The 108,712-nt window shown below is 42.7% G+C and overlaps 3 protein-coding genes across 3 annotated transcripts; 2 read left to right on the forward strand and 1 right to left on the reverse strand.

The window, feature by feature from the left end:
• Positions 1–39,745: 39,745 nt before the first annotated feature.
• On the reverse strand, positions 39,746–56,568 carry URB2 (URB2 ribosome biogenesis homolog). Its single transcript, XM_014875205.2, has 9 exons — positions 56,407–56,568; positions 55,025–55,201; positions 50,420–53,786; positions 48,877–49,037; positions 47,557–47,667; positions 46,425–46,667; positions 45,957–46,047; positions 44,202–44,341; positions 39,746–40,499 (listed from the first exon to the last, which is right to left on the reverse strand). Exons 1-9 carry the CDS (start codon positions 56,530–56,532, stop codon positions 40,302–40,304), a joined length of 4,614 nt encoding a protein of 1,537 aa, XP_014730691.1. The 5' UTR covers positions 56,533–56,568; the 3' UTR covers positions 39,746–40,301.
• A 1,294-nt stretch (positions 56,569–57,862) lies between these two features.
• On the forward strand, positions 57,863–76,608 carry TAF5L (TATA-box binding protein associated factor 5 like). The gene is made up of 5 exons (XM_014875243.2): positions 57,863–57,880; positions 61,220–61,364; positions 65,951–66,055; positions 68,806–69,530; positions 74,597–76,608. Exons 1-5 carry the CDS (start codon positions 57,878–57,880, stop codon positions 75,392–75,394), a joined length of 1,776 nt encoding a protein of 591 aa, XP_014730729.1. The 5' UTR covers positions 57,863–57,877; the 3' UTR covers positions 75,395–76,608.
• An 8,784-nt stretch (positions 76,609–85,392) lies between these two features.
• ABCB10 (ATP binding cassette subfamily B member 10) lies at positions 85,393–108,437 on the forward strand. The gene is made up of 13 exons (XM_014875191.2): positions 85,393–85,849; positions 93,046–93,246; positions 93,589–93,791; positions 95,424–95,558; positions 96,928–97,074; positions 97,844–97,979; positions 100,391–100,486; positions 102,911–103,120; positions 103,379–103,458; positions 105,204–105,384; positions 105,626–105,669; positions 107,149–107,183; positions 107,815–108,437. The coding sequence occupies exons 1-13, from the start codon at positions 85,393–85,395 to the stop codon at positions 108,104–108,106; spliced, it is 2,217 nt and encodes a 738-aa protein (XP_014730677.2). The 3' UTR covers positions 108,107–108,437.
• Positions 108,438–108,712: the final 275 nt, after the last annotated feature.

Genomic DNA, 108,712 nt, shown 5'->3' on the forward strand with positions numbered 1-108,712 from the left:
TTTCTCATCCTGCCTGCAGGAGACAAGCAGGAAAGTAAAAAACAGCTCTCTGTGTATTGAAAGCTTTGTTATTCCCCTCAGTTATCTACTTTCTAGACAAAACCAAACCCACTTCTCTTGTGCCTTCTGAAACTTTTCCTTTTTTTGCTGCTTTGCCCAGATTGTCTCTGACATGAATATCCAAATCTGGCCACATTGCACCAGGTGGGATCTCAGCAGCACTGGGTGAAGTGGCATAAGTAGCTCTCACACTCTCTGCCTGCTAACACCTCCTACCCAAAGATTCACCTTTCTCAAAACATCAACATATTATTGGCTTGCTCAGTTTGCAGTAAGCGAAAACCCCAGCTCTGGTTCTTCTGTACTGCTTTCTCAGCATTTATTGTGCAATCTGCTTTTATGCATTTGATTTCAATGTGCAATACTTCCAACTTTTCTCAAAAAAATTCCATCTCATTGGGTCCAGATCACTCCTCCAGCTCGTTGAGATCAGTCTTTTTCTTATCATGCCCTCCAATCTCATTATAGCTCCTTCCCAGCTGGGTCTGCTGCACATGAAGTCTCTTCCATCATCCACCATGATAATGAAGACGGTGAACAGAAATAGTCCCAAGGAAAAAATTCCCCTGCAGAATCCAACTTGAAATGCCTTCTCATTTTGACAAGAGATGATTGCAAACCAGTCAGTACATTTTCTCAACCACTTCAATGAGACTTCATGGCAATTTCCTTTCTAATGAAGATTCACCCAAAAAAAGCATCGAATACTTCAAACACCTCTTCATCATGCTTTATTTGTTGTCTTGGTCCATTAAGTAATGGAGCTACAACTCCCTTTGCCTCACTCCTTCTCCTCACTCATTTAGGAGAATTGTTTTTGTTGTTTACTTGCCTTGTTTTCACTATTTGCGAGACTCCTTTTTTTTTTATTTCAAGTAATGACACACTCCTGATGCAGCTGTATAGGGTTTTACTGTAGATTCTATTGCTTGTCTGCACTGCTTTGTCTGTAATATAGCCATCAGCTTTCTGTACTTCTTCACTTAGAATTTCTTCTTGAGATTCTGCCTAACTGCTCTCTGAATTTGCTGAAATCTCCTTTTTTTATTTTTAGACCTGATTTTCATTCTGTCACACTTAGACCCTGAAACAGCCAGTGATTTGTTCTTTGTCCTCAGTTTTAGTGGAAAATGAAACAAGACACAGAGAATGTCCAATTCTAATTTCATATATTGCCCCTCTCCAGGGAAGAGATGGATGGGCAGGATAATCTGCTCTCTTTCATGTCCTTGATCTGTAGGTAAAGGACTTTGACTTACTGATTTATAAACCTAGTAGGCTTTGTGAGCACACCAAAGAAAGAGGGGAGAGGAAATCCTGTTAATCAAGGCAGGGGTGTCTTAATTGACATATGAGAGAGTTATGTTTTCATTTGTTCTTTGAGAGACGTACATGACTAGCAGCAATCTAGGATTACTGGATAACTTGAGCAGCTGTCAGAACGGACAAAACATAATTTACTATATCCAAATAACTATGAAGGGAAGGAAAGTTGGAACTAATCTACTAGGATCAGAAATCATCCAGAGACTCCAACAATATATGTGAAACATTTATTCTAACATAGCATTAAAATTAGAAATCAAAACCATGAAGGAAGTTAGGAAATTCACTGGCCATGTATCCTTGGCTCACATTGCATAGGAGTGCCCTTAGAGGAGGAGGCACAGAGTTTTTGGTGCCTGTTAACATACCACTGTCACTGTGAGGGATGAGAGAAGCTCTTGGTTTGGGAATTCAGGGGAATAAGGGAAGCGTTGACTTTTTCATTTTCTTAATAAATAAGGGTTAAATACTGCAAAAAGAGGTTTAGAAATATTTCAAAATCTAATTTTACTATTTTATCAGTTTATAGAGGAAGAATCACATATGTGACTTTCTCAGGAACACTGGCAATGAGCCACATCACAAAAATACTTCTTTGCACATACATCAAGAAGAGGCCAAGTGCATTTATGATACATATATTAATTCCTCCTAGACACTACAGGCACTGCCTGAGTGAGGATCGCGAGCCTTACCCTGAAAGCTGTTGAGTAACATCAATGAAATTCAGAAAGAAATGTAGATGGTCAGTGACTTAACTGTGTTACCTGGGAATTTTGACAACCACTTATGGGTCTGGATACTTTTATAAACCTAAACCTCTTTCTCCCCTATCTCTAGCACCAAGCTTTTTTCAGATGAGGGTCTCAAATATCTGAGCAGAGAAGGGTTGTTTCACTTCGGAGTGAAAATAAGTGGAAATGTGATCTCCTTCCAGATTTGGAAATGCTGATTCAGTGGTGACAGAGCACCTTTAGCAAACCTCTCAGCTGAGCTACAAAAAGGTTGGTCGGGGTTTTTCCAACCAGATGTACTAATGTGGAGTAAGGAGTAACCTAGCTTTCTGAAGTAATTTCTTTTCTGTTCTCTTTCCCTATCTCTTTTTCAGAGGCCAGGTTTGCAAGCAGCTTGACCTGTTTCTCATTTTCATGCCAAATTGCTCCTTCACTTCATCCTGTCCTCCAGGCAGAAAGAGGAGTATGTGGAGGAGACTGTCAGGCTGATGTTTCCTGACAGCCCTACAAAGCATTACTGCTTTCTAAGGAAAATAAAGGCCAGCCAGAGTGCCTTGCAACCAAAAGCCCTGCCTCAGGAGGCTGCCTGCCCAAAGGATGGGGCAGAGCAGAACTAGATCCAGCAGCCACTTCCCTGGAATGCACAGACTTAACCAGAGCAGCACCGAAGGGAGGGAGCTGCAGAAGCTTTGGGATGCCCCAAACCATCGGTCTGGCTGTGGTACAGAGGCACCAAATCATTCCTTCAGCCCAGCCCTTCAGGCCTGCCTGCACACAGACAGCAAGTGGATGGAAGGATGTGCTGCTCGGGGCTGGCCTGAGCCTGTCCTTGGTTCTGCTTTAGCAAGTTCACTCACCAAGTCCTGCTAAATCGACTGCCAGCCATGCTCAGCCACCATTAATTTATAGGAGAGACAAGGCCACCTACACCCTGAGCTGCAGCTCTGTATTTACATGACATTCACAGCAGGTCATTCTGAGGGCATGGACCCCTAGAGAAGTTGTCAGCCCATAAGATCAGAAGTGAAGTTGCAGACACGTGTGTGCTTTCAGGCTGTGGTGAGCCTGAGGAACTAATCTCGCCTTCCTTTTGCCACAGAGTAAAGGAATGAATGTGAATTATCACTCTGAAGTAGCTGACAGGCTTCAGGTTGACTCTTCAGCTTGTTCCTGCAAGGATGCTGATTTGCCCTAATCCTCTGGGTCCTTGGGTTTGATGCTTGCTCCTCTTGTAGAGTAATTTGCATTTTGGTATATGGTTCCAAGAAAGAATAATAGCATTTTACATGTGTAAATGAGTATAAAGTGCACTAGGGAAGGGAGAATTAGACCCTTATCTTTTGAAAGAATATCAAAAAAACAGGGGAAAATTTGGACTTGAGCCAAAGACTATTTCTTCATTTTGAATATAAAATGCTAAGAGAATTGTATTAAAAAGCATAATTATGGAAGAAAAAAGCTTTAGCTAAGGTTGTGTTGCTAAATATTCAAAATCACCTTCTGCACAAAATCTTACCCCTTCAAAATTCCTCTGAAATTAAGATAATGTATTCATTACAGTACTCATAAGATTTCCATTTCAATTTATTGTCAAGGCTGAGAGGTTCTGAATAGGACTCCTGGGGAAAAGGGCAAGTTCTCTATTAAAAAGATAGGACTTAACTGCCTGTAAGTCATTTTCAAACACTGACTAATTCAGCCACAGAGTAACATGGTGGCATTGTGTTATTTAGGATAGCTGTGATTCCCTTTGCAATTCCCATTTTGTAGTGGAAAGCTGAGGAACAGCTGTTGAGCACTTTCTTCAAAGCAACAATCAATGCCAAAGCAAGTCTTGGAGAGGATTCCTACACTCCAACTATGAGCATGATAGGAATACTTCACACAGGTTATCAAGAGCTTTCCTAAATGCCTTCCATGCATTCCAGAATAATCCTAATTCTGCCTTCTGGCAGTGAAAGGGTGAGTAACTCTCACAGGAGGAGGAAGAACAGTTTCTTCATGTGTGACTCATGGACCATTTGGATCCAAGTGGGGTTTTTGGGGGGGAAAGGGATGTTGGCTGGCTTGGGGTTTTTTGGGGGGGCAGGGGGGGTGGAGAGCAGGTTTGGGTTGGGAGTTGTTTTGCATTAAGGAAAAGAAATAACCACCCACAGAAAACATGTAGATTCCCATAGAATCCATTTGGCTGGCTGCAGTATCCATTGTTCCACTTCCACTCATGGAGAAGACTCATCCTAGCTCCTGAGCAGAGGCTTCTGTGCAATAAGCTGACTCTTCATGGGTCTATGAGCCTAGAAGTGCAAACTGGAGGGAGACTCTGGCACCAAATTCAGTTCTGTGATGAGAAAATTTTATGAACTGCAGCTCTGGAAGCTGCTGGCTCAGTATCCTATGCATTGGACAATGTGGAGGACGCAATCAAAGTTGGAGTTTGTCCAACAATTATGCAATAGCTGAGTTCTGAGAACAAAATCAACCTACAGACAAAATATTTGATTTCCTTCAAAAAAAGCCATTTTAGGTCAAGAAAAAGCCGTGGGACATGCATGAGTGTGGCTTCACCACATAACCTTCTAGTTGAGGTGAGGAATCTGTCTCTGTTCAAATATTGTTACATCAAGCTGAGGAGGAAAAATCTCCAAGAGGCCCTGAATCAGTCTTTAAGAATAAAAGACACCTGTGCAAGTGACTGACTCTGTAGTAATGATCTCTCTCCAGGAATAGGGAGGAGTTTTGAACAGAAAGGCCCAGAGAAAATCTTGTTGATGGATCTGAACCCCAAACAGTGAAGGATCTTGATTTGATCTGGGAGATGTCTTATATAGTCTTAATGATGGAAAGAGAGAAAGGGACTTTCTGTCAACTCCTACAGTTTAAGGCTGGATTTAACTCTAGCAGCTTAACCTCCTGCACATCTAGGTCTATGGATTGTGCCCAGTTCCCCCTTAATGATCCTGACCATGTATATCTGACAGTGTAGATTGTGTCCAGGTAAGGCTTCAGCTGACTTTTGACATGAAGGAAATATCTGGACCAGTCAGATGAAATGTTTATTTGTTTGTTTGTCTATTTATTTATTTCCAATTTGCTAGGGGTAAAAGGTTAGGAGAAATACTCATGGCCTAAATCAGCAGAGACTCCCTAGCCTCTGAGACTAGTCTACTAAGAAAGCATCTAAACATACAGGACTGGAACACACTGAACTGTGTTTCCACAGACATTATTGTTTAGTCAGATCCAATCTGACTTTATGAGTCACTGCCACTTCCATGGTGCAAACAAATGGCCAAGTAGACTCTTGTAGAAGTGGATGCAATTCCAGTGGCTTTGCAAAGGTGAAACCTACATTCCCCAGACTTGGATTTGACTAAGTGCACATGAGATTGATGAGTATCCTGCAAAGAAAACACTCAGTAGCATTAAATTTGAGGATGGCCCATCCCTGAAGTTGTTCAAGGCCAGGTTGGATCGGACTTTGAGCAACGTGGTCTAGTGGAAGATTCTCTGCTTATGGCAGGGAGGTTGGAACTACATTATCCTTAAGATCCCTTCCAGTCTACATCTTTTTATGATTCTATGAAATTGTTCTGCCAGATCTGTGATGAGTACTCAATCAAAGTTGTACATGCTAAAAAAATCCAATGAAAGAATGTTCCCTACAGGTAGACAGTGCATTAATGAAATAAAGTATTTCCCTCAAATTATGCCCAAGGAGAAATTAATTACTGGGGGAATGAGGGAAGAAAAGGATCTCTACCTTCTGCAGTCTCAGAATACTGTGCTATTTTTGCCTCTTGAAATCTAATTTCCATGAAACATTTCTGCAGAGTGCATATTTTCTAAACACGAGTTCCTTAGCAGCCTTGCTAATATAAATGCTGTAATTCCAGAATAAAGAGACAGTGCCCTGCTCCAAAGGCCTCTGACTGGGAAAGGCTGTATTTCAAGGGGATCCTACCACTCATGCCATGGCATTGTAAGTAACTGCTGCCCAAGTGGGAGTCAGACTCACGGAGGGAGGCTTAAGCTCCCCAAAGGTAGGTGGTGAGGACGGTGTATATTAACTCCAGTAATATAGGCTTAGCTCATGCCCAGAATACAAATACAATTCCTCTGCTTTTTCTGTCCCCTTCTGGCTCATGCTGATGCCAAATTCTGGCATAACACTGTGAACAGCTTTTGCTTGCAGTTGGTTTCAGCCAGGGGAGTTTGATAATGAGAGCACAATAATGATGATGTAGCTTGCAAGGCATTCCTAGAATTATGTATATGCTTCGAGCAGTGCTGCTTCAATGCTCCCTGCTTCTCCAGCTTGTCTTCCATATCCTTTTTTTATCCCATCTGCACCACTTTCCCATCCCTCCTGCCACCCAGCAGATATCAGAAAAACACTTGGGCTTTTCCCAATCAGCCTTGTGTTCAGAACAGAAGAACAAGTGCCTCAGATTGGCACACTGAGACAGGGCCAGCCACAGTGAAACATCTGCCTGAATGCACTGAGAGCACTACCCCTGCCAAAGGGCTGCAGGTGAAATTCTGCCCCTGAGAAGTGGGACCTAGGCTCAGGTCCTGCTCCTGAGACCACCACAACAGTGTCACCCCTCAGCAGGAGCTTCCTGGCTGCTGCTGTGGGAGATGCTGCCTCACACCCCAGCATATCTGTGTAGTGGGTTGGACCACAGACACACTGGCTTGGTCCCAGGAGGATTGCTGCTAGTTATCCACAGTGAAGAACAAAACCCTTGGTGGATTCATCTTTGAAGATGGAGAATGCATGACAGAACCCTGTTTCTATCACTTCTTTTTGAGCTACTTGATCTCCTGTCCCACACCACCAGCCCATGGTGCCATCCCACGCCTTCTGTCTGTGCAATGGAGGGGAAGCCAGCACAAGGGGAATGGTATGGGCTTGAGAAATCATCTGCTCTTCATCCCATCATCTGTCATTCTTTTAATGCAGCACTTCTGTGCCTACTTCAGGTTTAGGCTTGTCAGCATCAGCCAGTCTCATCCCCACAGGTGGAAGCCTTTCTGCAGGCATGCACAATATGGCAAGAGGTATAGCAGGGGTGCCAATTTCCACAGCAGGCAGGTGAGGTGGGCCTCACTCATGCCTCAGTCTCTGAAGAGCCACTGGCCAAAGGAGAGTGAAAGGAAAGCCTTCTTCATTGCTACTGTCAGAGTGAGAAAAAACAGAGTTTGGTGGTGCATGTTCTATGAAGCTGGTATTAACCCTGACATGAGCAACCAGACAACGCTCAGGGCCCTGCAGGTTGTTCCATTCTTAGGGGAAGTGGAATCGGTTTGGTTTTCATGGATGCAGTAAGCCTCAAAAAACAGGAAATTGTTCTCTGCCCACAGCCTTGACTTGATTTGACTCAAGAATTCCCTAATCTCTGGAATTTCTTTCACCGCCTTACTCCCAACAACTTTTCAAGTGATGCTGAAGACTTCCTCTGCTGCATCCATTCCCAATTTCTTGGGCCTTCTTGTTCTCCTCTCCCAAGTGTGCAAACTCGCCTTGCTCACACAATGCCCTTAGCATGCCCCCAGTTTTAGTCACTGAATGACCACTGTTATTCCTGCTTTTTGCCTGTGAAGAGGTCTTACTCTCTCCCTTAAAAGTTCTCAGAAGAAACATCTTATGCTCCTTAATGCCAGAAGAAAGTGTGAAATATTACCTATGTTGTCATAATGCCTCAGAGGCTCATTTACAGACCTGCTACAACAGCACAGTGTTAATCTAGACACACACAGCATCACGACTTGTCATCATGGGCCATAATGTGCTGAACTTTGAGAACACAGCAGTTCTTGTGTTCCCCCTGGTGTATAACCAATAGCCTCTGTGCAGAGCAAACTCAGAGGTGTGGCTGTACCTGAGAGCAGTGCCTCCTTTCTCCTTCAGGTCAGGGGAGAGAGGACATGCAATAAAAGGATTTTCCCATTCAGATTCACCTGGCCAGTGTGTCATGTCCTCAGAAACATCCTCCCTCCAGGCTGTGCCAGCCCTGTCCTACCTGGTTCCACATCACTGGTGTCCAGGATGAGTCACCAGGCCCTTTGCGGACAGGTTTCCACCCTGCCAGCCAGCCAGGGCACACGCTCTCCTCAGCACAGAACATTCCCAGATTCACAAACAACTCTCAGCATGTGAAACCACTTCCTCTCTTTGGGAACAAATAACTCAATGTGTGTGTTAAAAGTGTGACTCTTGCAGTCTCTTCAGTGTCTCCACACATGGCAGGCTGAGCCCAGCACCTCTGACACACAACTGGGATGGTGCAGTGGGATCTGGGCTCAGACAGTTGCCTTGCTCCTCTCTGGAATGCCCCTCTTCCCACTGCAGATATCTCAAGAGGTGGGTCCTAGACCACCATAAACAGCACACCAAAAAGGGTCTCAGAGTCATGAATTGAATAGGAGCCTCCTTGGAAGGGACCACGGAGGAAGCTGAAAGAGGAAACCACATGTCTGGAGGACGCTATCCTCACTCACAGATTAGAGACCGCCTTGGGAGCAGAACCAAAGTAATAGCAAAGTTCCTGTGAAACACTCGTGACAACATTTCTAAAATCTGTGCTATGCTCTGCAGTTCAGTTTCTTACAAACAATCCCATTTAGAGGCATGAAGAATTGTAAAGTGCCAGGGGATGGCTGTTGGAAAATTGGATTTTTGAATTTCAATGAACTTTCAAAGCAGACTTGCTGCTCAAGACAAATGCACACCTTTCCTCCTCTTAAAGTTGTAAGAGAATGAAATCCAGGTGTCAGACAGGCAAGTTGATCTGAAAATGCCTTAAAACCCAGAAACCCAGTCCTCAGCTTCAGAACTACCCACAAAACTAGTTTTATTTTTCCTTTCATTATTGTTTATCTGGCCTATTAAAATTCTGCTGATATCTTCAGTAGCATATGAACTGGCCAAGTCTCTTCTTTTAAATTTCTCTGCAGAAACAGAAGAAATACTCTTGCTCTTGTTAAATGCAGCAGTGCAGGTGCTTCGTGCAGATAAGGTAAAAAAGCAACTTCAAATATTAGTAACAATTTCTAAGAGTCATGGCTGAATTTTTAGTAGCTGAGTACCAGAAACAAGTTCTGGTATATGAGTACATATTTAATATTTGTCTTTATTTGAGCACAAAAATATGGGTTCAGAGACAGGTTAAATGAGGGGATTTCTCTATTGTAAGAAAAAAAAGGCACCAAGGTTATGTTCAGGCCTGTCCAACGTGAGCATCTGTTTTGTTTTGTGTTAGGAGATCAAATAGTATTAAAGGAGATGTCCATTTTGGAGCTAGCAGCTGAATTCCAGCAATGACAAGAGGCCACTAGGGAAACAGACTCATTTCTTAAAAGATATAAAAATGTTTGCTCTGAATCACTCAGCACCTCGCCCAAGGCAATGAGCCACAGGCAGGGTACAGCACGCCACAGCCACAGTCAAATCAGGCTCACCCAGCGTGGAGGAGCAGCACCAAACCCACCCTGCTTCTCCACCCCACCTCCTCTCCACCAGATAAGACAAACCACAGTATCCTCAGCCTCACCATCAGCACTTCATCCTGTGCTGACAAGGTTTATTCCCACTCTGCTGGTGGGTACTGCAAGGGGGCAAGCCAGACCCCAGCCCCTCTTGCCGGAGCTCTTCCCACAGTACAACTGTGGGTCTCTACATACAAACTGTGCCGTGTCCAGGCACAGAAGAGCACACACTGGTGGGTCTTATTCCCCCAGTTTGGGACCCAGAGAGAGGCCAGGTTGGCAGAAACGATGCTGCTGTGGAAACCTGGCTTTCAAAACCCAGGACTCAGTTTCCCAGGTCTGGCAGAGGATAAAGAAGATCACTGAGTGATTTGGGGAATATGAAAATTTTGTGCAAAGGTGCATGCTTCAAAATGCATACCCCAGGGCAACCAGGAAAATTGTCTTTGACATACATTTGACTAGATGAATGACTACAACACTGATTCCTGATCTGGTCTCTAAAGGCATGTGACATGGAATTTTTAAAACTAATTAGCTACAACCAAGCGTTTTACATTTTTGTCAACCCCACACATTGAATTATAGTTTCTCAGATCTTTTATGGGTTTCAGTTGAATTTCTTTTTCAGTATCAAAGACTGCATTCTTCTCCTCTGTAATATATTTTTAAGAGTGACAAGAGATCGATAAAAACATGTAATTTAAGGATCCATAAGCCCCACATAATTTGGCTTCATATACCATGCTCTAATAAAACAAGACATACCAGTCAGGTGGTTTGCACACAGGTATATACATCTATGTCTCTGGTTTGGTTTATGTTAGGCTTTATGTTTATGAGCTCTGACAGGTATTTAACACTTGATTAGGAAAGCAAAAATGCAATTAAATATTGTAATGTGAGTCTCCTTTCTTTGGGTTCAATTAAAAACAATGCCTTACCCCCACGTTTTTCATGAGAAAAAAAGAAAAGACAGTGTTAATCACTCCCTATCCTTTGCAATTTTTATGGGTGTTTGTTGCAGTTAAACAAACAAGCAGCATTTTCCTGTAGAATTTCCTCTCTAGACCCTGGATGACTGTGACAGATAGTCAGCAGCCAGCCTCAATTATAAATAACTTTTGGATATTTAACATGATCCTGCCTAGAAAAGGCAAAACTGTGAGGCAGAGAGCCCTGATGCTCTCCATGGGGATCTTCTTGCCTGTATAAGGGACAGAGCTAAGAGAGCTCAGAGCTGCCCAGCTGCTCAGCAGCAAGTCGGTGTGAAGAGTCAACCAGCCACACTAATATGTCCCTCGATTGCAGCCAATGTCACACCAGGCCAGTGGAAGGAGCCAGGAGAAAACTTTCCTTCTGTAAAAGTGAGTGGCAAGCTGCTGAATCACTCTGGCAGGCAGGAGTCAGCATGTCTAGGGGAAGTGAAAGTCAATGTCTCCTGGAGGGAATATTAATAATAAAAACCAAAGCAAGGACATTCAGAACTCGAAAAGATCTTTACATTTAGGGAAAAAAAAAATTCCAAGAGTGACTCCATGCACAAATTAATATTTCAGGAACCGTAAACCAATATTCATTTTATATTTATGATACAACATTATTCATCTACTAGAGTTTCAAAGTATTTTACAGCCACGCTCTAATAAAGCATCTCGGTTGCTGTGAAATGCAGCCATCTTGTCACTGGAGCACAGCAGCTGACAGGACTGTCTAGGGCACAGGGGAGAAAAAGCTGCCCTCGAGGGAATTTGAGAGAGCTCAGCACTGCTGATCTTCCTTTTACAGTCCAGGATGGGCCAAAGTATTTACAGGAGCTGGGCTTAGGGAGACAAGAGAAGTGGAAAAAATAACACCGTTGAATAGAGAAGTTTTAGGCAAGTCCTTGTTGAAACCAGACTGGTCCAATGCAGATATATAAATACATAATAAATCATGCAAAGTAGATTTTGTTGTCCTTCCTCTCATTCGTCATAGCAGAAACTAGCAACTGTCAGGAGCAACCTACCTGGGATCCCGTCCTTGCTGGGTCTCATCCCTTCCTCAAAAGTGGAGAGGGAGGCTCCATTTCTCCTTCTTTCCATCCCTGGCAGCCTTTCCCTACAGGAAAAGACATGCAAAGTTAACCCTTACTCACCAGTCCATACGTACATCCACCCATTCCATAGAACGGAACTGATGTGAACAGTCAATTCAAACAGCAAACACCAGTAATATTCTTCAGAAAAAAAGTGCAGAATGCAACACCTCTGCCACCAAACTAAATAATCCTGTATGCATAAATATTCTTGAAATACAGAACTTGTATCAGAGGCAGCAGAAGCTGTGATATGCGATGTGCTTAGTTACAATCTGATGTAGATTAAAAGTCGAATAATGCACCCTCAGAGATATACGGGCCCAAATCCAATTTTCCTCTCAAATAGAAACACAATAAATAAAATAGGCATCCAAAACCGTCCACATAACTCCAAGCAATGCCATGCACTTGGTTTTTTATGTGTTTAGGAATATATATGTACATAGGGACGTACATACACATGAATATGAATTTGTTTATTCAGGGATGGAGTTTGCTCTTGGTCTCTCCACGAAGACTGAGTATTTCTAAAGTAACCATTAGAAATCAAGTGAGAAGGAAAAGGGAAAAAAAACCCTTTAATTTTCATTTGGAAAAAGTTCTTCCTTATTCATAGGGCTTCTATTTGCTAGAAAACTTCCTAGGAAAAAAATTGGAAGAAAACATTAGCTGCAGCTTACTAATGCAATTACAAGCACAATTTGGTGGAAACATTTAAGTTAACAGGTGTCAAGGACTGTTGATTCAGAGCATGACAACAGCCAGCATGGGCCACTTGAGGGTTTTCAGCTGAGATATTTTACACAAGCCTTTCCAGCTGTGTATGGTATCTCAGCATTTCTATCTTCTTGAGAAAGTCCTCAGAGGTCCCTAGGACAGCAGCTCGGGTGCCAGGTGTTAGCACTGTTTCACAAGATGGGGAAAGCAGACACTTCTTTGGCCACTGCAATATAAGAAAGATTCTAAACCATTAGAGAGTGCCCAAAGAAGGGCAGCAAAGATGATCAAGGGCCTTGAGGAGCAGCTGAGGTCTCTTGGTGTGTTCAGGCCAGAGAAGGCTGAGGACAGACCTCACTGCAGTTACAGCTGCCTTGTGAGGGGAAGAGGAGGGGCAGGCACTGATCTCTGCTCTGTGCTGACCAGTGACAGGACCCAAGGGAATGGCCTGAAGCTGTGTCAGGGAGGGCTTAAGTTGGATATTAGGAATAGGTTCCTAAAGCTTCTATCCCAAAGGGTGGTTGGGCACTGGAACAAGCTCCCCAGGGAAGTGGTCACAGCACCAGCCTGACAGAGTTCCAGAGGTATTTGAACAACAGTCTCAGGCACACAGTGTGATTCTTGGAGTGTCCTGTGCTGGGCTAGGAGTTAAACTTGATTATCCTTCAGGGTCCCTTCCAACAGGATATTTTGTGATTCTGCCTTGCCCTGAGAAAACCTCTCAGCTGGTTCCTGTAAGTGCTGGAGTCAGCAGCCTGCTCTTCCAAAACCCTCCTCCTGCAGTCTAAGCATTGCCATGGGCTTGCTGCCCCTCTCAAACCTGAAACTGCTCCCAGTTTTATGGTATTTCTTCTATCTCTAAACATATACTCAACACACACTTTCGAAAACCTGTCCCCCTATGGCTCTGTGTACACTGGAGTATCAACCATGCAAGTGCTGTGTAAATGCTTGCTGAGTACATTTGATGTAAAAATGTTTGAGTCCAAAGGTGAGTTAGAAATATAGCAGATGAGCAGGGGAAGAGGCTAATTCAACAGAGCTAATCTGGGACTGTGCAAGCAGCAGAGGGGGATACTGACTGTTTCTGAGCTTCCAGCAAGGGTATCTTTTTAGTGGTGCCATATTGCCTTAGCAAATTTCCATTGGCTACTCGGGCCTCAAAACTTCACATAGCTTCCAATACATTCAGGAAAAATAGTAACTTTGGTCACAATTAACATGTACAGTAAAACTGGTATGGATGAGAAAAAATCATTGATTATCCCATATTTTAGTCCCAGTTCCAAAACCTCTGGCAAATAACAGGTTATTTATTCACTGAGCACCCAGCTCAGTGTTCAGAACCTTGTAACCTCTGTGCTTGTATTTGTCATGACACGCACATAGTCAGGTTTTTAAGGTGAGTCTTTCAATTCAAACGTGAAAGTATTTTAAAAACAACTTTATTATAAAAATGGTCTCTGCTGGTGAATCTAAGCCAAGGACTCTGGGGACAGTGAGCACCTTAATGCTCTAGGAAAGTCATTTAGCATCTGTCTCTTTCTATTTAAACCATGTTGATCACCCCATGGACCTAATTTTCCCAGACATAAAATAATGTCTACATAAAACAATATCTACTTACCTGGTTTGTGCATAGACGTGTCTGCAGTAAAGGGCTTGAAGAGTGAAGTAATTAATGAGGAAGACCTTTTTGCCTGCCACAGACTTTGCCATCTGTGTGAGGACCTAATGTGATGATCAAGTTGAGCAGCTGAGATAGCTGATAGAGTGATTTATACAGAAAATGGAGTCAGCTGCAGACAGAAGGCTGCTGTTGGAAGGCACAGCAGGTCAGTGGGACATCTGTACTGTGTGGGACAAAAAGGTGAGGTAGGTGAGATGTGGTGGTGGTGGAAACAGACCCTCTCTCTGCAGCACCAGCACTGGGGTTTGGGAGAAGACCTGGTGCAGGGTAGGGCATGTAATGGGAAGACAGAAGTTTGTGTTGAAGGATGTCACTCTCCTATTTCAATACCATTAAAGCATAGATCAACATTAAAATATCTCCATGACAGACTCCCTGGTAAAGCTGCAATGCAAGTACCATAATCCAGCCCCTAAAGGTCTCTCCTACCCATGGCTGCTCTCAGCTGATCCTCTTGCCGCAGGACAGGACAGGGGAGGCTCTCTCCTGTGTGGTGAGGGTGAGGAGCAGATTAATGCTGTTCCCCTGACAATCATAGACAATTAAGGACTGTCTTTCAGTGTCACAACTCAGACAAAATCAAGAGGCCACACTTCACTGTCTAATTGCTTTTTTCATCCACAGTGCTTTACCATCAAGAAATACAGGAATAAAGCACTGGAAAGGGCAGCTCTAACGCATCTGAATAATATACCAAGCTCTATGTTTTACCCTCCCCTTGTTCAAGGTGTCACCATCTCTTTTAGAGCACAGAACCTTACTCACCCTCATCCTCGACTGGCTACAGCTGCTCCTGAGCCTGCTCTGCATAGCCACCAGCACAGGTGACAGCCCACTGAAATCTGCCCCTCAAGTGCCCAGTGAGGAAGGTCAGCCAGCCCATGCCCCTCCAGAGCACCTGGTGCCATCCATGGAGATTTTATAGACCCTTTGGTGGAGGAAGGAGGCTCTGTAGGGTGGGCTGGGATCACCAGTGGATTTGCATGGGACTGGTCACAGGTAAGGCCAGATGGCACTGCAGGGCTCATTGCAAACACATCCCTGCACCTTCTGGTTATCCAACAAATAATTGCCATGTCCCTGTAGGATGTGCAAAGCATGTGCCAGCCCAATTAAAACACATGGAGTAGGAGGGGATGGTGCCATAACACAGCAGCTAATAATGAAAATTAGCCCTGAGGGAGGCAGGGAGGGAGAGACAACTTCCTTTTCTTTCTTTTCCTTTCCCTATATTTATCTTCTTTCACTTTTTCTCCCTCAGCTTCTTTTCTTGTTTTTGCAATTGCTGCACAATTTTTTCAGTGGATTTTGTTCTTGATGAAAGCAGTCTTCTCTTCTGTCAGGCAGGGGCAGAAAAGCTCGAGGGCAGAAGCACTGCCCCTTTCAAGCTGGTCACCCATGAAGGCAGCTCCAGATGACCCACAAGCAGTGACACAGCCACATCTTGGAGTGTAATGCTCTTATAAGGCTGCTTATGGTAATAGAAACTTAGCATTCGCTATGAATAATCACAGATTTTATTTATAGTGACAAAATGAGAGGGCCTTTTATGCAATATTGACTCAGGTTACCCAGGTCAATAGCAGCCAAGTCATAGTGACTCATACTGTGGAATTAAATATTTTAAACATAGCACAGTTATAGTCTGAGCCTGACTTGCTTTCAGTAACTGCCTTGATCTCATTTTCCTCCTTCCTCCCCCAAAATAGACTAGAGAATTCAAAGTATCCCATGCAATACAGCACCTGATGATCAAAGACAGGAAAAGGAGTGCTCACGCTGTCTTTTGGAAGTTTAGCCTAGTGATCTATAGCAAACAGGGGACACATGTAGGATGCAGCTGTAATGCCAAGACCCAGTTTTTGCCGGGTCATGTTGTTGCCGCTTTTACAGTAAGGTTACTTGAGGACCCAGGTAGCTGAATGATTCATGCAAGGTCGTTGAGAAAAACAAACAGAAGAGTGGGGGATGGAGTTTTAAAGCTCTGAGTGCAAGGCCCCATCAGGGACTTGCCTGCAAGTTTTACAGTACAGATGACTGAAGGCAAAGTAATGCTTGCTGAAGCCTTCCGACCTCTCCTTACAAGGTAGTAAAAGGACTCGTGCACTTGGTCCAGGCACAGGTCCTGCTCTCCCAGTGCAGCTTTAACAATCATGTGATACAGAATCTCCCACTGGAGGTGCAAGTTACTACCAGGGCTACCCTAAAGCAAAGGCTGAAATGAAAGCATCAGAGAAACATCACCACTTGGGCTGGAGGACTTTCCTCACCTGAGACCTGAGAGTTATGCTGTAAAAAGTTCAGACCAGTCATCAGAAAGGATTTGAGTTCTGTATGGTTAAAACCTGTGCACCAGTGTGTCCCCAGTCCCAGGAGGATCCACCTGGCCTTGCCCATTGCTAGGAACAGAGGAGAACCACTGTGTGAATCTATCAGAAATTACAGGAAATAAGTTATTTAATGAGGACACATTTTTTTGTGTGATTATAAATTACCTTCTCCACAAGCTTTCATGCAATGACAACCTCCCACATTTTTACTTTATGGGGTTAACTTTGGCTGTCCCTGAATACATGGACCCAAACTACAGGCCTGAAACAACTTACAAGTCAGGGCAAATTAAAAATGACCCTGCTGGATGCCACAGTGCCTCGACTGCTGGGAGGCAACTCAGACTCTGTTTGCCTCCCATGGCTTTGGGGTATTGATCGACCCCCACACTGCCAGTGTGCCAACGGTGCTCTGGCACTGAAGGCACTGGGGCAGAAAGTTCAGTGGCTGTGTCAGCCCTGGGAGGCAATGTGTGCTCTGCAAATGGTTTTTAAATATGCCATTCAACATGGCTTCCCAAGACCATGGAGCATGCATGCTGCAGCCATTCTTCACACTAACGTGCTTTCACTGTGCCTTTTATTTTTCCTCCCAGTAAAACTGACCAGAAGAGAAACTACACTGAGACAGGGACTAAATTGCTCTGATTCAAGTCTTTCCCATTTGGAAGGGGCATTATTGGAACAATGGGTGTAATAAAGTGATTCTTGTTTACATGACTTTTCCATTAGCAGAGGAGGATTTGTGGGAGATGTAAGCTTCTCCAGACATTCAATTAGAGCTGTTTAATGAAACATTATAACCAAAGCATCAGGGTATAAGAGGGTGATTTACCACAGCTTATTGCTTAGTTAGAGGAGAACACTTTAAGTAAGTGCGAGTAAGAGATCAAGCCTACAGTCTCTCTCTACACATCACAGTACTTAACAGCACACACAATCTTCTCTGAGCAGAGAAGACCAGAGTCATTATTTCCCAGACCACAGTCATCATTTCCATAAGGTCCATGGCAGCCCCGCTAAGTCAGCTCGGAGAAGGAAAGGCGTCACTCAAGTCTCTGGTTACATGGCTAGGTCCTTCAAGGGCAGCAGTGTCTGTGTTGGTGAAGGCATCATTGCTATGTGTCACGTAGCACCTCTGGCCTGAGCAGTGGAACCTCTCTTACTAAAAAAAAATAACAAATGTTCAGCTAAAAACTGAAGTAATTTCTTCCCTCTCCAGCAGAGCCACCTCTGCAGCAGGGAGGTGCAAAAGGACGATCCATTTACTCTGCTACGAAAACAATTCTTACCTCTGAAGGAGAAATAACTCCCTACAGCTGCCCTAACACGGTCAAAGTGGTGTGAAAACAAAACTTTGTGCTAAGACTTGAACAGCAACATGACACCCACCACTTGGGATCTTATTGAAAGGATTTATTGTGCTCTGTTCTGTGCAGGCAAGCCTGTTTGGGTGCTGAGTAAGACAGCCCTCAGCATTCTTTGGGCCAGTATGATACCAGGAGAATGCTCTCTCCTACAGCAACAGCAGTCATCTTGCGGGGTGTGTCTGTGCTCATTGTAGGGAAGGATGCCTAAAGTAGGAGGAATTTGTAGTTCACCATATTGATGAATCTATTGACAAGACAGCATGCTGTGGAAGAGCTCAGTGCACGTGGAAATGGAGTCAGAGTGGAGTCAGGATGCTTCCCTAATGGTCTGAGTATCAGAAAGCACAGACAGCCACTGTGCTACCAGGTGGAAGCATCGCTTAGTGCAAGTCAGTTATGGATCCTTCATATAGCTTCTCCTTGTTTAATTAAGTCTCTGGAGTGGATAAGGAAGAAAAATAACTTTGGAAATGAAAAGTATCAATAGCTGCAGCTGAGGTTCTGAAGAGTCTTATGAATTCAGGGTGATGGAATAAACACTGTGAGCTCCCCTTGCAGAAAAATTATGTTCATACATAAAAAGTCACCTGGAAGTCAAATTAGGGCAGCTGCTACTTCAAATGCAGTTATAAAAGGGAGAATTTTTTACCTTTGGGAGAAATTTAGTTTTGCCTCATATCTTTATACATTGCAAGTTCTGCTGGGAATACACTGGATACAGCAGCCCATAGTTGGTCCTCTTCTCCCTGGAAGGGCAAAGGTGTTCTGCCCTAGCATTACTACATATTTCAGACCCTCCAAGCAAAACTTCTGGAGCCCCTCTTTTAAGTAGTTTCCCACTACAGTAACTCAAATCAAATAATGAACTTGCACTGCAACATCACCAGACTGAAAAACTGTACATTCTAAAAGCCCTGGCTTTTCCACACCACTAAGCCAGCAGCACTAATAGCTGCCATTAGCTAATAGCACTTGGAGCATCTTTATGGGTCAGCTATGAGTTTGTGCATGACATCTATACGTGACATGAGGAAAGAAGTTCCCTGTATAAGAAATTAAGAGGAAAAAAAAAAAGTGAAGAAGAAAACAATATTGGAGGGAGAACACATACAGGAAATACAAATGATTAGGTGATATCAACATGGCCAATGTAGTTTTCACAAATTTTGAAGGACTTGGTGACCCCATAGTTCTTACATTTGGCATTACAAAACTGGGAAATGCTGCCACAGAAAAAAATGTTAAAGGCACTAAGATGCTCTCAGAGTAAATGTATGAATAGCTTGATTTGTCCTGATGGATGGATAGACATTGTCACAGTTCACTTCATCTGACAGAACTAAAACTCATATATGGTACAAATTGATTCAGAAAAGAGAAGACTGTCACATGCTATTACTGCCACATTTGATCTTAATAACTATGTACTATAAACAGATTTCGGTGCAAGGCTGCTTCCAAGGGAAAAAATGAGGAGCAGCCCAGCAAGAATCAAAAGCTCTCCTGAGCACGTTCCCCTTTGTACACCCTGAGCACTTTGAAGGGTGGGAAGAATCCAGTTAAATCTTGTTCTGCTTTCCCCCTTTTGTCCACCTCATCTTCACTGCATTTGGTACTCCTAAAGGATTTGATAAGGCCAGTGAAAAGAAGGAACTCAATCTGTGCTGCATGTGTCTTCCTGATGTTAAAACCAAACACTCTTACAGCTGTTAGTTCTTCTTAATCCCTGTTTAGAGAAGAAATTCTGGGTTTTGTTTATCTTCTCATGCAAGACAAGTAGGATTTAGGGCTTTTCCTATATACTCCAGCCACTTGTCACAGTTTGATTGCCTGGACATACAGAACAGCTGCATCTCTGAGGAAGAGGAATTTAAATAAGGAGTATCATTGGAGAGTAAATTTAAAGCTGTCAAACACAAAATCTAACAAAAAAAGAAAGGAAAATAAGTAGTGGTGACTCAGAAGCCCAGGTAACAACCTCCATCCCCTCACCCACTGCATGTCTCAGCAAAGGCTGGACAAAGTAGCAAGTTCTGCAGCTGGTGACATGGCTCACTGCTGGGATATTTTCCAGCAGCTTGGGAGAAGCATTCAGCCTGGCACAGAAAGCCCTCCCCTGTGTTCAAAGAGATGACACCGTCCTTGGCCCTGCCCAGCACTTGCAAGGTGATTCTGGATGCATCATTGCCTGTCTCTTTGCCAGCAATAGAGCAGCCTCCCATGAGGAATGGGGGGAAAAAAGACGTATTTGTTTTTATGTGACAAGTCACTGAATATATTTGCTTTTTTTTTTCCTTTTTTTCCTCATAAATAGCTCTTATTTCTTCTTGGGTACTTCCTGCCTACAAGAGCAGAGGAGAAGAGAAACAAGGTATAATCTGGGTGTTAGCAAAAGTCACCCTTTGTAATCAGAAAAGCCCTAAACATCTTCCTTTTCCTTTTTTCTTCCTTTTATCTTCTGAAGCAAACAATCAAATGCTATCCACCGGGGAGTGTGATTCATAATAAAATCTCTCTGTCTAATCAGCATGCCCAAAAAGATTTTTGTCTTCTTATAATTACATGGAGCACAGAAGTTTTAGCAGTGCTCCTTCCCAATGTACATGAACCCAGTGAGATAACCCTTGTTGTCCCACAGCCCCTTATCTGATGGGCAGCCTCATTCCCTGGAAGCAAAAGTAGAAATTGGTTTCATTACTGTCAAGGGCAACTGGTCTGACACCAGAATATCACACTTCTTCCCACTTCCTACTCCTCTCCTCATCCCAACATTGTGGGCATAGGCACAGGTCCACTTGGACACACTTAGTTCGCTTTCCTTATCTGTGTGGAGTATCACTGGTGGATTTTGACACCTGCAGAGGCAGTGAGCTGGGTATCTTTACCAAGCAAAACACAGAGCTGCAGCATGGCAAGCTAGAAGGTGAGGGAATTGGAAGGACATAATGGAGAAGGCATTGGCAAATGAAAAGATTAAGTGGATAAGTAAAGAAGAAAGAGCCTTTAACTAAAATGCACAACAAATAGAGGAATGTGAAAGATTGTTTCTATGGCAATGTAAGTAAGACTGCGAAACTGCCGCCTGCAAGCAAATGTATTTAAAATGAAACATGAGGTAACTGAGGTAACAGAGTCTGTGTCATTAATGGCAAAGCAATTTAGCATCACAAGTCTTCAGCATCCCACACAGTGCAATGTGACCACCCAGATTTTAGTACTGGGGACATTGTCCAGGCAGCTGTGGCTGGGGAGCACCACTCAGGTCAAAGATCTGCAAGGGCAGGCAAGAGAAATGAGTCTCCTCCTACATGGATCAGGCTCATGTCTTGATCCAGCCATGCAAACTTGAATAATCCCTTCCTGCACAGTTTCTGGCAAACTTAAAAATTGAGCATTTTAGACTCCTGTTGAATTCCTGGTTGAATGAACTTTGTAATGGGATTTACACTTCTCTCTCTCTCTGGCTGCTGCTTTCTCAGCCAAACCACTGCCTGTACCTGGCCTCTGGGACCAGGGAGACTTTCTGGAAATTGGTGGGAGGATAGGGCAGATAGGGGCAGGTCGCCCCATAAAAACAGGACCTGCCTCCCCTCTTGTGACCCCAGTGTCATCAGCTCACCAGCACCCTGTTGAGCCCTCCCTTTAGCTTGCCTTAGACAGGTGACAAGAGATTGTTAAGATCTTGAAGCTGTGTGCACATGATATACTCTAAAATAAAACATGTTACTCTGCATGTGGTAGATTAAGACAATTTTTAGGTCAAATAGACTGAAGTAAAAGCTTAAAATAGAGGGAAAATAAACTCCACTACAACTACCTGGCTGTATGAGCCTGTTCCTAACCTGCTGCAAGGAAGGCAAAATTATTAAAAAAATTAATCAGCGTTTCTTCCACATGACCTTTCTTTGAGACCCTTCCTGTTCCTTCCTGGAGACATACAAGACCTTCCTCTCCAAACCAGGGCTGAAATGAGAAGCCATGCATGGCGTGGGAGGCAGGTAGCCAGCTGCCAGCATCCCCAGCTCTCCCAGGCTGGGAGACCAGCCCCTCTCACTACCCCCCAGCAAGCTGTGCTATACCAGCATCAAAAGCAACGGGCCAAAGATGACAGGTACACTTGTCTAAATTTAATGTTGCCAAGTGGTTCTCAAGGAAAGGGCTCACAGCAAAGTGTAAGATGTAAATTGAAGTGCAGAGAGAGTGCTTCAACAGACATTCTTATCAGTTGTGCTGCTAGACGCCCTTTTTCAGCTACGTGACATTTTGGTTCCCTGAACTATATTATGTCCTATTTATTTCCATTTTCTGAATAGTAAAAGCTGTAACCTAGCACCTCAGGCACTGGTCTGAGGCTTTGGAGAGTTGGGTCTGGCTTGTTGCTGTGCACACAGCATAGCAATGCCTTTATTGAAAGAACAGGAATAATGCGTCCATGCTGCAACTAAATCCAGGTTATAAGAGCCTCATGTGAGGGCCAGTTGAGTGCTGAGGGCTTATGCTGTTACACGTATTGTTTTTGAATTAAACTCAACTTTTTTTTCTTTTTTTTTTTTTTAGAGTAAGACAGCTTATTTACTCTTAGTGCTCTTATTTGTGCTATGCCAATGCCATTTATCTAAATGCAGTTCGTGTCAGCTATATTTCTCTGCTGTCAACCCGAGCAAAACAGCAGTGAATGAGGCACTTTCCTTCTAATTATCTGCTTTTTTTCCAAAAAAAATCTGTATCTGGATATAGTTTCCACTGTATTAATCAAGGGGTACAGAGCCCTCCCACTCTCTCCAAGATGTTGCACAGACAGCACTTTAGTTCCTCTGTCCGTTTTCTGTTCTTTATGGGAGAGTGCCCATGACTATAAATCAATTATGTATGCAAGGAAGGAAGCGACGCTGGTGCCTGGAACATTCTCAGGTGGGGTGATGCCTGCTTTTGTTTCTCAGTGGTCTGGACTTCACCCGTACTCTTCCCTCCCACCTTGAAAACGCAAAGCTGCCCTCAGCCTGCTGGTAGGATGGGCTGAAAGGCACCTTTCCTGTTCACATCAGACACCCCCAGCTCTCTCTTTTCTTCTCCCCTGCAAGTTCAGGGCTTGTTTTGGTAGCTGGAGTTTTCTGTTTAAAAACAGTCCTCGTGGAAGCAGCCCGCTTGACAGCCCTGCTGGCTAAAATCTGCCGTTTATCCACAGAATGGAATGTTGTGTGCCACAGAAGCTTTCTTATTCTCATCACCTACATGCCGCAGGTCTGCTCTGCCGAAGCACCTCTAGGGGTGAACGCACGCTTCTGTCTCTAAGCTAAATTCAATCCCTGATCTCTTTGCAGAAACAAACAAGGGAGAGATTTGGCATGACTGATGGGAACCAAATGAATAATTCATGGCAGATCATTTATTTTGATGAATTTTATCCTCTTTTTCTGTTTGCAAATTGTCTGCAACTAGCTTATGAACATCTCAAATGTATATGGGATTTGAAATTAACTGCTGGATACTTTCCGCAAATAACTCCTAGCCTGTAGACTGCTCATGAACCATTCAACAGAAGCATTTGAAATTTCAAATTCTAGCCACATCGATTAGCTTTGATTGCTTTTGTGAGCCAGAAGCTCATCTACAGTGCTGGTGTAAATGCAAAGGAACTCCATGGACTGCACTGAGACATGACTCCAGGTTGACACTGGTGGTACCAGCCTCAGTGTCTGTCCAGAAAACATTTCTGTTCTCTGAGCAGGAAGGGAGCATTTGAAATCAAGTATCTTTCAGGAGAAAGTAAAACAAAATAATTTTATGTTTGCATTTATTTTCAATGAAACATAAAACGTTTTGTTCTAGTAACAATACCTGCCAAGTAAATATCCACATCTTTAACATGCCTGGCTATCAGTCATGAAACCTGTCATTTCTTACCTGTTTACTTGATGCATTTCCCATCAGTTGCTATGACATTTCCACTTCTAGAAATCCATTCAATTAGTTTGCTAAAGCAAATGCAGGACTAGATTCACCATCAAAATGTCACAGCTTCATGCCAGTGGTGCTGCACTGGAGTCAGGGGTGTAAAACTGGCAGGTTACAATATAAGATTTCACTGGGGGAAATAACTTCTATTTTAATATTTATCAATAGTCTTGTAGCAAAGCAGACCGAGGGAGCTTCAGTTGATGGGATGCTATTTTGGGAATCTTCAAGCCTCTCATTCAACTGGATAAATCTTGATATATGCCCATTTAGTGAATGCTTATGTGATATTCATCTGAGCCTGGTGGTACTTGTGCCAAATTCCTGCCAGCTTTCTAAGGAGCACCATGTCTATTTTACACAATGTCATAAATGCCCAAGCAGCTGGTAGAGCCTGTCAGCCCCTGTCATGCTATTTGTGTGGAGTACATCTGAACAAACACCCCATCAGTGAAAGGCCAAGTCACCAGCTCCCAGACTCACGGTTGTCAGCCAAGCGAACAGATATGAGTTTGTCTTAACTTACAGCTGAAAATCTGACTGCAAATCCTCTCCCATCAGCTTCTCTCGCTTCAGCAAGACCCCAGCTACTCGAAAGTCAAGGCACGCTATCACACACATCAAGACACAACCCACCCGACCTCTGAGCGACAGCTGGATATTGGTTTTCTCCAAATTACTCCAGCTGCAAGAAACATGCAGCACAGTGAGAGGAACAGGGAGCTCTTTATCAATGGGTATTAGCAGCTGATGCTGCTCTCTCTTTACCTTTCTACATCTCTGTGCCCCTGAAATCCCTGATATCAGACCTGCTGCCAGCCCCCGAGTACTTTTTCCTTTTGCCACAGCTGTGCTTTGCCAGACCTGCTGCATCATACTTGTTTTCTCTCTCTGGTCTTATTGCATCAGAAACCCTGGGATAGAGGAGGAGGCAGGATGACAAACACAAGTACCCTTTGCTGCAACACCAACAGAGGCGGAGGAAGGTGCCGTGCCAGGGTGGAGGGTGGCATTTCCTCAGGGCAGAGTATAAATTGTGTGGCACTCCCAGCCCACCCCACATTTGTGTCAGCCTTTTGCTGAAATACTTGTAATCTTGTCATTGCAGAAGTCTTTTTGGCAGCCAAGTCTTAAATATAGTCTCTAATCACAACTGCACATGTTGTACAATCAGCCTAAAAACTGATTAACTTTTGTATAAACTTATGTTCAAGGGGCAATTCAAGATGTGGAAGCTGGCACCAGCTCAGGGTCTGAGACTGTGTTTCCTTGTCATGCATACCAAAAAAGCAGTGTATGGCAGACTTAAAAGAGAACCAAATAATATATAATGGGAAATTACGGGGGAGAACCATGGAACAGCCTTCATAAATTAGGTGGACCTTTGGGCTGTATTACATATTTGTAATATATAATCTGATGGAACAAACTGCTGTGAAAAAGCTTATTTCACCTAGGAGTCTTCACGTGTTTTATTATTCAGTAGGTTTTTTTTCATGAACAGGAAGGTTTTTATTTAATTTTGAGAAAAAGGCAGAAGGGAAAAATAAAGCACTCTGGCTCATATCGTTTCTGTAGAAGGAAAAGGATGGTGTGGGAGAAGGAGGCATTTGTACCTATCCAAGCCCATCACCAAGGCACCCTGCGAGTGTAATTCCGACACATCAGGGGAGATGTCGGTAACACAGCTAGTTAGGGCAGCAGTCACACCTCATGACACAAGCTGATCTACAGCAAGGCCTACAGCTGAGGCCCAGCAAAATAATTCCCCTCAGGAATTGAACTCCAGAGAAGTCTTCACCTTCGCTTGAAATATTTAGCACTTGCCATGCTGGGAGGCACAGAGTTTGACTTGATGGCCCTTTGATCTCTCCTGGTTCTTTAATTGCACACTATGCATTTCTGAGCAACTGGACATTATTTTCCATGCAATCCTCCTTACAAAAATAACCCCTTTATTGGTCCATAGTTCCCACTGGTCGTATTTCATATCCCAAGTCCCCAGTGCGTCTCACTGCCTCTTGGTGCACCGAAAGTGAACTGTAAAGCAGCTAGTGTTTGAACAGCTGCCAGGAAGAGCTCCTACTCGAAGGGCTTGCTTTCCCAGGCAGTGGGTGCTTCATCTTTAAAATCAATCTGATGCATTGGCACAAGCCCAGAGAGTGTTAGTCCATCTGCTGCCTAACTCTCCCAGTTTGTTTGCAGAGGCTTGCTGTCAGCTGTTCAAATCCCTCTTTTTCCCCTCCAAGGAATTTCCTTTTTTTCCCCCAGGCCTCCACCAGGATCCCATTAATCCCCACTTTACTTTCACTCTTTTAATCAGCTTCCTGAAAGCCATGGAAAGAAGCTTAGGAGCACACAGAGCAATTAACACTATCTCTTATTCAGCTGGCACGGTGAGTGCTGTACAATGGGGTAGGTGAGGCAGGAGAAGCTCAGGCTTCTAAGTCAAGAGTTTTGCATGGTCAATCCCCAAGCCAAACAGCATTTCCCTGTGGAGCTAGAGAACAGGATCCTACATCCCACGCTTCCCTCCCACCTACTGCAGAAAACAGCAGACTTCAAATCACTCCTGGTAAGAAACCAGAAACCTCTCACCTGCTGCCTGGTGGTGGTCTCAGACAAACTCCCACCACTTGGGAACTTGTATCAGACAGTCAGCAACTGCAATGAATAAGGACCTCTGGGGTAGTGAGGAAGAGAACACTGCTGATGGATACAGCAACATGTTCTGTGGCTGCTAGCCCCCAGTCTGAGGGGATATGCTTTTCACAGTCCAGGGGTGCCTGGAGTCCCTGGAAAAGGGCTTTCCAAGCTGCATGACAGGTTAACTAAACCTGCTAAAGCAGAGCTAAGCCTACCCCAACAAAGTTTGGGGCGGCATCCACCACTTAACAGCTGGCTGAACTCAGGTGTCTAGAGGAACAAGGCTCTGCACCACACTTGACATTCTGTCTCCACCCATACCGTCCTTTGCCACCTTCTGAAGGTTTCATCTAGGGAGGAAACCATCTCCCAGGCAGGTTAGATTTAGGACTCTTCAATCTCTTGAGCAGAGCCCAATAGCTGCAGGAGCAGGATGTACCTTGTGCAAGCCCTGGCTTACTCCTGAATGACCCCTGGCCATAGTTCTTTGGGAAGAGCTGATGCCAACCCCTTCTCCCTTTCTCAGTGCAGAGCAGAAATGAACACCAGCATGGACAGGCACTGACCTGAACCCCACAGGGCAGGCACTGGAGGATGACATTGTTTTCCCTTTAGGGCATCCCAAAGCTGCTGAACACCTTCCCTAGACAGGAAGAGAGATGGGTTTGACTTTACCAGCACCCACTTTTTCTCTCTCTCCCTGCCTCCTGCCTGTGGCCATGCTCTGTGACACAGAGCTCCAGTCCAGACTGCAGCGCTGCTGCTGCCCCAGCCCCGAACAAAGGCAGCCATTCAGCCCCGGCCGTGCAGGGGTTTAATGCTACACATGAACATCTACCATTGTCGCCAGCACTGCAGCCCAGAGAAGTTACATGCAAATTGTCTTTGTTCCTGAGCACAGATCACCACTTCTTCAGTCCTAGGAGCCAAACAAACACCCTCTGTACTCCCCATTTTTTCCCTGCACATCACCTACTTGTCAGCTAATAAGGAATTTAGCCTTGGGCACAGCCTGCTCACACGCAACAGCATACAGATAATCTTCTAGGGCTGTAGCTGTGCATGTATCTGATACACTGGGATGTGCCTCAAAATAAAAACATCAAAGATCAGTCAGGAGGCCAACAAACGACACATCTAAAAGGCAGCAGATTTCCTGCTTGTATGGGAAAGGCATCGCTGCTTCAAAGACTGTCCATCCACAGCTCCTCCACAGTGGGGGCAACCGTGACACCATGCCTCCAAACCTTGATTCAAGAAATACTACTACTCCTGCTATGGTTCCTTTTATCTAGAAATAAGAGGATAAAACTGAACCAATGAACTCAGGCTTGAGATCAAACAAAATTTCCCATGATAATAATCCTTAAAGGTAGGAAATAACTTCCTGAGGATACTGAGAAAGCCCTGGTTTCGGAGTGGTTAATCCTGTGACAGAAAACAAATAGCATGCAAAAACTCAACTTTTGACAGAACAGGTGACAGGCCACGTAATTTAAAGAGCTTGGTCTGCCAAGACACTTCTCAGGTAACAGAGACATCCCCCTGTGAGACCCCTTGATACACAAATGCCTGGATTCCCATTGTAAACTACTGGACTTCTGGCAAACATTCTGAACCTCTGCCTATTGCAGCTCTGTTTCCTTGTGACTGGATGTCAATTACCACTGAGACAGCTCAGTCTCACGGTAACAACCATGTGCCCTCCACTCACAGTTCAGACACTTGATTAGTTGCTGCAGCTCAGGAAGACGCTGCTTATATCAGCCAAGCCGCAGCGACAGACTGCATGCACACTTAGCCTATCACAAAAGTGAGATAAAAATGCATTTGCTTAAATCTTTTTCATTATGGGTTATGCAAACATGTTTTACCTCAGGTTTGGTTACAGTGCACTCACCTGCCTGAGCCTCCAGCTCATAGCAGGTGATGCTTTTAGATCCACAAATCCCAGATTCAAGACTAGATGATGATGCCTAAGGCCATGATGTTCTAACAGAGGGCACAAGATCTGCACAGAGCTGACAGCAAGACCAAGGTTTGGATTTTATATCAGCCTTATCTCCATGGCATCTGATCAACTCTATTCACTCCCTGCTATCACTTACCTCTGTAAAGCAACAACGTTCAGGTCACCAGCTTTACAGTTTGTGAGCAATGAGGGAGACAAATCTCTGGTTTAGAATAGATGAATCTCCAAACGGCTGATGCATAAAATGAGAAGCTTAATTTAAAATAGCCAAGTATGGGGTTTTCCCCCACATTTAGAAATTTTCATCACCTGCACATTAGGTCAGTAGCTTCTTCAAATACAATAGATACTCGCTCTCACACCGCATTGAGGGAAAACTCCATTTCCATGAGTCAGTTCCTGGTAGAGAGCACAGAGAGCTGGATAGTCCTCTGCCAAGAGGAAATGATTGAAGCCAGAAATCAGCCAAAACCATATGGTTACAAAATGTTGGGGTTCCCCACCCACTCTGTAAGGGCAGGGCAGCCTTCTTGCAGATGCTGAGAATCTTTCCTTGGCTCACAAAATGCAGATGAGCACATCTGATCAACTCTTAGCTGTGGAAATACCCAACCCAAGACAGGAGGAACTAAAGGATGAACAGAATAGCATGGCTTAGTGCAGATGGCCCATCATCAGACTGGCAGATGGCAGGACTTATAATTTTCATACTGTTGCAGAGGACCCCCAGAAGTTGTTGTCAGCAGAATCAGGGAAAGAGATGGCATCTTGGAAGGTGCACATTGAAAACAAGAGTTAAAAAATCTTGAAATATTTAGAGCAGGTGGAGCTGCTTAGAAGTTTGCTAGAGAGGATGGCTTCACCTCAAGTTGTCTTACACACCACATCTATTCCTCAGATTAATTTAAGCTCTCAAAGCCTGAGAGTTATGGACATAGTTACCACATCTGGCTGGGGCAATATTTCACCCTCAGTACTGAGCTGCAGCTTCGCTTTTATTTAACAATCACAATAACAGCCCACATTTCTGGAACCTAAGGAATGCTGTAGCGCAGGCAAAAATTATTTCTGTAATCACTGTGCAAACAGAGGAAGTCCACGAAGGGGTGAAATGCTGCAGAAGCTGGGACGTGGCACTTAGGAAGGAGGACACACTGCCTGACAGGGATGACTCTGCCCAGGACTGAAGATTAGCACCTGGGCAAGATAAAGGCTCGTGAGCGTAGCTATCCACAAGAGCTGAGCACAGAGCCACCTCAGCCTTTGCTCAGTCAGAGAGCAGTGGAAGACATTACCTTTAATAAAGGCTACAGCACAAGGAGCACACACCAAGTCCCAGCTTATGCAGGGTAGGGCTCCCCTTGAGTACTAAACACCTTGAGGGGGAAAAATGCCACATCCCATGGGAATCCAAGGCAAGGAGAATGCAACCAGCCATACTGTAACGCATGCCACACAGTCTTCAAGAGCTGCTTTTCAAAGCTCTGGAAGTCTGCCACTCCAGCTATCATCTGTCAGCTGCAAGAAATTAGACTCACTGTGGCCTTGCTCACCTGCAGCCTACACTGGCTCCAAAAGAAAGGGAAGGCAGAACTACCTACCGTGGCAGGGCTTTTTTGTTTTAGCTTTTTAGCCTTAACCTTCCCCATTCCATACTGAAATTCCCATCCCAGAGGTCTTTGAAAAAACAAAATAAACACATTCTTGAAGTACTATGAATAGAAACAGCAGGGCAGACCTTGCTTTGAACTGAGATGCACTGGTGATTTCTTCCAGGGAGTTTTTGACTTTAATACTTCCTACTAGCTTTGAAACAAAATCCTGAAGCAGACCTGCATCTGAACATGTGAATATTTTCTTTTTAAATTGTCCCAAAAGGATGGACTCCCAAGCTGTCTGGTTCCTAAACAATGGGGGTGTTATCAGTGAACCTTGCAGTAATGAAGCCTTAGTGGCTTATCTCATTCAATGAACAATGCTTAAAGCTCAGTTCTAGCTACAGAAGAGAAACTGCATTACAAGACCTGCAACCATAAACTTTGCTCTGGTCCAGTTTCACTCCCTGATTTCTGTTTTGCTGCAGAGCTCCCATGTTGCTCAAAGAAAGAGAATCCATTCTTGTGTGAAGTCCAAGGCAAGGCTTTAAAGCCAGGGCATGTCTGTTTTGCCATCAAAGGTGTAAATAACTGCAGTACATCTGGCTGTCCTTTGGCCAACTTTAAATAAAGTGTTTGTGATGGCAGCCCCTGAGGTGCCAGGGTAATGAGAGCTAAAGGGAAGACAGCAGCCCCATAACCTCCAAGGCAATTAGTGGCCAAGATTGAAGCTTCACTTTTGGGCTTTGGCATCTGTGAGAAAACAGCCAAGAGCTAGTTTGCCTGCTGGTGCTGTGAGTGCCTCCATCTGCAGCACACACATACTGCTGGGCAGAGTGGGAGGTGTGAGAGGGCTGAGCTCCACCTGGAGTATGCAGGACCAGCAGTGCCCTGGGATTTCAGAGGCAGCTCCTGCTGGTTGCATTGACCTAGCTGCATCTCCTTAAGGTGCCACCTTGAGTTTTACCAGCCATGCTTATCCTGCCTGTGTGCCAAAGACTACTGTCCCACAGAAGGCACAGAGAGAGTAGAAGTGTGTTAGTTTCTCTGCAACTCAGCATTTGATTTTTAACCATCCTCTCCAGGGGCTTGGGGTAATGGATCAGGCTTGGAGCTGCAGGGTCTGAGGCAAGACCACAGCTTTGCTCCACTGATGCTGCCATGGGGAAAGTAACCTCCAGTAGGGTGCAGAGAGATTGATACAGCCCTGCACTGCTTTGCTTAAACCAGCTGAAGCTTCTCCATCCCAGGGCTGTAGGAAGCGATTGCCGGTGGTGGAGGGGGGCACCATTCCTGTCACAACAAATAAACTCCGGTCACTTCTCAGTGCACATGTTCATCTCACCCGGCCCCTTTGCAGCCTGCCTGCAGTCCATGGCAAATTCTAGACAGCCAAAGGCAGCAAGGGGAAGAGATGAGCTCCTCTGACAGCCAGGCAGGTGGTTAGGAAGGATCCTTCCATTCCCATCACCCCGTCCTGTCACAAACACTTCTATTTTAAGTCAAGGTTTTATTCCTTCAAGATTTCAGACTAGGTTAGCTCTTCCAGTAAAAGAGGATGCTGACAAATATTTCCCTGGTCTGACAGAGTTTGAGCAAAGCTGTAGGAGTGTCAAATCCACATTGGCTGAAAGAATTCTTACAAAAAACCCCAACTTGCTCCACTTGGCCAGCCACTTTCTAAAATGGCACATGCAGACTACTTTATCCTTAAATAGGGACTTAAGAAATAGAAGAATGGAGCTGATTCTCCATGTTTATTAAAATCTACATTTCAGACTCAGAGAATTTATCCTGCCTGCCACCAGCAGTAACATTTTACTCCCTTACTGCTGTATGGAGATCTGCATTTCTGGAGAGCAGCTCCTGGCTATGCTGCTTTTGGGGTTTTTTTTTACCACCTCCTCCACGGCATGAAAGAGCCATTCCAATACGTGGTCTGCTGCTCTGCAGAAGTATTTGCACACCAGAATTGAAAAGCCACCTCTTAGTCTCCTTTCTGAAAGCTACGGTTCATATACAGTGGCTGGATTCACAGTTAAAAAGAAAATTCAAAACAAAACAATCAACCTAACAAGCTTAACCAATAAAAAATTAATAGATTTTATTGTAATTAGCATTATTGGTATTTCCCTTGGTGTTATTTTTCTTGGTGTTGATACTGGTTTAATAGCACTGCTGAGAATATCTAATTAAAGCATGGGTAGAACACAACTCCTGCCCTGAAGAGCTTAATGTCAAAATTTTGGCTTCATGGAAGATATGTTGCAACCACCCACCGGTTATTGGGTTCACTACAGCAGTAACTATTTCAAGCTCAATCGACTGTGATGTGATACACAAGAGGTCTGGCAAGATGATCTAGTAGTCCCTCCTGGTCTTCAGCTTGTGAATCTAAATAAACAAGACAGGAAGAAGACAGAGGTGAAATCACTTGGCAAATGGCAGAGTGCTGCAAAAAAATCACTAAATTCACAGTGCAGCATCCCAACCACTAAGTCACCGAGTCTCTGAAATTTTCAGGAGCATGTACTTTTTCAGAGAAAATCTTTTATGTCCTTCCAGCCACATTTACTGTGAGAGTATGAGCAAAACTGCATGTGTATGATAGCAACCACACATTGTGTATTTGTTTGTGCTGCAAGGGCATGAGCAACAATGCTTGAAGGATAAAGATGGAGAAGGAACACAGGATTTCATTTGCTTTAGATGACAGTATTCAACACCTCAAACTCCCTGACAGTCTTTCATGACCTTCCTCCACCCCTGCAGCTCACCTGTTGTGAAGCACTGATAGATTATACCAGTCTCATAAAAACACCTAAGATACAAGCATATGTAAAAGTCAAACATTCACATAGGCTTTCTTCACCTTGCAATTACAAGCTATTTTCATGTTCTCCTTTTCTGCAGTCCACTCATCCATGACCTCCTTTTTTCTGCATTTGTGTGTGCTAGCATAAATGTTACATAGATGTGCAATTCCACGTAGGTTAGGGAAGACAGAAGCGAGAAAACCTGCACAGTTGTCAGCTGGGAGTTACAGGGGTAGGTGGAGTTACACCTAGAATCAAATTGTTTCTCTCCCTTCACACCACAGCTTAATTTGCCTTGGTCTCTATTCTCATCATCCCTGTTCCTTTTCATGTCTTTGCTCTTAAAGTTATTAGGAAAATTATCCATTCAATTGCTTGTAGAAGCTGCCCAAAGATAAATACATTCAGCTAATAAACCTAGTTTGCAGGATGGAAGGGGAGAATGCCTAATTAATGCATTAATGATTATAATACCCTTTGAAGATGAAAAGTGCTGGGAGCTCTAAGGGCAAGTTTCTGCCCTCTGAAGTCCCTAGGAATCATGTGCAGAAGCTAATTCTAAACATTACCACTGCTACAGGGTGGCAGCAAAAAAGATGCAGGAACCACAGCTCCTCCTGAACACCCCAGACCTGGATGCAGAGGTGAGCCCATCTTCCAGGTACTGCCTGCATTAGGACAACACAGCTACACAATCTCCTCCAAACACAGGATCAGAGGAGTGGTGCTACTGCAGGGAAAGGGCATGTGGGTCAAAGGAGGTTTCCAGCTGGTGAAGTTTCCATGGCTCAGAAACAAAACTATTTCTACTCCACAGGTTTCTCCTCATCCAGACAATATTGCACAGGCTGAGATCTGAAGAACAGACTTGCCTCTCGCTGCAGTAAGAAATATTCCTTTACAGCAAGGGAAAATAAGTTGCTTAGAATGTCCCTTAGATGTCACTGCACAAACAAAATACAACTTGCTAATAACAGGTTTCTTAGTCACACTTCCTTTGCATGTGGCACCAGGAGGCACATAGGTTATGAAAATTTTCATGAGCATATTTTAAATTTCAGTCTGAAGGAATCAGGTACCAGCAGCTGACATTTGCATAGTTGTCTCATGAAGACACTGAACACTGACATTGAATACTGAACAAAGCCTAGAAAAGAAAGTAAAATGCACACTAAAACAACAGTAAGATTCACTTACATCTTGTGGGAAGACAAGAGGGGAAGAAATTATGCAGCCAGTCAGCGTATTTTCTGAGGATATCACTGGGGATACTGTGGACCAGCTAAATAATGCTGTATCACTCATCTTTGTAGCAGTCTAAAAAAAAAATCTCAGTTCCCTTAGATGCCCATAGAGCATTAAAAATTCTGCAGACTTCACAAATCTCTTATGGGGAAGACTCTTGTCTGTGTCAAAGGCCAAAGAAGGCAAGGCCTCAGCAAGCAAAGCACACAGGTGACCTGCAGCAGGTACAAGACCAAAGCCACCACAAAGCCCCGAGCTTTACTCCCAGCCATGGGTGCTCAAAATCAGGTGCCCTCCTGAGCCTCGGGAGCAGGAACAAGCAGCAGCCACTGGCATTTGGGCAGACCAGCTGGGCTCAAGTAGCAGTGGCTTTCTCCAGGCTAAAATCAGCATCTATTTGTTCTAGTGTCTCTCCTCAAGTGATAAGCACCGATGGCCACTTTCCCTTCAGAGGATTATGGGCTGACAATTACTGGATGAAGAGTGATAAATCAGCCTTCTCTCCGTGAGTTAATACACTCTCTGATAAAGCTGAGGCTTTGTTTGCGCAGACCACATAATTTACCGATGGCAGTATTGATCAAATTGTCTTTTATGGATTTGTCTGCTTGTTCTCCAACATGAAATTTTGATTTTTTTTTTTCCTTTGGTACACGGTCCTTTACTCTTCCTTTCTTTTCCTGGGATATTAACAAACCCCAAATACAAGAATACTCTTCCCTGGGGTTACTAGAGGGAACTCCCACACGCTGCTCTAAAACTGGCTTTAAAATCTAAACACAAATCAATCACTTCTTCCTACAATGTTGTTTCTTCTCCCACCCACCGTCTCTCACACCTGGCAGCGTGTTGGGACAGCGAATGCCTGCTCACAGTTCACACTACTGCACACGTGGTGGCCCTAAAGGTTTCTAGGTGCTTGGAGCAGACAAATAAAGCAATGGATGTTTCAGATGTATTGAAAATCAGGAACAGCCTGGTTTTAAAAGCTGCTCTTCTTTCAGCTACCAGAAACTTCTTTCTGTCTTGTAAGTTGCTGATTCCTATCCAAAATTAAATCATTAATAAAGTCATCTCAGTAGAGTCTTGACAATACACTGGATTCATCCTAGACCTCCATTCCTGCTCTTTTTCTTCTCTCCCTTCCTACAGCAGAAGCAGCCCATGGTTGTCAATCTTAAGACAGCAATGCACCAGCTTTGTGCACATTCCTGAGCAGCCTCAGCACAGCTCTCTGAAAGCCTGGAGAACCTATCCCTCAAGCAGAGGCTGTAAAAATAAAAGCAGGGACACCTGAACCGAACAGAAAACTTGAACAGATGAACTAACAGGGAACCTGTCCCCAGTTTTCCTCTCCTTTTATTCTTTGTTTGCTTTCCAAATCCTCTCTGCCAGCTATCAGCAAAAACAACCTGTCCTCTGGTTGTGGGGAAGAACTGAAAAGGCATTACAGTGACTTCCCAGCTGGAAAGAGGACCCAGACCCTCCAGCAATCTCCACAAGATGTCTAATTCAGAGCAGATCATGTATGGAACTTCTTTCAAGAAGCAATTCTGAATCCAACTTCTACAAATTGTAATTAAAATAATGACAACTGCTTTGGGGCAGAAATTGGTCTCCACCAATTTTAGAAGAGAGAAGCCTCAGGAGCACATGTCAGAATGAAGCTCTCCTGAAATAAACAAGTCTACACCTAGAAATGACCAAGCAGTCACCACTTGAAAACCATGCCAGGCCTGTACCTCTAGCCATCCTATGCTTGCATTAGAAGATTCCTACATAAGATAAAATTGATTTGGTCATTTTTGTTTGCTACCATCTTCAGTAATAGGTACAAAAATGTCAGCATCCTTCTTTGGAAGTAAAGGGATGGCAATACAGCTTAGTCACTTGGAGGGCATTGATTTATTCTTCCCAGATTCTCTTAAAGAACTGCCAAAGGGTTTGCTAGAGGGCTCTCCTAGACTAAAACTTCTGAGAAGGTCACAGGGACACACTTCCACAGATTTTCCAGACTTTAAAGTCAAACAAAAAAACAAAAAAAAAAACTTTCATATTTTTTTTAAAAGGTATGTGAATACAAATCAGTACCACTCCAGAGCAAGTCAGGTTTCACTTCTGCTTGTCTGTGACATAAATATTACTGGGTAGGTACAATAACAGAAGCCTCTTCCTTTTTGGAAATTTTGACTGCTTGCAGAATACATCACTGATCATTCAGCAGCAAATGTCAGTACTGCCTACAATGGCACTTCTGCATGTTTCTCATTGAAAAAAAATCAAGCAGTCATTTAACTGGAAGAAAAAAAATTGTTCTGTGTTGAGGAATCCACTACTTCCCTGGGGAGATTACTCCAATGGCCAATTGTTCTCTCTGTGAAAAATGTTCCTCTTGTGTCCGATTGGAATTTCCCCAGTTTTACCATTAACCTTTGTGTTTTCCATGTGATTCCTTGTCAAAAGGGAGTCTTCATCTTCTTGGTAGCCACCCTTTAAATACAGGAACACAGTGATAAGTCTCCCTCTAAACCTTATTTTCTCAAGGCGAAACAAACCCAGTTGTCTCAGCCTTTCTTCCCATGGAAAGCTTCCCAGTCCTTTGATTATCACTGCGACCTTTCCCTGGACCTTCTCCAGCCTGTCCACATCTCTTTTGCATAGGGGGGAATAAAATTGATGACATTATTCCTGGTGTGGCCTGACAAGCACTGAATAGAGTGGGATAATGACTTCTTTCTCTCTGGTGGTGATGCCCTTGTTGATGGGATTGACTATCTCATTGGATTTCTTTGCTGCAGAAGCCCACGTTCACTCATACTGAGCTTTTTATTCATTGGGACCCACAGTTTCCTTACCACAGAGCTGCACCCCTCATGGGCAAATCCCAGCTTGTACTGGACTCTTGAATTATGTTTTCCCAGGTGCAAGACCCTATGTTTGTCTTTGTTGAACTTCACAAGATTCTGTCAGCCCAGCCTTCCAGCCTATCCAGGTCTTCTTGCAGCTTGGCTCTCCTGTCCCAGGTGTTCACTTCCCCACTCAGTTCAGCAAACTGTGTCACTGGAGACATTTAACGCTTCAGTAATAATGCTATAGAAATCTGTCAAAGTACTCCTTTATTCAAATTATTATGTTTTAACCCATAAAGGTAGCTTTGGAAGGAGCTTTCTGTTATCCAGCTCTGAACTGCATCAAGTAAACAAATAGGAAGCTACTGATTCATTTCAAGCTTGAAGGAAAGTACACAGTACAGTCTCTTCCCAAAAGGTATGAGCAAGAAAATAATTTTTTAATAAGTAACACAATTTCTAACATCTTAAATTTTTGACATTTCTATCCACAATTGCAAAGTAAATCAAGTATTAAACCCCACCACCAGGTAAGTAGAAAAATCAGCTGATTTTCACAGCAGCTACACAAAAATGAAGGGTAAATAAACGCAGCGTGATTTTTGTTGGTCTTGACTGTTCTTCTTGCCTTTCCTGTCTCTTGCTATTCGAGCCAGTTTTTGGCACAGCAGACTCGGGCACTGCCCATGCACCAGTAAAAAACATCACACACAGAGTCGCAGGCTGAGCCAGTGGCACAGCCAGCAGGAACCTGAGATGCCAGCCTCCAAGTTCTGCCTACAGGAGGAATTTCTGTCCATGCTGCAGCAAGGAAAGCCCTCGGAAGAGATGTGCTGCATCAACAATTGGAAATTTGGCCAAGAATATCTGTGGCAGACGCCTCTAAGGCCCGGAGATTCACTCGCACAAAGCGACACCCCATTGAAACAAAGGTCGTGATCCCTGGCATTGAGCCCTGAGATGGTGTTTCTTCCAAACCCTTCACCTTCCTGATGTTCAGAGCTCGTAGACTAACCCAGCCTAGGAGGAAGGGCTCCAAAACGGATGTCAGACGGCACAAGGGTGCTTTGTACCTTTGCAGGATGGCCCCATCGTGTGACAACAGAGGAAAACTGCACCCACGTGGGAATGCACTCCAGTACAAAGCCTGCTTTCTCAGCAGGTGGTCCGCTGCCAGTGATTTAATTTATTCTAGCTAAAAAAAAAAAAAAAAAATCCGGAGCAGTTTTTGGACAAAGACCTGGGATTAGCAAGTGAAAGACAGCCTTCCTTTTAACCCCTTTGTCACTTCTACAGAAACGTGTTACTTCTACAGAAACGCTGCTTTGTGCTTCAGAACTCCACTGCTTTGCATGGAGGAGGGGGGTTGTGGGATAAGTGGCAGTTGCACGGGGTGTTTGAAATAAAGGTTTAATTGTGGCAGGATTTCAGATTTTCATTCATTCAAGCACTGTGCCCTTTTGACAGTGGGGGTTTGTTATTTCATCACCCCTGTACATCTTAGTCAGTTACACATTTTCATTTCCAAGCCAAGAAGTTAAAATTGGTAACATTTTAGAAGTCAGTATTAATGAAATAAAACTGATCTCAGCTCAGCTAGTTTACCTCCTTTGGCTAATGTTATTTACTGTGGTCTGCTCAGAAGCTTTTGAGCTCTGTGTGTGGCTTGCACCATATGGCTGCATCAGGGGAGCCTTGACACTTATACGCCAGAGATGCTACCTCACTTCCTTCCTCCCTCACTTCCTTCCTCCCCCGCTCCAAACCCAGCTCTTTTTTTCTGCTGTTCTTTCCACATCCTCTCCCACTGCTCAAAACCTTCCTTCGTTCTCCAGTGTATTAACTGTCTCCACCCTGGAGACCTGCCCTCTTTGGTGCCCCTTTGGATGTCTCCAGCTCCCACGTTTCCCTTCTGCGACTTATGTCACTGTCCCACTTCCTGGTGGGGCAGAAGTAATTCCCCTTCCCATTGCTGGCCCACACGAAATAAAGTACAGAAGTGGCCAGTGGCGCACAGGATCTAGCTTGGATAGAGTTAACTTGCTTCATGGCAGCCTATATGCCACTGTGGTTTGCATTTACAACTAGAACAGTATAAAAAACATAGCACTACTACTTCTGAACAGTGCTTGCACAGTTTCAAAGCCCTCCAAAATGCTTTTTCAGGATGAGAGGAGGGTCATCTCCAGTCCAAAGGATGACGTTTAGCAAGTCCCGATGACCTCCCTCATCTGAGCCACATGGAGTATTTTGCCCCAGACAAACTTCATCCTTTGGACCTTGCCATGAGGCAGATGGACCCAGAAAAGTGGTAAGCCACATTCCAGTCTCCCTCTGCCCACTCCCTATCTATAGATTAAAGCAGATAAACACATGAGAGTATTGAGTTCTTTCTACTACCTACATGTACGTGTGAAAACTGTTTTATCACTTACATAAAAATTTAGATCTTTAGTATGCATCATTTAAAAAAAAATAAACTTGTCATTTAGCTAATGAAAGGGAGCTATTTGATAAAACTTGATAAAGCTCCCTGTCAGAAGCTAAGCTGAGCTGAAAGAAGTCAAGGGCATTCTCTTAACCTAGAGTGAATGCAAAGCCACAAGGCTCAGCTTTGACCAAGAAGGGTCTCAAACAGTAACAGTGGTAATTAACATTTGTCACTAGCTAAAACTGTACACTGAGAGTGACGACAGCTCAGATGACTAAGTGTAATTGCTTAATGACAGTAAATCGACCAGAGCTCCAGGTAGTCAGTCTTTTTGATTATCATGAGATCAGAGGATAATACAATTGGGAAGGAAATTCAATAGGTCAGACCAATAGGTTGCCCAGGGCTGGACTGGACAGCAGAACCAATCAAGCAAAGAGATACAATCTTTCAAATTTTTTACTGTTACTTCTGCAGGTTTGCACTACTGTACGGCTGTGTAACATTGACAAATTTCTTCAGTTATAAAATGTAAAATAACAGGGTACAAAAATAAGCACTTCAACTGCTTTAATTCTGCTTACCATGTAAGCAAAAGCAAAAGCATGTAAAAAAAGCAGTCTGGCTTTTAGACCAGACTATTGCTTCCACAGGAAAGCACCATGATGTGCCAAAGCCTGAAGCCTGACATCTGCTGCCAAATTGCAGTGAGTGACCCAAGGCTCCCAGAGAGTTCACCAGGGGCCAGCAGAGGCCCAGCAATTCTGCCATTTGTGGCACAACACAGGACCAGAACCACCAGCACAGCACATCCTCCCTTCCCAGTTCCCCCTTTCCCCATTATGAAGGCTGGCTGTACAGGGAAAAATGCAATCCATGTTTAGGATCTTCCTCAGGTTCAATCTTACTCGTCATCCCAAACTAAAGAGCAAGTGAGCATCTTCTGAGCACTGCAAGATCAATTCACAGCTGATCACGCAGCACCAGGCAAGATTCATCATGCAGTGTATTTTTTCTCCCCGTGCTTTTTTGCTTTGTGGTAGTGGTTGTAATCATTATACAGATCCTTAAAGACCTCCCTCACGCCTGCTGGGAGCGATGCATTTAAGAACTTGATGTCCCGTTCAATGCAAAGGTCAAAGATGTGATATATTCCTTCTGTGAGATGTGCCTTCACAGCTGGGTGCAGAGTCACCTACAAAAAGAACAAAATTGCCTTAAACTTGAAGACAGAAAGGCAAGAAAACACCGTTTCCACAGTCAGTGTACATTAAATACTGACAACTATATCCTTTACATCAGACCATCTGTAACAGCCCATTAGATAAAATCCAAGATTTTGACTTGTGCAGTATTTTCCTGAATTCTGCAAACATGCTTTGCAGAACAAGCAAAGCCCTTGCAGTAAAATCCACAGGAGTACTATACACATTGGTGCGGTGGCAAAGACACTAATCATCCTGGAATCACATGGACACTCCTCAGCACAACAACTCTAATTTAAAAAACCATAAAATACTTGCCTTGGATTACACATTTCAGTAGATTCTGTATGTCTCCTATAGGCTGTGTGCTATTAAGTCAGTTTCAGATGAGCACCTCCTTTAGGCTGTTCTCTCATTTACATTGGGTAGTCAAACAATTTTAATTTATCACTTAACAATTTCATATTTATCTAACTTTTTTTTTCTGAGTGCTTCAATGTGCAAGCCTTAATAAAAGAAGCTTTCAAAACTCTCAGGAGATGTGTATTTCCTCAATCTGTTTTAACACCAGGAATCAGGTACCTTGCCAGAAGTCATGCAGAAAGTTGGAGGAATACAAGAAATGACTCAGGACTCGGCACCCTGCTCCCAACATTACCTCTGCTCAACCCCACAATCAGCAGGACTGCCACTAACAACAAGGAACATCAGTGCTGACTCTGGAGTCCTCTGCTGCTCTAGGCTAATTGAAATTTGTCCTGCGCTCACAAATCACTTGCTAAATACTTCACTGCCCAAGACAGTGCTGGCCTCTGGCATCATCATATTATTTTTGCTGCAGAACCATGTCTTATCTTTGCTGAATCCCAAAATTAGCTTTATGCCTCCAGATGTGAGCCTCTGCACTCCAGGCCTAATGAAAATTATATAAAAAGCTGTCATTAAAATTCAGGCTTCTTTCTTCCTTAGGCAACTAATAAACTTTCTACTAATGAAGTGCACTCCTCATCAGTGTGACAGGCTCCTGCTCTCTTTCTGCCCTAAATGTGGAACAGCTAAAATGTTTTGTTAGATCCACTAACATAGCAGGGAAAAACATATAGAGAACATTAAGGTACATAAGACTTCCTTCAGATCTGTGACCCTGAAGAGTTTGCTTGTCCAAGAGGTTGTAATTTTTCCCTTCTCTGCTAGTTGACCAATTGGTTTCTTTACAATAGATGTTATTTCTCCCTACACTGTGCAATAGTTGGAGAACAGCTGAGCATCACAGCTCCCAGTGAATGCACTGGGCTGGATTCTCAGAGAAATGACTGCAGAGAACAAGGACAGGAAAACCCGCAGCTATTGACAATATGGACCAGATGGCCCACTTGGGACAAGCAGCTATCTCAGAGCTGCAGTTAATGGAACTGCATCCCTCACATCACAAATTCATTTGGACCCATGCCTTATTTGGGCCATTCTTGCTTTGCAGTTTCCTATAAACACCAATAACACCATGGGAAGCAGAACCAAAGATTTAAACAGCTGCCACTACTGGCTGGCAGTTAATTATACTTGTAAGTGGTTTATGGTCTATACAGTTAGCACAACCAATTTGTCAAGCATTATAGAGCTCTTGATGTGAGACATTAAATGTGTGAAGAGGTATTTCACTATTGCTGAATTAAGCAACAGCTCACAGGCAACAAGCAGAAAGCACTGTCAACAGTAAGAAAGAGATGCCACCCACTCCACTAAGGAATCTTTCTAGATTAATACAAAATAATTCGTGGTATAAAGAGGAAGCACTGAGGGAGCTGTTACACAACCACTTTAGGGTAAGTGACTGCTTAGGCCAGTAGTTTTCATCAGTTCTAGTTCACCAACCCTTAAAAGGGTTCCAGTAAAATGTGCAGATGCCTATATAAAGACTTATATCTACCAACAAGTTTTTCTCCGTTATCTTTGATGGACCCTCAGGGTCTTCATATCACAGGAAGAAAGCCACTGATCCTGACTTGGAAGAGATGAATGATTAAAAGAGTTTTTCTCTCCCTCTGCAGAGCAACAAGAAAGATGTGTACATGCCCCATTTAAGACAGGCATCTGAGGCCCCCCTTTCCCCTGATATCCATCAATTCCCAGCAGTCTAATGAGCAAATAAATCATCGCCTACTTGTGATCTATCTATTCTGTCAGACAGAAAACACTCCTTCACCACAGTGTCTGGTGGCTCACTACACCAATTCCCCCTTCCACACTCAAAGGTTCCATGCATACATTACTGATCTGTGGTTTCAGCTATCATCCATCACTTTCCATTTCCCAGTGAACATCTTGCACAAAACTTTCCTAGAAGTCTCATGAGACTGTGTACTCCTGCTAACACTGAGACAAGTGTCCTTTAAATTAAAAAAGGTCGTTTGACAATTCAAGTCAGGCTTTCAGACTTGCATTCAGTGATGACCAAATTACGGAATTTACAGATGATTAAAGGGAATAGAAGTCATCTTAACAGCAATTTTCCCTTTGATGAACTGCTACGTTCCCTATGTAAACAACAACCAACTAACACTAAATAATATGGCTAAAATCTGACATCTCCCATTGTTTTGGTCCCCACCCCTCCTTCCCCCAAAAAAAGAAAAAATAAAAAAGACAGGCAACAGAGAAGGCAGAAAAGTTTAACCTCTGTAATAACCTTCATGTTTAGTTACACTGGTTACACCTCAATCCTTCAGAAACATAGCACCATTAGGTTTGGGTTTTTTTTAAGAGGGCCGAAAAACAAAGACTAAATTTCAGCCCATGCCCAGGCCAGAATCACAAATAATCAGTTTGCAGGTACTTTCACCACAAGCAGCATTCAAACCCTGGTGAAATCTAAATCTATTGGGCTGAAGAAAATGACAAGCTGAAGTTACTTTTGGATGAGAGAAAACACCAATCTGGCTCTGGCATCCATAAGAGCAGAAGCAGTTGCTTTCAGTAAGAATCAGAATGGTATCTTTGGTACAGAAGGAGAATTACTGAAAAACTAACAATTCTTGCCTTGGTAACATTTTTTCCGTTCACTTAATCATTTAGACCATATTAAAAGATACTTTCCAGGAGAATCATCCACCATTACTTTGCCAGATGGGGCCTTAACTGCTATCAGTCCTGGACAACTGAGAGTATTTGGGATGTATAAGGAAGATATTTTTAACAATGGTGGAACCTGGAACAGGTTGCCCAGAGAAGTGGTGGATATCTCATCCCTGGAAATATCCAAGGCCAGGTTGGATGTGGCTGTGAGTAGGCTGATCTATTTCAAGATGTCCCTGGTCATTGTAGAGGACTTGGACTAGATGACCTTTAAAGGTTATCTTTCAACCTTTTAATCCAAACCATCCTACGATTCTATGAAGAAAAGCAACACCCAACACGGCACTAAAGAAAAGAAGCTTTGTACCTGGGCGCTGCATTATTTTACTTTAAAAGAAAAAAACCACAGCCCACACCTTTAGAAAAATTTCCAGGAGTTGGTAAGAATGATTCTCAGGAACTCTTGCATAATATAACAACCTGGACCAAACCTGCACCTCCATGACCATAACAACTTCTGTAACTTCGCAAATTTTCAAAATTTAACAGAGTTGCCTTTGGAACAGAAACTCCAAATCTAGCACAATACTAAGGCATTTTCAAGATGAATGAGAACATACCTTCTGCAATTCAGTCACATACTGAGCCACCATGAAAGCAGAAAACACAGTGAAGTTCTCCATTTCTGCAGCAATATGAGTATACATCCGTTCCACCAAGTGTGCACATTTCAGTATCATTTCAAACTCTTCCATGTTGCCTAAAACACAAAGTGAGATGCACCCTGGCATTTGAGGCTTAAAAGCATTAGGGAAAAAAGCCCAAGGAATCAGCCTTCCATGATCCCTGAACTACATGAGGCCAAGAACAGCTTGCCTATTTTGTCATCTTTTCCTATCAAGCCACAGCTAGAGGCCCCCCACAATACAGAATACATCTCTTAGAATGGCCATTTTGCAAGAGCACACTTATGCCAATTTCATGTGCACTGCAAGACAAAAATTACTTGTTATAGATGTCGAAGTGCTCAAAACAGCAGTGAAGGTCCCTTCCACAATTCAGTCTCAACTAGCACTGTGGAGGAGAGAACAAGGAGACAAGAAAATTGTATTCCCTACCTAGAGAAAATGAGAAGACATTTCTTAGAAACAGTATAGTAAGAAAGCTTTCTGATGAGATCTATTATGTGGAAAATAGCAGCAAAAGCTACATCACTGGAGATATTTAAATTGAGACTAGTGAGATCAGCTGAGAATTAACTCACTAGGAAGAGAATGAAGAGAGCTAGTATAAACAAGGGAGAAGGGAAATCCAGAAATTACTTTCATGTTATCTGTTACAAAAACAGACAATCTTGCCAAAATAAACAGCATCATTTTTCAGCTTGAGGATGCCATGTACCTGTAAGCTTCCTGTGATGATTTCCTTATGTAAACATATTGCAGAAGCAAGAATATTCTCCAAATCTGGCACCAGTTTAACATACCATTTCCTCTATCGCTGAGCCTCAGCTAATATACTACTCTACAATATATTCCTCTACAATACATACACATATTTGCCCATAGCTGTGGGCAACATATCAGCTGAGATAAATCTGAACATGGCACAGGCTGTAGGACATCAGCAGAAAGCTGAGATACAATCAGTTTCAGACCATGAAGTCAACTTGTCTCAAAACTCTCAGCTATTAGTGACAGGGTATTTGTGTACTGACCACCTTAATCATTGTGGACATCTCTGACTTGTCTACTTCGACTATGTAAATTCTTTAATAACTTACAGTAAGAAGTCTTCTTTTCCCCCTTCCTCTTAGGATTTTTAATTACATTTATTCCAATTCCTTGACCATACAGATTTATCATCTAATCCTAACTGATGCTTCAGATACACATAGAGTTCTTATACTTAGCATAGAATGGTGACAACAACTCAGCTCTGTAGTAAACATAGTCCAATCTCAAGAAATTCCATTTAGCAGCATCCATTTGGGATTACAACTCACACATATTAGCATGAATCATGTGGAGCTCACAGCCACCATGCTTGCAGACACAGAGGTTGATAGGTAGAGCAGAAATTGGGCACAGCAAGCCTTACTGCTTCCTGCCTACTTGCCAGCCAGTCAGTGAAGAATAACTTATTCACCAGAAGCAATGCTGTCTGCATGCAGCTCCCCGGCAGCCCCAGTTATCTTCCTAAGCCCACAACACTACAAAGCTCATCCCCAGCTTTTTATAAAGGACAGATAGGGCTGACAGTTTCAATGCCACAGCTAGGTTTTGAGAACTTTGCCCTGTTCAGTATCTCCTCTTCTAGAGTATATATATATATATATATATATGTATAATGCAAAGGTGGAAAAGATATGGTACCTCTGTCTCCTTTCTGACGGCCTTCATGCATGACAGAAACAACCAGACGATGGAAACTGCACAGAAAAGATGGTGCTGCTTTCAACAGCACCTGAAAAAGACATGAAATAAAAACATCTGAGATTACATAGCAGAGGGGGTGGAGAGTAGAGACTATATTTTCATTCTGCATCCTGAGCCATTTGTGCTTCTAGAATCAATCACAGAAAAGGGCAACATTTTTTCCTAACCTAGCACCAGGTGTTCATAAGCAATCCCCTGCCAAAGAACAACAATGAAAAAACAAGCAAAGCAGAACATCTGAAATTATGTGCTTTTGAGATTCACAGCCTTTCAAATGACAAACAGTACAATGCACTTTCATACTATCAAGACAAAATATTTCAAACCATATTTTAAAAATTTCTATCACTAATATATTTGCTCTTCCAAACTTTTCCCCCTTCTCCCAGTCCCTCACAGATATACCTTTGGATGACACTGCACAATAGAGAAGAGCACTTCATGGATCCCCAGGAAGACACCATGATAGTCTTCTGTCTTCAGATGATCCAGAGGGACTGTTAGAAGAATGCTGAATGCCAATGAAACATGATGTGGATTCACAAGAACTCCTTCTCCCTGCCTTAGAAGAGCTGCTACAGTCTCTAGAATAGGTATAACTATGATGGAAATCAGTGACTGGTCCTGACAGGCTTCTTTGGTTTGCAGCTACAAGACAGGAAACAGACAATAAGAAATGCATTAGCCACTTATCATTAGTGGTGGAACACCAGAGAACCCTAAGGCTCTGACTGGAGTCAATAGAACTAGACCTGGACTGGCAGACAGACTCCTGCACCTGAGTCACTTTCAAGCAATTGTGCCCTGTGTCAGGATGCATATGATGCATTTCAAACAAACACTGCTCTGAGCATTAACTGGAATAGCAACTATTCCCCAGCCCCCCGGAAACCAGCACCTCTTTGCACCTCTTCACACGAATCCAATGATGCAGTTCATTCTTTTCCATGCATGCAGACAAACCAAAAAGGGCAGAAACTGAAAGCTTATGATTCCCAGGCACTGCAGAACCAACCTCTGATAAATTCTCGCCTAGAGATATCATCCCAAGAGAAGAAAAACCTACATCACTAGGTTTATATGCTGTACAAATGAAGGGCTGGAAACTTGGGTTTGATTAGTTTCTCTTTCATAATTCAGTGAATTTATATAATTACTTTTTTCTGTAAGCACTTTTTAAATTTTGTTTTACTGCTGTTGGCTTCTGCTGCAAGATAACATGGTTATCTTCTCCTTTGGGCAGAAGGAAGGAAAGGAGACAGACTCTACCCTGCAGTCTAAGAAGTTTCTCCCAAGCTCCATATTACATTGTGTAGTTCCATAAAATTACTGTGTATAAGAAATGGATGACATGCACACTGCACTCATAGGAGGAGATTTACTTGAGGAAGGAGGAGAAAAAGGGTCTAGACAAAAATGTTCAGATGAATCTGGCATGGATTTGTTTAGGTTTTGTTCCTATGTGCTTCTGTGCATCGCTAGAGACTCTACCAGATAGGAAGGGTAGGTAATGAAGTTACAGTAAAGAGATACTTACAGCTAAAGCTGTGATTATCTGTGGGCTGGCAAACCAGAAAGCTTTCTCTTTGTCTCCACTTAATGGACAGCTGAGCAACAATTTGGTTAGCATAACAGCTGACAATACTTCCTGCAGAAAGCAGACAGATCATCAGTCAGGGGTACAAGGCACACTGGCTCCTTTCAAGTACAGAAGAGCCCTTTCAAGACCAGTGACACTTTTGAGCGTTACCAGAGCCTTGACACATGAAAGGCCTCCCACCAATACTGCTCTTTGGAAATCGTGAAGTAAGCAGCAGCTCAACAGAATTCAATGCACTGAGCAGCACTAACCCAAATGTACTTTATGCCACATTTGCTCCACAATCAACTTACTGCACAAAAAGGCTTACGTGAATTTCAAGAAAGGAAAGCCTTCTCATACAACTGCCACTAGATGACAGAGGGAAGCAGAGGCAATACAAGGATACCAGAAAACTATAAATTAAGAATACTGCTTTTGGCAGCAGGGTTTTTTTTACTTGCTAGTTGTTTATACAGACTGATAAAAGAAGCATATTGCAAGCTACATTCAGGTGGCAGGAATTATCTATGCAGTTCAGGAATTTCAGATACACTTTCAAAAAGATGCATCAAGAATTGATACAGCACATCCACGTCTCTTTCTGATAAATAAGATAGGGCTGGACAACCCTGCAAGTTTAATCCAAGTGTTATTCTCAAGTCATTGGGCTTTCTATGGAGCATACAGTTGATTTTGTTGCCAAAAGTGTTCCATACATCACCACTGGTGCTTAAGCTGCTCTGAAGAAGGAAACAGAATTTTAAAAGATACTGAGTGCTATTTGGTTATTGCTGAATAGTCTTCAGAGCAACAAGTACCAAAAGCGTAAGTGCAGTTTTGGTTTTACTTAAAAATGCCAGCACTTCTAAAAGTGCCTTTAACCTTATAAAGAAGAGTCACAGACAAACACTGACTGCTGGTATCTGTTGTGCAGAGGTCTGAGCAGCAAGTAGGAAAGAGCTTTCAGCATGGCCTGTAACACCACAGCTGTGTGATTTCTGTTGTCAATACATGGAATCGAGACTGCTGAGCCCTTAAGCTGGACAGAAAGTTTTTTGAGTAGGTTTGCATGATCTTTTCACCTCTCAATTTATATACAAAACATATACAGCAGTCACCAAGCCCTTATCCATGTAAATTAATTTGACCTGACCAATGAACATAGAGCAGGAAGAAGAAAAAAATATTTAACAAATGTCATTCAGCCAACAACCTTTTTTCAAGATACAGCAGATGGCAGAAGGAAGTTGACAATACACTAAGCTCACGCCTTACTTTAGCCTTCTGCTGCCAAACATTCTTCACTTCCAGTCCTTGCAGCACCAGCCTCATTATGGCATAAAACTCCTCGGCAGAGCAGTTTCCCAGCACCTTGACAAGCACCTCTGTCAGCTCCATCTCCATACTTCGGATCACCTGGGTTGTAATTGCAGGACCTGCATATTCAAGAGACAAAAGCAATCAATTCCCAAGACAAGGATTTCTGCAGAATAGGACAAACTGAAAATAAAAGAGCTCTGGGGATACTTTTTTAACTCAAATACATAGAGGGCTTGATACTTTCTCCTTACCTTTCCCCATTAATGCAATGACTTGATAATCTCAAGTATATCCTACCCTCAGGTTCACAGAACAGTCATCATAGCAGTAAAAAATCTACAATAATACAAAAAGACTACACCAAAGCAGCTGCACAAGCCAAGGGAGCAGGCTAAACAAGCCACAGGTCTTTTCTACAAATGGTGGCCAGAGATCCATCACAAAGCACAGAGCTTTTTTTATGACTACTTAATGGCAATACAAATACTGAGATCACAACTGTAGTTCACTTGAACAGTAGTCTCCAAAGCAGGGTATGTGCAAGACAAATCACTGGGGTGCGGGAAATATTAAAAAAATATCTTTAGCAAATATAAAAAGATATTTAAAATAGTGCTTATTTCATCTTTATTGCATTCTTTTAAAAGATTTTCTCTATGTGTGCTTTGTGATGTACATAATGGAGTAGCACGTGTATAATTTATAAGTAAATTATATTCGGGCTGTGTGTTCAATTTCTTAAGTTTTTTTAATGATAGGTGTGTGCAATCAAAAATGTTTGGAGACCACTGTACCAGACCATGCCAGTAATAAGTTTGACAAATTCCAGCAGTTTGAAGAAGTCAAAGAGAACACTTATGCCTGCTCTGTGTTCATCTCTCTTTCTGAATGAGACAATATAAAAGAGCTATTAGGTCCCACACCTGGCAACAGAGGTTTTTCACGTAATCTCCAGCCCTGGCTCTTTATTTGATGAGGATAAAGGAACCAACCTGCCAATATTCCACAGAATTTATCAGAATTACCACACAGTGTTCAGCATCCTTAACAGACAGGTAATTTCCACTGCTCTGTAAACTCACCTACCAGATACAAAAGTAGATGAGTATTTTGCTCTTAAGAGCTGACCTGGTGCAAATCAGCTGCTTCAATGGTGCCTATATATGAATTACACAAGCAGGACACTGCACTTCAGCCCTATCTCCAGAAGTATTATCATGTTCCAGTTACTTTCAAAATGTTCTACCAGGGATGAGTAACTCAGAACCTCAACTTACATTAAGATGTTAACATCCATTAGAAGATCATTACCAAACTAGACGGTGGCTGTGGTCCACGTACCACAATATTGCCTCCTTGAAATTTTCCCTGTTATGCATTTAAAAAAGTATAGCCTGCTGTATTAACACAAGCCAATAAATACAGACTTATAAAAAAGCTTTGCTAAATGGCTTTTAACTCGCAAAATGAGCAAAGGAGGTGGAGAAAGTTTCCATACCAGAGAGAAGCTTTTTTATAGCAAAAACAACCATGACTGCAGTTTCTTTTCCAGGATACAGCTCTGGCACGGAGCAGAAGATGGTCAGGAACTGCAAAGCAAGCTGAAGGAACTGCAGATTACTCCCTGCACAGGGCAGCTCTTTCAGTATCTGAGAGTAAAACTCTTGGTACAGTTTAATACGGGGCTGCTCCAAAAACCCACTGGGCTCTTTCTGCCAGTCCCTGACAGGACGGCTCAGATCTGCTTTGAGGAGAGTAGTGACAGATGGTATGAATGCTAAAGGCAAAAGCTGGTTTGGGGTGTTAGTCTGAAGACCATGTTCAACAGTTCTGACCATCTGCAAAACTAGTGGTTCCAACACAGCAGAGAACACATCTGCAGTATGCAGCTTATTTTCTGGCAGCTGCTGGAGGTGCAGTGTGACAACGCGACAGAGTGTGGTGAATGTTGTAAGCAGTAACTGCTCAGCTGCGGGATTCCAGTTTTTCCAGTCTTTGCTTTTGGCTGCACCTGTGTCTGGCCTGCAGCTCACCAGGAAAGACATGAACTTTTCCAAGTTGCGCTTCACACTTTGTCTTTTTTCAATAATCATCTGAAGAAAGTTTTCCAAAACCTCTTGGACTTCCTTGACGTATTGTGTCCAAACAGGAACAGTCAAGACATCAGTGAAGAATTTGCTAGCTGTAAGCTGGGAGGTCATGACAGCCTCAAGAACATCGCTGGCATGTAACACCTTGAAAACAGAGTTGGCATTCCTGCCAGCTTGCAGGCATCTCAGGAGGTGGAAGCAAGTCCTTAAAACCTCCAGCAGTAACAACTTGCTGCAAGAGACACTAGCCTTGGTATTAACTAGCAGGGACAGCAGCACCAGAAAACATCGAGTACAGTCAGAGGGAAGAAAACTGTCTAATTTCAGGAGAGAAACAATTTTTAGCAAACCCAGGCATCTTTGTAGCTGACGTTCTTTCAGTGTGACAGGGCAGCCATTTTTTGCTAACAATACTACACATTGGGCAACCTTCTCCAGTGTTCTCCAAGACAAGCTCAGCTCATCCTTCAGCAGTTTTTCTGATGGTACTTCCAACGGGTCAATGATTTTGCAAGGAGACAGAATTTCTTCATGCCAAGGAACATTAGTCACAGACAGCTGCTGAAGTGGCAGATCTACTGAATCCCTGGTAGCAGTGGGCAGCACCATAGCAAATTGATGAATAAGATGGGTCAGAAAAGCACAGTGCAGGATCTTCATTTCTGGTAGAAGAGAGCTGTGGATAAAACCAAGGGATATCTTTCCAATGCTGATGGAAGGCTCCTGGTCCGTGGCAGCCTCCTGAGCTTCAGCCAACATCAACGTCTCTAGAAGCACTTTTGCAATGTACTCTACATCTTTTAAGGAAATATAGGGCAACAGGATGGTCAGGTTGGACATGACAAGGTGCCAGTGTGCTGTGGGGTAGCTAAGTTCAGTTATCGCGCTGATATCTCCATCCCACGGCTCAGATTCTCTTCTGCTCGTGGCAGATCTTCCAGACTCCAAGATGAAAGCTGCAGCACGCTGCAAGGCCTGTAGGTCAGCTTCGGTCTGCATTAACATCATCTTCATTTTCTGAAGAGTGAGCAGTTCTAAGCAGTATTTACTAGTGGAGGCAAAACCACTTGCAAGTTCTGTAACTCTCCTCCAACACTGCTCCTTCATACCAGGCATAATAGCTGAAATGGCCCAGTGCCTTGCAGCAGGTTCAGTAACAGCAATTTCAGCTGTTGGAGACACGTATTTACTGCAGCTAACACCAAACAGTGTGTCTACCTCAACCCAAGTGTAAACAAGGAGGAGAGTAGCATCACTGGCCTTTCTTAGCCAAAGCTCTGACTTTTCTTCCTCTCTCCTAGGAGCCTGCAGCAGCTCCATCAGTGGCAGAGTTATTCCCTTCTGTATGTTTGCCATCAAACGCTGAGTGCGAAGTACCACAGGGGCAGGAGTGACATCATCTAGGCTCCTCATGTTGAACAGAAAAGCATGCAGCACTGAGCATACTGACATCAGCTTCAAGGCCATGTCAATTGACCCTTCAACAGCTGGAATGATAAGGGTCTGGCATTTCTCCACAAAGAGACACAGAATGTCCAGAATCTGGTTGGGTGGCAGTTCAAGAAGGCACTCACGAAGCTTTACTGTCAGGCCAGCAGAGAAGACAGATGGCCTCAGTTCATCAACAGCTGGTCGGCAAATGACTGTCAGCACTTCTTCAAAGAGCCGTGGGAACTGCCTCAGCTTGGAGTAGGTCTGGAATATGGTGCTGATGAGAGTCTCCTGCGGTTTCTTTGTACGTGGCTCCAAGGCCTCGGCATCAATCCAAGCTGACGACACCAAATCATCCAGGTCTGGCTCTACTATAAGGTGATTTAATGCCATCAAGAGTTTGAGACACCTGAACCAAGCAGGGATGGAAGCTTGGGAGTGTGTCAGCAGCATCTGTGCTAGCTTCCGGTAAAACTGAAACTGCACCTCCTTGTGCCGGATACGGTCACTGGCGACATTATAGATGTCATTGCTAAGCACCAAGTTCAGAAGCTGTTCCAGAGCAAGCAGCTCCGTGCTCCAATCCACAGGGGAGAGCACATCGCTCCTCCCTGCCTCTTGCAGGTCAGAGAGCCTGAGACAGCCAAAAAGCCTGCTGAGCATGTGGAAACACACAAGGTGGTTTTCTGCCTTACAGTATGAGTCCAGAAAGAGCTTATATAGCAGGGACACCGAACTGGCCACAACCACTCCACAGAGGGCAGGTTCACACAAGTCACTGCCCAGCTTGGTCTGCACTGTGTTGGCTGGCAGTAAAGGAGTTTTCCAACCTCCTTTCTTCTTCTCCTGGGGTTCCTGTTCTGGCAGCAGCTCTTCTTTATAGGATGAGAAAAGCTCAGGCTGAAATAACCCAACCTGTAGCAAAGTTTCTATTTGGCTTTGTATTTCTCTGCTCAGGTGCTGACGCACGTGGTTATCATCCGCTTGCGTCCAGCTCCTCACAGTCAGCAAGTGCCTCAGGAGCAAACATGGCTGAAGCAACTGACTTGTCACTTGCTCAAGTACAAGTTTTGGGTTGGTTTGCTGCCTCTGGATCAGTAAGTACTGAGCAAAGGCAAGCTGGAGGACACTGAACAACTGGGAGCCCACAGCATCATCAGAAGCCAGCTGCCGGCATGCCAGCTTGGACAGCTTGCTGAGGAGATCAACCAAAAGCTCACACTTTGCTGTGTAAAGGATGGACAGTGAAGGAGTAGAAAGGATGCCACTGGAGCAGCTCAGCAAGGTGCTAATGTTCTGCTGTGTTTTTTCAGAGTAGGCCTCTGATAATCTTTTGTTTATGACCTGAAAAAAGAAACAAAAACAAAAGCCCAAAAACCAGTCAATTTAGCATAGAAAAATAAAGCCCATCATAATGAACCAACAACACCTTCTGGGAGCTATGGCTGCAAGCAAGGGGGACATGCCAGCAGCTGCTGCTGGACCTCTCACATCATAGGTTTCAAACTAGAAGCTCCACTGTCCTTGCATTTGTTTGCACCACCAGATGAGTAAGGAAGCCCTCATGCATGCTACTGGGAACAGCATAAGGCTATCCCTACTTCATACTAATAGTTCATCCTGCAGAAATGGAGTAGGAGTAAATTTCTTCCCTTCTTGAATGGTCTCAACAACAAAAACCCCACACACAATACACATCCCTGCTCTGATACAGGGAGCTTATTTAGTAAGAATGTCCATGGCTGAATATCATCTTTATATTTGAAAATGAGACCGTTTCTGGTCCTTATATCTAGAATGTGAAGGACTATTCTCTTTTCTCTTTGAGGGATACACATTTCTAGAGAAATAATGTTGCATTTCTCTTCCTTTTCTCAAACTTTATGTGTATTTCCCTGTTATTTTCCCCTTCAACCCACTTTTCACTCATTCCCTTTTCTCACCTTCAGATAATATCTGCAAACAAATTCAGTAACAATTTACAAATCTGCCTCTATTTTCTTAAAAACCTCACCTGTCTCCTTACACGTTGTTGTGGATAGTTCATGTCCTCACCCGGGACACTGTTGGACTAAACCAGACCCTGAAGTTCTTCCCACTGGACCCTCTACCACCTCTGTCCTTGGTGTTTGGGGTACTCTGTCCTGTACCTCTGACCTAATCTTCATCCAGACAGGTTTCCATATCCACACCACATTTAAATTTGGCACGCTTTCTACGTAACATCTCTGAAGTACAGATTTCATTCAAGTAATTCTCTATACTTCACAGTTCAATTTCTACAGGTAAAGACAACCTTTTCTTGCTTCCCTTCAATCTGAGCAAAACTAAATGGGTGATTTTCCCAGTCATTTTCACTGCCTTTGCAGCCAGTCACTAATTCTGCCATTTTTAACCTCAGTGTTGCACAAATACAAACTATATTGCAGGACAAAAATAGCAAAACTTTCAGTATAGGTTCTGAAAACTATCAGACTAATACATATTTCATGCAACATCTGACACTATGAGGAAGAGTCAAGTACTGCAAGAGATACATATTGCTATCCAGAATTTCACCAGATATCCACAGTTATAGTTACCTGTGCAATTGCAAAACTGAGACCAACTGTCCTCCCAGTCTTTAAGAGATCCTGTAGTTTTTTGCTATGAATAACATTGTCAAGATATGCCCAGAGTTTTTCAACAACTTCATCCTCCAGTTCATATTTCTTGTTGTAGTTGGAAACCAATGTACGGCTTACCCAATCAAGTAAAACCTGTTAACAGAAGGAAAAACAAGAAATCTTTAACAACCCAAAACAGGAAAAAGCAAAAACGGGACAAAAGCAGTACCTCTCCACAGTTACAGCATTTGTGCCTTGAGAACTGTGCTACATCCAAGCAGAATAGCCTTTGAGTGAGCAGAGAAGCCTGCTCCCGAAGGCTTCAATTCCTAAGAGCTTACACTCATTACCTAATGTTGGACCTGTGCTTGCATGTACCATCCCAAAACAGCTCTCAGGAGTGAACATCTTTAATCTGACAACATTCTGATTCTAACAGTTGATACTGGTTAGCAAATGCAGTCTTTTAAAGCAGTGCTCAGAGAATCAGCTGGTTTTCGCTTTCTGACAGTTGCTATTCCACTCACATCCTCCTTTTCGTATGTTTAAATTCACTGCCTAGAAATTCAGGCCTATGAATTTAGATGGGTGCAAACTGGAAAAGGTTCAAATCTACTAATTACTGTTTTACAACTGAAGTTGTGGTGTATGGCTAAGTTTAATATTCTAAGTAACTGAAATAACAAGAACCTGAAACATGAGATCTCAGATGTGCAAACCCTAGACCCCGAAGGACTACCACGGTTGGAGGAATAGAACAAGAAACCCCTAACCCAGGGAAACACTGCATAGACCTTCAGGAAACAGGGTCAAAACAAAAGACTTAGGAGACAGGTTGGGTTCCAATAAGAGAAAACCAAATCACCTTCCAAGCAGCGGTCCATGAATCCACTGTGTGCTCTTTGCTCAGGCACAACAAGTTCTGAGCACCATAGAACACACAGAGTCCACAGTTAGTCCTCCCATCCTGACGTTCTTAACTATGACCAAAAGCATCTGACTTCGGAGCATCCTGTACTGGACATTAATACCAATGGCAATGACAGCTCTGAAGACAATGATTTCTTGTGTCTCTGCGAGACAGAACACAGGCACCACCCTCTCTACATGAAAGTTTCTTCCACCCTGCACGGATGCAGGTCTTTGCGCCGAAGCTACCTGCAATATTGTTGTTATAAAACCATTTCATGTGACGACAAAAATCAAGAACTAATCACAATCCTAAATCAGCGCTATATTTACAGTGCTATCAGTTAGCCAGAAGCTAGATCTGGATTTTAATAACTGATTCATCCACAGCAGCAATCCCCATCGGTGTTTTCTTCTTTCATCCCTGTTCACTACTAAAATGTACTCACTTGCTCCTTATTAGGCAGGACGCACTGGTGAGAAACCCACGCGAACCGGGCTAGTTTGAGTTTGTCCTCCCAAGAAGTCTTGGAGCTTTTCAGCTTCAGGTAAATCCCGGAGTAGATCGCTGCCATGGGGGCGGTACGTGGGCACAGCGAAGAGGCAGACACGCGTCTGGAAGACACGCCAAGCAAGGAGAAGGCGGTCGGACGGGCAGCGGCCCCGCACGCGGCACTCCCCACGTGGCGCCGCTCGGGGCCCAAGCGCCCCTCCGCCCGCCAGCCGCCCGCCCACGGCCCCGCTGCCCAGCGCCCACCTCTCCCCCGCCAGCCCCCGCTGCCACTCGCCTTCCCCTCCGCTCGCAGGGCCGTCGCTGTCCGCTTTCCGCACCCGGTACTGCCGGGCCCGCCCCGGCGGCCCCGGTCCCTGCCAAGCAGCGCCAGCCGAGCACCGAGCGCGGGAGGCGGTGCGCTGGGGGGAGCCCGCGCCCATTGGCGGCCAGAGGGCGCTTGCGCGGCCCCGGCCCCGCTCCCGCCCGCCCCGGCGTGTGTCAGCCGGGCCATGGAGCGGCCGCCGCCGCCCGCCGGGCCCCGGGCAGCACCGGCCGCGCCACCGGCACGGGCCTGCAGGGGAGGCGGCAGAGGCGGCGCGCTCGCTGGCAGCGCCCGGAGCCGCTGGGCGCAGTGACAGCGCCCCCCGGCCGCGCCGGCCCCCGCCCGCCTGCCTCCCGCCTCCCGCCGCCTGCGATGCTCAGTGAGTGAGGACCGGCCCGGGGCCGCGGCCCGGGGCCCGCACGGGGGGCTCGGGGGGAGGGGTCGGCGGCGGGAGCGGGGCCCGGGCGTCCCGGGGGCCGCCTCGTGGCGGAGGCCCGTAGGCCCGGCCTGGCCGGCGGCTCCCGGGAGGCCGGCGCGGGCACCTCGGGCACGGGCGCGGCCCTGGGGCAGCCCCGGCTGCGGACGGGGCCGGGCGCGTGCCCTGCGCCCGGAGGTCGCGGGGGGGCCTCTGCTCTGCTCGTGATATTCTTCTTTCCCTTGGAAAGTGCGTGGGTTTAATGAGCGTCTTCTTATCGCGCCATCTCTCTTCCCTTTTCTTTTTTTTTCCTCTCCTTTTTCTTTTTTTCTTCCCCCCCTTTTTTTTTTTTTTTCCTAATATTGACAGGAGAAGGCTTTAACTTTGGCGTCCCTTCAGCGAGCGCTCTTCGGCCCGCGGAGCAGCCCCAGGACGGGCGTGGGGCCCCGCAGGGCTCCCGGCCCTGGTGTCCCCCGGCAGGGCCCAAAAGCGAGCGGTGCCTGGTCCCGCGGCTCCGCTCGGCCCAGGAAGGGCCCAAGGGTGGCGGAGCTGCAGCCGAGGTGGTGTGAAGTGGGCTGGAGGAAAGCGGGTCCCGCAGAGGACATCGGTGAAACACTGCTTGGCATCGCCTTGGGGCCGCGGGGGGGGTCGGGGGGAAACAATGTGGAATTGGCAAAGCGTCATTCGTGGATGGTGAGCCAGATCTCGGTCCATATGCAAATGGATTCATGCTCTTTTAAAATCACAGCTGTTCCTTCTCTGCCTCTTCACGTGAATGCCACTGCTCGGGCAAAAACGTTCTCCGTAGTTCCTGCTATCCTGTTTTCCTATTTTGCACCACCACCATGCTCTCCAAGTCAACTTGTCATGTTTACTTGCCTGTTCTTGTGAATTGCAGCTGCTGCATGTGCAACATCCCTTGGCTCTAAGTTCATGGTTATCTTCATATCAGTTTATCCTTATCTCATTTATTCTGAAATTTTGCAAATTTCAGATTATCCTAATGTCACAAAATTAAGAATTGAGGCCTATTATTGTTGGTAGGCCCCAGATTTGATAAAAGATTATTTTTTGCTGTTCACAACTGAGGCCTGAGACAGAGTTCTTATTGGAGAATATTCAAAAGATGCTTTTGTTGTATGCTTTTATTGGTTTGGAAGTTGAGTGTTTTTTAACTTAGCTCTCTGATGCTCACAGGTCTTAGTCTTTTGGAGGAAAGAGACTTGTTCCAGTGTCAGGACAGGAATATGAGTCTTAAAAAGCAGTGTTTCCAGTGCTAGTTTTTGAGCTCATTTTAGTGTGTCTGTACTGGGATTATTTCAAGGCCGTGGAATCTGCCTAAACCTGTACCCGAAATGTAGCATAGGCGGGAAAATAATTTCCTTGGCCCAATACTTAGTTCACAACTAATTTCCAGCTTTTCCAGGAAGGAGGAATTTGCGATGTGTTTTGTGTTATTAGCCTCCGCTCTGTTTTGGGGGTTTTTTTCAGTGGTTTTGGTTCCTCAGAAAAAATTATCTTAACTTTTTTTCAGTGCTCCAGTTTGGAACACTGCAGAAGATCCTGCATTGTAGCTCTGCATTCTCACAATGTGATCTTTCCTCTCTCTTTCCTTATGTATTTTGCTTATCAGTAGAATTAGTTAACAGCATTAGTATTTATTATTCTCTTTGGCTGCTCGAGGAGAATGAGACAGTTGGGACTTCTGAAAACTTGTTTCAAGCTTTATGCATTTTGTGGACAGGGAACTCTATATGCTTTCAGTTTGTTATATATTTTGGAGATTATCTTCAGTTATGAGAGCTAGAGTCTTAATATTGATTGAAGGTTAAAAACGGCAGGCTTGTCGTTTTATGCCTTTAAATTCTGCATCATTGACTTGTTGTGAATTGGCGTAGCTTGAACCAGGCTGAAGGCATTTTGGTAGGCCATCTTTATGTTTGTATCTCTAATTTTGATAAAGGGTTCAATAAGGAATATTTGTAAGAGTGTTGGTTTTGCTCTTGCACTTTTCATGAATGCTTTTCCTGCCTCGGTGGCGTTGTTCTTTTTAATGCTGAGTGTGAAGTATATAGGCAAAGTGAAGGAAGAAGCAAAGAGCTGAAATTAGAGTATGAGTGACAGTGGGTCTGATGCCAATGGATGTTTCTTGGTGAAGACGCATTTCCTTAAAGTAGTTCCTGTTGTGTCACCTGGCAGTAACGAAAAAAATCTCCTTGAGATACTGCTGGTACCATCTCCTACTGTGACTGCAGGGGGGAGTGCATAGGGGAGCAAGGAACTGTACAGATCGCATAAATGCCTGAGTGTGGACCTGGGCAAATCACGTGCACATGAGTCCATGCTGCTGGCTGAAATGCAGAATGGTAACAGTATACTGTGGAGCTTCGTAAAAGGTGTTTCTTAGGAGGGTGCTAGGTTGCTGGTCCATCCGTGTTTCCACTCTTGTTCATGGTATTGATAAGAGTTCTGTCTTTCCTACAGTTTTGTGCAGCTGAAGTGTTACACTTGAGACTGTGTCTCAGATATAGCTTCTTTAACTGCAGGGAAGATGAAAAGGAAGTTTGCTTTCGGAGTGAAAAAAGGCGTTGAAAACGTTTTGTTTTAATGGGTCTATCTGGAAATGCTTTGTAAACTCCCACCTGTTGATGCCTCTTCCCCACCCTCAACAGTTAGTTAACCTGTGGGAACAAGTGGGAATCTTTTTAAGGTTTTCACCCAAGCACCTGGGTTTGCAATTCCGCATATCTTTTGAAAGTGAGCTATTGCTAAAACCTTGCATCCTCATCCACTTGGACCTAACTTCACAGAAGGGCTATTGTTCTCACAAGTGGAATAAACACTAAAGTGCGCATGGGTATTAGAAATAATTCACTTTTTAAAGCTGTCCACCATGTAGAAATGATGGTTCTTACAAAGGGAGGAAGGGCATCCTTGTCTCTCTGAGAAGTTGTGTTTCATCAGATTTAGCTGCTCAAACCAGGAAGCACTAGCGCTCAGGAAACATTCATGTCATTAGTAGTAGGGCTGTAAGGTGTTGAACTATCTCCAGGCAGGCTTTACCTGCTGCTGTGATAGGAAAAAAAAAAAAACCCTGTGGCATAGTTCTCCTTTGTTTAAAGCCTTTTAGGTTATCTAAACTTTTGTGTAAAGTTGATGGCTGTTGTGAAGGATTGGTGCAGTCAGTAACAACCCAAATAGCAAGGGAGCTATTGCATTCATCTTACTGGGAGTCTTTTATTACAAGACGGGCTAAAAGATAGCATTGGGCTTATTTTGATTTTGAGGTACTTCCAAGTGGTGTTTATGAGGATGTCTTCCTAAATATATATTAAAAAAAAGCCTTCAAAGGATTCTTTTTGTTTCTGACTTTTGTAGGAGGGAAGCCTGGATAGGTCGAGGCAGGTGACAAAGATAGAAGGCTCTGCTTTTAATTTCTCTCTTTTTTTCCTGGGGACCTATCTCAGTGAAGTGCCAGAAGTCTGGCTCTAACCTTTAAGTTCAGCCAATAAGCTATTGCTTCTTGGACTCCCCAGATAGATTTGCTGTATAAAGCGTTATCTTTCCAAAATTTCCGTCTTTGTGTGTTAATTTCTCATTCCACTGAGTCTTCTGGAGTTTGTTGGTTTTGGGGTTTTTCTGTTGGTTGGCCAAGCAGAGGAACCAGAAAATGACTGAAGATTATTCAAACTGCTGCTGTCAAAACTCAGGGAGGAGTGACCTTCTCTTTTTATGAGTTGTTTTTAACAAAAATGCTTCAGTTCACCACTGCAGTTTTAGTCAAGAATCCCCAAAACTATTTTTGATTCCTCTGTAAAATTAGTATAATTAGGGAGCAAAATATCTTCAGGAGTTTACAAAATGTCTAGTTAGGCCATAGTACTGAGAGGCAAATCCCTGAAGGTTCTGTTTCACACTTCAGCAATGAAAACACGGAGATGTTTGCTTTCTATCAGTATTAATGCAGCTACAGTCCAAGTTGATCTAAGGTTACTCTGTAAGAGTCTCATCACCTCTTTCTTTTCTTTTGAGGTCATGAAACGCGTACGCACAGAACAGATTCAGATGGCAGTGTCCTGCTACCTCAAACGCCGTCAGTATGTGGACTCAGAAGGTCCCCTGAAACAAGGGCTGAGGCTGTGTCAGACTGCTGAAGAGATGGCAGCTAATCTCACAGGTAATCCTGTCGTATTTTCCATGACTACTTGGCAGAGTTGTGAGCATGTGTGCTGGCAGCTATATGAATTTGGCTGCACATATGGACATTTCTCCTTTTGAAATTAAGAAATTTCTCGCTGTTAAGTTCACGTGAATAATGAACTTTTGAAGAATGAAAATATGGGTGGAAGTATAACAAGATGACATTCATAGTCAGTGAAACATCAGGCTGAAATACTGTGTGAGGGTAGTGGAAAATACATACGTTTTATCCCAAATAATGTCAAGTCTGGTGAGTAGCAATGCTTTGGAATGGAGGGGAGAAGAACCTAGATGGGAAAGGAAGTAGAAGCAGGAAATTCTGTTGTACCTTTGTACTCCAGCAGAGCTACATCACGTGAAATTAAAATGATAAGGCTGTGTCTTTTTCTGGCATAGTCAGCTTTGTAGTTATGAGGAGTCTGTTCTGTCATTTGGGGAAAAAGCCCAAAACTTTCAGTGGATGAGACAAGGCACGCAGGGAGATAAACTTTCTTCTCTTTCTTAAGGGCTTTTGAATCCTGCCACACTCTTTGCTTTCCAAATTGTGTCTGTGACAGTTTTCATTGTAATTATTGTTCTAACAAACTCTGCTGCTGCTTGAGCACATACAGGTATTGGAAAGATAAAAGCTATGTGGACATTATAGAGATTAAATTTACTTATAAAAGTAGTAGAAACTACTGGGCTGACATGTTGGGTAAAAAAGCAAGGAGAAACTTTTTTCTGTCAATGAAACTGCTTAGATTATGACAGTATCTCAGACAAGGAGGAGCAATGGAGTTACTTGTAATACGACTTGATTTGACATTAGTAGCTATATAACTGTGTTTGTGGCTAGATAAGACTGCGAGCAGGAAGAGATTTTCCACCTTTAGAGTATTTTACCATAGTTAGCCATGCAAAGATGAGTGGCCTGTAGGTGAATGTCCAGGAGGACTCTCTCAGTGACCTGGAGGAAATTGAACAATATTTCATTATTTAGAAGCAACATAACGTCTTAGTACTTTTCCTTTCCTTGCTTTATTCGGCCTAACTATCAGAAGTTTATTGCAATCCCTGAAAAAGTACTGGGGAAGGTGGGGAAAGAATGAAACCAAAGTTAATGGCTGAATTGTTTTTCAAAGAGAGATTTTATGTGAGAAGTGGGTAGAAAGGTCAGTGTCAAAACATGCTCAGAATGTGATACCAGCCATATGAGGAGGACACAGAAGTGTCTGAAGTAGTGGAGATGAACTGGATTAAAAGCCCTTGCATGAGCATGTGGCCTCATGCAAAAAAAAAAAATCAATGAAGAGTGTGAATGAGTGTGTGTTTGGGTTTTGTCTCTTTTACTGATCTTCCACCAAATGTTATTGCTACATTTCATATTAGTCTGTGTCCTCTTGCCAGTGCATGGGTTTTGTGGATGGTGATTGAGAATTTAGTCATCAGTTTTCATTAGAACTGAAAATGGGCTGCTCGCATGTGTTCAGCTGCTTACTACTTCTTGTCAAATGTGCTTGCAGTGAGCTGTGAGTGAGCATGCTGCAGTTCCGTCAATGACTGTTAGAAAAGCAAACCCAAGCTTGTTACTTAATCTGACAACAGATGCTGAAAATACTGCTGCAGTCAGTTTTGCAAACTGAGTAAAAACTGAGCAGATTGTAAAGCCTGCAGTGCTTTATTTTGGGGAAAGTCATCAAATGTGTTTTTCTGAAGATGTTTTTGCTTTTTCCTTAGTAAAGCTCACCTTGTTTTTTATGTTCAGGTCTTGTGTTTGACTTTTAAATTAACTAGCCTCTTTGAATGGCAGACTTGGAGGGGACCTCGGAAAATGATCTGGTCCGATCTTTTCTGTAGGAGAGGGAGCCCAGATGAGATTATCTAGGATTCTATCTGATTATATCTGCAGTAAAATACAGCAGAGAGCTTCCTTGCGATTCTCCCATGTTTCTCTAGAAAAGAACAATATCTGAGGACAGAGTGAGTGACCAAGGAACAGGTTCCTCTAATACTGCTCATAGCACTGTTAGCACGTACGACTAGCTGAAATAATGTACAATTATGCATCATCACACTCACCTAAAATAGGAATCAATTGCTGTTACACAGCATTTACAGTAGCCTCATGTTTGTTAGCTGGAAGCAATTCTGCTCGTAGCCAACACGTGAGACCAGGAGGGTACTGTCCATATTCCTGAGTTAGGAGTGATTTCCTTTGAATTTCCTATCAGGTTGCATAGCTGGTTGCACTTACTGGATATGAAGGAGCAGATATTTCTAATAAATGTTCTTATGACCACTGGTGAAGGTGGAGAAGAAACTCTGGTTGGTTTATTAATGTATGAGAAAGATATAGCCAGTGTTTTATTTCTACCAGGTGGAAAACGTGCATGAAATTTTGCTCTTGTTTTAGAATCAGTTGACTTCTTGATCCTTTTTGCAGTTCTCATTGGTTTAAAGTTTTGGGAAGGCAAAGAATTAGAATTTGTTAGAACTGTCTGGTGTGTAGGATTCATTTACCATTTGCTGGGTGGGAATGAACTCTAGCATCATTACTGAAAGAATAGGCCATAATGGTTGCCCAGTCAGGCTGTTTCAGGACAGGTAGACGAAGACGATACTCCACTTTCTGAAGCATGAAGCTTAATTTTGGAATTAAGTTGTTTATGCAGAGAAAGTTGTGGCATGGAGAAAATATCCCATAAAGTCTAGGCCAATGAGTTGTGTTTGCATAGCATGAGCAGGGTGGCAGGCCATTCCCATTCCTAAAGAAATGAGGCCACCAGATCTCTGTGAAAAGTTGCCTGTTACATGTAATCCTGTAATAGCATAAGAGACAGGCCCTCATGTTTCTGTATTTGCTTTTACAAAGAATTTTATGGGTGACATTGGAAACTGTCCCTAAGTATTCTTCATTTACTAGGTGTGCATACATGCAGTTTACTTTCTCATGCTGAATATTGATTATATTCAATTTTACATCCATATAGCAGAGCTTTTTACTTTAGCTGTTGAGTAGTTCTAGTATGTGAGCCTGGAGTCCTTACCATCTTTGAGTTTCTGAAGCAGCTAGACTGTAGAAAGCTCAGTGTAACCGTGCCTTTCAGCAAGTTTTATTTCTTTATATCTAAACTGATTTAAGAGATTATATCATATTGGTGATGGAATCTGGTTTTGGTTGTTTTTTTGTTGGTTTTTTTTTTCCCCAAGAGAGGATGATGAGCTCAACCCATCTCTCTGTTTCAAAAGCTGAATTCAGCTTGCCAAACATACCTTCTGTATTTACATACGCTGAAGGAAGGTAAACCTGTGTCTTACCAGAGAGAGAGGAATGGGGGAAGAATAGTGACAGGCTGCCTGGGTACCTACCATGTGCTGATCTCTTTCTAATTAGAGGCATTGAGATGAGCTGGAGGCTGGCCTATCTCTCTAGTTTGTGAACATTTGATAATGTTGTTTATAGACTTCCAGGGCTGTCAGACTTGTGCCTCTGTGCATGAGCCAAATGCTGGAACAAAAAGCCCCCCAATCAAGTAGAAAGGCCAAGGATGGAAAGTGCTGCCGAGCAAGGGAGACCGAAATAAATTGAAGTGACATTAATAAAAATAGGGGGTTTAGAGGGGCCTAGAGTTATGATTTGGAAAAAAAAAAAAAAGGGAAAGAAAATAGTAAAATTCCTTGCCCTCTTGTGCTCTATTTAGATCAGCAGAACTTGAGTTTCTAAACACTGGTATTTGCATGTGCTTGGGGTTTCTTGATGCATGTCTGTAAACTTGGACAAACTGGAATCCCTGCGGATTCCAGGCCTTTAGCAGAACAGCAAAGGTTTAGTGCCAGAGAAGGAAAAGCCAATGCCCTTTCAAAACAGTCCAGAACCACTTTTTCCAGAGTCTGGTTCTGAAAAACAGTTTAACACAGTCTGAGGAGGCTTGTAACAGCTGGGTTTGTGGTCAGTTGCCAGCTACCCCTTAACCTAAAATCCTCAGGGAGGAGGGCACATTTTGGTTAAAAAATTACTAAGTGTTTGCTTAGAGATTCAGTGTTTTCTCCACCACCTCTGTGAGACTTAATAAATGATAATGATTATAATTTGTTGTACATTATAATGACTGGGACAAGAAATTTGAGAATCTGAAGTAGTGTTTCTGTAGGCCTGTTCATGATGGCTGGGGGGACTCACTTAAAAAGAAACTATATTTTGGAGAAAGTTGTACGTTGCTTTATCTTTTCTGAATTGTAAAACTTCTGAGGGATCAAGGGATTTGTGATGGGTATTACTCTGAATTTCTTGGGAATTTAAGGTTGTATTTGAAAACTTGAAAATGTGTTCTGGATGGAGCAGGTAAGTTGCTGATATTTTTAGGGTGGGTTTTGGATTTCAGTGTATTTTCTCATTCATGATCTGTCTAAGTGGCTAGTGCCATGTTTAGATGCTTTGGAATATGTCATACCTAGATGATTTGAAGATGAAATGTCATCTGATTGGGTGCATACCTTGGATTTTATGAGAAGGTTTGTTTTCAGACACACATGTAAAAATCCTTAAATCCTCGTGTAAATTTTGCTTTTTTTATTTCACAGTCCAATCTGAGTCTGGTTGTGCCAACGTCGTGTCTGCAGCTCCCTGCCTGGCGGAGCCACAGCAATATGAAGTACAGTTTGGACGATTACGCAATTTTCTGACAGGTAAATCAGGAAGCAAGGAAGAACAAAGTAGCTGATGTTTTTTTGTCATTTCAGTGAGTGAAGGGCAATATAATAAAATTCAAAATCATGTCTCTAACAATTTTTGAGATTTTTTTTTCAGTAAAAATATAAGTATTTAATTTTTCTTTTTTTAATTTTTTTCTGTGTGCTGAATAGTTTTGAATTTTGTAGATAGCTGGCTCTGCCCTTTCTTGTTCAAGCGTTTGCCCTTTGTAGGTCTTCTAGATAACACCATATTTACACAGGACAGGAAGGAGAATTAGGGTTTTATGTGAAAGGCAGGTAACTGAGAAATGACTGTACTTCTCTGCCTCCTAAGGTTTTTAATTTTATCCATAATTGGCTTGTTTTTGTGATGGCCTGGATTTTTAAGGAAGAATCTGTTCCTGTAAATTTAGCTCTACTGACTTCAAGACTGAAGCAATACAGTGAAGTAAAAAAATTCTTACTTTGTAATGATGCAGAAGAGAAATCAAGTATTTTTTTATATATAATTATTGGATAATTTTTTTTAAAGGTACAACTGGGAATGTCCTTATTTCTTCTATAAGTCCCCAACATGGGAAGAAGCAAGCAGATAGAATTTTAAAAGGACAGTACCAAGGAAAATGAAGTGGTCACACACAACATTTGTCCAGTGTAGGGATTTGATCCCAGTGTGCATAATATCGGGATTATTATTATTTCTGATAGTTTTAGAAGGGAAAGGAGCAGGAAGGCAAAGACAGAAAATTGTGAATTCTTGGGTCCTTGCCACCTAGAGTAGTTCAATACCTTTGCACTTTAGTATTTGAAGTAAATCCTCATGGTTTAATAGATTTTTAGAAGCATGATAAGTGTTCAGTGCTTGGTGAAGTGCTTGCTTAATGCTTGATGAAGTGCTAGGTTTTAGTGTTCAGGTTGACTGTTTTAGTCTTTTTGGTCCCTCTTGTTCTAATTTGGTATCTTACACATATGAACTACCTCTGTTTGTTCAAGGGAGTAGCTTGCCAACCAGCCACAAGGCACAGCACGACACTTCCCATTTCTATCCCACCTGCCCCACTGAAGAGTAGGCAGGGGATTAGTGACATGGATTAACTTAACTAACTAGTCTCTGTTTCAACCACCTGCTCAAAATGGGGCAAGATGGGTGTTTGATCAGATTGCTCAGAGCCTTTTCCAGTCAGGTTTAGAAAATGAAACACTCTGGAGATTACTGTGCATATGTGGAGCCCTGCTGCAATTCAGTGAGAATTTCCCTTGCAGCAGCTTGCCTGTTGTCCTTCCACTGAGCACCTCTGAGAAGAGGCTGGCTCCTTTTCCTGTACAATGTCCTACTGGGTACTGAAAGCAAGCAGTTGAATACCCCATTAGTCTTCAGGCTAGACAGACCCAGCTCCTGTAATTTCTTCTTATGTTCCTAGGGAACATTTTCTTTGATCCTCTTTCTGCCGACTTCCCATCTCTTCCCTTTTTCCCCTACTGCAAAGTGAGGTGCTTCATCTTGTTTCATATTTGGACTAGTGCACCTGGAAAAAAACCTGCTGACTGCTTAGAGCTTTTATTACATGCAGACCACTGTTTTCACTGGCTTTGGCCCAGTTTCAGTGGTTCAGGAAGTAGAGTGATGGTCAGGTATGCAAATACATATGTATACCTTGCACATCACACATACTCTGTAGCTACTCCTGTAGAAATGAGAGAGAGGCACAGTATGAGAAGAAGGGAGAGAAAGTCTGGAAGAGTGCTCAACACAAAGGAAAAATAACCTAATGGAAAGGCAGAAAGAGAACATGCATTGGTGAGTGGCAGGAGGGAAGAGCATGTTGAAAATTAGCAATGCCTTTTGCATTTTGAGGATCAGCAAATGTTTAAGGATCAGCAGTGCCTATTTGTTTTCCAGTAATTTGGACTATTTGGGCCTGTGGTAGTAACTCATTGTGGCCCTGTTTGTTGCTATGGTGTTCGGCAGGGCTCCACTCCTCACAGCTCCCTGCAGCTGGCAAAGAGCCCTAGAGAAGCTGGGGAAGGAGGGGTGGAGCTGTTGCACAGATCAGCCTCTGCAAGGTACAGCACAGCCTAATCGGAGTTTGTTACACTGTGTACTAGGAATTACTGCTGGGATTTGCCTTGGCAGAGAGAGAAAAGCATGTACATGAGCAGGCACAGAAATAAAACAAGAGCACAGCATATTGCACTGCATTTTGGAAACTGTAGCTTCCTTTCCCCCGAAGACAAATTAGTTCCATCCAAAGCACCACACTCACGTTTTACTGAAGCTGAGAGGAAAAAAGCCACCAAAGCTTAGGCCAGACAAACTAGGTAAATAGTTTTGGCTTAAACACTTAGAATATTCTTTTAAAAATAGTTAATACATTTTAAAGTTCATTTATCAAAGTAAAGGGTACAAAGAGCATACTTTTTCTTTTGAAATAAGTGGGGAAAATTCAACTAAAATAATGGGGAAAATTCATGTATTTTATGAGGTGATGTATTATTAGCTGGTCCACACCTGAAAAGGGTTTTGAAATCTCTGCATTTTGTTCTGACACTAATGTGGCAATCTCCATTGTACCTCCTTTAGGTGACAGAAGAGGTTTGCTTAGATGTGCCAACAAATGTCTCTTTTTGCTTGCTCTCCGATGTCACTGCCAAGGCTTTTTCAGTAGTCATTCTTGCTCTGTTTTATTCCCAGTAGGAAGTGGTTTGAGAAGTCATTCAAAGTTTGTTGTTGTTTTTTTATATAGATTCAGATTCTCAGCACAGCCATGAAGTGATGCCTCTTCTATATCCCCTCTTCGTCTACCTCCATCTGAACATGGTCCAGAATGGCCTAAAAAGCACAGTGGACAGTTTTTACAGCCGCTTCCATGGCATGTTCTTGCAGAATGCCAGCCAGAAGGATATCATTGAACAGTTGCAGACTACCATGACTATTCAAGATATCCTGTCCAACTTGAAGCTTCGGGCTTTTCTGGACAACAAATACGTCATCCGCCTTCAAGAGGACAGCTACAACTACCTTCTTCGCTACCTCCAAAGTGACAACAACAACGCCCTGTGCAAAGTCCTGACCTTGCACATTCACCTGGATGTGCAGCCTGCCAAGAGGACTGACTACCAGCTCTATGCTGGTGGGAGCTCCTCACGCAACGAGAGCAACGGCCTGGAACCCAGCGACGTGCCAGCTTCCATTCTGCAGAATGAGGCAGCGCTGGATTTACTGCAGGACAGCATTAAACGTGTCAAGGACGGGCCCCCTTCCTTAACCACCATCTGTTTCTATGCCTTCTATAACACGGAGCAGTTGCTGAACACTGCAGAGATTTCACCAAATAGCAAGCTGCTTGCTGCTGGATTCGATAATTCCTGTGTGAAGCTGTGGAGCCTGCGCTCCAGGAAGTTGAAATCTGAGCCCCACCTTGTTGATGTGTCCCGCATCCGTTTGGCTTGTGATATCCTGGATGAGGAGGTCTGGATACCCTTTTTTCCCCCCTTCTTCCTCTTCTGCTGACCTGTTTTGAACATGATTGTTGAGTATCTAGTAATGGCTTAGGGAACTCTGAGGTTGTTGCACAACCTGTCTGCCTTGATGCACACATTTTATAATCTGCTCTCATTCTTGTTCTTTCCTGCAGTGTTTGTAAATGCTAAACTGAGGCGCAATCAGTCTGTGCTTAGGTCAGAGTTTGTTAGACCTAGGTGTTGGTCTCCCTCCTCCAGCTGTCCTTGAACAGATGACAGTAGACAGGCAACCCAGAAAGGACAGGTGACTAGAGTAGGCTCCCTTCCCTGAGGAGCATGCATCCTTCTTTGGGATGGGAAGATGAAACAAGATGATACAGGCAATGAAAACACAGTACCAAATGAAAACTGGAAGGAAAGTAGCTCAGAACAACAAGGCAGAAGGGTACAGAAAAGGGCAGAGACTCAGGAAAAGGAAAATATACACAAAGTAAGGAAAGAGCTAAAGAAGTCTGATCTGGTGTGTATGTGCAAAATTGTGTTTCAGGTATCATCTTCATTTACCAGAAGTCAGGAGTTACAGAAAAATTATGCAAAATGTCTCTGTTAAGGAATCTGAAGTGTAGAAACTTCAGAGGCTTCCTACTCGAGAGTGCTGGAGACAAGGACAGGGATGTGTGTGCATTCACTTCACATGCCATGCTAGATGGCATCTTCTCCTTGACCTTTATTTTTCCTTTCCTCCCCTCTCAACACAACTGCCCAAGTAGCAACTTATATCCGGTTAGAGATCAAAATTTTGACTCTTCTGTTGTTTATTCACTCTTCTTTTAAAAAAAGCCTTATTTGTTCTTGTGTGAGTGTATCAGGAGAGACACCCTGTTTTCCAGTGTTTTTTCTTTTAAAAAATACTTATTAACAAGGTTCTATTTATTTTGGAAGAGTGCCGAGAGCTTGGTGAATTCAAGGATCTGTGATTAGGGATTGCTTTGTTAAACAGCTTGAGAAAACAGGCAGGTATCAAGGTGAGGCAGCACAGCAGCATGTTCACTGCTTCCCAGGTTAACCCTTTTTGCAGTGTGAGCTGGTAAGTGAGTCAGACTAGCCCAAAATGGAGCTGTAGACTTGTTTTCCTTATAAACTGCAAGAGCTTATAGGACATGTGACTGTGTATTGCCCATCATGGACACCAAATGTCATCAACCTGCAAGAGAGGAGAATTCATCTGGTAAATCAGCAGGTCGCTTTCTTTGGCTCTGGACTGTGGAAAAGTGAGCTATTGCTAGGTTATCAGGAGTGTGTGTATTAGCTTTCTTTGGCATGTAGTCATAGACTTGTGTATTGTACATGTATTAGGAGACGGCAGTAGAATCCTGAGTGGAAATGGCTTTTGGTGGCTCTTTAATGTTTTGTATACCCTGCAGTTTTTGTGCACAGGTCTAAAGCAAAAAACTGGCCAAAAACCAGCACAGATCAAGGTCATCATTGCCCTGAATGATTTCCACCACTGACAAAACAAATAGTGACCTGAGCAGAAGTTCAGAGTTGAGGGAGGATATCAATACCAGCCTGAACACAAACTTGCTTACCAATGCAAGTGGAAGTCCCTTGACTACAAGGAAATAAATTCAGTTATCTGGGAGCTCTAAGTGAAAATACACAGGCACCCACAGCGTTGCAGGTGGGAACATGCCAGCACTTGCCTTGATGCCATGGGACAGGAAGCCAAAGATACCAAGACCAAACCGGACTACCTTGACTGGGCTGCAGATCAGTGTAAGCAGGGGCTGTATTTCAGATTGTCACTGCAGTCTGATCAGTAGCAATTCACAGAGATAAAGCTGATACAAACATTGACAAAAACAAAAATTCTGAATGTGTTTTACATTGTTTCTGTGAGTTCAGTAAAATAACGTGTGAGGATGTTAAAATTTGGTTTGGTTGATTTCTGTATTGTATAATTAGCTTTGGATAATGCATTTAAATAGTAACGCATTAAATAAGTAGTTTTCAGCCTGGGTTTTTGTTTTCTGCAAAGGAAAGAGATCCTTTTATGAAGTCATAAAGGCCTAAAGTCGTGCTAGTTTCAGTGGATGTTCAGGGTGGCACTAAAACTACTCTGTTGGGTTTATTCTTCTTGTTAAGGGGTGTGTATATTTATATAAACGTAGTTGAGACTTAGAAAATGTGTTAGAATAAGAATTTTTTTCCTAGTACATGTGAAGCCTTTGTGTCACTAAGGTCAAAATCATCTTCTAAGTGCAGTTTTACTAAATTTTGCTCAGTGTGGTGCTTCAGTCTACTTCACTAGTGTAGTCTTGTTTCTTACAAATAAGAGAGGCTTATTATTTTGGGATACAGTAATTCTGTTTTCTTTATAGTAGCATCTCACAAATGCCCCTTTGTAGTCTCTCTTACGTTGGGGCCAGTATAAAAATGGAGTTTTGTAGCTGTACAAATGGTTGCATTGTCTGTCTCTTTGCAGTTTTACCATGCTCATTGCTGGTACTCCATAAATCAACATCGGAAAATAATGCTTTGTTCCAAGCCACAATAGTGTCAGCTTTTAAATCCTGTGAAGACTCGACCCCATTTAGCTCTGCTTCTAAGGTACTGCTTTTAAGTGGCAGTGGTCCTTCAAGTGCTAATGAGTGACAATGATGCTGACACCTTGTTTGATGGCAGATGGGAGGGAATTCTGGTAGGAGCAGTAAAAAATGTCCTGCAAAGAGAGCCATCCTTCCTCATCGTTCCCTGCTAGGGCATCTGTGCTATAGGCAGATAAGAGATCTTCCCTTTTGATATCTTAAGAGCACTGCAGGATGAGAGAGACGATGACATCCAGGAAAACCTGTTACTGGTTAGACAAAAAAGGGAGGAATGTGAGATTATGGTTTGTTTTTCTTTGAGGCTATCATTGTTGTTTTTTGAGGCTTGGTGGCTGCACTTGCAGCTGCCTTGCTAATCTGGTCAGCAGACAACTTGGATGGGGAGGAAACTGAAAAATGTGGTGACTCAGAAGCGTTATAGATGTACTGTTTTCAGTGAGCTATGACAGGAGTGTGCAGTTGTGCTAAGTGAGTGTCAAACAGAAAGATAAGATTTGCTACATATGACCACATAGGAGTGTGGCTTTCAACGCTGCAGGAGGTGGTGTCAAATCTCCTGGTACTGTAATACAAGGAGGGAAAAGGAGGTGCTTGCAGACAACCCATGTAGCCTTGTATTTGAATGCACAAAATTAAGTACTTGGACTTGTAAAATTTGCAGAAACTTTAGTACAATACAGGCAGCTTGAATGGGCTTCCACTGGTAACTTGTCAGGAATCTTATGGTCATAATTAAATAGTATAAAATGCTGCAGGTATCTGCCATTCTCCTTTAATGTGGTAACACAGCCTAGAGATGCTGTGGATTCTAGTAAGCCATGCTCTATCTGAGGTAGAAAAGCAATTTGAATAAGAATGGGGCTTTGCATGCCAGAGCCTGCAGTCTCTCCCTGCCTTACCTCCATAGCAGAGATGAAGTTGGCTTCCAGCCACATCCTAAAGCTCCCATGGGCACTGACATGAAGAGAAGCAGCATTGCTAAATATGGGTTGCTGCCTACTACGTAACATGCTGTTGAGATGGAGAAAGACAAGGAGATAGCCAAGTCAGAGTTTGCTCACCTCCAGCGTGAAATTTGAAACCACTGGAGGAGAAGCACTTTCCAGGCTATCACTAAATCTGAAGCCAAACTGTCTGTGGAACCTGAGGTCAGAGGGGTGGGAGACAGAGGGCTGCTTACGACACACCAACTTCTGCTGCTTTGACTTCTGCTGGTTGTCAACAGTCCAGCAGCTCTAAGGAATTGGGTTTCCTCTCGGGGCAGGAAGTGCTCCTTCTGCAGGAAATGGGCCAGTTCAAGATGATAAATATTAAAGGGGCCGCTCACAAACAAAAGGATGTTGTGTTGAATTTGATGTGCAGAGATTCTGTGAATGAGTGTTACTGATTCAGTACTGAGGAAAAGTGTCTGTCTGACAGCCCTGAGGAAGGGTGGTCCCAAACTACTATGCAGGTGCACCCTAAACAGGAGTTATATTGCACTATCAGTGGGACCCAAGCTTGTCAGGCAAGGGCGTTCCTGAGATGTGTTGAAAACTGTGTAGTCTGTAGCCTTAGAGTGTCAAGGGGTGCTACCTGAGCAGGCTTTTAGAGACTCTTGCCTTCCATGGGAGATGCCTTTAGCTCAGCTCACTGAATTGTCTTTAAACACAAGAGCCTTTACTTGTTAACTATCTGCCCTGGTACTTGAATTGGAGAGCAAGATAGAAAGGTTTCCAGTGCCAGCATTTTTGTGATTGTTCATCTTCTCCTACACCAAAATAGATACATTGACCTAAATAACCTAATAATATATGCATTGACCTGCATATATTTGCTATTTTTGAAGGCTGTTCTTGGAGGGGAGGATGTGAAAGCATCCTGATGGAGCTTGCAGGGAGAAATAGATGTTAGAGCCTTGCTGGTTTCTGTTCACATGCAGGGTTGAGAAAGAATGTTAAGAAGACAGCTTGTCAAGTATGCTTTGTCTTTCCATCTCCTGCCTTTTGTTTAAGACATCTGTGATTGTTTCCCTCTACTGTGAGATCCACTTCCAACAATGACAACACAAAAAGAATAGATGCCAAGATCTGTTTTCAACATCTTAGCCACATGTTTTTAGTAGAGCAGATAGAGACTATGCATATGTTTTTAGCAAAAGAAAAAATGTCATTAAATATTTTTTCCCCTCTGTGCCTGCAGTCTCAGGTTAAGATGCTATCTGGACTGAGCATAAGGCTACCAAAATTAAAGATAATGCCTTTATAGAAAGTCTTATCTCACCATCTCTTTCAGTATTCACTTAGAGCAAATGCACCAACAATGTTTGTGTCTCAGAGTTGCAATTTAGATGTGCCACATCTAAAGTAAATAATCTAGCTCCTTCTGTATTAACAGCCTCCTGGTTTCCTCATGGAGGTTTTTATATTTATTGAATGGATAAACATGCTTTCCTTCCTTGTTTCTTTTTCTTCTTCGTGACCAGGAGGAAGAGGATGACAATGCAGGCACAGAAATGAAGATCCTGAGAGGACACTGTGGACCTGTGTATAGCACGAGGTTCCTTTCAGACAGTTCAGGACTCTTGTCTTGTTCTGAGGACATGTCCATCAGATACTGGGACCTCGGAAGTTTTACAAACACTGTGTTGTACCAAGGACATGCCTATCCTGTCTGGGATTTGGATATTAGCCCCTGCAGCCTGTACTTTGCCAGCGGCTCCCACGATCGCACTGCAAGGCTCTGGTCGTTTGATCGGACGTATCCGCTGCGAATATACGCGGGCCACTTGGCGGACGTGGACTGCATCAAGTTCCACCCCAATTCCAACTACTTAGCGACGGGCTCCACGGACAAAACCGTGCGCCTGTGGAGCACTCAGCAGGGCAACTCGGTGCGGCTTTTCACCGGGCACCGGGGCCCTGTGCTGGCGCTGGCATTTTCCCCCAATGGTAAGTACCTGGCATCGGCAGGTGAAGACCAGCGGCTGAAGCTGTGGGACTTGGCATCAGGAACTCTTTACAAAGAACTGAGAGGGCACACAGACAACATAACCAGCCTTACTTTTAGCCCTGACAGTAGTTTGATTGCTTCAGCGTCGATGGACAATTCGGTTCGGGTCTGGGACATTCGGAACACTTACTGCAACGCCCCTGCTGATGGGTCTTCCAGTGAACTGGTTGGTGTATATACCGGACAGATGAATAATGTACTGAGCGTACAGTTTATGGCCTGTAATCTTCTTCTAGTGACTGGAATTGCACAAGAAAATCAGGAACATTAATTTTGCTTTTTGTCTTGGGGAAGTGGGTGGGTGTCTTGAATGCCAGAGTCCATTGCAAGCTGAGATTACTGACTGTGAAACACTTCTCTTCCTCTGCCCCCTTGAAAGGCATGTTCAGAGTGATGCAAATGCTTTAAGGTGTCACAAAAATGCCGGTGCTGTTGAACAGAATAAGGAAAAAAAGGACGATTGATGAAAATACATATGCATTCTAATTTTGTACTTGTAGGAATGGGAAAAAGGGGAGTAAATCCAGTAGCTTGGGGAAACTGAAAGCCTGGCCCAGACAAGTGAAACTGCCAACCAGATAAGCTGGTGACCTGCACTTAAATATCCTTCATTGATTGATGGGCACATCTTACCTACTGTTAATTCGGCTTGAGTATGTGGAGAACTACTGGCCCAGTGGTTTTTGTTTTGTTTTGCTTTTGCTTTCCTGGTATTGCAGAGGACCAGCATTTTTAAGGCTCTTGTATTAAAAGAACATTATGTATTTTCTACAGTGATAGTGATCCTAAATATTTCAGCTCCCTATAGAACTTCTGGAATATTTTGGACTAAATAAGTAGAAAATACCCTTGTTCTTTTTTTAAGGGCAATGAAATCTGACCTCAGTTGAGGCCCAACTCTGCATTGTTGTTTGGGTTTGGTTCCTGGTACTAGCTGTGATTGTGTATTTATGTTCCATTAATTAGGAAATTTTCTGACTCTGGTTGCACTGTGTTTTGAGGACGGGAGGACAGTGGGGACAGAGTGGTGGCTTTAAGGATAATGAACAACTTGCCTTGTCTGGAGAGAGGGCACCATAGAATGGAAACGGCCAAGTCTGGACTCCTAATGCAAACAGGGCATGGCAACCCACCACTGCACCTCACAGAAAGATTTCCATAAATGGAATTTGGCAGTCTAGGGAGGAGGGGGATGAGGAGGAACACACAAAGTGACATGGGAAAAAATAGTATTACTAAATTATTGTGTGTACACAGAGGCAGCTCTGCCAGTGTTGGATTTTTCTGAAATGTTGCAATACCAGTTTCATGAACACTTTGTGAGATAAATCATCAGCATTTACAAGGATCTGCAGAAAAAGCACGTTCTAGTTTGTCATTCTGAGAGATTAAATATTTCTGCTTTCTGGAAAGAGTTATTTTGTATTTTGTTTTCTATTAAAAGCATTTAGTTTAAAAAGAAAAATAAAACTTGTTTGGTCCCTTTCTGGGAAGTTCGCTCTGACTTGTATGAGAAGAAGAGGGCAGCAGCTTCCCCTACACTGCTTGAGCCAGATCCAGACTTGGGGGCTGAATCTGATGGTCTCGCTCACTTGGTGCTGTTTTTATGTCACCCTGCTTGCTTTTCACAGAGCTGATGGGACATGTTGTGGATTGGGATATTAATACAGCTTTGTAGGTCAGCTGATATGTTTCTGGAGGATCTAGGTACCCCCTGAGGTTAACACCATGCACCAGAAAGCCTCATTCTGTAGCACTGCATGACCTTTACTTCGTGGTTTGATCTTTCAAAATGCCTCTTTCTAGTAGATGTCTTCTAACCAGGCTGTGGGTATTAAATGATAATTCCCGTCAGCTTCCCTCAGCCCTTCTGGATTTTCATGAAAAAATTCCGTTGAACATCTAAACAATCAGACAACAACTCAGAGTAGCCATTTTACTTTATTGTACTTGTATTTAAAAAACAGTAAACTACAAAAACCTTTTACCAGAAAATTCTTTGACCTTTCTGACATTTAACACCAGCATGTGCGGTGGCTCAGTGCTGGGAGTACCAGGAACCCCTCTGTACACCTGGAGTTGAATGGCACTGCTGATCTTCTGACAGCTGCTTCTCAGAAGTCTGAAGCAGTTTAACAATCCCAGACCAGGATTGGGCATGTTGAAGAAAAATGTATGGAAGATGGTTATGTTGCTGATGCTTTGTGCTATGCAGTTCTCTGAGAAACCTCCTTCAGCTCAGTTGAGCCAATACCGCTCACCAGACCAAACATGGAATTCTTCAACCTGCAGTAATCCCTCTAGTTGTTTTGAGTGGTTTTGCTCGATTCTGTAGATTGTAGCCCAAAGATTTTATTGTGAAATGACTGTTTTGGCAGAATGCCTGTGTGAATACCCAGGAAGGATATGGCCCACCAGTGCTCACTGGAACTCATTTTGCTGTTTGTTGCCATATGTTCTGAGCAGTGTTTAGATTTGGAGCAGCTGGAGTTTTGGTCCTGAAGTAGAGCAAACAGCAACCAAAAGGGGAGGGGAGAGAGGGAAGGGGAAAGAATGGAGGTGGAAATCAGAACAAGATGAGCAGAGAACAAAGTTTCCCATTAACTTCTTAACATCTACAGCAGAATTGGGCTTTTTTTAAAATTACTTTATTATTATTATTACTTGGGTTGCTCTGAAGTATTCCATGTAGAAGTGACAAGAGTAAAGAGACTTCAGAAGCAAATTCTGTTATATGCACATTGGCTAAAAGATGCGCATATAAAAAGTGATTCCTAAATCATTGAAAAAACAATTGCAAATAACGTGCTTCAAACCTATAAACAATAGTGTACTGTGTGGAGAATTTTTAGTGTTCTTTGAAAGAAGCTAGGAAATAATCTAGACTATAAAAAATATCTGCAGTTGATTGACAGGCTTAATTTTAAGGCAGAATTGGGAGGAAAGTATGAGTAGAAGGAAGGAATCCCATAAAGTCTAGCAAAATTTGGACTGTAGCTTCTGTTAGCTATCCAGTTCAGAAATAAGTATATTTGCACAGACCACTTTCTATTTTAAATATATACCAAAAACCACAAAAGCACTTAAGTTGACATAATTAAGCATTCAAATGTTAAGAAACATCGTAGCAGGATCTTGCAGTTCTTGTGTCCATGTGTAACACAGTTCTCAGTCAGGTAACTGGGTCCTCCTTCCCTTGCAAAACTTTTTACTTCATGTGCCTCCTGGATGATGCACAGGGCACCAGGCACTGCATGGTACCAGCCAGTGGCTGTCAGGAGATACTCAGAAAAAGAGGACAAATGGACAGCAGTCCTTTCACGGTTTACACAATCCTGTCTTCTCATCGTTAGGTGTGCTAGGATCTGGAGTTTGTTTTAATAGACCCCTGGCACTGCAGGCTATGTAGCTGCTGATGCATTTAGTTTCATATAAAATAGATTAATCTCTTTTATTAATCAGCTATATACTTGTAACTTCCACAGTTTGCTACAGCAAGAAATTCTACACCTTGATTTTATGAGGGGAAAAATATTTTCTTGGTTTTGACGCTTGTTATCATTTTGTTCTGTTCCCTAACCTCTTGAAATGATCAAGACGATGAAGAGCAAAACCCCTTTCCAGGGTGTGAGGTAATCGAGAACACAGCAGGTATACACAAAGCTGAGGTAAAAGTCCATGCTTAGTCACTGAATATTGAGGAAAGGAAAGGGTATGTGCTCTAATAAATTGCTACACCCATTCATAGGTCTAAACTAAAGTTGCCCTTCTCACTTCCAACAAAGGCATCTCCCAAGGAGTGTGCTGCCGTACTGTTCAGTCTAAATGTCTTAGTTCCTGAAATGGTAAAGTTCATCCTATTCCTCCTCATTCTTGTCACTGTGTAAAAAGACTGTTTCTTAAAAGTGTGTTTAGGTCTAAAAACATTTTACAGAAATGGTATTTCCATTAACAGGTCCTTCGGGTTCACCAAGAAAAATAAGAAGTACTTCAGGCCATGTTGCTAACCTTGTTTCAACACTTGCTGCCTTTTGTTAGACCTCTGGGCTCTGTGGGTTCTTCAACAAAGTCCTGAAATGGCCTTTCTTCTGAGTGGTGTCTAATTGCTTATGGTGAGCCAGGTCTAAAACTGTACCACTACAAGACACCGATGTGACAGTAAAATTAAGTGCCTGGATATCCCTTGCCAAAGACTATCCTAGCATGCTGCGTATCAGCTGTGTTTTTTGGGGCTCTTTTAAGTACTGGATAGGAGCCCAAACTGACTGAAATAACAATGTTCACCTTGTTCAGTGTATTTCAAGTACTAAATACTAATAAAAATTTTCCTCTGAACTGGTAATTTTTTTTAAAGTTTTAAACCTCTCTCTGGCTTTCTGTTTCATGGACACTGCTGTACAACAGCACTGAGCAGAAGGTGAACAGACAAGGTGATACATTCTAAGTGCACACTTTAGGGCAAGGTGTTATGTACTGTGTGTTATCCTGAAGAAACAGTTTCTTGGGACAAGGAAGTTGTTGAACAAGGAAGCTGTAGAAGTTATTTCTATAACTTGATATTACAAGCATTACTCTTGCATTAATATGAGGGTTAGGTGAGGAAGGAGGCCATTTCAGAAGCCTGCTTTATCAGTAGTCCTGATTTCCTACCTAGTCCAGGTCTTTGCAGTTTCTTTTAGGGTAAAATTGTCTTCTCTTTGCACAGGTTTGTGATCTTCATTGAAGTTGTGGTCTTCTGTTTATGAGAAGCCTGAAAACAACATTATTTTAGCATATACAGATGGGGGATCAGCGAACAACCGGGCTTTATAGTGTTTGCTGCTGTGCAAGCATATCAGCACATGGGTAGTGGTCCTGTGACATTTTGCCTGAGACCAGGAGGAAGTAACTCCATCCTAAAATCTCTACCGGGGTGCCACAGGGAGGAGGTATGCTGGGATTGCTATCCCAGCTCTGGAGAATGGGATGGGAGTCAGCTCAGGAGCTATAGGTGTCAGGGCATAGACCAGGATCATGATGGTATCCAGTTCTATTTCTCTGCTCTCACTACTTTCCCTCACTGAGTAGTGATGCTTCTGTTCACTTTGCTGCAAATCATGCATCAACACTTACTCTGGCAGTCGTGGTAGGGCAGCAGTGGGGCTGGTCAGGCAGCATTCACCCTGCATTCCTTGTAAATGGCCTGTAAACATCAAGCCTGGAGTTTGGGCTGGGGTGTTTCTTCTTTGTGGGTTTTTTGTTTGTTCGATTTTTATTTGCCTTTTTTGTTGTTTTGTTTGTTTCTTTTTCCTGTGGCTTAAAATTAGTTAACAGAGTTAGGCTGTAGCAGACTGTATTGCCTGTTTCCATCTGAAAGAAACCTTTGATCTTGGGATATTCCTTGGGATATTCAGGGATATCTTGAACCCCCTGATCCTAATTTGGAAGACACCAGATCATACTCCATTTTTACATTTAGAAAAGCAGGCTACCTAGACAGCAGTGAGTGCCGTAGTTCTATTCGAAGATACAGCAAATACGCCACTGAAATATCCAAAGGCTGGATTGCACATGAATCTTGGGAAGTTCCTGGAAGTGACGAGGTAGGTGGACACGAAGGGGAGAATGGCTACTAGACAGCAAACCACTCGTGCCAGAAGGTGTTTCTTGTTCCCTGGACATCAGTGAAACTACCTGTGCCCTCCGATGTCTTGCCTTAGGCAAGCCCTGCGCTTTGTAGTTGGTGGAGAGGGACAGAGCAAATAAGGGCAGAAACTGCTGTGTGCTGCTGCAATGATAAACTGGGGTCATGCTGTAACACAACTCCAGACAAACTAGCGCCAACTGCATGTGGAGAATAGCCATTTGTCTGGCATCCAGAAAAACACAACAAAGCTCATGTACTGACAAGTTGCCCTTTAGAACTAGCACAGATCCTTCCGGAGCTGCATGTCCTTCAACACCAGGAATCCGCCAAGCCCTAAACATTCGCTCCCAGGGACTGGAGTTGTGAGTGCACATGTGACTTGGTAGTATTTTAGGTTAACACATCACAACTTCAGCCCACTGCTGCAGTTGAAACAAGGCATGTTTGCACAACGGTTTTTTGTTTTTTTCCATTGGTGACTAGCTTAGCTAGAGACATGTGCAGGACTGCTGCTGCTTTTTGCCATTTCTGCTTAAGGCAATAGCAGAGCAATCTGCATGTGGTTAACATACTGGAAAAGAATAGCCAGAATTTTAGGCACTGTCTTTTCCCCTGGCAACTCCACTCCAGTATTGCAAATATTTCATGACCATTTAGGATGATTATATAACCATCTGTGAATTTGGAGGTGGTTCTGTTCATATATATTATTTTTAACTCAGAAACAAAGCCTAAACCGAACTGGAGTGTAAAGCTGTGCTACACCTAAACTTTCTGGTGCCTTTGCTAGGCATATCTCCTTGTCCTGGAGGAGGTGGGGAGTGCTTGACTTTCTCTTTTCTTTTCAAAATTATTTATCCGTAAGTCTCACTTCTCTAAAGTCTCTCAAGAGAAAACATCCTGTGTTCTCCAACAGCTCACATCCTGCAACCGGCATAGTATAGACACAAGTCTATCTGAAGCACTGTTTGTGTCTCCATGGATTGTTTTATTGAACAGAGAGATCACACACCTCAGTGGCATCTACATGCAGAGATGCTGGAGCCCCACCCTGCACACCTCACTGCTCGGGTGCACCAGGCACTGGGAACAGTATGCTTCATTCAGGCTTAATTTCACAACGGAAATGTTTCATTTTCCTTTAAAGGGCACTTTGAAAGAACACGTATTATGGGATTTCAATGCTCTGTTGCTTTTGTACTGCTTGCTTCACTCAATGCAAAGACTTTTGTCCTGAAGAGCCTGTTTTTTTCTCTCTGAAGATGCAGAGAGGCTACAAAACTATTTCAGTATCATGCAATAACGAAACAGAAATTTAATGTTTGCAGTTTGATCTACAACATCTAACCCCATCAGCTTTCATACACCCAGTCAGATAACCTGGGGAAAGTACAAGTTTGACGGCACCTGAAGCTTCACTGCAAGACTTAAATTCTCATCTCTGCAAACTTTCCTGGGTGTCCCCTTTACGGCTTTCACCCGTATCCTCCCCTGCATCACTGGGTTTCCCCTCTGCACCTTCCAGCACCCCGCAGGGGAAGGGGGCCAGCACTGCGGCAGGTCTGGCAAGAACCTGGCTCTTGGCATCACACCCAGGTTTGAAGTTTGCTCTGTCCTGTGTCCCACACCCCATTTAACCCCCAGCCCTCAGAGATGGGGGGCAGCCAGCCTGGGACTGGTGTGGGGGACGCAGTGTTGGCCCTTGGGGTGCACCACTCACCAACCCTCTCACTAAAATATACTATTTGAGTGCTTCCCCCTTTAAAGCCTTGTGTAGCGTTGCCTCAAAACTACACCAGTAGCTTTCCAAAACTGGGTCGTTTAGCCTACGGGAGGCTCAGGTGTGTCTTCATCGCTCTCTACAACCACCTGCAAGGAGGATGTAGCCAGGTGGGAGCTGGCCTCTTCTCCCGGGAGGGCAGCGACAGGACAAGAGGACACAGTCTTAAGCTGTGCCACGGGAGGTTTAAAGTTGGATATGAGGAGGATTTTCTTCACAGAATGGGTGATTAGACATCGGAATGAGCTGCCCAGGGAGGTAGTGGAGTCACTGTCCCTGGAGGTGTTTAAGGAACGACTGGAAGCGGCACGGGGTGCCATGGTCTATTTGACAGGGAGGTGTTTGGTCATAGGTTGGATCTGATAATCGCAGAAGTCTTTCCCAAACCAACTGATTCCGCCCCTCTGTTTGGGAAACGCGGGTTCGGACAGGACGATCCCGCCGAACGGCGCCGCCCGGGCTCCCTCCTGGCCCGCGGGAAGCGGCCACGCGCGGCACCGCCTTTTCCAACGGGAGACAACTACTCTAAAAAAATCGCCCTAAACCTGGGCATGGGGCGAGCGCAGCCCAGGCTCCGCACACGCCCCACTGCCCCTCCTAGGGAGAGCGGCCCGCCCGGCTGGGCCCGTCCCGCTGCTCCCGGAGGGATCGATGGGCCGCGCCGAGCGCCGAGCGCCGAGGCAGGCCGGTCCCGGGCCAAGAGCCGCCCCGCGCAGGCCCGACCCTGCCCCCTGGCGGCCCCGAGCGCCGGGAAATGGTCGCGGGGTTTCGGCTCAAGGCGCCGCGGAGAGGCCCCATCAGTGCGTACGGGTATCTAAAGGGTGGGTGGGAAGAGCATTCCGCCGGGCTCTTCTCGGCGGTGCCAAGCAATAGGACAAGAGGCAACGGGCAGAAACTGATGCATAGGAAATTCCACCTGAAGAACTTCTTCGCCGTGCAGGTGACCGAGCACTGGAGCAGATGGTTCTGAGAGATTGTAGAATCTCCCTCATTGGAGATGTTCAAGAACCATCTGGATGTACCAGGTGCTCTAGGATGACCCTGCTTGAGCAGGGAAGTTGGAACAGAGCCCCTGTGGTCCCTTTCAGCCTAACCCATTCTGTGATTTAATATACAGTATATAGAGCATACCCTCCTAGCAGTGCCTAAGAGCAGCATTACAGAGGGCAGGAAGTGTGGGAAAAGAGGAAACCCGGGTGCTGGGGTGAGGCTGTGGAGCTACTGCCCTTGCACCGCAGGCCTCCTGCAAGGAAGGTTTATGCAAATTCACTCAAGTATCAAGGGAGGTTTAAGCTAATTCACTCAAATATCAAGGGAAACTGCTTCAGTGGTATTCCCAGGATGAGGCTCCATTCTTCAGCACTGTCGCTGAGTGTTCTAACCCCTTGATTTCCCTAAATACTGGGAATTTGGCTATATCATTTGCGGTAGCAAAAGACTCTTTATGTTTTCTCATGATCTTTTAACACAATTTTACTCCTTTGTAGACTTTAAAGTGTGATTGTTCAAACCACTATGGCAAACCTAGTCTCACAAACCAACGTTAACTTTTATACAGAAGTTTGACCCAAAAATTTAAAATTGAAGTATAGGTATCCCTATACTGGGGACTCTGGTAGGGAAAACAGGACAGCCGGTTCCCTGCTCTGGCTGCTGGTACTGTGTGGCCTCAGGAAAGATGTGACTCGGTTTCTTAAATCAGGTTTGGGGCAGGAGATTGTTTGGTAAATGGTTCACACCTTGAGCAGTGATGTGTGAAGAAAATAGTAATGTTAAGGAGTAGGAAGGGACCTTAAAGACCCAACCTCCCTGCTTTGGGCAGAGACACCTACGACTGGACCAGATCTCCATTGCAGCTGCTCTTAAACACTTCCAGGGATGGGGCATCCAGAACTTCTCTGGGTAATCTGTTGCAGTATCTCACCACCCTCACAGTAAAGAATTTCTTCCTAATATCTATCATAAATTTCCCCTCTTGCCGTTTGAACCCGTTAGTCCTTCTAATCCTGTGGGCTTTAGCCCAAGCATGGGCACATAAGGCCAGTTTATATCGATCTTGCAGACACCAGCTTCAGCATGGGATCAGGCACATGGTGTCCCTGAAAGGCAATTCTCCTCTCGATTTTTTCCCTTGTTTGGATCAAGACCAAACCCATGGACACGGGCTGGCAAGGTACGGTGGCCAGCCTGAGATGGGTGGAGATACTGTAACCCATGCGGGCCTGGACGGGAGGAGACCAAGTCCCTGCTTTCTTTTCCCGGGATCTGCTGCCTCAGCTCCCGTCCCCTCCCAGGTGGGTCTCTGCCATCACTGGGTAGGGCAGGGCAGGCTCAAACAATCAGAGACTTGTTAGGGTTGGAAGGGATCGCTGGAGATATTCCAAACCAACCCCACGGCAAGCCAGGGTCGCCTCGAGCAGGTGACACAAGAACAAGTCCAGGTGTGGGTTTCTAGTGTCTCCAGACAGCGAAAATCCACAAGCTCCCTGGGCAGCCTATTCCAGTGCTCTGCTACTCTCAACGTAAATTTCTTCCTCCCATTGAGATAGAACTTCTTATGCTTTCAGATATGGCCGCTGCTCCTCGCTGTCTCACAGGGCACCACTGAAAAGAGCCTGGCAACATCCTTTTGGCACCTGCCTTTGAGATATTTATACGCGTTAGCGAGGTCCCCTCTGTCTTCTCGAGCGCCATTTCGGCAGTCCCGGGCCCCCTCCCGTGCCTTCCCCGGGCCGGGCGGCGGCAGAGGGCGCTGGCCGTGGCGGCCGGGAGGAGGCCGGCAGGAGGCCGGCAGCCGCAGCCTTATCAGCGCGCCGCAGGCCGGGCCGGGCCCGAGCGGCCGCGGGTTCCCGGCCGCCGGCCCATGGGCGGCGGCGGCGGCTCGGAGGCGCCTCCTCCTCCTCCTCCTCCTCCTCCCGCCGCAGACCCGCGCGGCGGGGACCTGCGACCGCAGCAGCAGCTCGGGTGCCGCGCCGGCCGCATGGCGGGCTACGCGCCGCGCCTGCCCTGGCTGCTGCCGCTGCTGCGCCGGGCGGCGCCGCCCCCCTGGGCTCGGGCGGCCGCCGGGCTCCGCGCCCCGCCGCTCCCGCCCGGCAGGTGCGGGGCGCACCTCCCGCCGCTGCCGCCGCCGCTGCCGCCGGGCTCCCCGTCCTCCCGCCGTCGCCTCCTCCTCCCGGCCGCGGCGGCGGCGGGCGGCGCCCCGCGCTCCCTGAGCGCTGCGGCGGGCTCGGAGCCGCCCCGCGGGGCTGCGGGCGCTCCGCCGCGCTTGGAGGCTCGGAAGCTGCTGGCCCTGGCGCACCCCGAGCGCCGGAGACTGACAGGTACCGGGGCCGCCCCGGGGCTCTGCCCGAGCGGGAGGGGGCGGCGGGCGCCCCGCCCGGAGGGGCTGCCGGGGTCGGGGTGCGCGACCGGAGCGGCCGCCGCCGGGGCGAAGGAGAAGGTCGTGTTTCCCTGGAGAACCGGCCCTGCTGGCAGCGTCCCAGCACAGCGCGGAATCTTGGAGCGAGCCTTCCATACGTGTGAAAAGCGAAAAAACCATATATTCTCCCCCCTCTTCTCACTTTGCCATCTCTTAATCTCTTGGTTTTTGAAAGGAAGGCAAAAGTTTTGAAAGTTAACAGAAGTAGGTTCCGATTTTTTAGTGCCTCTGTGCGTGTTCATCGCTGGCTTCACAATCTGCCTGCAATAAATTTGGGCCCAAGACTACATGAAATTAAGTAAAAAAGGGAACCTGATGCGTTTAGTTTTTCAATAAGTTGAAATTCTCTCCCACAGATTAAAAGTATTTAATTTTTTTTTTTTTGCTTAAAACATTAGTAAGATGTTTTGATAATTGTTTATTTTCTAGTGTCTATGCGATGAAACCAAAACACCATGGTTGTGTAAATTACACCCTTAACACTGATACTTTCAATAGTGTATAAACGACCTTTTCTTGACATTGCTTCTAATGGGTTAATATGATAATAGCTGGTAAGAAAACCATGTCAAATTATTATGTGCTTTGGGTTTTTTAAGGCATCTTTTTTGGCAGATGGCATAAGCACCCTTTCATGGGTGAGAGGCCTGTAGTCCTCTGTAAAAATTTAGGTAGTTCCCATGGAATGGGTAAATGATATTTGAGAGAAGTGAGGTGGGTAGACACATAAAGAGGTGGTTTGTGGAATACAAAGCACTTTGCACAAGATTTTATTCACAGTGGATATTTACAGGGTTTCATTACATGTTGGTATTATATAGCCAACATAATTTGGATCCAAATGAATGTTTATAGATTTTAGACTACCTGCTGGTTTTACAATGAAGTTTTTAAAGTCTGTGGTTTTCCCATTTAAATGTAATCAAGTATATAAATCAGTTATTTCAAGGCTGACTTTTAGGACCCAAGGCTTCTAAATAAATGAAAATTTAATTTAGTTCACTTTACTGGGGCACTCACTGCCAGCTTGTTTATCACAGGGTATGCTTGTTTGTAATTGTGTTTTAAAATAGAGCAAAGTATCCTTAGTCTGTGCAATCTGCTGATGGTTTTATCTAAGTAATCAGCTATCACAGTTACTAAAAACCACCTACATGCAGTTTTGTCTTTTGAGATAAGAAAATGGTCTGAATTAAAGTTTAAAATAACCCTAACACGACAACTTGATGATATTAAGTAATGAGGATGGAAAAAATATGGAAATGTAATAACTGCCTTTCAGTTCAGTAGGTCCTCATTATGGGAGAGGAGTGAATTTATGTGACATTCTTCTTTATTGACACCCTGCTTAAGTTAAGTTGTAATTAGGTGGGTGATGGAAAAGCTAACAGGGAAAATGCTTTTGGTCATTATAGAGTGCAGTGATAACAAATGTGGGTAAAATGCGTTGTAGGTGGTTGTAGGGAAATTGCATCTACCCATTGTATCTAAAATACATTAAAATATATTGTATTTTGTTCCTGTTGCAGCTCTGTACCAAGAAACTAGTCCTTAAAGACCTAGTATGTCTGGGTTTTCTCCATTAAAAAAAAGAGGAAGGTTAATGGTTTCACTATATGAAACAATGAAGCAAGGGTAAAACATTTAATTTCCTCTTCAAGTCCGTGTAACCGTTAAGCAAATGCTGTGAGATCTCTTCAGAGGTCTATCGGTGCTGTTTAGTTCTGCAGGAAGGTTGAGTTCTTCCAGATTTTTTGCATTTTATAGAACTGATGGCTGGTAACAGGGGAGTAGCAGTACCAGTGTGGGGTGCTGTGCACCTTTTCTGGCATTCCACATGGCACGAGCCGTGATGATCTGTCTGCTCCTTGCAGTCGTGACCTGAAATTCACAGTCACAGAAGGTGAAATGGTTGCCATGAGGACAGTGGAAGACAGTGGGAGCGGAGGATGGAGGATGACTTATGAGGAAGCTGAGCAAGACTAGTTTCACCCATCTTGGTGCTGGGGAAGTGGTGTCAGCTGATGAGGTGCCGGTACAGAGGTGAAGGTGACCTGCTCCCCTTGTGATTAGCACCAGAGAAGGTCCCGTATTGCTCTGTGCAGGACCTCTTCACCATCCAGTGGCTCAGGAATAAGCCATGTGCTCTGCACACAGCACCTCTTGCAGAAGGAGCTTCTGACCCTCTGGAGGCTCCTAGGAATGAAAAGAAATGTATCAAATGTCATACTGTCAAAACAAAAAAAGTATCAGTGTAATATGCTCCATGTCCGGTTACTTCTACAGCGGGGTGAAGCTATGAATATATTTTAAAGGGGACATGTGCGTTAAATTTTGTGGTTTGCAATTAAAAAGAATATTATACTATGGTACTAAATATTATGGTGGGAATTCACTCTTTTAGTGACCATAGTTTTGTGTAGTGATTAGGAGTTTGTAAATCCCATAATACCTCCGAGGTTTAACAAAGGAGAGAAGTAGTTGTAGGAATTCTTTGGCGGATCTGGTGTCGTCAGGTAAGGTAAATCTGCATCTTCAGTTAAATTCAGTTCCTGGGGAAGAGGACAGGGACGTTGCTGGAATTATTAAATCCTGCTCTGTGTGTGTGAGACCACAAAAATGCCTTTTCAAAACGATCCCTTTTATCCTCCTGCCTCCTTGTTTTCTCCCCGTGAGAATCTGTCTGTTGCACTTTATCCAAACCACACTCGAAGAAAACAATAGTTGTATTGAATTGTAAAGTAAGCACAAGGAACTCTGAAATTTTTAATCCCATAGCAAAGTTTGCCCTTTCCCTCTATAAAACTTTCTGTGCACCAAGTAAGAAGGTTTGTTTTGTACACAAGTCTTCTTCAGAGACATTCAAGAAATATTATTTCATAAGTTTCGTTTGGTAATTTTTGGCAAGTTTGTAATAGCTGCTTTCCTACGGAATAAAATTTCAATTAAGTCAGAAGAGCATTGCCTTATTCATAATGGGATTTTATTTTACTTTAAAACTACACCAGGTGATGCACTTGGATTTTTTTGGAAGGCAATTCTTGTGGTTTTTAAATTGTGATTCCTATATGTGTGTATATGTAGAGGTAACTTACTGAGTGTTTTCTCGTGTGGTGCTCCATTAAAATAAAGGCTAGGCGCTTTTTGTTGTTTCTCCCCCTAGTTTTTCTTCTGATTTTGTCAATATTTGGTATGAAACTCACAAAAGGCCCCAGCAGCCTTGTAACTTTATCACAGAAAGTTTGTTTTTATGTGCCTTATTGGTGACAGTTTTGTATTTTAAACTGGTGGTGAACTGTTAACGAAGCTACTTAAGTAAGACATCGCAGAAACGGTAGCTGCTTATCACTGTGATCAGTTCGGTGCTTAGACCTTAATTTACTTGGGGAGTGTTGTTGCTGCATTATTTGTGTGAACTGTGGAGACAGACGGAGTAATAGCTAGGTTGGTCTGACATAAACACTGTCTTCTATACAAGGTAAAAATGAACAAGTTAAATGCTTGACTGTTAAAAGCACGATTAAAAAAAGAAGCTGTACTCTCTCCTCTAAACCTAGAGTTATTCTGTTACTTTCTAGCCTTTCGTGAACTGTATTTTTTTGTTCTGAGCACAGTAACACACTTGTCCTTAACGATGTAAGGAGGGTGGTCCTAAAAGGTTCTTGCATAATAATAGATGCAGTGCAGATGTCATGTATGAATTTAACACAGAAAGAAAATCACACCACTCATACCTAACCTACAACTGTAGAGAACATCATTAAGTGCTCATAGTGTACTCTGGAAAAATATTTTTATCATGTAGTAAGTATTTGCAGAGCTGAGTCTTTGCAGGGTTGATACCCAAGAATATTGTGGTCCAGGGTCCACCAAAAGGAAATGAACTTTATTTGACCAACAAATACAAAATTTACCAGTGCATCTTTCTCCCATAAAAGAACAACTGAAGAGCGCAATCTTCCTGAATGTGCGTGATAATGTAGTAGGTTTTATTCATCACTCCAAATGCCCTGGAGGAAAGCCAGTCAATATTAAGCTTTAAAACTTCACAGATAACTGGTAAACGACAGGCATTCATTGTTATTGGTAGAAGGATATTTCTCACAACCCAAAGCTTGCTTCTGACCCACCAGTCCCCCATGTTTAAAGGAAACGAGTGCAATAGCTAAAAGATTTCAGGAGGTAACACTCGCACCTTATGGAGCAGTAAAAACCAGCTACTGTGACCTGTTGCTGGGTTACTGTGCACTGCCAGATCTCATCAATGCCTCATTTTTCTGTCTTTTATCCCTGATTGAGTTGAAAGATCTTAATTCATCTAAGGTAAAATTCATCTAAATTCATCTAAGGTAAAATCCTTATGTATTTGTCTTCAGAACAGCCCCTCACCAAACAGACTTGCAAATATTTTGTCTTCATATACTTCCACGTGCTATCCTGGGTGAGAAGGGTACTCTGGTAAGAACCAGCAAAATTAGAAACATTTGCTGTCTTGGTATTGTTTTTTGTGTGTAGGAAATTAATTTATGACTCTTTGGAGTCACTTAGTCTACATTCTGAAGAGAGGTTTCTGATAGCTCTGCCTAATTATTGCTTGTAAACATCGTGGTTTATCAGTTGGCAACCTTGTCCTCGAAGGAACCTGCAGGTTTGCTGTCAAGAAGGAAGCCCATGTCAGCCTTTAAAGAGTGTTGATCTTAACAGTGATAAAGGCATCACTTTGTGCAGCAATCTGGATTTCTGTGCAAGTAGAGTAACAAAATGTTTGCCTAATATTTCCAAGAGGATTGCTCAGCTGCTGCTGCAGCCAACTTTCCTTGTCGTTGCTCTTGTTCCCACTTTGAAGTCCTGGTTTTGTAAGTTCCACTGATCTGCCTTACAGTTTCTTTATTGTCATCTCATAGTCTACAAAAAATAGGGTGTGTTTTGGAAGCTTTGTTTGATTTAATTTTTGGGTAACAAAGTAAGCCATGTGAAACTAATACTATAGAGTTTACTCTGACCTTTTTTTTTCTATCAGTAACAACCTTCAGTGTCACTGGACTGTCTTCATATCTGGTTGCTGAACACATTGAACTCCTCCCTTCAGCTAGTTATCACCATGACAGCGCCTTTGAAGGAGGCGATGCAATGAGTGTTTGCTGGTTCCTATTTTTTCAACTAGTCAACATTTTAAAAGAAACAAAAAAGAGCAGCTATTTGGCGACTGTGTTGTTTTCTAGTTGGTCTACTGGTATAATCAACGTGAGAGTTTCAATTGGAGAACCTTATTTTGCATGTGATTTGTGTTTAAATTGATAAAGACATGTATGTTGCTTAGTTCAGTAGTTTTCAGTTTGCTTTAGCTCCTAGTATTTGCTCTTCATTCAGTAAAGGCTGTTGGAACTAATTAGAGTGAATCCTGTGCTAGTTTGAATGAAGAAGAGCTGAAGATAACTTCAACTAAACAGAAACATATGAGACGTTTAGCTATACAGTCCTCTCCCTTCTGTGAATATTTATATCTGCAGTTCATATGTACTGTTACATCCGTAACTGAGAAATTGTCTGGACTAACGGAGATGGAGCTGCCATGCAGTACTGTGTTTATAATCAATGCTTTTGTCCATCTCCAGCTGCCTTGGAGACCAAACAGCTTTTCCTGACAGGAAATAACCTGGGTTTTGTTAGATTTTTCCCTGCTGCTTCACAGCTTGAATACACCGGTGCTGCCAGCCTGTTAGTGAGGTCATTCATGAATTTTTAGCTAATAAGTAATATCCTTATGAGATATGCCTATGGCATAGATCAATGAGTTTGCACCAGAAAGTTTTTCACTTTCTCCTCCGTTTCTTACGGTTTCTATAGCTTCAAGTTAAAAATCCAAATCCTGTATCTTTCACACACTTGCTGGCCTGACTGTAACACAAGGGAAGGATTGCAAACAAATCTTGACTAAGAAGCGTAGGCTGCAGTTATGCATTTTTTGTACTCTGAATTCTTCCTCATAAATACACAGATGTGTTTACACTTCAAGTAAAAACTGAAACAAAGCTTTCCACATGTGTGTGAAGGTAGTAAGATGCATCAGACCATCTGTGTCAGGTGTTAGAAATATTGCTTACAGCAGTGTGCAATAGGGAGGCTGGCTGCTGTCTTTGTCATAGAAGTGATACAAGCTCAGGACTGTCAGCACAGTATATTTTTGTCTTCAAAGGCATTATTTGCTAGTAATTTTGCAGCAATCCTATGAATGGTTGCTTTAAGTGTGTGCTTGATTCTTGGAAAATGGTGCTATATAAATGTCATTGTTTGTTGTGGTTTGGTGGTTTTCATATCAAGTTTGTTCAATTTTCAATTAAGATGTGATTTTTCTAGCTCTCGGCCTTCCAAGTTGGCTTGCCTTTTTAGAATTAAATTGTGTTCTTGGCTCAAGAAATTTCTCTGTAAATTTAATTTCAAGGCTAAGTTCTAGTCCAGTGTGATTTTCATACTTTGTGATACACCTTCAAAAAGCTACACAGGCTGTTCCACGGGTGATCCTGCAACTGGAATTCAAGAGCTCTTCTCATCAGCAAATGTACTTCTAATTAAGACTTACACTATTTTTCTGTTAGATCATCAATAGTAAAGAGTAAAACAAAATATTTATAAAATTTATCAGTTAAGAGGAAATAAAATTTGGGGTTTTTTTGGTTTCTGGTTTGTTTTCTCAAAAACAGACAACTGGAAGCTTCCATAGAGTGATAACCATGAATAATAAAACCTAAACCACACAGGAATTAAAGGTTTGTGTGTGAGAATTTGGTAACTGTCAATGCTCTCTAAGGACATTACCTGTGACAAGCTAACCTTTTTGGATGGCGCTGTTGAAGATTAGACAAGAGAAGCGATTCTAGGGCTGTGATTGTATACAGAGGCTTTTCAGTGTCCTAAAATGTGCCTTCCCTTAGTTAATTTATACAGTGGCTTAAAATAGAACTGGGTGTTAAAGAGTGCTGATTATTTCAATTGGCACTTGCAAGTTTAATAGAAGTTTCAAGTGAAAAATCATTTCATTTTTACTATTAACAATCTTGTAAGTTCAGAATAACTTTTCTTTTTCTTGTTGATTTGCAGCTGCTATTGGCTTTCTGGCAGTTTCCAGTGTCATTACTATGTCAGCCCCTTTCTTTATGGGAAAAGTAATTGACATTATTTATACAAATCCCAGTGAGGATTTCACTGACAGCCTGACCAACCTGTGTGCCTTGCTGAGTGGAATCTTTTTGTGTGGTGCTGCTGCTAATGCTACTCGTGTCTACCTCATGCAGACTGCAGGTAAAAACAGAAGCAAAAATGGTACTGAGAATAATCTTGTTTTTCACAGAGTCAGGATATCTAATGATCTTAAACAAATTCTTGGCAATGGCCAAGAGATGATTTTGGAATCGGTAGCTTTTTTTAACCAGAGCAAAAGTAAACTAATAATGCAAAAGATAAGTATGCCGGAATGATTGCTCATTTTTATTTGCTGTTAGGTGAGATCTTAAAGATCTCATCTAACACATCTTACCAGACTCTCTTCTCTGTAATGTGCCTTGTTCAGTGCTGTGATTTTTATATTGTTGATGTCTGTGTAAAGTCGCTGTGCCATGCTTGACTGACTTATGTTTTTGACAGGACAAAGAATTGTGAAACGTTTGAGAGCAACCATGTTCTCCTCTATTGTGAAGCAAGAAACAGCTTTCTTTGACAAGACCAGAACGGGAGAGCTGATAAACCGCTTATCTTCAGATACAGCCCTTTTGGGCCGCTCAGTGACTGAAAACCTTTCAGATGGGCTCAGGGCAGGAGCACAGGCATCTGTGGGGGTTGGAATGATGGTAAGGTGGTCTCCTGCTTCCTTGACATTTCTTGTAGTTTCACATTTCTGTCAGTTCTATTAGGTGGGTGTGAGTCAGTCCAGGAACAATGGCGTGCTCTTGAGTACAAGTGTATTTCATTGGTTATCTACAACAGATGCAGAGATTATTGCAATAGGTGACGTGTCTGTAGCCAGCCACTTGATGTTTACTCACAAGCAAAATTTGGAGGATGATGGATTGACATTAACTACTGTTGCTACCCAAAGTTATCAAGCAGAATGTAGTAGGCGAATCGTTGAATTCCGTTCTTACTGAAGATACTAAAGTCAATGATAATATTCCCATGGTTGTAGGTCAAATATGGTGTGAAGAGCCTGATAGAAAATCATTAAAGTTGGTTGATTCTGGTTAAAGCCTAGGTGAGCAAAGGCAGCACTGCATATCTAATTAATGCCAAGGATTTTTACAAGCATTAGTCTTTCTGCTTCAATCTGTCAGTAAAGAATATATTTATCTAGGAACCTTCTTAATGAAGGTTTCAGTGCAGGGCATCAATTAATATTCCTTGGTGGTCAGTTGGATTACATGAACATTTGACTTCTCTTGAGTCTTTTTTTTGTGGCATTAATTTTTTTATGCTTATGCATTGGTTGCAATTATCTTAAATGAAGGTGTAGTAATTTCTGCTGTCTACCTGGATTTAAAAACATAAACTCATAAAAATAAGCATCCAATATTGTCTTTAGAAACTGTTAAGAGTTTCAACTATGAATCTTTAAAGCTTTACTATTTTGTCACTGATAAGAATTGCTGATAAGAATGGCTTTCTGTACTCTCTTACAAAGGCATTCTAAGGTCTTATCTTGCCATAGATAAAATGAGATAACTTTATATAATGCATTCTGCTTCAAAATACAGCCATGAGATAGTTGTAAGAGGTGGACTATAAAAGAAAGAAAGAAGATATTATTATGAAATAATTATAAAGCCTCTCAATTATGTTTATTTTGAATCTTTCTGGAGATCTTTGTTTTCTATACAGAAAGCAAGTTGAAATTAAAGTGCATTAGATCTAATGTCGGTAAATCTTATGAAGAGAACCTCTTTAGGTTCTTTGATGATGGTCATTACAAGCAATAAGTTTTGCAGCAATAAATTAAATACTGTGTTCCACCCATTCGTGGGTGCTAGGGAGTACTGGTGACTCCATCTGTTTGTTTCTCAGTTACCCAGAAGTACTGTATGGTATTTCTCTACTCAGAGCTTCTTTATTACACCATCTATTTAATAGTTGGGAAAGCACTTTAGAAACTGTGTAATAGCTTATGTCTTTCAGCATCCCCAAGAGATTTCCTGGTAGGCCTGTTTAATGGCAGGTTAAGATGCTTGACTAAGACCACACAGTGAACCAGTGAGAAAGCTAGAAATGAAATCCAGACGGCTTTGTTTATTGTCCTTTGTTCTAACCTTCCAAACTCTGTGGAAGAATGGATATTTTGCCTGGAAAAAAATTAAAACGTGATAAATGAAAACATAGCAGCACTAAATCCGTACTAGTATTAGAAAAGTAGCAAGGGAAGTTGCACTTCAGTACCCTAGGGATTATTTTTAAACTGAATGCTTAACTCTGACAATACCTTTTTCTTCTAGTTTTTTGTTTCCCCTAGCCTTGCTGCATTTGTACTGAGCGTTGTGCCACCCTTGGCTGTCCTGGCTGTGATTTATGGCAGATACTTGCGAAAGCTTACTAAAATAACTCAAGATTCTCTTGCAGAAGCAACACAGGTAACATTTCCAGTTGACTTTAAAGTTGCTCTAATGTATTTAGGTTAATACCTCTAAAGTTACAGATCTTCTGAAGACAGTTGTACTGTTAGTTCTGACCCCGAAGTTTCAGTAGTGTGAAAGGTAAATAACAGTAACACTTACTCACAGATCTCAAAAACAACCATGCTTCATTTGTCTGTAACAACATAATGCAGAGAATCCAGGCCTTGAGAATTTGGAAATGTAAGAAATTACAAGGAGCATAGGTTCTAGTTTTGTTAGAGCATAAAAAAATCAGCCTATGAAGCCCTGTGTCAATTGATACCTGGGTCTGAAAACCACTGTTCTTGGATTACGGTTTTGAGGCTGAAGCTATCAGGAGCATCCTAAATGAATGCTTCCCTTGCTAGCAAGTCCGTCTCTGAAATGCATACCTGATGCTTGACTTACTGTCAGCTCTTAAATGTTTATGGGGCCTGTTTCTTAAACATTTTCCTCAAAGGTTTATGGTGGGGAAACATAAAGCATAGAAATATAATTAAGAAAGCTGTAGTTAAAATAGTCACAGTTTTCAGCTGTTATAAACTTGGGATGTCGTTTGTAGAACTGTGCAAAAGAAAGATTAGCCCTCTTCTGTTTGTCTTTCTTCCTGTGCTGGTGGAAAGCTTGTGCCTTTGTAAACCAGATGCGGGACTTCATGTGAACAAGCAATTGTTTTGTTCCATTCAAATTCTCAGGTTGAATGGCAGATGAAAGAAGGAGAATTATGTTTTTATATCATACTTTTACTTACGAAAGGGGAACTTGTTTCTTCTAAGACCATCACAGTGTCCATTAATACTTAGTGTAATTGGTTACAATTGAGGTATTTTAGTATTAATACTTTGCTGTTTAGAAGTTAAAATACTGAGTTGAAATGAGACATTAGTAGCTGGGTTAAATTAATTCCCATCATTGTTTTGATCAAATGAGTGGAATTGTTTTAGGAAATAACTGCCTGGTTTTTTGCATGACTTAGTATGGAACAGAATATACTTTATTTTTTCCTTTCCCACATTGTGATTGCATATAGTAACTTCCCTATGGGTGTTGTTTACTGTATTTTTTAACCTTAATTTTTAATTTCTCTGCTAGCACTTAAGACAATCTTGAGGTTTTTTTTAAACTGCCTGGGCATGCAGTTTGCTTTTAACTTAATAGAATTTTTGAAAAGGGGGGTTGGGGTGGGGAGAGGAAGGCATGAGAAATTTTCCAGTGCTATCCAAAGATATGGAGATTAGTGAAGTGGTATTGGTTTAACTTTCAGATCAGTTTTTTCAGTTCTGTAATGCGAGCATTTCAAATTGTATGTCTCTGTGGATCTGTTTTGTACTTTGCTTCAATGCAGTTAGCTGAGGAGCGTATTGGAAACATCAGAACAGTTCGAGCTTTTGGGCAAGAAATAGCTGAAATGGAGAAGTATACAAATAAAGTTGATTATGTGCTACAGCTGGCTAAAAAAGAGGCACTAGCTCGGGCAGGCTTCTTTGGAGCAGTAAGTATATTTAATGAAAGTAAGCCAACCATGCTATGCAAAGTGTCAGTTATTTTAAAACTCCTAATGATGCTTAAAAATCTGCAAGTAAATGATTGAGAATAAACTGAACCTACATAAAGCTGTGGGAAGACTGGACTTAAATCAGTCTAAACTGCTGTGAAACTGCATCTCAAGATGAAATGGTATGATAAAGCCACTTTAAGCCTCTATTTCTGTACCACGCCCTATAGCTGCGGACTACTTATCTGAGACTACATCTTCTATTCAAGGAATTAAACCAGTGGAAACATTCCCCTACCCTTAGCATTTAGAGGTTTGGCTCCCCAATGAGAGGAGCATCAATGCATAGGAAGGTGGGGAGTGCACAGGGAGGGGAGGGAGGCTCGGATTTTTCCATAACTGTTTGTCTCATTGAATTGTAAAACTGGAAGATAGCTGCAGACTATCAATTCTTCCTTGGTAATGATGGTTGAGAATAATGTTTAGTGTTCCTTTCCACCTTGGGGGGAAAAAAAAAAAAGCCAAAAAAGAGCTGCTAGCTGCTTGCTTTTTGAACTCTTGTTGGGTAGCACAATGCCACTGGATGCCTGGCTAGCTGTTGGCTGGCTTTATGTTAGAATTGTTGAATTTACCTCAGTCCTCCAAAAGCCTGGATAAACCTATAGTGTGAGAGTTCTTTTCATTGCAAGGAAAGTTCTGAAACAACATTTTAGAGGATGAAATTTAAGATGTATGTGACAAAATCTTCCTTTTCCTTTTTCCTTAGACTGGCCTTTCTGGGAACTTAATTGTCCTCTCAGTGTTATACAAAGGAGGATTACTAATGGGCAGTGCCTACATGACAGTTGGTGAACTCTCATCTTTCCTAATGTATGCTTTCTGGGTTGGCATAAGCATTGGAGGTATGGAATGGGAAATTAGATTTTCTTCACTTCAAAGCATTACAGTCATTATAGGGGTGGGAGGGAAGAAGCTCTTAAAAAATCTGACTTTCTTAAAAAGTCTTCCATGAACTTCTCAAGAAATCATAATTTATTTTTTCCTGAAGAGATAGTGAAAATAATAATCTATAACTTAATATTAGCCTTCTTTTTCCCCAAAAGAAAGGTCAGGTGTTTTCAATGTGTGCATGTGACAGTATATTTTACTTTAGTTTTCTTTAGGTCTAAATTAAGATACTTACTGTATTGTATAAAGCAATAAAATATGTGGGTCTATGTTAAGCATACTCTATTTAGAAAGGCATGTAACATTTAGCTGTAATTCAGTATAGTGTGTCCTCAGCTGGAGGAGTAAATAAAGTGCCAGCAGAATACTGCACTCGGTGCTAACCTTCTGGTTTTCCTTACTCACTGACTCCTCCTAGGAGCCCACACTCTGTAATCTACTGGCCCAGCAACAAGCTGTTCATCTTTTTGACAGAGCTGTCTTCATGGCTGCATACAGGCAAAAATGAAGATAAGTTGCTCAGAAGCTCTACAACTTACTGGAAACATTCTTCTTTAAAATGGGTCTGTTACTTCTGATAGGCTTAGAAGGGCAATGCAGCTTGCCTGTATTTTTCTTTTTTAAGTCTAGGCCTGATATCATGGGGAGCACAAAGGTGAGCTTGAGGGCAAAATTTAACAAACCTACTTCCTTGTATATCAAAATGGCAGTGGCACCCATTCCAACTACTAACCTCCTTTCTTCTCTGCTTAAATCATTGAAGTTCGTTCAATGAAGATATACCTGGCACTCTGAAAACATGGGACAAGCTAATATTAAATAAATGAGGATTAGAAGCAGTGCTAAAAATATAATTGAATTAACTTTTATTTGCTATAGAAAACATATTTTAAAAATCTAGTTCAGATTATTGTAGAATATAGTTCTGCAAAGAGCTCATTCTCATGGGGACTCTGAAGCAGAGGTGTCTTGCCACAAGAGGCCTGCCTTCCTAGATGCCTACAAGGCATATAAATCTTCCAAATGCTAAGTCTGCTGTGCATGTCATCAATGCACATAGGAGTCGATGCAACAACTGTGAAGTTCACTTCATAATATGTTACTTTGCCCCTCTTTGTTGTAAGTTTGCCTTGTTTTCTTCCAAACACAGGACATGGGTTATGAAAAATAAAAACATTTTCTAATTTGTGTTTGCTGTCCATATTATATAATGGAGTTTTTTTAAGAGTGCTTGTGAATTTGCAAACCTCAGTGTTTGAGCTGGAAGTTGCTCTGTGAGGCTTTTGCCTTCTTTTGCCATGCCCTGCTCTAGGATATGGTGCTTTGGCTCTTTTTTCCAAGCAGGCAGCTTCTCGCCATGGCTAGTGTTGCAAACTTTCAGATAGCCCTCAGCAGCAGCATGATGAAACACCCTGCCTACACTTACAGACTCGTGACCTTGAGCTGAGCTTCTTGCTCTGCAAAAATAAACCAGTAAATCCATTATATATATATATTTAGCTATACATATTTTTATATGCACCTTGGTTTTTTCTGCCCTCCTGAAAAAGCTCTTAACATTTTAAGGACTTTATAATTTAAGTATGTTTATTCTGTTGGAATTCAAAAAACATGAAATCAGTGTCCTTCTTTTGAAAGGCACCCAAAAATTTAAGAAAGCGGACATTTTATATGTATGTACTTCTCCATTTTTTAGTTCTATATTGGTTTCTGTGTTTATGTCAGCTGGAAAGCCCTTCAGCCAAGCTACTTTCAAGATGATTCACACAGCTGCTAAGAGCTGGGACCTAGTACTGTGTGCAGGCCTTGTCCTTAGCTTTTGCTTTCTCTGGTACTGTTTGACATTTTCTGGCATAGGAGACACATTTCTTTCCATCGTCTGCTCTCCACGCACCTTCTCAAGCATCACTTCAGCCTTAGGTTTTGTGCCCTCTCTCCACTGTGGCTGACTCAGTCAGGCTCCCCTGTATTAGTGTAAACCTGTCTGAAAAAGAAGAGCATTCAGAATGCTCTGTTCCACTGAATGACCTGGGAATATAGCTGGTTGAATGCAAAGCCATTTTCCTAAAGTTGGATGCTTTTCTTCCTGACAGGTGAATGAAAAAGAACATACATAAGGTGAATATTAACATTTTCTTTTCTTCAGAGTGATTTGTTTTACAGATGTAAATAAGAATGGTGAGTAAGGGTTATTGGCAGCTCTCAAATGAGACTGAATAGGATTTAACACATTTAACAGTTTGTTGGAATAAAAGATCCCCTACACATCTGATCCTACAATGCTGCTGCTAAGTAGTATAATGTATCTCTTCTATGTCTTCCATTATGCATATGGATGCATAATACTGTTCTGCTTTTTGTTTAGGTCTAAGTTCCTTTTATTCTGAGCTAATGAAAGGACTTGGTGCTGGTGGACGTCTTTGGGAACTTATTGAAAGGAAGCCCCAACTTCCATTTAATGGTGAGTTCTTGATTTTTTACTGTTTAAAGGCTGATTTTCTCTTATGAGTCAGCAATACTTAAGAAGGGTGTGTGTAACACTTAAGGGTAGTATTAACTTACATTCTTTTCAAAGAAACTAAATATAGTAATAATCCTTCTGACTTTACCTAAGTAGGAAACAGATGATGAAAAATTCCTTTAATAAAAAATTTTAGAAGCCAAAAGTTTAATTTTTTAATTAATTACTTTTGGTTTAATTATTTTTTATTTATTTAATTCAGAATATGATTTTAAATCATATTGCTTTCTAATTTATGTGATGGAGGACATGGTCATTTCTAGGTTTTTGGAATTTTTTTGTTGATAATATCACTACTTCCTCTTGATTCAGCTTTAAAGCAAAGAGAGTGGAAAGAAAATAAAGGAGAGGAGGGCAGAGGTCTGAGATGGCTGTATCTCATATTTCCACTAAACAGTTTACCGTGCTCATTTCTAATGGCTAAGAATGATCAGAGATGCTTTCAAAACCGGTTTTCATTAAGAGTATTGCAAGCTTAAACATTTCATACTGTTCCAGTGAAAATCAGCCCATAGCAAGACATGTTGATTTGAATCCTAACTTGCAAACACACAGTTTGAGGCCTTTCAGCAAGACATACTAAACTGAGTTCTAGAGTTGTTCTGTCATAGAAACCAGGAACTGAGGCATGACTGGGCAATAAATGGAAGTAAAGGGTAAGGCTGATAGGGGAACTTCTGCTTCTTGGGATAGTGTGGCTATGCAGCTGCAGCAGGTATTGCTTTTGGAGTGATTTGCACCTTTCTCCTTGCAGTAATACTACTCACATTTCTTCCTTATTTGGGGGGGCTAGATTTTATTTTTGCAGAACTCTGTTTGCTGCTGGTGACAAACATCTCGGGAACAAATAATAATGTCTTTTTTCTTATGTCTAGAATCCAAACAAGAGACAAGTGTGTAGTTTTTAGATATTTTTACAGTGATATATAGAGGAAGGACTTGTGGTAGTAGACTTCCTGTATTGCAGTAGAGTCAGTGTTTCGGGCTGTGGATAGACTGTGCAATAACTGCAACTGAGACTTAAGATAAGTGATTACTTGCTGCTGTGGTAATAATGAGGATTATGGTGCTAACACAGGATTTAGCAAATACATTTCTTTTCCCAAAAGGAGATTTACGGGCTATTGTGGAAGCATTACAATGTGTATGTCCATTGGTTAAAGTCAAGGAAGGAATCTGGAATTGTATGTTCTTGCCTTTTCCATTCCAATGCTGCTATCATTAAACTGAAAGACTGGAGAAAAAAAGGAAACCTGAAAAAAAAGAGCAGAACTAGTGAAATCTTGATTGCTACTGATAGGTATCTTTGTTTCCTATCCACAGTTACTGTTTAACCAAACATTGGCATGCTGTGTGTGCTGTGGCTGGTTGGGAGTTACTTGTATGCTGCATCTGAAAACAATTAAGAGCTTGAGCTGTGCTTCTCCAGCACAAACAAACATGACTCGGGTATTGCTCTAGCACTGCCAGTTTTCACAAAGTCAGTGGGAACTCTTGGGAATGCAGCCCCACTGTCCAATTAATTTGCTTTGTATGGATATGTGTCACTGGGTTTTAACAGGGCTTGAAGAAATTTTGTTTCTTTGTCTTAACTGTTTATCAGCTTTTTCTAGTAATGATATTAAGATACTTGTTTAAGTCAAACGCTGTGTTCCAGAAAGAAGCTGGTTTTATTTAACTTTGATACTTGTTAATTCATGGTGGTTTTGTTAATGGAAAATTTCACAAACTGAAATTTTCATTTCAGTGAACTGTTGCCTAAGAGTTAGGCCTCTGATAGGTATTTGAATTTATTAAATATGATTTCCACTGAAAGGAAAAAATAAAAACCTAGCAGCAGCTTTATTCCAGTGACAGGAACTGCTCTTGTTCAGAGGAGGGTGCTTCAGGTGACTTTTGTGGCTCGATGAAAGGGCAGTAAGTGATTTGCAGTGTTTATCTTTTTGTGTTCTATGGTAACGGGACTTTGGCCTTCACTAATGCCTTTTTATTTCATTGCTCTTAATTGACAAAGCTTAAATTGTTTATAGTATGTTTACTAATTCAGATAATTCTATGAGAGGTGATTGTTGTTAGTGGTTAGGTATTAGCAAGATGCAAATTCTCCCTCTTGCTGTAGGTAACCTACAGGTTCAGTGCTGGTGAGAAACCTGAAATTGCATTCAGGAATGATTGGTATACCACACTGATTCACTCATGGCTGAAATATAACTATTGTGGTCCTGAATTGTGGCTTGCAGTTATCCACAGATTGAATGTGGAGATAGATATTTCTACTGAGTGTCTGTAAAGCAAGTTCTAGGAGGGCGCTGAACTAATTTTTGTTTCTGTTCACATTTCTGTGTTTTATTTTTTGTTATATAGAGGGAATCACATTAGGCAAAGACACATTCAAAGGTGCTTTGGAATTCAAAGATGTTGAATTTGCATATCCAACACGTCCAGAATCATCCATTTTCAAAGATTTCAGCCTTTCCATTCCAGCTGGCTCTGTTATGGCTCTCGTTGGCCCAAGTGGTACAGGGAAATCGACGATAGTATCCCTTCTGCTGCGACTGTATGATCCTATCTCAGGTATGGTTTGTGTGTTTCTCTCATTTGCAGCAATTAATGCTTTGCATCTCAGATGAACCTTATAAACAGTTAGGGTTCCTGTGCTTGAGGTCCTTGTTTCCTTCTGGTATGTACCCTGTGGTGGTGCCTGCATTGCTTTGCATTTCTGATCCACCCGTACACTGTGTGATTCCCCAGGAGTTGTCATTCTCAGCTGTTCCTTCAGACTCTTTTCAGTACATGTCAAATGCACTTGACTTTACTGTTTCCTAACTTAAGGTACTATCACCGTTGATGGCTTTGATATCCGTCAGTTAAATCCACTGTGGTTGAGGACAAAGATTGGAACAGTAAGTCAGGTAAGGAAGAAAAAAAAATCCAAATGGATGAAATAATTTTGTGATCAGCTAGCTTTTCCTCACTTTCCTTCTTTTTAAAAGACATAATCTTGCTTCTCAGTAAAATCCTTCCATCTCACCATAACTGCTGTTACACATGCTTTGTTCTAAAAGTAAGTGTTTAGAGCTAGTTCCAGTATTCTGTAGTCTGTTTTTGCATAATCAGAGATTCAAAATTTTAGTTTACAAGACAAGTGTGCATGTGGATTCTGGAAGGTAAATTGCTGTAGATCGTGTAATTTACACTATGAGCTGTAATTTGGTGAAGTAAGTAACAAAAATCTTAACACTTAATTACCTTTTGTATTGATGGAAGTCACACAATCATATTTGACACACCCATTTAAAATACTGACCTTCTGTGCTCTGAGTAGTTTCCAGGAAAACATAATTCCATAATTATGGTTTCCAGGAAGCCATAATTTCCATTAAGAAAGAATGAAAATACAGCACAGTTGGCACTTACTTTTATAGTGCCACCTTCCTAGCAACCTCCAGACTCTAAGTCAATGGTGTCTTGAAAATAAACTATTTCATCAATTAAAATGTTCGTTCCCTTGTCTCCCCAGATACTTCACAGTGCAATTAACTGTTAGGCAGATGTTCTGGTTAAAAGTATAAGAGTAACTGAGTATTTGTTGCATTTCAAAACAACTTATTTATGTAATAATGCCACCAAAAGCTTTTTTGTAAAAATTACTTTCTTCTTGGTACATTAGTACTTTTCTTTTTGAAAGAATCTATTCCATTTAAATTATCAGTAGGAGGTCAATACTGGTAGTCAAAGAACATGACTCTACGTTTTAAACAGACTCACCTTGTTTCAGACATTTTCCCATTTTACATCACTTGTCCTATCTCACAGTTTTCTGTTGCAAGCTTGAATACAAATAAACTCCACATAATACTATAAAATCTGTGTAGCGGTTAAGAAAAGAATCATCGTTGTTGCAAATTATAGAATAGTTTGGGTTGGAAAGGACCTTTAAATGTAATCTAATCCAATCCTCCTGCATTGAGAAGGGACATCTTCAATTAGATGTGGTTGGTCAGAGCCCTATCCTTGAATGAGCCTGACTTAGAATATTTCCAAGGATGGGGCATCCAACACCTCTCTGGGCAACTTCCTTCTGGCGTTTCACCATCTGCATTGTAAAAATGTTTTCCTTATATCTAATCTAAACCAACCTTCCTTTAGTTTAAAACCATCACCCCTTGTCCTATCACAACAGGCCCTGCTAAAAAGTCTGTTTCTATGTTTCTTATAGCCCCCCTTTAAGTCCTGAAGCACCACAGTCAGGTCTCTCTGGAGCCTTTTCTCCTCCAGGCTGAACAGCTCCATTCCCTCACAGGCCAGATGCTCCTTCCACCCATTATGATGATAAGTGGCAAAGTACGAAGGAAGGGCTTTTGATTTTTGAGTGTATAGCTCTTCCTAAACTCTTCCTGAAGTATTAGGAATTGAGATTTATGTTTTGTCAGTTAAAAAAGCAACTTAATTTTTAATTGGTTTTCACTGTCCATTTTGGTGTTAGGGGAGGAGGTTTTTTATTAGTCTTTAATTCAGTTAACTCTAGCTTACATATTCTTTGTATGGATATTGTAATTGGGGTCTTGTAAGTGGGATTTATGTTATCTGACATAATATATAACACATGCTTACAATTACAGATCTACCATATTAGTTATGTGTTTGCATTTGTCAGGAACCAATTCTCTTCTCCTGTTCTATTGCTGAAAATATTGCCTATGGTGCAGAGGATCCTTCTACTGTGACTGCAGAGGAGATTCAGAAAGTTGCTGAAATAGCTAATGCTGCTAGTTTTATCAGAGATTTTCCAAAAGGGTTTGACACTGTTGTTGGAGAAAAAGGCATTTTGCTTTCAGGTACATCTTTATATTGTTTATTTTAAAAATCTTGATATTATTGAGTGATGTAAAAATTCCATCATTTTTTGTTACCACTTTTTTCTCCAAGCTGTAGCCTGCCGTAAGTGTTAAAAGAATCCACCCTTCACCTCCATTCCCCACTAAAGTACATAGGCCAAATTCTGCTCAGCCCAAGCGTTCAGTTAAAATTACCTGACATCCGTTTTCCTATTTCAATTTACTGATTCTTTTCCCCTAGGTGGACAGAAGCAACGAATTGCAATTGCTCGAGCTCTGCTCAAGGTAAGCCAGCACCCAAACTGGTTTATTTAACTCCTTGGGGAGAGGCAGGAAGGATTAACAAGGAGGAGGTATTTCAATGGGAGATGTAGGAAAATATTTTAAAAAGGGAAAATTGTGATTTTGATATAATGAAATTTAAAAGGGCTGAATGGCGTAACTAATGACAATTTACTTAATGTCAGTACTTCTTTCTATCTTTCAGCCATGTTTTTTGATAGTTCTTGCCAAGATGTTAAATCATTCTATAATAGCCCACTTCCATAAGATGAGGTCAAGGATGAAGGAAGACTTTAAGAATGTGGTGCTATTAAAAGCATATATGGCACTACTGTGTTCAGATCTCTATCCATGCGTTAGTTTATCTGGGTTGCAGTTTACTAGTACTTCAGATGCCTCATCTTAGCTTTGAGGGATTTGGGACAAGGTGATATTTCAGGCACAGGGCAGTGTCCTGTTTTTCTTTGAAGATTGGTATGGGTCTAGCTTTAGAGCAGGATCTGTGCTGCGCACATTGAGGGGGCTTCTGAACGACAGAGTTTGGTTCAGGGACAGCCACTGAGCCTTGCAGGGAGACAGTTTGGTGCTGATGCTCAGCTGGAAGTTGTGATCCTTGCTGAGCACGGTTTACATTAACGTTAAGCCACAGAGGTGTCTGAAGCATCCTGGCACGCCCAGTTCTGCTAGATTAATAGGAATTTCATTACACCAGTTCTCTTTTACCACATATGCTGAAAAGCTGATTGTATTTCAAGCCATGCATTTTATATGGTTCATGGGATTAAAGAGTTTATGTTGTGGAAGTAAAAAGGTTGTAAAAAATGAATGAGTAATTGATATACTGGGATAGCTGGGGGTGCAATGGAGTCCCATCTGTCCCAGATAAAGTTTAAAGCTTTTACTCTCAGCTTTATCAAGGAAGTTTGGGTTATTTTCTGTAATTCAGCAGTGAATTCTTCTAAGGGATTTGACAGCTGACAATTTGATTTTTTTTCATAATCTAACTGGGAGAAGTTCTTGAATGCTAGTTCTTAAGTACTATGTGTTTTACCTGTGAGTGAAATACTGCTTGTTGGTAGGGCTTTGTTACTTTCAGTTACTAAGACAGTTTTGTATAGCAGACTGACTGCAAGCAGAGGGTAGCTGAGCATCTGTGAAAGAGCCACATAAGAACATAGAACTTTTGACCACAGTGCTGCCAAGAACGCCTTAAAAATCATCTCCCCCCTTTAGTTTGTATATTTCAAATGGTTATCCAGGAATAGTATTCTACTATTTTAGTTTGAAAAATCTGAAAATGGAGGAGTGCTGTTTCTGTTTTGTCCTCTTAGCATTTAGATTTCTTAGAATGATGCTCAGTTCTTTTGATGAAGTAGGTACTCTTACTTGGAGTTTTAAGCTATATGAATCCTGTTCTCTATTGATATAAATATTCAGATCTTGTTTAATCGTTATTACAACCAATTTTACTTTCTTTTTCAGAATCCTAAAATTCTTCTGTTAGATGAAGCAACAAGGTAAGAAGAAAAAGAAATAGAAATTTAGAAATTATGTACCTGTAAAACTCAGATTTGGGAATCCTTCCTTCCTTTCCCTCCTTTCCTTCCTTTCCTTCCTCCCTCCTTCCCTCCCTCCCATTATAAATTATCTAGCCCTGTATTGCTCTCTACTCACAAGAAGGAATGTGCCTTCTAGAATGTGTGACTTGGTTAGGAGACCTATAATAAAAGCTGTTTATGCAAAGCAGAAAGGATAGCTGGTACACTGTAATTTTTCATGGAGTTAAATTCATAATATGTAGCATGATTTTTGAAACATCTACTTAAGTCTTCTTTGTATCTTTAAACTCATATCATAGTGTAAAAGAGATAGGTTTATTTTGCAGTGTAACCAATTTTTTTTCCACTGACTTAATTTGGTGTTATTTCTCCATGCCTATTTTTGCATATGAGAATATGTAATGCCTGTAACTTGGATGTGAGCACTGAGCATGTTAACGAAACTTTCCTGCAGTTCCAGCAGTTCATCTTCACTACAAATAGAGAGGGTTTGCAATTTTGGCAAAATAAGCCTCGTGCATACAAAACAAACCTGTCTTACAGTAACAAATATCCTCCTCTCTCCCGTCCCCACCCCATTTGTTACTAGTGCTTTGGATGCTGAAAATGAGTACCTAGTGCAAGAAGCTCTGGACCGGCTGATGGAAGGGAGGACAGTCCTAATTATTGCTCATCGTCTGTCTACTATCCAAAATGCTGATTTCGTTGCAGTCCTTGGCCAGGGTAAAATTCTTGAATGTGGGAAACATGAGGAACTCCTTGCAAATCCAAATGGACTTTTCAGGAAACTAATGCAGAAACAAGCTTTTCTTCAGAATAGTGATACTTTTGCATTAGATTTACAATCCAGAGAAAAGAATATATTAAAAGAAAATGTATGAGACAAGGAATGAATAATGGAAACTTAAAAACTACAAAGACTATAACTTATGTTTCAGTTATGTAAAGTAAATGTTATATTTTTCCAAAATGTACAAAATATTCTTTTGAAACTTAAATGTGTTTAAACTTTTTATTGAAAGCTTTTTAATAGCTATTGTAACTTTTAAAAGTATCTGTCACACTGAGATAATTTCAGTGCATAGATTTTTCTGCTTGTGTTACTTTGAGACTGTCTAGAATCTTGTTTGCTATAATGGATTGTATGAAGACGTGCTCCATTCTGAAGTTCAGTATTTTAAAGGTAATTAAATGACAATCTTATCATTTTCATATCATTGTCTCTCTCCTTCCAAGGAACTTTCGTGTTTTGTGCTTGTCAGTAGTCTTAAAATGCTGGAATTCAAAAATGCGTGGCACTAACACACACTGGAAGTTCTGTCTGACTTCCACTGCACCATCCTTCCAGTTACCATTTGTTGCAAAATGTGTTCTGACCTTGGCTATGATCGCCATCTACAGTTCTTGTAGAGAATTACATATTAAAACACATTTTTAGAGAGTATGAAAGCATGAGTTGGAGGAAAGTTCTTTAATAAAACAAACAA

This window comes from Sturnus vulgaris, chromosome 3 (assembly GCF_052056855.1).
Source record: "Sturnus vulgaris isolate bStuVul1 chromosome 3, bStuVul1.hap1, whole genome shotgun sequence".
NCBI lineage: Eukaryota > Metazoa > Chordata > Aves > Passeriformes > Sturnidae > Sturnus > Sturnus vulgaris.

What these genes read in the sequence shown, in the direction of transcription:
- ABCB10 (XM_014875191.2), top strand. Translation starts at nt 85,393, where the DNA reads ATGGGCGGCGGCGGCGGCTCGGAGGCGCCTCCTCCTCCTCCTCCTCCT. An exon ending in CTCTTGCAGAAGCAACACAG is followed by an intron (nt 95,559 to 96,927) that starts GTAACATTTCCA and finishes GCTTCAATGCAG; the next exon opens with TTAGCTGAGGAGCGTATTGG. An exon ending in AAAAGGCATTTTGCTTTCAG is followed by an intron (nt 105,385 to 105,625) that starts GTACATCTTTAT and finishes CTTTTCCCCTAG; the next exon opens with GTGGACAGAAGCAACGAATT.
- TAF5L (XM_014875243.2), top strand. An exon ending in GATGGCAGCTAATCTCACAG is followed by an intron (nt 61,365 to 65,950) that starts GTAATCCTGTCG and finishes TTTATTTCACAG; the next exon opens with TCCAATCTGAGTCTGGTTGT. An exon ending in ATTACGCAATTTTCTGACAG is followed by an intron (nt 66,056 to 68,805) that starts GTAAATCAGGAA and finishes TTTTTTATATAG; the next exon opens with ATTCAGATTCTCAGCACAGC.
- URB2 (XM_014875205.2), bottom strand. Translation starts at nt 56,532, where the DNA reads ATGGCAGCGATCTACTCCGGGATTTACCTGAAGCTGAAAAGCTCCAAG. An exon ending in TATAAAAAAGCTTCTCTCTG is followed by an intron (nt 49,038 to 50,419) that starts GTATGGAAACTT and finishes TTGAATATGCAG; the next exon opens with GTCCTGCAATTACAACCCAG. An exon ending in TTTGGCAGCAGAAGGCTAAA is followed by an intron (nt 47,668 to 48,876) that starts GTAAGGCGTGAG and finishes TGCTTTCTGCAG; the next exon opens with GAAGTATTGTCAGCTGTTAT.